This window comes from Embiotoca jacksoni, unplaced genomic scaffold (assembly GCF_022577435.1).
Source record: "Embiotoca jacksoni isolate LCO1_2020_lvr unplaced genomic scaffold, fEmbJac1.0.p SCAF_6, whole genome shotgun sequence".
NCBI classification, from domain to species: Eukaryota; Metazoa; Chordata; class Actinopteri; family Embiotocidae; genus Embiotoca; species Embiotoca jacksoni.
The window spans coordinates 113,074-257,252 of NW_027185414.1; the positions used below are offsets into that span (position 1 = coordinate 113,074).

Here is a 144,179-nt window from a genome sequence, read left to right on the forward strand (position 1 = left end):
ATGCTGTTTTTGAGCTTCTCTCGCTGAGATAAGGCTGTTTTTGAAACATTGTGTTTCCTGTGAAATTGTCCACACAAAGTGACTTGAAACCACTTTGTCCATGTTGTTTATCCCATTTGCCATAGTAGTGATGAAGAAATTTGTTGGTAAACACTTAGTTTAAGCCTTGGCACTGTAAAGCAGTTTTATGCTGTTTTTGAGCTTCTCTCGCTGAGATAAGGCTGTTTTTGAAACATTGTGTTTCCTGTGAAATTGTCCACACAAAGTGACTTGAAACCACTTTGTCCATGTTGTTTATCCCATTTGCCATAGTAGTGATGAAGAAATTTTTTGGTAAACACTTAGTTTAAGCCGTAAAGCAGTTTTATGCTGTTTTTGAGCTTCTCTCGCTGAGATAAGGCTGTTTTTGAAACATTGTTATTCCTGTGAAATTGTCCACACAAAGTGACTTGAAACCACTTTGCCCATGTAGTGTATCCCATTTGCCAAAGTTCTGAGTATGAAACTTGTTTGTAAACACTTAGTTTAAGCCGCGGCGCTGTGATGCAGTTTTACATTAGGATGAGAAAGTGAGTCTTGAAATGCTGTTTTCTGTGTAATTGCAGACACAAAGTGAAGCCACATTGGCCATGTAGTGTATCCCATTTGCTGATGAAGAAATTTGTTGGTAAACACTTAGTTTAAGCCGTGGCACTGTAAAGCAGTTTTATGCTGTTTTTGAGCTTCTCTCGCTGAGATAAGGCTGTTTTTGAAACATTGTGTTTCCTGTGAAATTGTCCACACAAAGTGACTTGAAACCACTTTGTCCATGTTGTTTATCCCATTTGCCATAGTAGTGATGAAGAAATTTGTTCGTAAACACTTAGTTTAAGCCGTAAAGCAGTTTTATGCTGTTTTTGAGCTTCTCTCGCTGAGATAAGGCTGTTTTTGAAACATTGTGTTTCCTGTGAAATTGTCCACACAAAGTGACTTGAAACCACTTTGTCCATGTTGTTTATCCCATTTGCCATAGTAGTGATGAAGAAATTTGTTGGTAAACACTTAGTTTAAGCCTTGGCACTGTAAAGCAGTTTTATGCTGTTTTTGAGCTTCTCTCGCTGAGATAAGGCTGTTTTTGAAACATTGTGTTTCCTGTGAAATTGTCCACACAAAGTGACTTGAAACCACTTTGTCCATGTTGTTTATCCCATTTGCCATAGTAATGATGATGAAATTTTTTGGTAAACACTTAGTTTAAGCCGTAAAGCAGTTTTATGCTGTTTTTGAGCTTCTCTCGCTGAGATAAGGCTGTTTTTGAAACATTGTTATTCCTGTGAAATTGTCCACACAAAGTGACTTGAAACCACTTTGCCCATGTAGTGTATCCCATTTGCCAAAGTTCTGAGTATGAAACTTGTTTGTAAACACTTAGTTTAAGCCGCGGCGCTATGATGCAGTTTTACATTAGGATGAGAAAGTGAGTCTTGAAATGCTGTTTTCTGTGTAATTGCAGACACAAAGTGAAGCAACATTGGCCATGTAGTGTATCCCATTTGCTGATGAAGAAATTTGTTCGTAAACACTTAGTTTAAGCCGTGGCACTGTAAAGCACTTTTATGCTGTTTTTGAGCTTCTCTCGCTGAGATAAGGCTGTTTTTGAAACATTGTGTTTCCTGTGAAATTGTCCAAACAAAGTGACTTGAAACCACTTTGCCCATGTAGTGTATCCCATTTGCCAAAGTTCTGAGTAGGAAACTTGTTTGTAAACACTTAGTTTAAGCCGTAAAGCAGTTTTATGCTGTTTTTGAGCTTCTCTCGCTGAGATAAGGCTGTTTTTGAAACATTGTGTTTCCTGTGAAATTGTCCACACAAAGTGACTTGAAACCACTTTGTCCATGTTGTTTATCCCATTTGCCATAGTAGTGATGAATAAATTTGTTGGTAAACACTTAGTTTAAGCCGTAAAGCAGTTTTATGCTGTTTTTGAGCTTCTCTCGCTGAGATAAGGCTGTTTTTGAAACATTGTGTTTCCTGTGAAATTGTACACACAAAGTGACTTGAAACCACTTTGTCCATGTTGTTTATCCCATTTGCCATAGTAGTGATGAAGAAATTTGTTGGTAAACACTTAGTTTAAGCCTTGGCACTGTAAAGCAGTTTTATGCTGTTTTTGAGCTTCTCTCGCTGAGATAAGGCTGTTTTTGAAACATTGTGTTTCCTGTGAAATTGTCCATACAAAGTGACTTGAAACCACTTTGTCCATGTAGTGTATCCCATTTGCCAAAGTTCTGAGTATGAAACTTGTTTGTAAACACTTAGTATAAGCCGCGGCGCTGTGATGCAGTTTTACATTAGGATGAGAAAGTGAGTCTTGAAATGCTGTTTTCTGTGTAATTGCAGACACAAAGTGAAGCCACATTGGCCATGTAGTGTATCCCATTTGCTGATGAAGAAATTTGTTCGTAAACACTTAGTTTAAGCCGTGGCACTGTAAAGCAGTTTTATGCTGTTTTTGAGCTTCTCTCGCTGAGATAAGGCTGTTTTTGAAACATTGTGTTTCCTGTGAAATTGTCCACACAAAGTGACTTGAAACCACTTTGCCCATGTAGTGTATCCCATTTGCCAAAGTTCTGAGTATGAAACTTGTTTGTAAACACTTAGTTTAAGCCGCGGCGCTGTGATGCAGTTTTACATTAGGATGAGAAAGTGAGTCTTGAAATGCTGTTTTCTGTGTAATTGCAGACACAAAGTGAAGCCACATTGGCCATGTAGTGTATCCCATTTGCTGATGAAGAAATTTGTTCGTAAACACTTAGTTTAAGCCGTGGCACTGTAAAGCAGTTTTATGCTGTGTTTGAGCTTCTCTCGCTGAGATAAGGCTGTTTTTGAAACATTGTGTTTCCTGTGAAATTGTCCACACAAAATGACTTGAAACCAATTTGTCCATGTTGTTTATCCCATTTGCCATAGTAGTGATGAAGAAATTTGTTGGTAAACACTTAGTTTAAGCCTTGGCACTGTAAAGCAGTTTTATGCTGTTTTTGAGCTTCTCTCGCTGAGATAAGGCTGTTTTTGAAACATTGTGTTTCCTGTGAAATTGTCCATACAAAGTGACTTGAAACCACTTTGTCCATGTAGTGTATCCCATTTGCCAAAGTTCTGAGTATGAAACTTGTTTGTAAACACTTAGTATAAGCCGCGGCGCTGTGATGCAGTTTTACATTAGGATGAGAAAGTGAGTCTTGAAATGCTGTTTTCTGTGTAATTGCAGACACAAAGTGAAGCCACATTGGCCATGTAGTGTATCCCATTTGCTGATGAAGAAATTTGTTCGTAAACACTTAGTTTAAGCCGTGGCACTGTAAAGCAGTTTTATGCTGTTTTTGAGATTCTCTCGCTGAGATAAGGCTGTTTTTGAAACATTGTGTTTCCTGTGAAATTGTCCACACAAAGTGACTTGAAACCACTTTGCCCATGTAGTGTATCCCATTTGCCAAAGTTCTGAGTATGAAACTTGTTTGTAAACACTTAGTTTAAGCCGCGGCGCTGTGATGCAGTTTTACATTAGGATGAGAAAGTGAGTCTTGAAATGCTGTTTTCTGTGTAATTGCAGACACAAAGTGAAGCCACATTGGCCATGTAGTGTATCCCATTTGCTGATGAAGAAATTTGTTGGTAAACACTTAGTTTAAGCCGTGGCACTGTAAAGCAGTTTTATGCTGTTTTTGAGCTTCTCTCGCTGAGATAAGGCTGTTTTTGAAACATTGTGTTTCCTGTGAAATTGTCCACACAAAGTGACTTGAAACCACTTTGTCCATGTTGTTTATCCCATTTGCCATAGTAGTGATGAAGAAATTTGTTCGTAAACACTTAGTTTAAGCCGTAAAGCAGTTTTATGCTGTTTTTGAGCTTCTCTCGCTGAGATAAGGCTGTTTTTGAAACATTGTGTTTCCTGTGAAATTGTCCACACAAAGTGACTTGAAACCACTTTGTCCATGTTGTTTATCCCATTTGCCATAGTAGTGATGAAGAAATTTGTTGGTAAACACTTAGTTTAAGCCTTGGCACTGTAAAGCAGTTTTATGCTGTTTTTGAGCTTCTCTCGCTGAGATAAGGCTGTTTTTGAAACATTGTGTTTCCTGTGAAATTGTCCACACAAAGTGACTTGAAACCACTTTGTCCATGTTGTTTTTCCCATTTGCAATAGTAGTGATGAAGAAATTTGTTGGTAAACACTTAGTTTAAGCCGTGGCACTGTAAAGCAGTTTTATGCTGTTTTTGAGCTTCTCTCACTGAGATAAGGCTGTTTTTGAAACATTGTGTTTCCTGTGAAATTGTCCAGACAAAGTGACTTGAAACCACTTTGTCCATGTAGTGTATCCCATTTGCCAAAGTTCTGAGTATGAAACTTGTTTGTAAACACTTAGTATAAGCCGCGGCGCTGTGATGCAGTTTTACATTAGGATGAGAAAGTGAGTCTTGAAATGCTGTTTTCTGTGTAATTGCAGACACAAAGTGAAGCCACATTGGCCATGTAGTGTATCCCATTTGCTGATGAAGAAATTTGTTCGTAAACACTTAGTTTAAGCCGTGGCACTGTAAAGCAGTTTTATGCTGTTTTTGAGCTTCTCTCGCTGAGATAAGGCTGTTTTTGAAACATTGTGTTTCCTGTGAAATTGTCCACACAAAGTGACTTGAAACCACTTTGCCCATGTAGTGTATCCCATTTGCCAAAGTTCTGAGTATGAAACTTGTTTGTAAACACTTAGTTTAAGCCGCGGCGCTGTGATGCAGTTTTACATTAGGATGAGAAAGTGAGTCTTGAAATGCTGTTTTCTGTGTAATTGCAGACACAAAGTGAAGCCACATTGGCCATGTAGTGTATCCCATTTGCTGATGAAGAAATTTGTTCGTAAACACTTAGTTTAAGCCGTGGCACTGTAAAGCAGTTTTATGCTGTGTTTGAGCTTCTCTCGCTGAGATAAGGCTGTTTTTGAAACATTGTGTTTCCTGTGAAATTGTCCACACAAAATGACTTGAAACCAATTTGTCCATGTTGTTTATCCCATTTGCCATAGTAGTGATGAAGAAATTTGTTGGTAAACACTTAGTTTAAGCCTTGGCACTGTAAAGCAGTTTTATGCTGTTTTTGAGCTTCTCTCGCTGAGATAAGGCTGTTTTTGAAACATTGTGTTTCCTGTGAAATTGTCCATACAAAGTGACTTGAAACCACTTTGTCCATGTAGTGTATCCCATTTGCCAAAGTTCTGAGTATGAAACTTGTTTGTAAACACTTAGTATAAGCCGCGGCGCTGTGATGCAGTTTTACATTAGGATGAGAAAGTGAGTCTTGAAATGCTGTTTTCTGTGTAATTGCAGACACAAAGTGAAGCCACATTGGCCATGTAGTGTATCCCATTTGCTGATGAAGAAATTTGTTCGTAAACACTTAGTTTAAGCCGTGGCACTGTAAAGCAGTTTTATGCTGTTTTTGAGCTTCTCTCGCTGAGATAAGGCTGTTTTTGAAACATTGTGTTTCCTGTGAAATTGTCCACACAAAGTGACTTGAAACCACTTTGCCCATGTAGTGTATCCCATTTGCCAAAGTTCTGAGTATGAAACTTGTTTGTAAACACTTAGTTTAAGCCGCGGCGCTGTGATGCAGTTTTACATTAGGATGAGAAAGTGAGTCTTGAAATGCTGTTTTCTGTGTAATTGCAGACACAAAGTGAAGCCACATTGGCCATGTAGTGTATCCCATTTGCTGATGAAGAAATTTGTTGGTAAACACTTAGTTTAAGCCGTGGCACTGTAAAGCAGTTTTATGCTGTTTTTGAGCTTCTCTCGCTGAGATAAGGCTGTTTTTGAAACATTGTGTTTCCTGTGAAATTGTCCACACAAAGTGACTTGAAACCACTTTGTCCATGTTGTTTATCCCATTTGCCATAGTAGTGATGAAGAAATTTGTTCGTAAACACTTAGTTTAAGCCGTAAAGCAGTTTTATGCTGTTTTTGAGCTTCTCTTGCTGAGATAAGGCTGTTTTTGAAACATTGTGTTTCCTGTGAAATTGTCCACACAAAGTGACTTGAAACCACTTTGTCCATGTTGTTTATCCCATTTGCCATAGTAGTGATGAAGAAATTTGTTGGTAAACACTTAGTTTAAGCCTTGGCACTGTAAAGCAGTTTTATGCTGTTTTTGAGCTTCTCTCGCTGAGATAAGGCTGTTTTTGAAACATTGTGTTTCCTGTGAAATTGTCCACACAAAGTGACTTGAAACCACTTTGTCCATGTTGTTTATCCCATTTGCCATAGTAGTGATGAAGAAATTTTTTGGTAAACACTTAGTTTAAGCCGTAAAGCAGTTTTATGCTGTTTTTGAGCTTCTCTCGCTGAGATAAGGCTGTTTTTGAAACATTGTTATTCCTGTGAAATTGTCCACACAAAGTGACTTGAAACCACTTTGCCCATGTAGTGTATCCCATTTGCCAAAGTTCTGAGTATGAAACTTGTTTGTAAACACTTAGTTTAAGCCGCGGCGCTATGATGCAGTTTTACATTAGGATGAGAAAGTGAGTCTTGAAATGCTGTTTTCTGTGTAATTGCAGACACAAAGTGAAGCAACATTGGCCATGTAGTGTATCCCATTTGCTGATGAAGAAATTTGTTCGTAAACACTTAGTTTAAGCCGTGGCACTGTAAAGCACTTTTATGCTGTTTTTGAGCTTCTCTCGCTGAGATAAGGCTGTTTTTGAAACATTGTGTTTCCTGTGAAATTGTCCAAACAAAGTGACTTGAAACCACTTTGCCCATGTAGTGTATCCCATTTGCCAAAGTTCTGAGTAGGAAACTTGTTTGTAAACACTTAGTTTAAGCCGTAAAGCAGTTTTATGCTGTTTTTGAGCTTCTCTCGCTGAGATAAGGCTGTTTTTGAAACATTGTGTTTCCTGTGAAATTGTCCACACAAAGTGACTTGAAACCACTTTGTCCATGTTGTTTATCCCATTTGCCATAGTAGTGATAAAGAAATTTGTTGGTAAACACTTAGTTTAAGCCGTAAAGCAGTTTTATGCTGTTTTTGAGCTTCTCTCGCTGAGATAAGGCTGTTTTTGAAACATTGTGTTTCCTGTGAAATTGTACACACAAAGTGACTTGAAACCACTTTGTCCATGTTGTTTATCCCATTTGCCATAGTAGTGATGAAGAAATTTGTTGGTAAACACTTAGTTTAAGCCTTGGCACTGTAAAGCAGTTTTATGCTGTTTTTGAGCTTCTCTCGCTGAAATAAGGCTGTTTTTGAAACATTGTGTTTCCTGTGAAATTGTCCATACAAAGTGACTTGAAACCACTTTGTCCATGTAGTGTATCCCATTTGCCAAAGTTCTGAGTATGAAACTTGTTTGTAAACACTTAGTATAAGCCGCGGCGCTGTGATGCAGTTTTACATTAGGATGAGAAAGTGAGTCTTGAAATGCTGTTTTCTGTGTAATTGCAGACACAAAGTGAAGCCACATTGGCCATGTAGTGTATCCCATTTGCTGATGAAGAAATTTGTTCGTAAACACTTAGTTTAAGCCGTGGCACTGTAAAGCAGTTTTATGCTGTTTTTGAGCTTCTCTCGCTGAGATAAGGCTGTTTTTGAAACATTGTGTTTCCTGTGAAATTGTCCACACAAAGTGACTTGAAACCACTTTGTCCATGTAGTGTATCCCATTTGCCAAAGTTCTGAGTATGAAACTTGTTTGTAAACACTTAGTTTAAGCCGCGGCGCTGTGATGCAGTTTTACATTAGGATGAGAAAGTGAGTCTTGAAATGCTGTTTTCTGTGTAATTGCAGACACAAAGTGAAGCCACATTGGCCATGTAGTGTATCCCATTTGCTGATGAAGAAATTTGTTCGTAAACACTTAGTTTAAGCCGTGGCACTGTAAAGCAGTTTTATGCTGTGTTTGAGCTTCTCTCGCTGAGATAAGGCTGTTTTTGAAACATTGTGTTTCCTGTGAAATTGTCCACACAAAATGACTTGAAACCAATTTGTCCATGTTGTTTATCCCATTTGCCATAGTAGTGATGAAGAAATTTGTTGGTAAACACTTAGTTTAAGCCGTGGCACTGTAAAGCAGTTTTATGCTGTTTTTGAGCTTCTCTCGCAGAGATAAGGCTGTTTTTGAAACATTGTGTTTCCTGTGAAATTGTCCACACAAAGTGACTTGAAACCACTTTGTCCATGTTGTTTATCCCATTTGCCATAGTAGTGATGAAGAAATTTGTTCGTAAACACTTAGTTTAAGCCGTAAAGCAGTTTTATGCTGTTTTTGAGCTTCTCTCGCTGAGATAAGGCTGTTTTTGAAACATTGTGTTTCCTGTGAAATTGTCCACACAAAGTGACTTGAAACCACTTTCTCCATGTTGTTTATCCCATTTGCCATAGTAGTGATGAAGAAATTTGTTGGTAAACACTTAGTTTAAGCCTTGGCACTGTAAAGCAGTTTTATGCTGTTTTTGAGCTTCTCTCGCTGAGATAAGGCTGTTTTTGAAACATTGTGTTTCCTGTGAAATTGTCCACACAAAGTGACTTGAAACCACTTTGTCCATGTTGTTTATCCCATTTGCCATAGTAGTGATGAAGAAATTTTTTGGTAAACACTTAGTTTAAGCCGTAAAGCAGTTTTATGCTGTTTTTGAGCTTCTCTCGCTGAGATAAGGCTGTTTTTGAAACATTGTTATTCCTGTGAAATTGTCCACACAAAGTGACTTGAAACCACTTTGCCCATGTAGTGTATCCCATTTGCCAAAGTTCTGAGTATGAAACTTGTTTGTAAACACTTAGTATAAGCCGCGGCGCTGTGATGCAGTTTTACATTAGGATGAGAAAGTGAGTCTTGAAATGCTGTTTTCTGTGTAATTGCAGACACAAAGTGAACCCACATTGGCCATGTAGTGTATCCCATTTGCTGATGAAGAAATTTGTTCGTAAACACTTAGTTTAAGCCGTGGCACTGTAAAGCAGTTTTATGCTGTTTTTGAGCTTCTCTCGCTGAGATAAGGCTGTTTTTGAAACATTGTGTTTCCTGTGAAATTGTCCACACAAAGTGACTTGAAACCACTTTGTCCATGTTGTTTATCCCATTTGCCATAGTAGTGATGAAGAAATTTGTTGGTAAACACTTAGTTTAAGCCTTGGCACTGTAAAGCAGTTTTATGCTGTTTTTGAGCTTCTCTCGCTGAGATAAGGCTGTTTTTGAAACATTGTGTTTCCTGTGAAATTGTCCACACAAAGTGACTTGAAACCACTTTGTCCATGTTGTTTATCCCATTTGCCATAGTAGTGATGAAGAAATTTTTTGGTAAACACTTAGTTTAAGCCGTAAAGCAGTTTTATGCTGTTTTTGAGCTTCTCTCGCTGAGATAAGGCTGTTTTTGAAACATTGTTATTCCTGTGAAATTGTCCACACAAAGTGACTTGAAACCACTTTGCCCATGTAGTGTATCCCATTTGCCAAAGTTCTGAGTATGAAACTTGTTTGTAAACACTTAGTTTAAGCCGCGGCGCTATGATGCAGTTTTACATTAGGATGAGAAAGTGAGTCTTGAAATGCTGTTTTCTGTGTAATTGCAGACACAAAGTGAAGCAACATTGGCCATGTAGTGTATCCCATTTGCTGATGAAGAAATTTGTTCGTAAACACTTAGTTTAAGCCGTGGCACTGTAAAGCACTTTTATGCTGTTTTTGAGCTTCTCTCGCTGAGATAAGGCTGTTTTTGAAACATTGTGTTTCCTGTGAAATTGTCCAAACAAAGTGACTTGAAACCACTTTGCCCATGTAGTGTATCCCATTTGCCAAAGTTCTGAGTAGGAAACTTGTTTGTAAACACTTAGTTTAAGCCGTAAAGCAGTTTTATGCTGTTTTTGAGCTTCTCTCGCTGAGATAAGGCTGTTTTTGAAACATTGTGTTTCCTGTGAAATTGTCCACACAAAGTGACTTGAAACCACTTTGTCCATGTTGTTTATCCCATTTGCCATAGTAGTGATAAAGAAATTTGTTGGTAAACACTTAGTTTAAGCCGTAAAGCAGTTTTATGCTGTTTTTGAGCTTCTCTCGCTGAGATAAGGCTGTTTTTGAAACATTGTGTTTCCTGTGAAATTGTACACACAAAGTGACTTGAAACCACTTTGTCCATGTTGTTTATCCCATTTGCCATAGTAGTGATGAAGAAATTTGTTGGTAAACACTTAGTTTAAGCCTTGGCACTGTAAAGCAGTTTTATGCTGTTTTTGAGCTTCTCTCGCTGAGATAAGGCTGTTTTTGAAACATTGTGTTTCCTGTGAAATTGTCCATACAAAGTGACTTGAAACCACTTTGTCCATGTAGTGTATCCCATTTGCCAAAGTTCTGAGTATGAAACTTGTTTGTAAACACTTAGTATAAGCCGCGGCGCTGTGATGCAGTTTTACATTAGGATGAGAAAGTGAGTCTTGAAATGCTGTTTTCTGTGTAATTGCAGACACAAAGTGAAGCCACATTGGCCATGTAGTGTATCCCATTTGCTGATGAAGAAATTTGTTCGTAAACACTTAGTTTAAGCCGTGGCACTGTAAAGCAGTTTTATGCTGTTTTTGAGCTTCTCTCGCTGAGATAAGGCTGTTTTTGAAACATTGTGTTTCCTGTGAAATTGTCCACACAAAGTGACTTGAAACCACTTTGCCCATGTAGTGTATCCCATTTGCCAAAGTTCTGAGTATGAAACTTGTTTGTAAACACTTAGTTTAAGCCGCGGCGCTGTGATGCAGTTTTACATTAGGATGAGAAAGTGAGTCTTGAAATGCTGTTTTCTGTGTAATTGCAGACACAAAGTGAAGCCACATTGGCCATGTAGTGTATCCCATTTGCTGATGAAGAAATTTGTTCGTAAACACTTAGTTTAAGCCGTGGCACTGTAAAGCAGTTTTATGCTGTGTTTGAGCTTCTCTCGCTGAGATAAGGCTGTTTTTGAAACATTGTGTTTCCTGTGAAATTGTCCACACAAAATGACTTGAAACCAATTTGTCCATGTTGTTTATCCCATTTGCCATAGTAGTGATGAAGAAATTTGTTGGTAAACACTTAGTTTAAGCCGTGGCACTGTAAAGCAGTTTTATGCTGTTTTTGAGCTTCTCTCGCTGAGATAAGGCTGTTTTTGAAACATTGTGTTTCCTGTGAAATTGTCCACACAAAGTGACTTGAAACCACTTTGTCCATGTTGTTTATCCCATTTGCCATAGTAGTGATGAAGAAATTTGTTCGTAAACACTTAGTTTAAGCCGTAAAGCAGTTTTATGCTGTTTTTGAGCTTCTCTCGCTGAGATAAGGCTGTTTTTGAAACATTGTGTTTCCTGTGAAATTGTCCACACAAAGTGACTTGAAACCACTTTCTCCATGTTGTTTATCCCATTTGCCATAGTAGTGATGAAGAAATTTGTTGGTAAACACTTAGTTTAAGCCTTGGCACTGTAAAGCAGTTTTATGCTGTTTTTGAGCTTCTCTCGCTGAGATAAGGCTGTTTTTGAAACATTGTGTTTCCTGTGAAATTGTCCACACAAAGTGACTTGAAACCACTTTGTCCATGTTGTTTATCCCATTTGCCATAGTAGTGATGAAGAAATTTTTTGGTAAACACTTAGTTTAAGCCGTAAAGCAGTTTTATGCTGTTTTTGAGCTTCTCTCGCTGAGATAAGGCTGTTTTTGAAACATTGTTATTCCTGTGAAATTGTCCACACAAAGTGACTTGAAACCACTTTGCCCATGTAGTGTATCCCATTTGCCAAAGTTCTGAGTATGAAACTTGTTTGTAAACACTTAGTTTAAGCCGCGGCGCTATGATGCAATTTTACATTAGGATGAGAAAGTGAGTCTTGAAATGCTGTTTTCTGTGTAATTGCAGACACAAAGTGAAGCAACATTGGCCATGTAGTGTATCCCATTTGCTGATGAAGAAATTTGTTCGTAAACACTTAGTTTAAGCCGTGGCACTGTAAAGCAGTTTTATGCTGTTTTTGAGCTTCTCTCGCTGAGATAAGGCTGTTTTTGAAACATTGTGTTTCCTGTGAAATTGTCCAAACAAAGTGACTTGAAACCACTTTGCCCATGTAGTGTATCCCATTTGCCAAAGTTCTGAGTAGGAAACTTGTTTGTAAACACTTAGTTTAAGCCGTAAAGCAGTTTTATGCTGTTTTTGAGCTTCTCTCGCTGAGATAAGGCTGTTTTTGAAACATTGTGTTTCCTGTGAAATTGTCCACACAAAGTGACTTGAAACCACTTTGTCCATGTTGTTTATCCCATTTGCCATAGTAGTGATAAAGAAATTTGTTGGTAAACACTTAGTTTAAGCCGTAAAGCAGTTTTATGCTGTTTTTGAGCTTCTCTCGCTGAGATAAGGCTGTTTTTGAAACATTGTGTTTCCTGTGAAATTGTCCACACAAAGTGACTTGAAACCACTTTGTCCATGTTGTTTATCCCATTTGCCATAGTAGTGATGAAGAAATTTGTTGGTAAACACTTAGTTTAAGCCTTGGCACTGTAAAGCAGTTTTATGCTGTTTTTGAGCTTCTCTCGCTGAGATAAGGCTGTTTTTGAAACATTGTGTTTCCTGTGAAATTGTCCACACAAAGTGACTTGAAACCACTTTGTCCATGTTGTTTATCCCATTTGCCATAGTAGTGATGAAGAAATTTTTTGGTAAACACTTAGTTTAAGCCGTAAAGCAGTTTTATGCTGTTTTTGAGCTTCTCTCGCTGAGATAAGGCTGTTTTTGAAACATTGTTATTCCTGTGAAATTGTCCACACAAAGTGACTTGAAACCACTTTGCCCATGTAGTGTATCCCATTTGCCAAAGTTCTGAGTATGAAACTTGTTTGTAAACACTTAGTTTAAGCCGCGGCGCTATGATGCAGTTTTACATTAGCATGAGAAAGTGAGTCTTGAAATGCTGTTTTCTGTGTAATTGCAGACACAAAGTGAAGCAACATTGGCCATGTAGTGTATCCCATTTGCTGATGAAGAAATTTGTTCGTAAACACTTAGTTTAAGCCGTGGCACTGTAAAGCAGTTTTATGCTGTTTTTGAGCTTCTCTCGCTGAGATAAGGCTGTTTTTGAAACATTGTGTTTCCTGTGAAATTGTCCAAACAAAGTGACTTGAAACCACTTTGCCCATGTAGTGTATCCCATTTGCCAAAGTTCTGAGTAGGAAACTTGTTTGTAAACACTTAGTTTAAGCCGTAAAGCAGTTTTATGCTGTTTTTGAGCTTCTCTCGCTGAGATAAGGCTGTTTTTGAAACATTGTGTTTCCTGTGAAATTGTCCACACAAAGTGACTTGAAACCACTTTGTCCATGTTGTTTATCCCATTTGCCATAGTAGTGATAAAGAAATTTGTTGGTAAACACTTAGTTTAAGCCGTAAAGCAGTTTTATGCTGTTTTTGAGCTTCTCTCGCTGAGATAAGGCTGTTTTTGAAACATTGTGTTTCCTGTGAAATTGTACACACAAAGTGACTTGAAACCACTTTGTCCATGTTGTTTATCCCATTTGCCATAGTAGTGATGAAGAAATTTGTTGGTAAACACTTAGTTTAAGCCTTGGCACTGTAAAGCAGTTTTATGCTGTTTTTGAGCTTCTCTCGCTGAGATAAGGCTGTTTTTGAAACATTGTGTTTCCTGTGAAATTGTCCATACAAAGTGACTTGAAACCACTTTGTCCATGTTGTTTATCCCATTTGCCAAAGTTCTGAGTATGAAACTTGTTTGTAAACACTTAGTATAAGCCGCGGCGCTGTGATGCAGTTTTACATTAGGATGAGAAAGTGAGTCTTGAAATGCTGTTTTCTGTGTAATTGCAGACACAAAGTGAAGCCACATTGGCCATGTAGTGTATCCCATTTGCTGATGAAGAAATTTGTTCGTAAACACTTAGTTTAAGCCGTGGCACTGTAAAGCAGTTTTATGCTGTTTTTGAGCTTCTCTCGCTGAGATAAGGCTGTTTTTGAAACATTGTGTTTCCTGTGAAATTGTCCACACAAAGTGACTTGAAACCACTTTGCCCATGTAGTGTATCCCATTTGCCAAAGTTCTGAGTATGAAACTTGTTTGTAAACACTTAGTTTAAGCCGCGGCGCTGTGATGCAGTTTTACATTAGGATGAGAAAGTGAGTCTTGAAATGCTGTTTTCTGTGTAATTGCAGACACAAAGTGAAGCCACATTGGCCATGTAGTGTATCCCATTTGCTGATGAAGAAATTTGTTCGTAAACACTTAGTTTAAGCCGTGGCACTGTAAAGCAGTTTTATGCTGTGTTTGAGCTTCTCTCGCTGAGATAAGGCTGTTTTTGAAACATTGTGTTTCCTGTGAAATTGTCCACACAAAATGACTTGAAACCAATTTGTCCATGTTGTTTATCCCATTTGCCATAGTAGTGATGAAGAAATTTGTTGGTAAACACTTAGTTTAAGCCGTGGCACTGTAAAGCAGTTTTATGCTGTTTTTGAGCTTCTCTCGCTGAGATAAGGCTGTTTTTGAAACATTGTGTTTCCTGTGAAATTGTCCACACAAAGTGACTTGAAACCACTTTGTCCATGTTGTTTATCCCATTTGCCATAGTAGTGATGAAGAAATTTGTTCGTAAACACTTAGTTTAAGCCGTAAAGCAGTTTTATGCTGTTTTTGAGCTTCTCTCGCTGAGATAAGGCTGTTTTTGAAACATTGTGTTTCCTGTGAAATTGTCCACACAAAGTGACTTGAAACCACTTTCTCCATGTTGTTTATCCCATTTGCCATAGTAGTGATGAAGAAATTTGTTGGTAAACACTTAGTTTAAGCCTTGGCACTGTAAAGCAGTTTTATGCTGTTTTTGAGCTTCTCTCGCTGAGATAAGGCTGTTTTTGAAACATTGTGTTTCCTGTGAAATTGTCCACACAAAGTGACTTGAAACCACTTTGTCCATGTTGTTTATCCCATTTGCCATAGTAGTGATGAAGAAATTTTTTGGTAAACACTTAGTTTAAGCCGTAAAGCAGTTTTATGCTGTTTTTGAGCTTCTCTCGCTGAGATAAGGCTGTTTTTGAAACATTGTTATTCCTGTGAAATTGTCGACACAAAGTGACTTGAAACCACTTTGCCCATGTAGTGTATCCCATTTGCCAAAGTTCTGAGTATGAAACTTGTTTGTAAACACTTAGTTCAAGCCGCGGCGCTATGATGCAGTTTTACATTAGGATGAGAAAGTGAGTCTTGAAATGCTGTTTTCTGTGTAATTGCAGACACAAAGTGAAGCAACATTGGCCATGTAGTGTATCCCATTTGCTGATGAAGAAATTTGTTCGTAAACACTTAGTTTAAGCCGTGGCACTGTAAAGCAGTTTTATGCTGTTTTTGAGCTTCTCTCGCTGAGATAAGGCTGTTTTTGAAACATTGTGTTTCCTGTGAAATTGTCCAAACAAAGTGATTTGAAACCACTTTGCCCATGTAGTGTATCCCATTTGCCAAAGTTCTGAGTAGGAAACTTGTTTGTAAACACTTAGTTTAAGCCGTAAAGCAGTTTTATGCTGTTTTTGAGCTTCTCTCGCTGAGATAAGGCTGTTTTTGAAACATTGTGTTTCCTGTGAAATTGTCCAAACAAAGTGACTTGAAACCACTTTGCCCATGTAGTGTATCCCATTTGCCAAAGTTCTGAGTAGGAAACTTGTTTGTAAACACTTAGTTTAAGCCGTAAAGCAGTTTTATGCTGTTTTTGAGCTTCTCTCGCTGAGATAAGGCTGTTTTTGAAACATTGTGTTTCCTGTGAAATTGTCCACACAAAGTGACTTGAAACCACTTTGTCCATGTTGTTTATCCCATTTGCCATAGTAGTGATAAAGAAATTTGTTGGTAAACACTTAGTTTAAGCCGTAAAGCAGTTTTATGCTGTTTATGCTGTTTTTGAGCTTCTCTCGCTGAGATAAGGCTGTTTTTGAAACATTGTGTTTCCTGTGAAATTGTCCATACAAAGTGACTTGAAACCACTTTGTCCATGTAGTGTATCCCATTTGCCAAAGTTCTGAGTATGAAACTTGTTTGTAAACACTTAGTATAAGCCGCGGCGCTGTGATGCAGTTTTACATTAGGATGAGAAAGTGAGTCTTGAAATGCTGTTTTCTGTGTAATTGCAGACACAAAGTGAAGCCACATTGGCCATGTAGTGTATCCCATTTGCTGATGAAGAAATTTGTTCGTAAACACTTAGTTTAAGCCGTGGCACTGTAAAGCATTTTTATGCTGTTTTTGAGCTTCTCTCGCTGAGATAAGGCTGTTTTTGAAACATTGTGTTTCCTGTGAAATTGTCCACACAAAATGACTTGAAACCAATTTGTCCATGTTGTTTATCCCATTTGCCATAGTAGTGATGAAGAAATTTGTTGGTAAACACTTAGTTTAAGCCGTGGCACCGTAAAGCAGTTTTATGCTGTTTTTGAGCTTCTCTCGCTGAGATAAGGCTGTTTTTGAAACATTGTGTTTCCTGTGAAATTGTCCACACAAAGTGACTTGAAACCACTTTGTCCATGTTGTTTATCCCATTTGCCATAGTAGTGATGAAGAAATTTGTTCGTAAACACTTAGTTTAAGCCGTAAAGCAGTTTTATGCTGTTTTTGAGCTTCTCTCGCTGAGATAAGGCTGTTTTTGAAACATTGTGTTTCCTGTGAAATTGTCCACACAAAGTGACTTGAAACCACTTTGTCCATGTTGTTTATCCCATTTGCCATAGTAGTGATGAAGAAATTTTTTGGTAAACACTTAGTTTAAGCCGTAAAGCAGTTTTATGCTGTTTTTGAGCTTCTCTCGCTGAGATAAGGCTGTTTTTGAAACATTGTTATTCCTGTGAAATTGTCCACACAAAGTGACTTGAAACCACTTTGCCCATGTAGTGTATCCCATTTGCCAAAGTTCTGAGTATGAAACTTGTTTGTAAACACTTAGTTTAAGCCGCGGCGCTATGATGCAGTTTTACATTAGGATGAGAAAGTGAGTCTTGAAATGCTGTTTTCTGTGTAATTGCAGACACAAAGTGAAGCAACATTGGCCATGTAGTGTATCCCATTTGCTGATGAAGAAATTTGTTCGTAAACACTTAGTTTAAGCCGTGGCACTGTAAAGCAGTTTTATGCTGTTTTTGAGCTTCTCTCGCTGAGATAAGGCTGTTTTTGAAACATTGTGTTTCCTGTGAAATTGTCCAAACAAAGTGATTTGAAACCACTTTGCCCATGTAGTGTATCCCATTTGCCAAAGTTCTGAGTAGGAAACTTGTTTGTAAACACTTAGTTTAAGCCGTAAAGCAGTTTTATGCTGTTTTTGAGCTTCTCTCGCTGAGATAAGGCTGTTTTTGAAACATTGTGTTTCCTGTGAAATTGTCCACACAAAGTGACTTGAAACCACTTTGTCCATGTTGTTTATCCCATTTGCCATAGTAGTGATAAAGAAATTTGTTGGTAAACACTTAGTTTAAGCCGTAAAGCAGTTTTATGCTGTTTTTGAGCTTCTCTCGCTGAGATAAGGCTGTTTTTGAAACATTGTGTTTCCTGTGAAATTGTCCACACAAAGTGACTTGAAACCACTTTGTCCATGTTGTTTATCCCATTTGCCATAGTAGTGATGAAGAAATTTGTTGGTAAACACTTAGTTTAAGCCTTGGCACTGTAAAGCAGTTTTATGCTGTTTTTGAGCTTCTCTCGCTGAGATAAGGCTGTTTTTGAAACATTGTGTTTCCTGTGAAATTGTCCACACAAAGTGACTTGAAACCACTTTGTCCATGTTGTTTATCCCATTTGCCATAGTAGTGATGAAGAAATTTGTTCGTAAACACTTAGTTTAAGCCGTAAAGCAGTTTTATGCTGTTTTTGAGCTTCTCTCGCTGAGATAAGGCTGTTTTTGAAACATTGTGTTTCCTGTGAAATTGTCCATACAAAGTGACTTGAAACCACTTTGTCCATGTACTGTATCCCATTTGCCAAAGTTCTGAGTATGAAACTTGTTTGTAAACACTTAGTAAAAGCCGCGGCGCTGTGATGCAGTTTTACATTAGGATGAGAAAGTGAGTCTTGAAATGCTGTTTTCTGTGTAATTGCAGACACAAAGTGAACCCACATTGGCCATGTAGTGTATCCCATTTGCTGATGAAGAAATTTGTTCGTAAACACTTAGTTTAAGCCGTGGCACTGTAAAGCAGTTTTATGCTGTTTTTGAGCTTCTCTCGCTGAGATAAGGCTGTTTTTGAAACATTGTGTTTCCTGTGAAATTGTCCACACAAAGTGACTTGAAACCACTTTGTCCATGTTGTTTATCCCATTTGCCATAGTAGTGATGAAGAAATTTGTTCGTAAACACTTAGTTTAAGCCGTAAAGCAGTTTTATGCTGTTTTTGAGCTTCTCTCGCTGAGATAAGGCTGTTTTTGAAACATTGTTATTCCTGTGAAATTGTCCACACAAAGTGACTTGAAACCACTTTGTCCATGTAGTGTATCCCATTTGCCATAGTAGTGATGAAGAAATTTGTTCGTAAACACTTAGTTTAAGCCGTAAAGCAGTTTTATGCTGTTTTTGAGCTTCTCTCGCTGAGATAAGGCTGTTTTTGAAACATTGTGTTTCCTGTGAAATTGTCCATACAAAGTGACTTGAAACCACTTTGTCCATGTAGTGTATCCCATTTGCCAAAGTTCTGAGTATGAAACTTGTTTGTAAACACTTAGTTTAAGCCGCGGCACTGTAAAGCAGTTTTATGCTGTTTTTGAGCTTCTCTCGCTGAGATAAGGCTGTTTTTGAAACATTGTGTTTCCTGTCAAATTGTCCACACAAAGTGACTTGAAACCACTTTGTCCATGTTGTTTATCCCATTTGCCATAGTAGTGATGAAGAAATTTGTTCGTAAACACTTAGTTTAAGCCGTAAAGCAGTTTTATGCTGTTTTTGAGCTTCTCTCGCTGAGATAAGGCTGTTTTTGAAACATTGTGTTTCCTGTGAAATTGTCCACACAAAGTGACTTGAAACCACTTTGTCCATGTTGTTTATCCCATTTGCCATAGTAGTGATGAAGAAATTTGTTCGTAAACACTTAGTTTAAGCCGTGGCACTGTAAAGCAGTTTTATGCTGTTTTTGAGCTTCTCTCGCTGAGATAAGGCTGTTTTTGAAACATTGTGTTTCCTGTGAAATTGTCCACACAAAGTGACTTGAAACCACTTTGTCCATGTTGTTTATCCCATTTGCCATAGTAGTGATGAAGAAATTTGTTCGTAAACACTTAGTTTAAGCCGTAAAGCAGTTTTATGCTGTTTTTGAGCTTCTCTCGCTGAGATAAGGCTGTTTTTGAAACATTGTGTTTCCTGTGAAATTGTCCACACAAAGTGACTTGAAACCACTTTGTCCATGTTGTTTATCCCATTTGCCATAGTAGTGATGAAGAAATTTGTTCGTAAACACTTAGTTTAAGCCGTGGCACTGTAAAGCAGTTTTATGCTGTTTTTGAGCTTCTCTCGCTGAGATAAGGCTGTTTTTGAAACATTGTGTTTCCTGTGAAATTGTCCACACAAAGTGACTTGAAACCACTTTGCCCATGTAGTGTATCCCATTTGCCAAAGTTCTGAGTATGAAACTTGTTTGTAAACACTTAGTTTAAGCCGCGGCGCTATGATGCAGTTTTACATTAGGATGAGAAAGTGAGTCTTGAAATGCTGTTTTCTGTGTAATTGCAGACACAAAGTGAAGCAACATTGGCCATGTAGTGTATCCCATTTGCTGATGAAGAAATTTGTTCGTAAACACTTAGTTTAAGCCGTGGCACTGTAAAGCAGTTTTATGCTGTTTTTGAGCTTCTCTCGCTGAGATAAGGCTGTTTTTGAAACATTGTGTTTCCTGTGAAATTGTCCAAACAAAGTGACTTGAAACCACTTTGCCCATGTAGTGTATCCCATTTGCCAAAGTTCTGAGTAGGAAACTTGTTTGTAAACACTTCGTTTAAGCCGTAAAGCAGTTTTATGCTGTTTTTGAGCTTCTCTCGCTGAGATAAGGCTGTTTTTGAAACATTGTGTTTCCTGTGAAATTGTCCACACAAAGTGACTTGAAACCACTTTGTCCATGTTGTTTATCCCATTTGCCATAGTAGTGATAAAGAAATTTGTTGGTAAACACTTAGTTTAAGCCGTAAAGCAGTTTTATGCTGTTTTTGAGCTTCTCTCGCTGAGATAAGGCTGTTTTTGAAACATTGTGTTTCCTGTGAAATTGTCCACACAAAGTGACTTGAAACCACTTTGTCCATGTTGTTTATCCCATTTGCCATAGTAGTGATGAAGAAATTTGTTGGTAAACACTTAGTTTAAGCCGTGGCACTGTAAAGCAGTTTTATGCTGTTTTTGAGCTTCTCTCACTGAGATAAGGCTGTTTTTGAAACATTGTGTTTCCTGTGAAATTGTCCACACAAAGTGACTTGAAACCACTTTGTCCATGTTGTTTATCCCATTTGCCATAGTAGTGATGAAGAAATTTGTTCGTAAACACTTAGTTTAAGCCGTAAAGCAGTTTTATGCTGTTTTTGAGCTTCTCTCGCTGAGATAAGGCTGTTTTTGAAACATTGTGTTTCCTGTGAAATTGTCCATACAAAGTGACTTGAAACCACTTTGTCCATGTAGTGTATCCCATTTGCCAAAGTTCTGAGTATGAAACTTGTTTGTAAACACTTAGTTTAAGCCGCGGCACTGTAAAGCAGTTTTATGCTGTTTTTGAGCTTCTCTCGCTGAGATAAGGCTGTTTTTGAAACATTGTGTTTCCTGTCAAATTGTCCACACAAAGTGACTTGAAACCACTTTGTCCATGTTGTTTATCCCATTTGCCATAGTAGTGATGAAGAAATTTGTTCGTAAACACTTAGTTTAAGCCGTAAAGCAGTTTTATGCTGTTTTTGAGCTTCTCTCGCTGAGATAAGGCTGTTTTTGAAACATTGTGTTTCCTGTGAAATTGTCCACACAAAGTGACTTGAAACCACTTTGTCCATGTTGTTTATCCCATTTGCCATAGTAGTGATGAAGAAATTTGTTCGTAAACACTTAGTTTAAGCCGTAAAGCAGTTTTATGCTGTTTTTGAGCTTCTCTCGCTGAGATAAAGGCTGTTTTTGAAACATTGTGTTTCCTGTGAAATTGTCCACACAAAGTGACTTGAAACCACTTTGTCCATGTTGTTTATCCCATTTGCCATAGTAGTGATGAAGAAATTTGTTCGTAAACACTTAGTTTAAGCCGTGGCACTGTAAAGCAGTTTTATGCTGTTTTTGAACTTCTCTCGCTGAGATAAGGCTGTTTTTGAAACATTGTGTTTCCTGTGAAATTGTCCATACAAAGTGACTTGAAACCACTTTGCCCATGTAGTGTATCCCATTTGCTAAAGTTCTGAGTAGGAAACTTGTTTGTAAACACTTAGTTTAAGCCGCGGCGCTGTGATGCAGTTTTACATTAGGATGAGAAAGTGAGTCTTGAAATGCTGTTTTCTGTGTAATTGCAGACACAAAGTGAAGTCACATTGGCCATGTAGTGCATCCCATTTGCTGATGAAGAAATTTGTTCGTAAACACTTAGTTTAAGCCGTGGCACTGTAAAGCAGTTTTATGCTGTTTTTGAGCTTCTCTCGCTGAGATAAGGCTGATTTTGAAACATTGTGTTTTCTGTGAAATTGTCCACACAAAGTGACTTGAAACCACTTTGCCCATGTAGTGTATCCCATTTGCCAAAGTTCTGAGTATGAAACTTGTTTGTAAACACTTAGTTTAAGCCGCGGCGCTGTGATGCAGTTTTACATTAGGATGAGAAAGTGAGTCTTGAAATGCTGTTTTCTGTGTAATTGCAGTCACAAAGTGAAGCCACATTGGCCATGTAGTGTATCCCATTTGCTGATGAAGAAATGTGTTCGTAAACACTTAGTTTAAGCCGTGGCACTGTAAAGCAGTTTTATGCTGTTTTTGAGCTTCTCTCGCTGAGATAAGGCTGTTTTTGAAACATTGTGTTTCCTGTGAAATTGTCCACACAAAGTGACTTGAAACCACTTTGTCCATGTTGTTAATCCCATTTGCCATAGTAGTGATGAAGAAATTTGTTCGTAAACACTTAGTTTAAGCCGTAAAGCAGTTTTATGCTGTTTTTGAGCTTCTCTCGCTGAGATAAGGCTGTTTTTGAAACATTGTGTTTCCTGTGAAATTGTCCACACAAAGTGACTTGAAACCACTTTGTCCATGTTGTTTATCCCATTTGCCATAGTAGTGATGAAGAAATTTGTTCGTAAACACTTAGTTTAAGCCGTAAAGCAGTTTTATGCTGTTTTTGAGCTTCTCTCGCTGAGATAAGGCTGTTTTTGAAACATTGTGTTTCCTGTGAAATTGTCCATACAAAGTGACTTGAAACCACTTTGTCCATGTAGTGTATCCCATTTGCCAAAGTTCTGAGTATGAAACTTGTTTGTAAACACTTAGTATAAGCCGCGGCGCTGTGATGCAGTTTTACATTAGGATGAGAAAGTGAGTCTTGAAATGCTGTTTTCTGTGTAATTGCAGACACAAAGTGAAGCCACATTGGCCATGTAGTGTATCCCATTTGCTGATGAAGAAATTTGTTCGTAAACACTTAGTTTAAGCCGTGGCACTGTAAAGCAGTTTTATGCTGTTTTTGAGCTTCTCTCGCTGAGATAAGGCTGTTTTTGAAACATTGTGTTTCCTGTGAAATTGTCCACACAAAGTGACTTGAAACCACTTTGTCCATGTTGTTTATCCCATTTGCCATAGTAGTGATGAAAAAATTTGTTGGTAAACACTTAGTTTAATCCGTGGCACTGTAAAGCAGTTTTATGCTGTTTTTGAGCTTCTCTCGCTGAGATAAGGCTGTTTTTGAAACATTGTGTTTCCTGTGAAATTGTCCACACAAAGTGACTTGAAACCACTTTGTCCATGTTGTTTATCCCATTTGCCATAGTAGTGATGAAGAAATTTGTTGGTAAACACTTAGTTTAAGCCTTGGCACTGTAAAGCAGTTTTATGCTGTTTTTGAGCTTCTCTTGCTGAGATAAGGCTGTTTTTGAAACATTGTGTTTCCTGTGAAATTGTCCACACAAACTGACTTGAAACCACTTTGTCCATGTTGTTTATCCCATTTGCCATAGTAGTGATGAAGAAATTTTTTGGTAAACACTTAGTTTAAGCCGTAAAGCAGTTTTATGCTGTTTTTGAGCTTCTCTCGCTGAGATAAGGCTGTTTTTGAAACATTGTGTTTCCTGTGAAATTGTCCACACAAAGTGACTTGAAACCACTTTGTCCATGTTGTTTATCCCATTTGCCATAGTAGTGATGAAGAAATTTGTTCGTAGACACTTAGTTTAAGCCGTAAAGCAGTTTTATGCTGTTTTTGAGCTTCTCTCGCTGAGATAAGGCTGTTTTTGAAACATTGTGTTTCCTGTGAAATTGTCCACACAAAGTGACTTGAAACCACTTTGTCCATGTTGTTTATCCCATTTGCCATAGTAGTGATGAAGAAATTTGTTCGTAAACACTTAGTTTAAGCCGTGGCACTGTAAAGCAGTTTTATGCTGTTTTTGAGCTTCTCTCGCTGAGATAAGGCTGTTTTTGAAACATTGTGTTTCCTGTGAAATTGTCCACACAAAGTGACTTGAAACCACTTTGTCCATGTTGTTTATCCCATTTGCCATAGTAGTGATGAAGAAATTTGTTCGTAGACACTTAGTTTAAGCTGTAAAGCAGTTTTATGCTGTTTTTGAGCTTCTCTCGCTGAGATAAGGCTGTTTTTGAAACATTGTGTTTCCGGTGAAATTGTCCACACAAAGTGACTTGAAACCACTTTGTCCATGTTGTTTATCCCATTTGCCATAGTAGTGATGAAGAAACTTGTTTGTAAACACTTAGTTTAAGCCGCGGCGCTGTGATGCAGTTTTACATTAGGATGAGAAAGTGAGTCTTGAAATGCTGTTTTCTGTGTAATTGCAGACACAAAGTGAAGCCACATTGGCCATGTAGTGTATCCCATTTGCTGATGAAGAAATTTGTTCGTAAACACTTAGTTTAAGCCGTGGCACTGTAAAGCAGTTTTATGCTGTTTTTGAGCTTCTCTCGCTGAGATAAGGCTGTTTTTGAAACATTGTGTTTCCTATGAAATTGTCCACACAAAGTGACTTGAAACCACTTTGTCCATGTTGTTTATCCCATTTGCCATAGTAGTGATGAAGAAATTTGTTCGTAAACACTTAGTTTAAGCCGTGGCACTGTAAAGCAGTTTTATGCTGTTTTTGAGCTTCTCTCGCTGAGATAAGGCTGTTTTTGAAACATTGTGTTTCCTGTGAAATTGTCCACACAAAGTGACTTGAAACCACTTTGCCCATGTAGTGTATCCCATTTGCCAAAGTTATGAGTAGGAAACTTGTTTGTAAACACTTAGTTTAAGCCGCGGCGCTGTGATGCAGTTTTACATTAGGATGAGAAAGTGAGTCTTGAAATGCTGTTTTCTGTGTAATTGCAGACACAAAGTGAAGCCACATTGGCCATGTAGTGTATCCCATTTGCTGATGAAGAAATTTGTTCGTAAACACTTAGTTTAAGCCGTGGCACTGTAAAGCAGTTTTATGCTGTTTTTGAGCTTCTCTCACTGAGATAAGACTGTTTTTGAAACATTGTGTTTCCTGTGAAATTGTCCACACAAAGTGACTTGAAACCACTTTGTCCATGTTGTTTATCCCATTTGCCATAGTAGTGATGAAGAAACTTGTTTGTAAACACTTAGTTTAAGCCGCGGCGCTGTGATGCAGTTTTACATTAGGATGAGAAAGTGAGTCTTGAAATGCTGTTTTCTGTGTAATTGCAGACACAAAGTGAAGCCACATTGGCCATGTAGTGTATCCCATTTGCTGATGAAGAAATTTGTTCGTAAACACTTAGTTTAAGCCGTGGCACTGTAAAGCAGTTTTATGCTGTTTTTGAGCTTCTCTCGCTGAGATAAGGCTGTTTTTGAAACATTGTGTTTCCTGTGAAATTGTCCACACAAAGTGACTTGAAACCACTTTGCCCATGTAGTGTATCCCATTTGCCAAAGTTCTGAGTAGGAAACTTGTTTGTAAACACTTAGTTTAAGCCGCGGCGCTGTGATGCAGTTTTACATTAGGATGAGAAAGTGAGTCTTGAAATGCTGTTTTCTGTGTAATTGCAGACACAAAGTGAAGCCACATTGGCCATGTAGTGTATCCCATTTGCTGATGAAGAAATTTGTTCGTAAACACTTAGTTTAAGCCGTGGCACTGTAAAGCAGTTTTATGCTGTTTTTGAGCTTCTCTCACTGAGATAAGACTGTTTTTGAAACATTGTGTTTCCTGTGAAATTGTCCACACAAAGTGACTTGAAACCACTTTGTCCATGTTGTTTATCCCATTTGCCATAGTAGTGATGAAGAAACTTGTTTGTAAACACTTAGTTTAAGCCGCGGCGCTGTGATGCAGTTTTACATTAGGATGAGAAAGTGAGTCTTGAAATGCTGTTTTCTGTGTAATTGCAGACACAAAGTGAAGCCACATTGGCCATGTAGTGTATCCCATTTGCTGATGAAGAAATTTGTTCGTAAACACTTAGTTTAAGCCGTGGCACTGTAAAGCAGTTTTATGCTGTTTTTGAGCTTCTCTCGCTGAGATAAGGCTGTTTTTGAAACATTGTGTTTCCTGTGAAATTGTCCACACAAAGTGACTTGAAACCACTTTGCCCATGTAGTGTATCCCATTTGCCAAAGTTCTGAGTAGGAAACTTGTTTGTAAACACTTAGTTTAAGCCGCGGCGCTGTGATGCAGTTTTACATTAGGATGAGAAAGTGAGTCTTGAAATGCTGTTTACTGTGTAATTGCAGACACAAAGTGAAGCCACATTGGCTATGTAGTGTATCCCATTTGCTGATGAAGAAATTTGTTCGTAAACACTTAGTTTAAGCCGTGGCACTGTAAAGTAGTTTTATGCTGTTTTTGAGCTTCTTTCGCTGAGATAAGGCTGTTTTTGAAACATTGTGTTTCCTGTGAAATTGTCCACACAAAGTGACTTGAAACCACTTTGTCCATGTTGTTTATCCCATTTGCCATAGTAGTGATGAAGAAATTTGTTCGTAAACACTTAGTTTAAGCCGTGGCACTGTAAAGCAGTTTTATGCTGTTTTTGAGCTTCTCTCGCTGAGATAAGGCTGTTTTTGAAACATTGTGTTTCCTGTGAAATTGTCCACACAAAGTGACTTGAAACCACTTTGTCCATGTTGTTTATCCCATTTGCCATAGTAGTGATGAAGAAATTTGTTCGTAAACACTTAGTTTAAGCCGTGGCACTGTAAAGCAGTTTTATGCTGTTTTTGAGCTTCTCTCGCTGAGATAAGGCTGTTTTTGAAACATTGTGTTTCCTGTGAAATTGTCCACACAAAGTGACTTGAAACCACTTTGTCCATGTTGTTTATCCCATTTGCCATAGTAGTGATGAAGAAACTTGTTTGTAAACACTTAGTTTAAGCCGCGGCGCTGTGATGCAGTTTTACATTAGGATGAGAAAGTGAGTCTTGAAATGCTGTTTTCTGTGTAATTGCAGACACAAAGTGAAGCCACATTGGCCATGTAGTGTATCCCATTTGCTGATGAAGAAATTTGTTCGTAAACACTTAGTTTAAGCCGTGGCACTGTAAAGCAGTTTTATGCTGTTTTTGAGCTTCTCTCGCTGAGATAAGGCTGTTTTTGAAACATTGTGTTTCCTATGAAATTGTCCACACAAAGTGACTTGAAACCACTTTGTCCATGTTGTTTATCCCATTTGCCATAGTAGTGATGAAGAAATTTGTTCGTAAACACTTAGTTTAAGCCGTGGCACTGTAAAGCAGTTTTATGCTGTTTTTGAGCTTCTCTCGCTGAGATAAGGCTGTTTTTGAAACATTGTGTTTCCTGTGAAATTGTCCACACAAAGTGACTTGAAACCACTTTGCCCATGTAGTGTATCCCATTTGCCAAAGTTCTGAGTAGGAAACTTGTTTGTAAACACTTAGTTTAAGCCGCGGCGCTGTGATGCAGTTTTACATTAGGATGAGAAAGTGAGTCTTGAAATGCTGTTTTCTGTGTAATTGCAGACACAAAGTGAAGCCACATTGGCCATGTAGTGTATCCCATTTGCTGATGAAGAAATTTGTTCGTAAACACTTAGTTTAAGCCGTGGCACTGTAAAGCAGTTTTATGCTGTTTTTGAGCTTCTCTCACTGAGATAAGACTGTTTTTGAAACATTGTGTTTCCTGTGAAATTGTCCACACAAAGTGACTTGAAACCACTTTGTCCATGTTGTTTATCCCATTTGCCATAGTAGTGATGAAGAAACTTGTTTGTAAACACTTAGTTTAAGCCGCGGCGCTGTGATGCAGTTTTACATTAGGATGAGAAAGTGAGTCTTGAAATGCTGTTTTCTGTGTAATTGCAGACACAAAGTGAAGCCACATTGGCCATGTAGTGTATCCCATTTGCTGATGAAGAAATTTGTTCGTAAACACTTAGTTTAAGCCGTGGCACTGTAAAGCAGTTTTATGCTGTTTTTGAGCTTCTCTCGCTGAGATAAGGCTGTTTTTGAAACATTGTGTTTCCTGTGAAATTGTCCACACAAAGTGACTTGAAACCACTTTGCCCATGTAGTGTATCCCATTTGCCAAAGTTCTGAGTAGGAAACTTGTTTGTAAACACTTAGTTTAAGCCGCGGCGCTGTGATGCAGTTTTACATTAGGATGAGAAAGTGAGTCTTGAAATGCTGTTTTCTGTGTAATTGCAGACACAAAGTGAAGCCACATTGGCCATGTAGTGTATCCCATTTGCTGATGAAGAAATTTGTTCGTAAACACTTAGTTTAAGCCGTGGCACTGTAAAGCAGTTTTATGCTGTTTTTGAGCTTCTCTCACTGAGATAAGACTGTTTTTGAAACATTGTGTTTCCTGTGAAATTGTCCACACAAAGTGACTTGAAACCACTTTGTCCATGTTGTTTATCCCATTTGCCATAGTAGTGATGAAGAAACTTGTTTGTAAACACTTAGTTTAAGCCGCGGCGCTGTGATGCAGTTTTACATTAGGATGAGAAAGTGAGTCTTGAAATGCTGTTTTCTGTGTAATTGCAGACACAAAGTGAAGCCACATTGGCCATGTAGTGTATCCCATTTGCTGATGAAGAAATTTGTTCGTAAACACTTAGTTTAAGCCGTGGCACTGTAAAGCAGTTTTATGCTGTTTTTGAGCTTCTCTCGCTGAGATAAGGCTGTTTTTGAAACATTGTGTTTCCTGTGAAATTGTCCACACAAAGTGACTTGAAACCACTTTGCCCATGTAGTGTATCCCATTTGCCAAAGTTCTGAGTAGGAAACTTGTTTGTAAACACTTAGTTTAAGCCGCGGCGCTGTGATGCAGTTTTACATTAGGATGAGAAAGTGAGTCTTGAAATGCTGTTTACTGTGTAATTGCAGACACAAAGTGAAGCCACATTGGCTATGTAGTGTATCCCATTTGCTGATGAAGAAATTTGTTCGTAAACACTTAGTTTAAGCCGTGGCACTGTAAAGCAGTTTTATGCTGTTTTTGAGCTTCTCTCGCTGAGATAAGGCTGTTTTTGAAACATTGTGTTTCCTGTGAAATTGTCCACACAAAGTGACTTGAAACCACTTTGTCCATGTTGTTTATCCCATTTGCCATAGTAGTGATGAAGAAATTTGTTCGTAAACACTTAGTTTAAGCCGTGGCACTGTAAAGCAGTTTTATGCTGTTTTTGAGCTTCTCTCGCTGAGATAAGGCTGTTTTTGAAACATTGTGTTTCCTGTGAAATTGTCCACACAAAGTGACTTGAAACCACTTTGTCCATGTTGTTTATCCCATTTGCCATAGTAGTGATGAAGAAATTTGTTCGTAAACACTTAGTTTAAGCCGTGGCACTGTAAAGCAGTTTTATGCTGTTTTTGAGCTTCTCTCGCTGAGATAAGGCTGTTTTTGAAACATTGTGTTTCCTGTGAAATTGTCCACACAAAGTGACTTGAAACCACTTTGCCCATGTAGTGTATCCTGTTTGCCAAAGTTCTGAGTAGGAAACTTGTTTGTAAACACTTAGTTTAAGCCGCGGCGCTGTGATGCAGTTTTACATTAGGATGAGAAAGTGAGTCTTGAAATGCTGTTTTCTGTGTAATTGCAGACACAAAGTGAAGCCACATTGGCCATGTAGTGTATCCCATTTGCTGATGAAGAAATTTGTTCGTAAACACTTAGTTTAAGCCGTGGCACTGTAAAGCAGTTTTATGCTGTTTTTGAGCTTCTCTCACTGAGATAAGACTGTTTTTGAAACATTGTGTTTCCTGTGAAATTGTCCACACAAAGTGACTTGAAACCACTTTGCCCATGTAGTGTATCCCATTTGCCAAAGTTCTGAGTATGAAACTTGTTTGTAAACACTTAGTTTAAGCCGCGGCGCTGTGATGCAGTTTTACATTAGGATGAGAAAGTGAGTCTTGAAATGCTGTTTTCTGTGTAATTGCAGACACAAAGTGAAGCCACATTGGCCATGTAGTGTATCCCATTTGCTGATGAAGAAATTTGTTCGTAAACACTTAGTTTAAGCCGTGGCACTGTAAAGCAGTTTTATGCTGTTTTTGAGCTTCTCTCGCTGAGATAAGGCTGTTTTTGAAACATTGTGTTTCCTGTGAAATTGTCCAGACAAAGTGACTTGAAACCACTTTGTCCATGTTGTTTATCCCATTTGCCATAGTAGTGATGAAGAAATTTGTTCGTAAACACTTAGTTTAAGCCGTAAAGCAGTTTCATGCTGTTTTTGAGCTTCTCTCGCTGAGATAAGGCTGTTTTTGAAACATTGTGTTTCCTGTGAAATTGTCCACACAAAGTGACTTGAAACCACTTTGCCCATACAGTGTATCCCATTTGCCAAAGTTCTGAGTAGGAAACTTGTTTGTAAACACTTAGTTTAAGCCGCGGCGCTGTGATGCAGTTTTACATTAGGATGAGAAAGTGAGTCTTGAAATGCTGTTTACTGTGTAATTGCAGACACAAAGTGAAGCCACATTGGCTATGTAGTGTATCCCATTTGCTGATGAAGAAATTTGTTCGTAAACACTTAGTTTAAGCCGTGGCACTGTAAAGCAGTTATATGCTGTTTTTGAGCTTCTCTCGCTGAGATAAGGCTGTTTTTGAAACATTGTGTTTCCTGTGAAATTGTCCACACAAAGTGACTTGAAACCACTTTGTCCATGTTGTTTATCCCATTTGCCATAGTAGTGATGAAGAAATTTGTTCGTAAACACTTAGTTTAAGCCGTGGCACTGTAAAGCAGTTTTATGCTGTTTTTGAGCTTCTCTCGCTGAGATAAGGCTGTTTTTGAAACATTGTGTTTCCTGTGAAATTGTCCACACAAAGTGACTTGAAACCACTTTGCCCATGTAGTGTATCCCATTTGCCAAAGTTCTGAGTAGGAAACTTGTTTGTAAACACTTAGTTTAAGCCGCGGCGCTGTGATGCAGTTTTACATTAGGATGAGAAAGTGAGTCTTGAAATGCTGTTTTCTGTGTAATTGCAGACACAAAGTGAAGCCACATTGGCCATGTAGTGTATCCCATTTGCTGATGAAGAAATTTGTTCGTAAACACTTAGTTTAAGCCGTGGCACTGTAAAGCAGTTTTATGCTGTTTTTGAGCTTCTCTCGCTGAGATAAGGCTGTTTTTGAAACATTGTGTTTCCTGTGAAATTGTCCACACAAAGTGACTTGAAACCACTTTGTCCATGTTGTTTATCCCATTTGCCATAGTAGTGATGAAGAAATTTGTTCGTAAACACTTAGTTTAAGCCGTGGCACTGTAAAGCAGTTATATGCTGTTTTTGAGCTTCTCTCGCTGAGATAAGGCTGTTTTTGAAACATTGTGTTTCCTGTGAAATTGTCCACACAAAGTGACTTGAAACCACTTTGTCCATGTTGTTTATCCCATTTGCCATAGTAGTGATGAAGAAATTTGTTCGTAAACACTTAGTTTAAGCCGTGGCACTGTAAAGCAGTTTTATGCTGTTTTTGAGCTTCTCTCGCTGAGATAAGGCTGTTTTTGAAACATTGTGTTTCCTGTGAAATTGTCCACACAAAGTGACTTGAAACCACTTTGCCCATGTAGTGTATCCCATTTGCCAAAGTTCTGAGTAGGAAACTTGTTTGTAAACACTTAGTTTAAGCCGCGGCGCTGTGATGCAGTTTTACATTAGGATGAGAAAGTGAGTCTTGAAATGCTGTTTTCTGTGTAATTGCAGACACAAAGTGAAGCCACATTGGCCATGTAGTGTATCCCATTTGCTGATGAAGAAATTTGTTCGTAAACACTTAGTTTAAGCCGTGGCACTGTAAAGCAGTTTTATGCTGTTTTTGAGCTTCTCTCACTGAGATAAGACTGTTTTTGAAACATTGTGTTTCCTGTGAAATTGTCCAGACAAAGTGACTTGAAACCACTTTGTCCATGTTGTTTATCCCATTTGCCATAGTAGTGATGAAGAAATTTGTTCGTAAACACTTAGTTTAAGCTGTAAAGCAGTTTTATGCTGTTTTTGAGCTTCTCTCGCTGAGATAAGACTGTTTTTGAAACATTGTGTTTCCTGTGAAATTGTCCACACAAAGTGACTTGAAACCACTTTGTCCATGTTGTTTATCCCATTTGCCATAGTAGTGATGAAGAAATTTGTTCGTAAACACTTAGTTTAAGCCGTGGCACTGTAAAGCAGTTTTATGCTGTTTTTGAGCTTCTCTCACTGAGATAAGGCTGTTTTGGAAACATTGAGTTTCCTGTGAAATTGTCCACACAAAGTGACTTGAAACCACTTTGTCCATGTTGTTTATCCCATTTGCCATAGTAGTGATGAAGAAATTTGTTCGTAAACACTTAGTTTAAGCCGTGGCACTGTAAAGCAGTTTTATGCTGTTTTTGAGCTTCTCTCGCTGAGATAAGGCTGTTTTTGAAACATTGTGTTTCCTGTGAAATTGTCCACACAAAGTGACTTGAAACCACTTTGTCCATGTTGTTTATCCCATTTGCCATAGTAGTGATGAAGAAATTTGTTCGTAAACACTTAGTTTAAGCCGTAAAGCAGTTTTATGCTGTTTTTGAGCTTCTCTCGCTGAGATAAGGCTGTTTTTGAAACATTGTGTTTCCTGTGAAATTGTCCACACAAAGTGACTTGAAACCACTTTGTCCATGTTGTTTATCCCATTTGCCATAGTAGTGATGAAGAAATTTGTTCGTAGACACTTAGTTTAAGCCGTAAAGCAGTTTTATGCTGTTTTTGAGCTTCTCTCGCTGAGATAAGGCTGTTTTTGAAACATTGTGTTTCCTGTGAAATTGTCCACACAAAGTGACTTGAAACCACTTTGTCCATGTTGTTTATCCCATTTGCCATAGTAGTGATGAAGAAATTTGTTCGTAAACACTTAGTTTAAGCCGTGGCACTGTAAAGCAGTTTTATGCTGTTTTTGAGCTTCTCTCGCTGAGATAAGGCTGTTTTTGAAACATTGTGTTTCCTGTGAAATTGTCCACACAAAGTGACTTGAAACCACTTTGCCCATGTAGTGTATCCCATTTGCCAAAGTTCTGAGTATGAAACTTGTTTGTAAACACTTAGTTTAAGCCGCGGCGCTGTGATGCAGTTTTACATTAGGATGAGAAAGTGAGTCTTGAAATGCTGTTTTCTGTGTAATTGCAGACACAAAGTGAAGCCACATTGGCCATGTAGTGTATCCCATTTGCTGATGAAGAAATTTGTTCGTAAACACTTAGTTTAAGCCGTGGCACTGTAAAGCAGTTTTATGCTGTTTTTGAGCTTCTCTCGCTGAGATAAGGCTGTTTTTGAAACATTGTGTTTCCTGTGAAATTGTCCACACAAAGTGACTTGAAACCACTTTGTCCATGTTGTTTATCCCATTTGCCATAGTAGTGATGAAGAAATTTGTTCGTAAACACTTAGTTTAAGCCGTGGCACTGTAAAGCAGTTTTATGCTGTTTTTGAGCTTCTCTCACTGAGATAAGGCTGTTTTTGAAACATTGTGTTTCCTGTGAAATTGTCCACACAAAGTGACTTGAAACCACTTTGCCCATGTAGTGTATTCCATTTGCCAAAGTTCTGAGTAGGAAACTTGTTTGTAAACACTTAGTTTAAGCCGCGGCGCTGTGATGCAGTTTTACATTAGGATCAGAAAGTGAGTCTTGAAATGCTGTTTTCTGTGTAATTGCAGACACAAAGTGAAGCCACATTGGCCATGTAGTGTATCCCATTTGCTGATGAAGAAATTTGTTCGTAAACACTTAGTTTAAGCCGTGGCACTGTAAAGCAGTTTTATGCTTTTTTTGAGCTTCTCTCGCTGAGATAAGGCTGTTTTTGAAACATTGTGTTTCCTGTGAAATTGTCCACACAAAGTGACTTGAAACCACTTTGTCCATGTTGTTTATCCCATTTGCCATAGTAGTGATGAAGAAATTTGTTCGTAAACACTTAGTTTAAGCCGTGGCACTGTAAAGCAGTTTTATGCTGTTTTTGAGCTTCTCTCGCTGAGATAAGGCTGTTTTTGAAACATTGTGTTTCCTGTGAAATTGTCCACACAAAGTGACTTGAAACCACTTTGTCCATGTTGTTTATCCCATTTGCCATAGTAGTGATGAAGAAATTTGTTCGTAAACACTTAGTTTAAGCCGTAAAGCAGTTTTATGCTGTTTTTGAGCTTCTCTCGCTGAGATAAGGCTGTTTTTGAAACATTGTGTTTCCTGTGAAATTGTCCACACAAAGTGACTTGAAACCACTTTGCCCATGTAGTGTATCCCATTTGCCAAAGTTCTGAGTAGGAAACTTGTTTGTAAACACTTAGTTTAAGCCGCGGCGCTGTGATGCAGTTTTACATTAGGATGAGAAAGTGAGTCTTGAAATGCTGTTTTCTGTGTAATTGCAGACACAAAGTGAAGCCACATTGGCCATGTAGTGTATCCCATTTGCTGATGAAGAAATTTGTTCGTAAACACTTAGTTTAAGCCGTGGCACTGTAAAGCAGTTTTATGCTGTTTTTGAGCTTGTCTCACTGAGATAAGGCTGTTTTTGAAACATTGTGTTTCCTGTGAAATTGTCCACACATAGTGACTTGAAACCACTTTGCCCATGTAGTGTATCCCATTTGCCAAAGTTCTGAGTATGAAACTTGTTTGTAAACACTTAGTTTAAGCCGCGGCGCTGTGATGCAGTTTTACATTAGGATGAGAAAGTGAGTCTTGAAATGCTGTTTTCTGTGTAATTGCAGACACAAAGTGAAGCCACTTTGGCCATTTAGTGTATCCCATTTGCTGATGAAGAAATTTGTTCGTAAACACTTAGTTTAAGCCGTGGCACTGTAAAGCAGTTTTATGCTGTTTTTGAGCTTCTCTCGCTGAGATAAGGCTGTTTTTGAAACATTGTGTTTCCTGTGAAATTGTCCACACAAAGTGACTTGAAACCACTTTGTCCATGTTGTTTAACCCATTTGCCATAGTAGTGATGAAGAAATTTGTTCGTAGACACTTAGTTTAAGCCGTAAAGCAGTTTTATGCTGTTTTTGAGCTTCTCTCGCTGAGATAAGGCTGTTTTTGAAACATTGTGTTTCCTGTGAAATTGTCCACACAAAGTGACTTGAAACCACTTTGTCCATGTTGTTTATCCCATTTGCCATAGTAGTGATGAAGAAATTTGTTCGTAAACACTTAGTTTAAGCCGTGGCACTGTAAAGCAGTTTTATGCTGTTTTTGAGCTTCTCTCACTGAGATAAGGCTGTTTTTGAAACATTGTGTTTCCTGTGAAATTGTCCACACAAAGTGACTTGAAACCACTTTGCCCATGTAGTGTATCCCATTTGCCAAAGTTCTGAGTAGGAAACTTGTTTGTAAACACTTAGTTTAAGCCGCGGCGCTGTGATGCAGTTTTACATTAGGATGAGAAAGTGAGTCTTGAAATGCTGTTTTCTGTGTAATTGCAGACACAAAGTGAAGCCACATTGGCCATGTAGTGTATCCCATTTGCTGATGAAGAAATTTGTTCGTAAACACTTAGTTTAAGCCGTGGCACTGTAAAGCAGTTTTATGCTGTTTTTGAGCTTCTCTCGCTGAGATAAGGCTGTTTTTGAAACATTGTGTTTCCTGTGAAATTGTCCACACAAAGTGACTTGAAACCACTTTGTCCATGTTGTTTATCCCATTTGCCATAGTAGTGATGAAGAAATTTGTTCGTAGACACTTAGTTTAAGCCGTAAAGCAGTTTTATGCTGTTTTTGAGCTTCTCTCGCTGAGATAAGGCTGTTTTTGAAACATTGTGTTTCCTGTGAAATTGTCCACACAAAGTGACTTGAAACCACTTTGTCCATGTTGTTTATCCCATTTGCCATAGTAGTGATGAAGAAATTTGTTCGTAAACACTTAGTTTAAGCCGTGGCACTGTAAAGCAGTTTTATGCTGTTTTTGAGCTTCTCTCGCTGAGATAAGGCTGTTTTTGAAACATTGTGTTTCCTGTGAAATTGTCCACACAAAGTGACTTGAAACCACTTTGCCCATGTTGTTTATCCCATTTGCCATAGTAGTGATGAAGAAATTTGTTCGTAAACACTTAGTTTAAGCCGTAAAGCAGTTTTATGCTGTTTTTGAGCTTCTCTCGCTGAGATAAGGCTGTTTTTGAAACATTGTGTTTCCTGTGAAATTGTCCACACAAAGTGACTTGAAACCACTTTGTCCATGTTGTTTATCCCATTTGCCATAGTAGTGATGAAGAAATTTGTTCGTAAACACTTAGTTTAAGCCGTGGCACTGTAAAGCAGTTTTATGCTGTTTTTGAGCTTCTCTCGCTGAGATAAGGCTGTTTTTGAAACATTGTGTTTCCTGTGAAATTGTCCACACAAAGTGACTTGAAACCACTTTGCCCATGTAGTGTATCCCATTTGCCAAAGTTCTGAGTAGGAAACTTGTTTGTAAACACTTAGTTTAAGCCGCGGCGCTGTGATGCAGTTTTACATTAGGATGAGAAAGTGAGTCTTGAAATGCTGTTTTCTGTGTAATTGCATACACAAAGTGAAGCCACATTGGCCATGTAGTGTATCCCATTTGCTGATGAAGAAATTTGTTCGTAAACACTTAGTTTAAGCCGTGGCACTGTAAAGCAGTTTTATGCTGTTTTTGAGCTTCTCTCGCTGAGATAAGGCTGTTTTTGAAACATTGTGTTTCCTGTGAAATTGTCCACACAAAGTGACTTGAAACCACTTTGCCCATGTAGTGTATCCCATTTGCCAAAGTTCTGAGTAGGAAACTTGTTTGTAAACACTTAGTTTAAGCCGCGGCGCTGTGATGCAGTTTTACATTAGGATGAGAAAGTGAGTCTTGAAATGCTGTTTTCTGTGTAATTGCAGACACAAAGTGAAGCCACATTGGCCATGTTGTTTATCCCATTTGCTGATGAAGAAATTTGTTGGTAAACACTTAGTTTAAGCCGTGGCACTGTAAAGCAGTTTTATGCTGTTTTTGAGCTTCTCTCGCTGAGATAAGGCTGTTTTTGAAACATTGTGTTTCCTGTGAAATTGTCCACACAAAGTGACTTGAAACCACTTTGTCCATGTTGTTTATCCCATTTGCCATAGTAGTGATGAAGAAATTTGTTCGTAAACACTTAGTTTAAGCCGTGGCACTGTAAAGCAGTTTTATGCTGTTTTTGAGCTTCTCTCGCTGAGATAAGGCTGTTTTTGAAACATTGTGTTTCCTGTGAAATTGTCCACACAAAGTGACTTGAAACCACTTTGTCCATGTTGTTTATCCCATTTGCCATAGTAGTGATGAAGAAATTTGTTCGTAAACACTTAGTTTAAGCCGTAAAGCAGTTTTATGCTGTTTTTGAGCTTCTCTCGCTGAGATAAGGCTGTTTTTGAAACATTGTGTTTCCTGTGAAATTGTCCACACAAAGTGACTTGAAACCACTTTGCCCATGTAGTTTATCCCAATTGCCATAGTTCTGAGTAAGAAACTTGTTTAAAACACTTAGTTTAAGCCGTGGCGCTGTGATGCAGTTTTATGCTGTATTTGAGCTTCTCTCGATGAGATAAGGCTGTTTTTGAAACATTGTGTTTCCTGTGAAATTGTCCACACAAAGTCACTTGAACTCACTTTGGCCATGCAGTGTATCCCATTTGCCATAGTTCTGAGTACGAAACTTGTTTTAAACACTTAGTTTAAGCCGTGCCGCTGTGATGCAGTTTTATGCTGTATTTGAGCTTCTCTCGCTGAGATAAGGCTGTTTTTGAAACATTGTGTTTCCTGTGAAATTGTCCACACAAAGTGACTTAAAACCACTTTGACCATGTAGTTTATCCCAATTGCCATAGTTCTGAGTACGAAACTTGTTTTAAACACTTAGTTTAAGCCGTGGCACTGTAATGCAGTTTTAAGCTGTATTTGAGCTTCTCTCGCTGAGATAAGGCTGTTTTTGAAACATTGTGTTTCCTTTGAAATAGTCCACACAAAGTGACTTAAAAACACTTTGGCCATGTAGTTTATCCCAATTGCCATAGTTCTGAGTAGGAAACTTGTTTTAAACACTTAGTTTAAGACGTGGCGCTGTGATGCAGTTTTATGCTGTATTTGAGCTTCTCTCGCTGAGATAAGGCTGTTTTTGAAACATTGTGTTTCCTTTGAAATAGTCCACACAAAGTCACTTGAAATCACTTTGGCCATGCAGTGTATCCCATTTGCCATAGTTCTGAGTACGAAACTTGTTTTAAACACTTAGTTTAAGCCGTGGCGCTGTGATGCAATTTTACATTAGGATGAGAAAGTGAGACTTAAAATGGTGTTTTCTGTGAAATTGCAGACACAAAGTGACTTGAAAACACTTTGGCCATGTAGTTTATCCCATTTGCCTTAGTACTGATGAAGAAATTTCTTCGTAACCACTTAGTTTACGCCGTGGCGCTGTGATGCAGTTTTATGCTGTATTTGAGCTTCTCTCGCTGAGATAAGGCTGTTTTTGAAACATTGTGTTTCCTTTGAAATAGTCCACACAAAGTCACTTGAAATCACTTTGGCCATGCAGTGTATCCCATTTGCCATAGTTCTGAGTACGAAACTTGTTTTAAACACTTAGTTTAAGCCGTGGCACTGTGATGCAGTTTTATGCTGGATTTGAGCTTCTCTCGCTGAGATAAGGCTGTTTTTGAAACATTGTGTTTCCTTTGAAATAGTCCACACAAAGTCACTTGAAATCACTTTGGCCATGCAGTGTATCCCATTTGCCATAGTTCTGAGTACGAAACTTGTTTGTAAACACTTAGTTTAAGCCGTGGCGCTGTGATGCAGTTTTATGCTGTATTTGAGCTTCTCTCGCTGAGATAAGGCTGTTTTTGAAACATTGTGATTCCTTTGAAATTGTCCACACAAAGTCACTTGAAATCACTTTGGCCATGCAGTGTATCCCATTTACCATAGTTCTGAGTATGAAACTTGTTTTAAACACTTGGTTTAAGCCGTGGCGCTGTGATGCAGTTTTACGCAGTATTTGAGCTTCTCTCGCTGAGATAAGGCTGTTTTTGAAACATTGTGTTTCCTTTGAAATAGTCCACACAAAGTCACTTGAAATCACTTTGGCCATGCAGTGTATCCCATTTGCCATAGTTCTGAGTACGAAACTTGTTTTAAACACTTAGTTTAAGCCGTGGCGCTGTGATGCAGTTTTACATTAGGCTGAGAAAGTGAGACTTGAAATGGTGTTTTCTGTGAAATTGCAGACACAAAGTGACTTGAAACCACTTTGGCCATGTAGTTTATCCCAATTGCCATAGTTCTGAGTAGGAAACTTGTTTGTAAAGACTTAGTTGAAGCCATTGCGCTGTGATGCAGTTTTACATTAGGCTGAGAAAGTGAGACTTGAAATGCTGTTTTCTGTGAAATTGCAGACACAAAGTGACTTGAAACCACTTTGGCCATGTAGTTTATCCCATTTGCCTTAGTTCTGAGTAGGAAACTTGTTTGTAAACACTTAGTTTAAGCCGTGGCGCTGTGATGCAGTTTTATGCTGTATTTGAGATTCTCTCGCTGAGATAAGGATGTTTTTGAAACATTGTTTTTCCTGTGAAATTGTCCATACAAAGTGACTTTAAACAACTTTGGCCATGTAGTGTATCCCATTTGCCATAGTTCTGAGTAGGAAACTTGTTTGTAAACAGTTAGTTTACATTAGGCTGAGGAAGCGAGATTTGAAATGCTGTTTTCTGTGAAATTGCAGACACAAAGTGACTTGAAAACTCTTTGGCCATGTAGTTTATCCCATTTGCCATAGTACTGATGAAGAAATTTGTTCGCAAACACTTAGTTTAAGCCGTGGCGCTGTGACGCAGTTTTACGTTAGGCTGAGAAAGTGAGACTTGAAATGCTGTTTTCTGTGAAATTGCAGACACAAAGTGACTTGAAAACTCTTTGGCCATGTAGTTTATCCCATTTGCCATAGTACTGATGAAGAAATTTGTTCGCAAACACTTAGTTTAAGCCGTAGCGCTGTGACGCAGTTTTACGTTAGGCTGAGAAAGTGAGACTTGAAATGCTGTTTTCTGTGAAATTGCAGACACAAAGTGACTTGAAACCACTTTGGCCATGTAGTTTATCCCAATTGCCATAGTTCTGAGTAGGAAACTTGTTAGTAAAGACTTAGTTGAAGCCGTGGCGCTGTGATGCAGTTTTACATTAGGCTGAGGAAGCGAGATTTGAAATACTGTTTTCTGAGAATTTGTGAACACAAAGTGATTTGAAAACTCCTTGGCCATGTAGTTTATCCCATTTGCCATGGCACTGATGAAGAAATTAGTTCGTAACCACTTAGTTTAAGCCGTGGAGCTGCAATGCAGTTTTATGCTGTATTTGAGCTGCTCTCGCTGAGATAAGGCTGTTTTTGAAACATTGTGTTTCCTGTGAAATTGTTCACACAAAGTGACTTGAAGCCACTTTGGCCATGTATTTTATCCCATTCGCCATTGTACTGATGAAGAAATTTGTTTGTAAACACTTAGTTTAAGCCGTGGCACTGTAATGCAGTTTTAAGCTGTGTTTGAGCTTCTTTCGATTAGATAAGGCTGTTTTTGAAACACTGTGTTTCCTGTGAAATTGTCCACACAAAGTGATTTGAAATCACGTTGGCCATGTAGTGTATCCCATTTGCCATAGTTCTGAGTATGAAACTTGTTTTAAACACTTAGTTTAAGCCGTTGCGCTGTGATGCAGTTTTACATTAGGCTGAGAAAGTGAGACTTGAAATGCTGTTTTCTGTGAAATTGCAGACACAAAGTGACTTGAAACCACTTTGGCCATGCATTGTATCCCATTTGCCATAGTTCTGAGTAGGAAACTTGTTTGTAAACACTTAGTTTAAGCCGTGGCACTGAAATACAATTTTACATTAGGCTATGGATAAAATTCTGAAAAAAATCATGCATATTCTGTTACTCTAATTTAACTATGAAATTAACTGCTAATCCCAGCGGTATCTGCCTTTCACAGATACGTAATATTGGTTAATTTTCCCCTAATAAAATTACAGTTTTACCTTTCCTTAAATAGTTTTAATTGAAATCTCTTCACATGCATTCATAACTTGTGTGCAAATTTGATTACCTTTTAGGCCATATTAATGCAGAAATATAAAAAATTCTAAAGGGTTTACAAACTTTGAATCATCCCTGTGTTTTGGGATTCCTTAAAGAAAAAACAAGACAACCATATCAGTTATTTGTAAAATACATTTAATCCCTTTATATTTGGGCAAGACAAAGTCTACAACAGTAGAGAGGGATCGAATTTAAGGGACGGTGGGTTCTGAGTGCAGTTACCCAATTAAAAAGGCAGCAACATTGACAATACTGTCAGAAAAACACAACTTGTGCCCTCATCACTGGACTTAAGGTTTGACTTCCCCTCAGTTGGCACCGCCACAAAAACTTCCACCCTTTCTGTCCAGACACCTTCTCTGACGTACCAGACAACGATATCACAATACAATGAGAAGAAAAAGGCATACATTGTTTTTTACACCCTTCATTATTTTCATTAGTACAATACATTAGAGATGTACAGCACACTTTTACTGTTTTTCAGTTTAAGTGTATTTTGTCAACAAGGCAAGGTTTTAATTGGTTGATTGGTTATTATGGAAGGTTACAAAAAATGTTACGTTTCATTTGAATCTCTTTACAATGATTTAATGTTTCAGCGCTGCAGTGCAGTGCTATTATGCATGTCAGAGGTTGCAAGATGTTGTACAACAGCATATTTAAAAGCACAAATGGTGGAATAAAAAACCGTTCTGCATCTGTTCTGAATGCGCAAAAAAACAGTTGTTGAAACTGTTTTTTATAGGGGCTAAAATAACAGCTAAGCAACATAGGGAAAGGTCGTGAAAGGTTAATGTGAACCACTAGAGGTTCTGAATAGATGAGCTGCATTTGCCCTTTAGTGATGGCAGTTATTATATGAAGAATGAAGAATGCTGGAAAGCCAAAGGGATAATAGAATGACAACAGCATAACCATGTCAAATGAGACAGGGCTAGACAAGCAAACAAAATTACTTAAGATTCAAAACGTCAAACCAAGGTTCTCTCTGCTGGCATTTTGCCCGTAACAACAGCATAAGTCAAGAAATTCCATCCAGGGACAATTGGTTGATGTGTGCACACTCAACAAGATTGTTGGAATGAGCACTTGACCAATCAGCTTACATTTAAAACAATAGCTTACATTTAAAACAATTATATTTCAGTTAAAATCCTGATTTTGGAAAGATGACTTTAGTGCCAAGAAAGTTGTCTCCACAAATAAAAGCACAGATGCATAAAGGTTTTGAACACGTGATGAACAACAAAGAAAAGAAATAACCACATAAAGCCAGAGATATGAGGCCTGCACAACAATGTAGAATTTGGGGTTAGCGAGATAACTTCAAGTTTAACCATGGGGCTTCTGAGTTGCAAGAGTGATTCACTTCTTTCTGAGATATATCACCATGGTAACTTACGCTACAGAACTAAGAGTCAAATAATAGTTGAATAGTTCAGAGTTAATATTGAATTGTTTTTTGCTTGAAATGCCCACTCAGATCTATTTGTGCCCTAATAATGGGGCAGTGATAATAAAAGCACCTAAATTTTCAAAAAATTGGGCATTTTTTTGCCAGCTGTTTTTCCTGCATTCGGCAGCTGCAAATAGGTTGCTTTTAGCTTCGTTTGTAAAATATTCCACTCTGCTGACAGTAAACTTGTCCATGTATGTGATTGCTTGTATGCTGCAAACACCTCCCGTTTCATGTGAACATGCTCCTAGCTAGATGGGGAAACCCTAAGTTGACAGAGTTGATAACCACTGTTGTGTGACCACTTAGTGTGATTAAGTTTGTTGGGCTTGGTTAAGCCAGATACTGTCACAAAAAAAGCTTCCAAGAGTAACTGGTTTGTTCCTGTAGGCATCACATGGCGATGTGGATGTGAACAAAAACAATCACGTGTAGAACAGGAAAGTGTGTTTGTATATGTGTCCCTAAACAGCTTGTGAGGCCAACTCCAGTGCTTCACTCGTGCTGGTCATGTACCATGGTCAGTTCAATCTAAAGCAACACAAACAAGCAGAGAATACAGAAAAAAGACTGGAGGGTCACAATAGCCATGCTCAGCCAGACATTAAGCACAGTTGACATATATTTATATACAGTTTATACATAAAATAGTGAAATAAAATCCATAAAACCAAGAATATAAGAGCACGTTCATTGGCAAGAAAGTAGTAAATAATCAATCACTTAAAGGTTACAGCACCTTGAATGGTGAATGTAATTAAAGTGTGACAGTGTGATATAGTATCTATATCAGGTAAGAATAGCACTAATCTTAATATGCATAACAGCATTTGTAACTAACAAAAATCCATAGACAGTGTAATTAAATGCTCATTGAAGGATGGTTTACATTGTCTTCAGAGCTGACTGAACAAGCAAGCAATATATGACATGTCCTGGTTATAAAAGGAAAAAAGGAGACAGAAACCACATGGTCATCCTTTGTTTATTGACGAGTATCCTGGAAGCCTGTCACTTTAGTACACCGGGCTGTTGCGGATCCCACAGCACAACACCATGCTGAAAATCATCTCAAAGATCTGGGAGGATGAACACAAACAGGTGATGATTAGATATCTTGACACTTGGGCAGAGTTGTTAAGTCTAAATTACAATGAGGCATGAAAAGATTATAGCAATATTTTATGAATTCCCTTTCTTTGCAATATCGTGATAAGAAGAATGCTACATCTATATTTTATGTAATAAGTATGGAGGTATATTAAGAGGGTTATTTGACTTAACTTACAGATTGCTGTTACTTCATGTTAAAAAAAAAAACTTTAGCCAGGCAGGACTAAAATATACTGTGAAATATCATGTCATATTTTTTTCCCCTGTAAAATGCAATGTTGGTAACAGTTTTTTGTTACCAATATTGCATTTTAACTATACTATAAGTATATGTCTTTTGGGAAACTGGTGCAGCTGAACCAGCATAAATGAAAACTTCTACATCTGACTTATAGGTTGCATTTATAATCATTTATTGATTATTGCATAGATGCAGTAAATGAGCACCCCCCAAAAGTCTACAGACACCCACTGCCAGGTTTACATTACCATGTGGTGGAGTGTAGATAAAACATAGTAACATAACAGATGTCAGGCTCTGTACAAATGTATATTATAGGGTTCCCAGCTGAAAAAGTAGAATTTCCATGATCCATAATGAACAGGAACACAGTCCACCTCTGTGCTAATAAGACAAAATCTACCCATAATATTTTATTCCCAGCAATTTTCCAGCTGTATTTACTGGTTCACATGTTTTCAAAACAAACTGTAACGTGTGTTTGTTTTTTTTTCGCTGCTTAAAAAAATAAACTAAATAAAATATATCTTATTAAATGGAAACAAAATTAATTTGCTTACTAATGAATGAAAATCTCTGGTCTTCCCCAGCCTAAAGATTCTCCTCCACTGGGCTGCAGCAGAGCAGTAATGGGAGTAGCATGCTTTTTGTTGGCATGGCTGCAAAGGGCACCCTCTAATTTTTTTTTTAAAGATCAATAGTAGTTTTACAAATTTTATATCTGGCTTTTTTGTTGACAACTCAACGCATCACTGAAGTTATTGTTTTGTGGCCAAAGGTGTTTATTTGACTGAAGTAATAAAAGCACTCGGAAAACAAGTTAAATAACACGATAGAAAATACCTCATGGAAAATATTACATTTTGATAAATAGCAACTGAAATTTTAAAATGCGACAAACAAGATTCTATGAAATTCCATGACTGCCGTTATGTTCTCACCATAATAACTGCAACCACCAGGGCAGCAATACCAATCAGATAAATCTTATCTGAGAACAATTCCTGGATCCTGTGGTGGCAACTCTGTAAAGGAAAATATCAAAATAGTAATTAAATTTCCAGTATGGTGGTATCGCCTCAGACTAAAATTAGAGTTTATAATGTATAATGGCCACATTCTTTTCCTAAACTTAACCAAGCTGTTTTTGTTGACTTTACCATCACCAAATTGTAATAATTGTTAAACATGCTGATATTTTTAACCAGAAACAAATGCTGCACAGCTAAAAGAATGTGAGAAATGTGTGTGAAATGGTGGTAACCTATATATCTTCCGTTTTTTGGGGGTTTGTCAGCTAAATTTACTTGACAGAAATAATGAGATAAGAGCTGCTGATCAGAATGTTCTGGTAAAAGGGGGTTTCAGTTGCCAAAAGTTCACAGATCAGTTATAGAAATAGGTGGTAGAAAATAGGACACTAAATCAACACAATAATGACTCACAATGCATAAAAAAAACACTTGAAACCAGCAATGAGCCATGATAAATAACATACACTTTACACTGTAATCAACTTAGATTCTTTTACATATATATATATATATATATATATATATCTACAACTGTAACGGTTAAATATCAGCTTTTTGCAAATTTTGTTGCTATTCGTGGAGCTGTTCAGCAAGTGCATCTTATTTTTCTCAAACTACTATCGGCTGTAGATTTCCTCCTCCTCTACATATCGCACGAGGCAATTGTTGAAAAAAAATCATTAGCATTACAGTGCATCTTTCCTTTGCTCTTAATGGGTCATCAGTGTATTGAAAAAACACAATCAATTTAATTATGTTAAATGACTACGGGTAAAGTATTGAAATGGAACAGGCGTTCACAAAACAGGCAAGATTCTACCCAGTGGTGTTAATTCTTTTTTTAAAAACTGTATTTTAACCATCCCCTAGATTAACTGAAGAAAATAAAAACCCCATGCCCTGCTACACTAATACAATATATTTATTGCAATAATAAAGCCAAAAAAATAAAGTACATTCAATTTTTTTCCCCTTATCACTGCCACAAAATGAGTGTGTAGAGACATTGTCTGCAATATTTTTGCCCCACTACAATTTCCAAACATATTTGACATATAGCAGATGTATGAAACACAGCCATTATTTCTTATTAGTTACAAATTTGACAAGACTAGATGTCTTCTGAAACTTTCCATCTTCCTTTAGAGCTGTCAACTTGTGTACTTCATGGACCATGTGTATATGTGTGATATATACATTTAGGGCCTGATTTATGAAAGGTTTTTTTTCACCTTTTAGTTTTTCCCGCAGTATTTACTTTCTTGCCAATGGGATCAGATGTCTTTTTCCTTTTGCGGTCGATCTGTTTTCCATTGCTGGAATCACTTTAACACACGCAAACCACTCATTTAAATACAGTGATTTGCACCTGATTTCAACGACGCAATTACTCTTAGTAAAGCACCCGCAAAACGGGTAATTTGAGATCTTAGTAAATCCGGTGTATTTTTATGATCATGGTGTTGGTTTCAAATGTATATGCATGTAATTATATATAAATTAGGCAATACTGTATTTAAAATCAATTTACTTTCTATTTCAAAATGTCCGACGTTTAATTATTTTCCCCTCTGTATATCAACTGAAAGGCTACTAATGGTAAGATCGAAATAAAGTGCATAATGTGGTGTAATATTCATTCTGAAATTTGACCTCCTCAAAGTGATTGAGCTGCTTTTTATCCAGCTACAATGTGAACACAGCTTCTCCATCTTTTAATGCATAAAAGTGGTAATTAAAACTTTGCAATAAATGATCACACTTACAATCGTGTATGCTTGGCTGGGGCAAAGGTCAGTCAGGCCGAGCTTGTCTGTCAAGTGTGTCAAAAAAGTGGATCCCTGGCCTTTACCACAGCAGTTCAGCTGAAACACAAAAACAACACAGAATTAACCTCATGAATATGATTTTATAGTTTCCACTGCAGCCTAGTAGCGGTGGATGCCATGCTGCCGTGTCCTTAATAGCAGGGTAAACCCTTGCCAGTCTCCTCCTCTGTCCTTAGTGCCTAAATTGTGTTGAAGCCTAAAGATGTTTTGTCTTTGTAAAGTCTGTCTGTGTTCAGCTCTTACAATTAGTTTCTACCTGAATCTCTATGGTTTGGAGTTTAGTTTCTCCAACTATTCCTAGTCTACAAGTCAAGACTACACAATGTCATGTTTTCTGTTATTAATTTTAATTATACATCATCAGATGTGTTAGAACTTTATATAAAGTGCCATTATTTTCTGTTCCTGGGTGTGAAAGCATTTCAAAATTCTAATTTCAAGGTATCAGGTTTCAGTTGCTTGTAAGGACACAATCAAAGTTTTTCAACAAATCTTCCAGATAATGTACTACGATACTGTATGATACGTATGTTTTTGTTATGGCATAAACTCATAAGAAGTCATGCTTCAATTGATGAACATGGCATGAATGATTGCTCAGAATACTTTGGGGGCCTCTGTCTGACTGTGCTGTTTCTGTGAAAACACAAGAAGTTAGATGCGCAAATCCGAGGTCTAACAAATTAAAAATACCGTCATTGTTGCAATTAAAAACAATTTAATTTTTTTTTTTTTTTTTACCATCGTTAGCCAGTTACCCAAATTAATCCAAAAAGGACCCGGATTCCTAAAATCAACTGATTTAAAATTTGAATTTAAGCTGTCTGATGAAGTGTTTCTTTTTGCATACCACCTTGTCATGTATTGTTAATTTCTAGCTTTACATTTCTATGTACACAGGCTTATAGTGGAAGTGATCCAACTTGAGTTGAGTAAGTCACATAATTCTATGGAGAGAATGAAAGCGATCTGGCAGGAATGCCAGAAATAGCTTTTTCCACTTTTCGCATGATGCCATAGACATTTAGAATCCATTGTTCTGATTGTATTGTAACACTACAGATTTAGTCTGTGTAATTAGGAGAATTGCAATGCTTGACATTAATGAAAATTTTAATTCCAAACGTGTGGCCATGGTATTATACTGTCTTTGCATTATGATTGTTTTGTGTTGTGAATTTTGGTTTAAGCAGCTAATTAAAAAATGCAGTACAAGCAGTTCAGTTTAAGCAGTTAAAGTAAATGTTAATAACGTGTATAAGTCGAAAACAACATTTTTGCATTATTACATGCACACTGATTAAAGGAAATACTGCCTTTGTCCCTGGCTTTCATGATGATATGGATGTAAGATGTTTGCAGCACAAGTGCTTTTTTTTTTTCCTGAATAAAACTGCAGTGTATTGGAAACATTTTGTCTTCATAGCATTCATTACAACCTCAACAAGTATTATTATATACGGCCACTGATTTGTATTTACACGAGTGGACAGTATGGTATTTACACGGACATACTATTTTTGTCTTGGTGTAGGTTAGTGGTTTTCATAATTTCATTTCAACTCCTGAAGATGTTTAGGCGATATATCTATGTGACCCGTGTTGACTGTGATGTATTGTCAGCTCTACTCACAAGAACAAAGCTTCAGTTTGATTCAGTCTTGTCTTCAAACTTACAGCAATGGCAAGCACAACTAAAACACTATTGTGACGGCCTCAGTCATCAGTCCTTTCTTCTTGTTTAGCTCTCTGTTTCCTGTTGTGTGTGCAGTGCCTGCCCCTTTGCTGTGCTAATTTGGGGCCATTTCCAATCCAGCCCCTACACACTAACACTGTGTGTTCGCAGACAGTGTCTGCTACATTGAGTGTCATTCCAAACCAATTACCCTTAAGTGGGAGGGGGATATAAGGCCCTCCAACACCGGGTCTGCATCAATGCAGGCTTACAAACCACCAAGTGAAGCACTGCTTTATAGTCCTGAATGAAATACCCTATACCTACAAATGTAAGTTCCTTGCAGTTATTATCAGTTGAGTTACATCACCTCAAACCAACATTTGAAAGAGTTTCAATTGACACATGACAGAATGAGAGGTCTGTATTTTGGAACAAACATACCGTTGAGTAGCTGAGACAACAGTACATGTTTTGATTGTTTGACTTGATGCCTGTGTTATACAATTTCAGGGAATGTGAAAAAAAAATCCAAGGGCCTAATTAAATTAAGAATCGTAAACGTTAGGATATCTTTCTGATATTTCTTCCTGACAGGTTTATCATCTTCTGGTCCATCTTGCTCTCTCTCTCTCCGGATAGCCATGGGTGTGGTATTTAGGCCCTCCCTCTTTATTAAGAGACACTCCACAGCCATGAGTGTGACTACATAAATGTGTAGGGGCCAGATTGGAATTTGGCCCTGGTCTCCTAGTTCATGTTCTTAAAGAGCTTAAAGCCAGGCTTTCCCACTGTTCTTGCTCTCTCTCTCCGGACAGCCAAACTCCTGGCAACCGGCACTCACTGGTATTCTCATTGAATTAAAATGTTAATTTATGTAGCGTGATATGGTCTCAGGCAAATATCAAACATCCGGTGATCTTAAAGTCACACAAAACTTACAAAACAGGACACCACTTGTTTACACTTAAAAACTTTCAAAAGCTTTCACACCATAAAAACCTACTGGTCCAGAATTACACAGGATCAACTAAATATTTTCCCACCTCAAGCTGAGGTCTGGTTGTCAAACAGGAAACCTGGATATCTCTAAGTAATGGACTTCAAAGGAGACCAAAATCCACAAATGGGGGATTCTTCCTCCTCTACTGACTGTTAACATAACAATGTGACCCCAAGACTCTTTTCAGACAATCCCCTGGAGAATAAATCAGGCCATGTACTCTGCAGACTGCAGAACACATTCCTACCAAAAGTCTCACGTGATCGCATTGATCCCATCTCACTATGTGCGTGAGTACTGCCCCTGCAATCTCTGTCATGGTGAAAATGAGACAAGAGAAAGTTATTGTCCTCTCATGGTTTTCATGTTTTCATTCTGTGATTGTCTCTGTGATTCTGTGAATGTTTCTTATGTAAATAATTAATCTTTGTGTTAATTGGGCATATAAATAATGTTTACAAGCCATGCTTATGTATTAATCTGTCTATAGTTTCTCATTCATTAAAAATATCAATTCCCATCAAGTGTTTAGTTAAACAAATAAGTGTTTATATTTTTAGTCATGTTGGGCCAATAATGGACTCTTTTATTCTTTGCCGTAACAAATATAATCCAATCACCCAGATTCTTAAAAGAAGGCATTTCCCCCCTTTTCAGGATGCAGCAGAAGTAGATGTTTAATTTGATACTTCACACACTTCCAGCCATTTCACCGATAAAGACTGTGCTCTCAGACACTCACTTTCTTCTCATTTTTACTTCTTGTCTTTCTTTTGTTTTCAGACTTTTATTTTCTTATTTTAAAGCGAAGTAACTTTCCAGCCAAGTTAAGATCCAACGTGACCTAAACTACTATTCGTCATTAATTATTCATTTTTTCTACTTTTTTAACTCAGTTAGTCACTTTGAAAACTTTGAGAAGCTTGACCAGCAAACCTCCCTTTTGAAAGTAATCCAGTGAAGATAAGTTTAGTCATTAGCCATTAGAAGCCTATCCGAGATATTTGTACATTGCCTACTTTGCCAGTAGATGTCCCACTGGCTCTTCTCTATGCTGATTGGCTGAGAAATCTCAACAAACAGAGCTGTTGCATAACAAGCCAGTATGCCGTGGACTCCAGCATCAAACTTCGGAAAAAGCCCCACAGTTTGTTGCCACCAAGCCTCGGATGACTTGGAAAACAACAGACCATCCTGACCCACCAGAGACTCTCTTGCCGTCGCAACTAAATTATCACAAGTATGCCAAGTGAGTTTGTGCTGATACATTGAGTTGATATCTGATAGATTATGAATTTCTGAATTGTATTAATTTCTTATCAATTATATCAGAAAGTAGCTCCATTTTTTTATAGCCTAACAATTATTTGCTCCAACCATCACTCTGTTAGCTCAGAAATTCTTTTCATTTCATCAAGAATCCATATGCCAAAATAACTATTCAGATGATCATCATTCACCCAGTAAAACGTGGCAGGCTTGCAGACTTTATGGTACAATCGCCACCGTACATTTACTGTATAATATAACTTCATGCATATTCCTGACATACTGTAGCTGGTTGGCCATTTCTGTGACTTGCATATACAAGTAAAAATAAAGTGTGCAAAAGTGAAAAATTATGTGGATACACTGTTGCAAATGACTGACTTCTAAAACTCTTATTAGTAAACCTCAATGTAAAAATAATACCAAAAATAATCAATATATTATAAAATAATTACCTTTAGTATTTTGAGCATATATCTTGTTACAAATGAGGCCACTTGCTGCTCTGCAGTAAGCTCCCTGGTATCACGTGATTCTTCCACCAGCTTTGATATTTATTTTTATGTTTACAATACTGCAATGAAAAGGTGATGCTTCTGGGGAAAAATGTTTTATTTTTTCTTTCAAAGGGGGCTCCAGTTTAAAGAATAGATACATCAAATTTACAACATCTTGTGTAAATAAATGTTATAATATTAATATTTTATAATATATGTTAGGGATGAGAGATGTACTTGGCTGCAACGAGTATCCGGTACGGATAATGTCCTTTTGACGAGTACGAGTATCATTTGAGGTTGAATGCATGTTTCCATGTGGACTGTCTGCATAAATCACCCGGCTTCCCACTTATAAGTTTATTGGATGAGACAATAAAACCAGGCTAATGACCTACACATAGCAATCTCAGAAGTAACTGAACAACTTCCCACACACTCTTGATCTAAGTCCCGCCCACTTCCGGAGTAAGCCCCGACCCATCAGAGTATGGATACGGATACAAATAATTTGGTTGGTTTAACAGATACAGATACAGATAATGGAGTACTCGCTTGTCCCTAGTTTATGTTCATACCGTTTCATGGAAGACCTTGAGTACAGAGCCAACAGCCCTCTTTTTGTCCTGGTCAGTGAAGCTTTGCGTCACAGCCTTGTCATACACGGAATCATAGAAGTTTATCATCTCCCTTGAAACCTGAAAAAGAAACAAGTTTGGGGTGAGGGGGGTGGGGGTGGAGAGAAAAAAGAACAGCATAGAGATACAAGAAACAAGAAACATTGGGTAAAAAGCACAAAACTATGGGCGATAGAAGGCATAAAGATCACGAGATGCAATGGTGGCATATAAATGCATGAACTGTGAAACAAAGAGGAGAGTAGCTCGGTGCATCATGGAAGGTCCCTCAGAGGCCTATAATTCATGACTCAGAAAATGCTCAAGGTCACCATAGCCAGTCATAAGTATAAGGTCTCTGAAAAAGGAACATTTTAAGCTAAATCTCAAAAGTAGAGAGGGTGTCTGTCTCCTAAACACAAACTGGGAGCGGGTTCCACAGGGGAAGGGCCTGGAAGCTAAAGACTCTGCTTCCCACTTCACTTTTGGAAACAGTAAGCAAGGTTTCACTCTGGAAGCAAAGTATTCTGTAAGGATAATAGATCTTTCATAAATAATGGAGATTGATTATTAAGCGCATTGTGTGACCTGGAGAAGGCCTTTGACTGTGACCCTCGGGGGTTTTGGTCGAGGGTACTGGGGGAGTACGGGTTTCTGGGGCCACTGCAATGGGGCCATTTGGTCTCAACTTCAGTTAGAGCTGTGTTGGCATTCTTGGCAATAAGTCAGCCACGTTTCCATTGGATGTTGGCCTCTGCCAAGGCTATCTTTTGTCACTGAATCTGTTTTTTGAGCTTCATAGACAGGATATCTAGGCGCAGCCAGGGGCAGGAGAACCTCAGGTTTGGGGGTTCAAGGATCGCTTGTCCAACACACACTGGGGCGGTTTGCAACCGAGTGTGAAGCGGCAGGGATGAGAGTCAGCACCTCCAAATCTGAGGCCATGGTGCTCTGCAGAAAACCAGTGGATCGCTGGTTCACGTTGAAAGACAAATCTTTCAGTTTATCAATTTACGTTCTGATCCTCGCCCTATGGTCAGGAGCTCTGAGTTGTGACTGAAAAAATTAAATCGCAGTTATAAGCAGTTGAGATTAGTTTCTTCTGCAGGTCCAGGACCAAGCACAAAACCTCATGGAACTTGATAACTAATAACTGATGACTAACTTTTGTGCACATGGAACACTTGAGCAAATTTAAAATCAATTAGATAGATATGATTACAACCAACCCAGTGACTGAAAATCTTCAAACCATTCTTGTTTAGATGGTCACATAATTGATTTGCAATGTCTTTTTCAAGAGCTTTAGAAAAAAAGGGGAGATTCGTTGTTGGTTTATAGTTTGCTAATACGCCTGAATCAAGAATGGACTTTTTAAGTATTGGTTGAATTACAGCACCCTAAAAATCCTGTGGCACATAATCTCTTAATAATGACAGATTAATTTGATCTAATATTGAAGTCTTAATTAAGGGTAAAACATCGTTGAGCGGTCTTGTTGAGATTGGGTCTAAAAGACAATGATTATTTAGATAAAGCAATTGTTGCAGTTATGCAGACAGCTATAGGAAGGATATGCCCAAATTTGTCTGCAATTTTATTAGTATGGTTCATGAAGAGCTAAAGGAATACAAGGCTCAACCGAGCTGTGACTCTTTGTCAACCCGGCTGTGGCACTTAAGAGTAGCCTGGGGTTGTTCTTGTTTTCCTCTTTAAATGATGAATCATATGCAGTTCTTGCATTGCAGAGGGCTTTCTAATATGTTGATAGATTTTCCTTCCAAGCTACATAAAATTATTCTAAATTGTCTGCTTTAAAGAGAGCCTTGTGTTCTGTAACAAGAAGCCTTCTCTGATTCATTACTTTACTTTAATTTAGTTCAACCCAGAAGGTAATTTAACAATACCAACTGTATCTCTGTTCTGATTTCCAAAATCCATAGGCTCTTGACCACCTGTATGAAATTTATTTTTATATATGTTAAAGATTGCAAATTTGTTGCTTGTTTTTTAATCTGTATTATTTCCTGTCCAGTTGGATGGAAATTATAATTAATACAAGACAAAATATCATTTGGAATGAAACTAATATACATTACTATCCAATCATAAATGATAAATTCACAAATTGAGCGACGACATGTAACATTTCTGGTTACTATCTTTTGTTTGTGACAGGAATTACACTATTTTGAAAGATAAATTCCTCTATTGTGTAGTACACATAATATTTTTTCATACAGATGGCTAGAAATGTCTGAAAATACCTTCAAAGTGTTGTTAAATAACTCCTGAACTTTTACTATCATAGGTATAGATGCTTAGCTCCATAATGGTAGAAAATGAATGGGGCCAATTTCCCAAATAAATATATTTATATATCTATATCTATATATATATATATATATATATGTATATAACCCTCTCGGGAAAAATGCATTGGGAACAATAAAACAATTGCAATTCTGGTACCATTGTAATCATAATAATCATAATAATAATAATAATAATAATAATAATAATAATAATAATAATAATAATAATAATAATATCTGAACACACCTTTCACAAATGTGGGTCTTGACTTGACATAATTGTCCTTAAACTTACTTTTAAGAAACTGCAATGCAATGGCATTTACTGTATTAAATGTTGCATGGCTTTTCCAACCTCTAGTGTGTGTTTGCAGTCTTACAGTATCTTTGTGCATGTAGCCCCAGATTCCAGCTGCAACTTCGCAGGCAAACAGGATGACCAGGCAGGCAAAGAACTGCAGGACAAAAAAGAAAAATGTGATAATTGCTCCATTTAAGGATTTACCTTACTTATGTTTTCCTCAAAGAACAAAAGTTATTCTATTCTGTATTGCTCACAAAGCACATTGAGTTTATCGTTAAGATCTGGCAAAACATATCAAGTGCATTTTATTTATGATAAAGCATTTGCAAAAATTATAAGAAAGAAAGAATTTTAATTTTTTTATTTTTAGCATCATTTATATCCATTATGTGGTTAGCAGTCTTCTTTTTCCCTGTATCTGCTGACATATCTTGGTGGGTTATCTTGTGTACTGATCAGTGGAATAGCTATTGGTAGGACTGTGTACTGTGCTGCTCATTCCAAAACAAAAAGTGGGATCAACTCAAAAAACAGCTCCAGAGCACTTCCAGATATACAGTATAAAACTCCACAACCTGTGTGACTGACTTACAGTTCCCAAAAGACACTGGGACTCTTGAATGGCACCATAGCATCCAAGGAAACCGACAACCATCATCACTGCACCAACAGCAATCAGAATGTGGACACCTACACAGACACAGTAAAGATCGACTGTTATATCCATTGCAACACACAATCATTAACAGAGGGGTGGCAGAAGTGCTGCAGAGACCTATAAAGACATTCAAGTCAAGTTAAAATAAACAGCTATTAAATTCATACAAATTGCTGGACAGTAAAAAAAAAAGTGAGTCGTGTTCCAGTTAAGTAAAAGTAAAGCTACCGGTCAATTATTCAATATAATTGCAGGTTCTGCAGTTTTCTCTCTCCTCACTACATCTGCAGAAACCTCTGTCTGTGTTCTGCTGGCAGATGCGCATTTGACTTGACAGAAGATGAATGGGATGTAGCATGAAAGAAGGATGTGTGATTGTACTCAAGTTTCTCTCTGGAAACAGTCCTCTCTCTTCTTTCAATATTGCTCTTCAGATGTGTAGGACAAAAATGTGAGCCACATACATACTATGCAGACCTTCATAGACCTTTCCCTATTTAATACAAACATTGGGCCTCATTAAAAAATCTTTCTTTAGAAGAAATTTCTTCTTAAAACCCACTTATGCAGTTTTTACAAAGATTCTAGCATTCACCAATGTTTTCTTATTCTGGATTTGTTCTTAGATAACAACAAAATGTATGCATACTCAAGAGCACATTGGGCACATCACTAGAAAACCAAAGACATTGTAGTGCATTTTTACTTTTTTATTGATTTCCTGAAGTGTTTCTGGGATTGTAATCAGTGTTTGGGCCATTTCCTCCCAGATGTCCAGAACCATCTGAGATATGACATGGGGCAGGTGAACATGATCTGGGTGTAGCTCTGGAGGTGCTGCTGCAGTCTGTGAGCTACAGGTTATTTTTAATTAGGGCCTGAGCACCGATGGTGCAAAAGCCCTAGAAAGCCCTATTGTTTTTCAAGGAATTATTCTTATTGTGTATTATTAGGGCCCAAGCACCGATGGCGCGAAAGCCCTAGAAAGCCCTATTGTTTTTCAAGGAATTATTTGTCTTTTTCTCATTCCTTATTATTCTTAAGTAAAGTGATTTGCCTTTTTGGAGGCTTTATCATATTCAAAAACTCATGAAAGTGGATACACATATGCCTCCCGGTGGAGTCGCGAATGGGTGTGGCCAAATGGCTCGAGAGCGCCCCCTAAAGAGATGCCCCGGCAGCCACATTTACCTAAATTCACAAAATCCGGTGGACATGTGTATCACATAACTTGACAGGAAGTCCACCATTTTGAATTTAGTCGCCATTTTGGGCGATTCTTATACGTTGTACTTTGTCGAACTCCTCCTCGGGATTTTGTCGCACCGACTTGAATTTAGTTTCTATGGATAGTTAACATGTTTGGGATTAAATCTTATCAAACAAATTCGTTTTCGTCAACGCGTGTGCCCTCGACCTACCGGCCATTTTGAGTGTCTAAGTGTCTTGCCATGAAACTACAAGTTTCTTTAAATCTTATGTACATGGACCGACCTTCTCCAAACATCACAGGTATGATAACAGCCCCGCCCTGAAGACCCCTGTGGGGTAATATTCGCTCATAGTCATAGCGCCCCCTGGTGGAAACTGGAAATGACACTTTTCATACGTTCTACGTCGAGCTGGTTGATCACATGAACCTAAAGTCGGGTCACAATAACCTGAACATGTAGTTGATGATATATTGAGACATTCGTTCGACTTTGTCAATGGGCGGTTTCACCTACACGCACCAAATTTGTTGGACTTGTGTATCATACTGAGATGTACTGAAAAGTGTCTCGGCATCGTGAATTTGTTTTCGTGGATCGTTGTAGACCGTGTCGTGGCGGCCATTTTGAGCATCTCGCCATGAACCTGCAACTGTCTGTAACTTTTATGTACATATTCCGCTCTTCCTCAAACATTACATCTTTGATAGCAGTCCCACCCTGAAGACACCTGATAGTAATATTCCGTCATAGTCGTAGCGCCCCCTGCTGGAGACAGGAAACGAGACAAAAATAGCAACTTTAATCGGGGATATGCGATCCCTCGCACGCTGCACGTCGGGGAGACAGCTTCGGGGAGTTATCACTGCTTGCAGTTTTCATTTTTAATTGGTTTCGCACCGTTCTCCTGATTCGTTTTTGCGTTTCAATTTCCGAGGACCGTAGGATTCATCAACATAAGAACAACAGTGTGAACAAATCCAGTGTTTAAGAAACACGTCATGAATCTGACATAAATCTTATCTTAGGACATATCTTAAGAACAAATTTAAGAAAAATCATAGGAATATATTGGGAATGAGGCCCATTATTATTGCGATTGGTAAGAAGGATGCGTGTTTGTCTCTTTGGAAACAGCCCTCTCTCTTTTTGAAATAGTGCTATTAGGAGGTGTATGACGGAAATTTGGAGCCACATATGTACTATCCAGACCTCCATCGGGACCCTTCCTCTACATACATTATCACTGTGGCTAAAAACTTAAATCATCAAGAATGCATGTGCATCTGTTAATAAGACTGAAATCAAAATTAAACTTTTTTTTATATAACAAAAAAAAAATCTGCGCAATGCAAAACATGGAGATGCAAGGAAATTAAAGAATATGTTGAGAACGTGGTTTTACACCCGTGGAAACATTTTAGAGATGACAAAGGGAAAGATTATTCAGACATATTGTTTGTCCAGCAATGACATTTCTGAGTTATTGAATGGACTGAATGATGATTGACAGCCATCAACAAGGAGGAGCCACGCAATGTCAAAACTTCTTTCGACTCAGCATTGTCCTGCCTCTGGTTCGTTCCAGCGTTTTGCTGCTTGGATATCCCACCCAGTCCCGTTATTCAGGTGTGCTGTCACAGGTCCTTGAATGTGTCCCGCAGAATTGACAGGTAGCTTCATGAGGTTCATGAGCACTCGCGAGGCACTGAATGAAAAGTCACCTGCTCATCACAGAAAGATCTGGACCTGCTGATCGGTGTTTGTTAGACGACCTCATCAACCATCCCTCCTTTTATTTGCCGACGTTTTATTATTAAGCCTTTTTTTTCACCTTTAAGTTTTTCCCGCAGTATTTATTTTCTTGCCAATGGGATCAGATGTCCTTTTCCTTTTGCGGTCGATCTGTTTTCCATTGCTGGAATCACTTTAACACATGCAAACCCCTCATTTAAATACAGCGATTTGCACCTGATTTCAATGACGCAATTACTCTTAGTAAATCACCCGCAAAACGGGTGCAAAAGAATTTTCAAACTTTTGGAAGGAACATGCAATTTAGTACCCTTTATTTGAGATCTTAGTAAATCAGGCCCTAAGTGTTTAGCTATCTCTCAAATTGTGCTTTGTAGACACGCAGGCTAGGCCGCAATACTAGCTTATGAAGATGAAAGTAATATTTCCCCTTTCCTTGTTTAGTTGGAAGTTTATGATCTAACAGAGATGAGGCTACACCACATTTTAAATAATAAGTAACCATATAATTGTCAGATTAGGGAAGATGAAAGAATTTAAATCAATAAAAATATAAGGTAAAATCAAGTTTTAAAAAAAGGCTTGAAATAAGGTAGGTACTTTGAATAGATAAAAGAAATTGGGTAAAATACAGTTATGTAACACAATTACAAGTTAAGGTTTGGACATGTAAAATTAAGCAAAGGAAATCTGTAAATGGAATAAGTGTGTTGATTTTAAGGTGGTGTTGTATTTTGTTCCAGGAGTCAGGTGCCAGTTGAGTGTGTCTGATGAAGTGTGTCTGCGTGTAGAGGTAACGGGGCAGTTTTCCCAGTAAGAGTTTTTAGATGAAAAGATGCCAGTGAGTATGACGTCTCTGTGGAAGAGAGGACCATCCGACCCTATCGCATAGGAGGCAGTGATGGGTATTGTAGTCATTACTGTTAATAGAGCTCAAGGTGGAATGGTAGACAAAGTCCAGAGGTTTATGGCCTGGCACCCACTGGCTGTGTGGCCTGTGCGTCTCAGGCGCATGGCTCAGCTGCAGCTTGCTTGCGTGTGTGTATGTCAGCTGCGGTGCTGCGGCTGTAGGTCTTACAATTGAATCAGAGTTTCTCTTTGATAATGGCCATTAATATAGAAGTTTTGAGGTCTGACAAGTGACAAGTTGTAACCAAAAAGCAGGCAGGTGGTTTATATTTACCCTCGCTCCAAGGTGAGACACACACAAGTACTCACAGCGACACAGAGGAGAGATACAGAAAGAGAAGGAGAAAGCGAGCAGCGAAGGAAACCCTGCCCCTCACCTGGTGGAGTACTATCATGATATAATTACAGCCTACCCTGTGTTTCTGCTATGATTATACCGTACAAATGTGATCACAGGCATTGTGTCTATTTTATAAATGACGCAACACACACGCAAGGCGGGAAATGAACGTCTCGGCGGACAGTGTGGCTGCTCTCAATAATTAACACGGATGCCGAAATGAAATGACGCCACGCAGCAACAGATAACGGATGGATGTCTATAAATCACATCGCCGTAGTCTAAGACTGACATAAAAACTGCCTCAACTACCCTTTTCCTACAAAACATGGAAAACATGGTTTTATTTCTGTAGAGGCACCTTTTGTCTGAGTCGGCGCACTACATTATCAACGTGAAAGTTGTAAGTCTGTTGAAGGAAGAAATATTGATATTAGTGTGGTCTATAAATCTGCTTCTGGAGAATAATATAAACTTTGTTTTGCCTGCATTTATTGGAGATCTTAGGTCTTACAAGCTTGGTGGAAAGCGATGGAAGAGCACTGTAGGTTTTCAAATGGTAGTTGTACAGAATCAGCATCGTGGTACAGCACTGTCGTTTGCATACAGATGTAAATGACAATTAACCAGAGGTAAAACAATATTTTTGCTGTAAATAGTGAAAAGAACAGGACCTAAAATTGAACCCTGTGAAACAACTTTTGTTTATGGTAAAAACCTCGCACTGGTAACTTCCCAATTTAACTGATTGATGTCTCTCTAAAGAGTAGTTCCTGAACCAAATACATGTATTTGAGTCAAATCCAATATTATGCAGCCTGTGTAAGAGGTAAGGACGAGGGGTCAAACGTATCAAATGCTTTTGACAGATGAACAAAAAGAAACAGTGCTTTTTTTTTTCATTTAATGCTGATACAATGTCTTTTAAAACTATAGTAACAGCAGTTACAGGACTGTGGCCTGCTCTAAAACCAGAGTGAAACTGCTTCAAGATGGAAGCTCTGGGTAGAGATACCTTCAATTGATCATTTATAAAAAATTTCAGGACTTTTGAGTGCAAGGCAGGTTGGATGTGGGTGTGGGATCCGAGCACCAACGGTGGTGAAACCCTATTGTTTTTGCTCAGATTTTTTTTATTATTTTCAGGGGTCCAAGCACCAACGATGATGAAACCCTATTTTTTTCCGTTAAGATTTCTAGTATTATTTTTCCGCCAGTACAATGCTGGGTGCAGTGCTGGGACCTAAATTGTAGGTGGTCCAAAGGTGACATTTCCTGACATTCCTGAAAGATAGTGAGCCCTGAAAAGATTTGACACGTCAACCATTAGGGGGCGCTATAATTTTTAAATAACTCCTAGACCGTCCATATTATATGCTGGGAATATTGACAAAAAAACACAGACATTTTTTTTTTGTAATATGAAAAATTAACATCAAGTTATAATAAACTGTAGTTTTTCTTCAAGAAACATTTTGTTTAATTGCATAAGCAGCATGAACTAAATTGGAATGAACTCTCCAAAATTCTTTAATTAAGTCTGACAAAGTGTATGTGATGAATGCTTTGTGTTTTCAGACATAATCCTGTGATGTCCGTTTTCTTATAAGAAATGTAAGCATTTCTAACCAAGAGCTAGATACCATTCTTATACCATTTGCTAACTGTGCCACAAAAAAATATATAATGCAACCTCTACTAACTTTAATTCCTTTGCTCATGAGAAAACTGATGTAACTAGAGCACAGTATGACTAAATACAAAGTGGTAAATACAGTTCGAGAAACCTCAATTGTAGTTCATTATTTATCACATTTACATTAGTTTTATAATAATGCACGTGCCCATTTTTAACAAATTATTCAGTTAATGTCTGGTGTTTTTTTAGTTTACTGTAAACAGACTTTAATGTAGTAGTGTTGTGTGAGTAGTAAAAAGTGTATACATGCACAAGGTGGGTAATTGGGCAATTGTATCTGTGAGTGTGTAAGGGTAAGATAAAGGAAGGGAGCAGATGTAAGGAAAAAAGGGTGGGAGGGACTAGCGGAGAAATAAGAAGACACAAGGCAACTTGAACACTAACCAAAACCAGATGGCGAGGTAAGAGGGAGCAACAGTGGAAATAAACCATGCGGAGTGAAGGAAAAGAAACTCACACATGAGGGAGAAAAAGGGTTGGGGCTGGTGAAGAGGTGGAGGCCGAGAAGGGCGGGCCGGTGAGGAATTTTTTCCTAAGTCGAATAGGTTCTTTTTCTCCCCGTCTTGGGAGTTAGAAAGAGACTTTATGTAAGGGCTAGGATGAAATCATTGAGGCTATTTGCAATAAAGTCCCTGAGTAGTTCCTTTCTGATAGGTGAGGCTTGCTCGAGATGATGACAAAAGACTCATCTAAAAACTCACGACCTTTTTTTTTGTATTTCAGATGTACATCGGAGATTCTTTCTCACATTTAGTTTTCAACTGTACCAATTCTGTGCTTTCCTATCATTTTACATCTTCACAAGGCAGATGACTTAGGTTGTTCACATGAACAGGAGGAAATGACGTGTAATATCACGGCAGCTGTCGGAGTGCAAGCTGTGAACAGAGCCATATGATGACCTAAGTGTCCTCAGTTAGTCCTGGTCACAAGTAACCAGTGGTCTGGATTAGGCTGGGCCCCATCCACTCATTATAACATACATTATATATTAATGAATTTCAGTCTGGCCGCACCAGGCTAGTTCAGACATTAATTCTGTTACAGCTTAAATAGCTGAAAGAAAGCTGAAAATGCAAATATCTGTATCCTCAGCTATTGGTTGTTGCCAGTTGTTGTAAATTGCCATTAGCCCTTCTTAATCTGAATATTTTCTTTATCAGCTAATTAAGACGTGGGCATTGTTTGGTCTGCTTTACATACATTTTGTCAATTGCCTTTGCCCATCCCAGTTTATGTCAACTCTTTGTTGACAACAGTGAGCATCTTAACTTTTAAAGACTGCCTGGCTGTAGATGTACCAGAAAATTCAACTGTAAGCTTGTTTCTGGTTATGATATATTAACTGTAATATACGCAAGTCACTCATTGTTTGCTTTTTTTTGACTGTTTGTAACATTTCAGCATAACACAAACAAAGGAACACTCATTCGTGCAGTCCAGGATGATTTTCTATCTCACTATCCCTCTTTCTTGATCTATCCATATTAGGGCTACACAATTAATCGTAATAAAATTGCAATCTTGATTTAAGCCTCTGTGCGATCTCATTTTTCAATGACAAATAGTAGACTCCCCCTACCATGTTGTGCCAGGTGTTCTGGCCCATTTTGTGAGGTTGCTTGTGGAAACTCTTGTCAATCAGGTTGGCAATAATATCTTTAGACTGCCATAATTTAAGAGGGTTAAGGCAGCCAATTATCTGGGAGTGTACCCAGACTTATATATTAATGAATTTCAGTCTGGCCACACTGGGCTAGTTCAGACATTAATTCTGTTGCAGTTAGCTTTCAAACACACTGTTTAGCTTTCAAAATAATTTTTGATAGACAACATTTTTTATGACAACATTCTGAAAGTCTTGTAAAGTGTTTGGGCAATACTGTGTCTGAATATAGTCAAGCCGATAAATAGAGGTCTACGGGCCTGTTTCACAAAACCTAGATAAGGGATTACGCCGGAATTTTCCAGGTATCCTGTCTTAATTAAGCGTTGTTTTGGTTTCACAAAAGCAGTGGCACATAGGTTATTATGAAGATTTATTCTATGAAACTATCCTGGTCCAGACCTGGCTAACATCCAGGCTTACTTAATCCTGGTGCCTTTCAGTCAGTGTTTACTCTTATCATAAAACTATTTCTTAGTTATTCCCTGTAAAAGGGAAGTTTTGCTATAAAATAATGAATATAAGAAGTTTCTGTTCATGAAGACTACTGTTTATATTATTACTTGAGGTTTTATTAATATTTTACTGCACTGTTTGAGATTCTTAAAAACGGACAATAAAGTTGCAATCGTGTTTTAAATTAAGTCATGAAGACAGTAAAGTATAAAAACATGGGTGTTTCTCCCTTTACAATCGCGGGCCCTTGAAGACGTTATCAATGATAAAACGCAACGTTTTCTGATGAAAAAAGGTGTTTTGGGAATCCCAAGATTCAGCACCGCAGAGGACGGCGCCCTGACCGTCCTAAAGATGATCTGTACTGGGCTAAAAAAAAAAAATCATATTTCTCTTTATACGGCAAGAGATGCTGAAATTCTGAGTAAAACCACTATTTGTCATTCCTTTAGAAGGGTATATTTGGCATTGAAACAATATTCTCGCATTGTCATCATCTTCCCACAGAAGTATGTGCTAGCCTATATTAAGGAGGAATTTTCCCAAATCGCAGGTAAAATGAATTAGGCCTACAGATTATGTGGCCGTGTATTTGTGTGTGTGTGCGCTCACACATGCAGAGAGAGAGCAAGGTTTGTAATCTTCATGGTGAATAATATGAGTAACATTAACTTCTTCTGCTCACATTTAAGGCATTGAGGTGTACAACTGATAATTTGAGCCATTAATTCCTTGAAGTAGCCTAGACTATGTAATTATGACATCTTTAGTTACGATCTGTGATGGGTAAATGTTTATATTTAGGAAACTACGCATTCAGTCAGTACTGTCTGCCACACTTTTTGACGCTCCTTACAGATTACAGATTGTAATTTTACTCTTCGTATGGTTCCATTAAAAGCCGTTTCTCACTGGGATTTTCAATTTCTCCATCAATGAATCTGTGATCTACCGCATGGTCTTTTGAAGTGCAGTGAATGTGCATTTATCCGGATTAATTACACTTGGTTTGAACTAGCAGCACCTGATCAACCAGGCTTGGCAATTGTGAAACAGATTAAGGCAGGATGCACTGACTGGCCTAGGTCAAGCCTGGGTTTTCTATGTTATCCTGGATATCTTAATTCTGCTTTTGTGAAACAGAAAATAGTCAATAAACTGAAGGAATAATTAGTAATATGAATAACCTAAGAGAGAATTACAAAATTTGATTAAGCAACGATGGTACCTTTCGAGTGGACAAAAAGGCCAATTACAACATATGCCACAAACATCGAAACATTTATATTATGTGTGATTCAGTTGTGCTCTAGGTTAAGTATGGTAACAAAGCTACAAAGCCCGCTATTGCTGAACTGCATACAGTATGTTTGAGCAAGACAGTTTCCATAAGACAAAGACAATGTAAAGACTGACACAGAGACAGATAAAAGAAAAACAGCTGAAATACGTACTGATGTAGAAGGTGTTGGGGGCGTGGGCTCCATCTAATTCAAGCTCCAGCAGGTTGCTGATCTTGGGGTCATGTCTCAACCACAGGGCCACACCGAGTATTACTCCTCCTGTAAGCTTCAACATATAACATGTAGTTTTAGATAAATATATATATATAGTCTGTATACAGCATCAGTTTACCAAGTCACAACACATACACAGTAACTTACACAAAACCAGCACCGATATAGGTGAAAATGAAACATTCAAAATGTATACAGTGGGTACGGAAAGTAATCAGACCCTTTTAAATTTTTCACTCTTTGTTTCATTGCAGCCATTTGCTAAAATCAAAAAAGTTCATTTTATTTCTCATTAATGTACACTCAGCACCCCATCTTGACAGAAAAAAACAGAAATGTAGAAATTTGTGCAAATTTATTAAAAAAGAAAAACTGAAATATCACATGGTCATAAGTATTCAGACCCTTTGCTCAGTATTGAGTAGAAGCACCCTTTTGAGCTCGTACAGCCATGAGTCTTCTTGGGAATGATGCAACAAGCTTTTCACACCTGGATTTGGGGATCCTCTGCCATTCTTCCTTGCAGATCCTCTCCAGTTCCGTCAGGTTGGATGGTGAACGTTGGTGGACAGCCATTTTCAGGTCCCTCCAGAGATGCTCAATTGGGTTTAGGTCAGGGCTCTGGCTGGGCCAGTCAAGAATGGTCACAGGGTTGTTCCGAAGCCACTCCTTTGTTATTTTAGCTGTGTGCTTAGGGTCATTGTCTTGTTGGAAGGTGAACCTTCGGCCCAGTCTGAAGTCCAGAGCACTCTGGAAGAGGTTTTCTTCCAGGATATCTCTGTACTTGGCCGCATTCATCTTTCCTTCAATTGCAACCAGTCGTCCTGTCCCTGCAGCTGAAAAACACCCCCATAGCATGATGCTGCCACCACCATGTTTCACTGTTGGGATTGTATTGGGCAGGTGATGAGCAGTGCCTGGTTTTCTCCACACATACCACTTAGAATTAACGCCAAAAAGTTCAATCTTGGTCTCATCAGACCAGAGAATCGTATTTCTCATAGTCTGGGAGTCCTTCATGTGTTTTTTGGCAAACTCTATGCGGGCTTTCATATGTCTTGCACTGAGGAGAGGCTTCCGTCGGGCCACTCTGCCATAAAGCCCCGACTGGTGGAGGGCTGCAGTGATAGTTGGCTTTGTGGAACTTTCTCCCATCTCCCTACTGCATCTCTGGAGCTCAGCCACAGTGATCTTTGGGTTCTTCTTTACCTCTCTCACCAAGGCTCTTCTCCCACGATTGTTCAGTTTGGCTGGACGGCCAGGTCTAGGAAGAGTTCTGGTCGTCCCAAACTTCTTCCATTTAAGGATTATGGAGGCCACTGTGCTCTCAGGAACCTTGAGTGCTGCAGACATTATTTTGTAACCTTGGCCAGATCTGTGCCTTGCCACAATTCTGTCTCTGAGCTCCTTGGACAGTTCCTTCGACCTCATGATTCTCATTTGCTCTGACATGCACTGTGAGCTGTAAGGTCTTATATAGACAGGTGTGTGCCTTTCCTAATCAAGTCCAATCAGTTTAGTTAAACACAGCTGGACTCCAATGAAGGAGTAGAACCATCTCAAGGAGGATCAGAAGAAATGGACTGCATGTGAGTTAAATATGAGTGTCACAGCAAAGGGTCTGAATACTTATGACCATGTGATATTTCAGTTTTTCTTTTTTAATAAATTTGCACAAATTTCTACATTTCTGTTTTTTTCTGTCAAGATGGGGTGCTGAGTGTACATTAATGAGAAATAAAATGAACTTTTTTGATTTTAGCAAATGGCTGCAATGAAACAAAGAGTGAAAAATTTAAAGGGGTCTGAATACTGTATATACTGTATACAAAGTTGCTCTGCAAATACATAAATTAAAAAAAAGAGGTAGGACTTACAATTAATTCTAGGTCTGCAAATTTGATCGCATGATTTAGTGTGCAGTGCCACAGAAGAACGACTTGTTGGTGTAATCACGTCATAATGATAAGCATATGTTTGCATCTTATGCAGCAACAAACATGGCTAGCAGCTGCTGTTCTACCGGTTTTCAGTAAGTTTAATTGACTGTCAATAATTTTCCTCCTCTTATCGATGGTGTTGGTGGTGGGTGCAAGAGAAGGGGTGCTCAGGGGAAGTTTGTGAAACACTGCTTCAATCAAAAGCACACTTTCTGATGCTATCTAAGTTAAAAAACAAGCTATAATGTGTTAATCATTTAACAATATGCTATCTTTACATTGTGGATAATATGAACACACAATGATAACCAAATAAGTAGAAATTGATTTAATAAATATTCAATATTGGAATTAATTATCTTAATATAAAAATATGTCAATGCAGTCTAAAAAATATATTACAAAACCATCACCATTATTATTGTAATTATAAACAGTCAGGAGAGACGATTATTAACAGTCAGGAAAGATAATCAATCAGGCTATTTGTTAGAGGTAATCAAGTTCATATTGATTTAATATTTACACACAATTAGGAACAAAATAAAAACATTTAAAATGACCTATGCTATCAAAAAGTCAAGTTAAATTCAATTACACTCAATATAACAAACAACAATACTGTAACCATAACCCTTAACAAAAGTATAACGAATCTGTGTCTGTATGTTCATGCTTATGTGAGATTGAAGCTGATCATTCATGGTCAAGTCCATCACACAAGCCATGGAAGTCCTTCGACAAAACCTTCTTCAGTTCTTGAAGATGTTTGAATTTCAGTGCTTTAATTTTTAGACTGGCTTTATAGAGTGGGAAAACTGTGGTGATCCCTCTCTTCCTCCTGAGAGATGGGGACAGATGCAGTTCCCAGTCATCTGAGTGGAGAATCTTGCACTCAATAGTGCCATCCACGTTGTATCGAGTTATGGGAGAAATTGAATGGGGAAAAATGGCAAAGTGGACGGAGATGGAGGAGGTCGAAAGTCCCGTTTTAATTGACTACATAGAATGTCTTAACATAGATGATGTGCAGAATTTCTTCTGTTATTTATGCAAAGTTGAGTCTGTCACTCTTGTTGTTACATTGGAGATAAACATATTTTTTTGTTGTATGTTCAGCAATGAAATGTTTCTGTCCTCAGTGGCTGATTAAGCCATCATACTGGTTGAAAAATGTAGTCAGGTAGATGGGGTGCAGGGCAGCTAAATTGATGTGACTAATGTCTATGTATGCAGTCCTGACAACACACATGACAACTGTTTTGTAATCAACAAGTGGCTATTTGCCTCCGACTTCAGCAGACGCTAAACCCAAACAAAGTTGGCCTGAGAGAGGAGATTGTGCAGTTAAACTCAGCAATTTATCTATCTACTACTGCCTAAATGTGCAGGAGGCAAGGCATTAGTCAGGTGTGTTGCGGGATAATCAGCCCTACATGTACATGACCAGCCCCGATATTCTTACCCTAACCATCTCACTCACACCTAAACCTCACACACCCAACTAACACTGCAGGTCACCGAATCGGATGGATTCAAAGACGGATGGAGGGGCGGACGAACGAACGGATGGATGGATACTTTATTAATCCCCTTGGGGAAATTCAGGTATCCAGTAGCTCACACATTTAAATCTAGTTTTAAAAAATAGGACAATAAAATAAACAACCAATAACAGTCTAAGTCAGTGACAATATTGGGTCAAAAACAGGGATAAGAACAGAAGGATTGTTAAATCAACCTGTCAATAAATTAATAAAAAAAAATTAAATGAGACAAAAGTGATGCTCATTATTATTGCACACAGTTCCTTAGTTCTGGAAGTCCTGACACAGCTAATGAACAGCTGAGAGACAGGAGAGCAGGGGGACAAGCAACAGTCCAGATCATGAGCCACTGACCCCGGCTGAGGTGTTGTAAAGCCTGACAGTTGTGGGTAAAAAATTATTTCTACCTTCTAGTCCTGCAGCACAAATAATGGGTAACCAGTTACAGCATTGTTTCTCCTATATGCATTTAGGAACAGCGCACTGCTGCTGTTAAAATTTAATCACTGGTGCAACCATTTTTTTAATTTATTTGGAGGACAGGAGAAGAGGCGATGGCTCCATCTCACCCAAGGGGCAACAGACAGTGACATCTCCAATTGGTTTGTGAACGGCCCTTATCAAGCCTTCAGGTTGGTTACTGGCCGGCGCCATCCTGATACGGTAGTTTGGATCTGTTTGGAGCCAGAAGTAACCATATTTGGACCAGCTGGAGAGGAGCAAGTGGTGGATCTGACTAGATCTGTTTTGGAAACCCGACAACACTTCATCCCGCTCACCAATACCCATAACCTGACGGCTCCACAGGCCTGTCAATCAAACAGAAACATCCCCAAAAACACTTATGAGGCTTATTTTCTAATTCATGATGAAATTATTTTTGGATGGACCACCACAAAAGAAGGAGTGACTTTAGCTACCAAAACTGAAATCACTGGAAAAAATGTGATGACTTTGAATTTCATAAGGGTTGAATGGGAGGCTATGGCCCTTTCCCAATGTCAGCCCTAAACCCTAAACCCTAAACTCTCACTGACTTAGCTGACGTCACAGCTGTAGTGTTTGAGAGTTTGAGTTCATGAGGGGTGAAATGGTATAAAAAGCAAAATGGGACACTCCATCGTGACATCACAGCTGGTAGTCATACCATCCGAGTACTCGTCTCATCCCTAAAGCTAAGACGAGTTTCTGTTTATAAATTTAAACCACTACAGGCTGACCCAACACCACTCCCTCCCTATCCTCCTTCCGCTGTTATTGAAGTTCATTCCAGAGCAAAAGCAAGCTGCTGCCTAGCACCCAGATCAACACAATAACTGGCAAGAGTGCAGAAATTCAATTTTAAACTTCCTGAATCAATAACTCGTTAATTAAAGGTTGTTAAAACATAAATGTCTCATTCCTCCCACGGAAAGTAAGACAACAAGCTATAATCATAAGCAACAACCACATTTTTTATCAAAACTGAACATATAACACAGGCCTGTATGTAGAGCCAGCTGTGCAAAAGTGCACCTAAAAAGTCTAAAACACAGAAGAAATAGAGATACAGCAAAAATAGTTAATAACTTCTGTGCAATTTAATGTACAGTTACCAAAATCATTTTACACATCAATGGTCTCCTGTTGGTTCTAATACAAGACTTAATTTGGAAAAGTAAGGCTTATTTGTAAGCTATTCAATAACTTCAGTCTATTTTAGTAGTGTTACCTAAATCACTTCACATAGCAATGATCTCCTGTTGTTTTTTTCCTATTGAAAATTACTTTCCCTTTTTTCAAATTAAGAGTTATAGAGTAACCAACATGAGACAATCGATTTGTGAAGTGATTTTTGTGACACTAACCTGTGTAAGAAATGAAGTTATTGAAAATATGCCATAATTTACTCCAAGGACTATCAAGGTGTCTGAGAGCATCTCAACCACGTGTGGAGAATGAAGCTGGTTTGAAGAACTGTGACTCTTCAATCATGAACATCATGTGTTAAGAAATGACCAAACTGTTTGACAAATGACAGATAACCAACATTCTAAATGTGAAAAAAAAACATTACGGTCATTACGGACACACGGTGTCCCTAGTCAGACTCCATAATGACATAAATGTGTGTGAGTTAGTTACAGACAGGAATAGTTACTGTGAAAAAAAAAATGACAAGATGAAAAAGAATTATATCCACGAGTGCATTTCCTTTCATTTAAGACTGTCATTTGGTTTTTTTGTTTTCGATGAATGCACAGATCCAGAGGCTCATAAATGTTATTCTTGAGGAAAAGTTCATGACTGTATTAAATATGCACTCAAGTCAGCTCATCGGAGTCATCCGTGCTAAATCATGGACACTTTGGACCAGGTATATCTTGAACATCAAGATTTCAGAACATTTGTACCGCAACTTTTGATGCCCCCCAAAAATTAAGTGTTACTTCACCTGCTTACTCCACTAGCTTACCTTTTATAAGTTCGCCTATACACTGCAGATAAATAGTGCTGCCAAAAACCATCAAGCCCGTCCAAATGGCAAAGTCTTTGCTCTGGAGAAAACGTTCTCCCCTAAACTCAGTCACTTTACATTGTCTTAAGTCCCACAGACGTTCAACTGCTCGGCTGCTACCATTCAAACACATCTGAGTCCCAACCAGCTCCCTATCTGTGTCTTTTAAACGGCGAAGCTCTCCACAGGGGTGATTTTCACATGAACTTGTGACATCAAAACGCCCCAAAAACTCTGAACTGCATCATGATTCACTTTAGTCAAATAATACTGCATTCAGGGGAGGTCAAAAATTGGATGATAATGTGTTCAAAAGCACATGTCTGCACACCCAGTTGAGGTGTACGCTCTGCTATCGGAGTTGACAGCTGTGTGGGGGCACTTTGTCTCGCCCATGTGTATTTCAGTGAATCACAATTGCATTTTAACGACATGATCCTTAACATGCTCACACCTTAGACCCTGATTGGTCAGTGACTGGCCAACCAACTTGACCAACCCTACATTAACTTTTACGGGCCCCTGGCCATTGGTTATGTCAAACCCTGCAGTAAAGTTTTCTAAAATAAATGTTGTCATGTCAGTCCAGATTTACATGAAAATGTATGTAAATTTAGAACCTCTTCCTGCTTACACACACACACACACACACACACACACACACACACACACACACACACACACACACCAAAGCTGTCCAGGAACAGTACATCAATAAAGCAGGCAATGTTGAAACTATCAATCTATTAAAAAAAGTATTGATTAAAATAGCTTAATCAGAGGTGGGTGCCATTGAGGTGACCCATTTAACAAAGAGCAAGAACAGACCAAACAAAAGACAATAAAAACATCAACACCAAAAACATAAATAAGAAAAATACACAAAAAATATAATAATGAATATATGGGCATGGGTTTACCAAGAGGAAAGATAGACTACATGCATCATTCTTAGTAACTCATAACATTTTTGACAGATGCCCAAAAGACTTTATTTAATCATCCGTTTATCAATTAGTCACTACATTTGACGTCACATATTCCACACCAAGAAAACCGACCAAGGAAACTCACAGGCCAACATAATCAGGTTTACTACTGGTAGCCCTCAACAAAGAGTGTATACCTCCGAGTACAGGCAGATCAGGTTCAAAGCTGGAGACAAGCTAAGACTTATTTTAAGCAAGACAAGGAAAACAGTTATAAAAGCTGAGTCCCAACACGTAATGACTCAAGAGAGAAGTGACATAAGAAATTAGGGTGAAACTTAAAAATTGCTTTAAATATGTTTTAGTGTCAGATTGCACAGCTCAAGTTTCCTTGCCAGCTCTCCCACCAGTGTCTATTTCTGCCTACTGCAGAAGGGAGAATATTTAGGCATGCTGGATATGGGGGCTGGAGTCTTGTCGACATATCTTTCCTCCTACTCTTTAACTGACTCATACCTCACCATCTTTTTCTCTCCCATATCTTTTTCTTATTATCTGTTGTCTCCTTTCAGTTCCCTCGCTCGCGTAGTTTCTGTTCTTTCCTTTGCAGATGTCCCGTCATGGAGCTGCATGTCTCCGCCCTACACTTGTCGTCTCCACCAACAGTTCTTCTCTTGTATCTCTATGCTGTCCTTTTCTCTCTCTGCTCTCCTCTCACCCTAACCGGTCGAGGCAGATTGCCGCCCACCTCTGAGCCTGGTTCTGTCAGAGGTTTCTTCCAGTTAAGAGGGAGCTTTTCCTTCCCTCTGTTGGAGGTTTTTCTCCCTTAAAGAGGAGTTTTTTTCCCTCCTAGCTTATGTGGGAATTGTTGAATTGTTGGGTTTCTCTGTATAATATTGTAAAGTCTTGCTGCAAGGACTTTAATGTGTTAAGTGCCATGAAATAACCTATGTTGTGATTTGGCGCTATATAAATAAAGTTGAATTGAATATCCAATAAGACACAAAATACACTCCAAGTGTCATCACACCTTAGTCATGTAACTTTTCAGGAAGAAAACAAACTACATCAGCCTTGACAAATGGTGGTTAATTCAAAATACAATTGTTATAGGGTGACTTTTTTTGCAATAAAATTGCGAGAATTAAAAAAAGAATTACAAGATGAGGAAAAATATTTGCCATTTCTTTTTAACAGCTACCTGATAACGAGTTATCATTCTTTTTGTAATTACTTCCTATAATAAAGATACCGCACATCAGAAAATATTTTAGTTATAATCTTTGTTTATTTATTTTTTTTAACTTGAAAGACAATGGGGATCAAAGTTACTAAAAATTCATAAAAGAAACAGAGCTTTACAAACCAGACAGTCTGTGACTATAATATAGGAAAGAAAGGCTACATGTGCTGTTAAAATAAGAGCTTTGGATGCTGTTATAATATAATAATTCAACACATAGGCCTACTGTATGCACAAAAACTAAGCGCAGTCACTTACAACTTAAAGTGTGTATAAAACGAATTAACATACAGTATTCCTCATCCCAAAAATAAGACCACATTTTCCACAAACCCTGTCATTTCCTGTTTTTTGCTTGTTCCATTTTTTTTTTCCAGTTAGCTAGCAAGCAGTTTGTTTTGGTGATGAGTGGAGAGGCAGCGGACCTTTCTCTTTTGTTGCTGTAGCAGAATATATGAGTTATGTAACCAATCAGAAACTAAGAGAGATGTTGATCTTGTATAGACTCAGTGATTACAGTATTGCCATAGTAACCGGATGGTATGGAGAGACCTGGCTGCCTCAAGAACAAAGACTGTCAACTCTGCCCACAGAGGTGGAAACAGCAACATGTGCTGCAACACCTCAGCACATATGAAGACATTAGAACAAATTTTTAATACAAAAATTTAAACACAAACTCAAAATTATTGATCCACTCTGAGACTAAAGTAAAATGCAACATCTACTTGGACAAAATATATCGCGTTGTAGAGGCAGTGACATTTGTCATTACCTGTCACAGCTGAACTTACAACCAGCAGTTCTAGTCAGTCTCCTCACAGCATCCAACTCTGTCCTATTATTTACTCCTTATTTACTACAAGGAGGATATTTAAAATTTTGTATTAACTTTGCATAACTTATGTTCATATATTGTTGTTGTCAATTGTTTTGATTTAATTTTCCTTGGTATATATGTAATTTTTATGGCTTTTCTTTTCAGCATTTCTCTGACACTATTATGTTGTCTTTGAATCTTTGTTAATATTGTCCACTTGACATTCATGTTCATAAAGCATATTGCATTTTTTTTTTTTAATTGAGTGACAGAGACAGACGGACTGACAGTGAGGCTGCCAAGAGGACACAAGAGCCAGTGTTTCCCTTATATGCATTTAGACGTTGTTAAAATTGGACCGCAGCTGCTGCAGTTTTGAAACATTGACTTTTTTTTAGAGACAATCGTGATCTCAATTTGAAGCAAAAAAAAATTTTGATTCTTATTGAATCCAAAATTGTGCAGCCCTACTCTGAACCAGTATTTTTATAAATCTTGTGCTTTTGTCCGTGTCTCTCATTCTGGGTTTACTTTGCTGCCAGTATCTGCTGCTTTGTGGTGTAATACAGCATGGTCATTTGTTGAGGGAAAATCTAAGAGTCAATTAAGAGGTTTTGATGTAGATGATGTCCGGAATGAAAAGACGGCAGAATTGTTGTCATTTAAAAATCAGATGGCATTTAGGCATGAATCGAGTTTAAAAAAAAATAAATAAATGTATTTCACTTTATTAATCCCAGAGGGGAAGTTTCTTCGCTACAGCAGGGGGGCTCTGCTGCAACAGGCTGCCACGAGCGCGGCGCCAGGTAACCTGACCTGAGGTGCATGTTTTTGGATGATGGGAGGAAGCCGGAGAACCCGGAGAGAACCCACGCAAGCACAGGGAGAACATGCAAACTCCGCACAGAAAGGCCCAGGACCGGATTCGAACCCCGAACCTTTTTGCTGTGAGGCGACAATGCTAACCACTGCACCACCGTGCCGCAATCTTTTTAAGATTAATTGTGCAGCCCTAAATTAGGTGTAACTGAGTTACAAACTGAAATTACAAAATAAGAGTTAACTGTTATCAGTTACAGTTACTGAGAACAAAATGTAGCTAAATGAGTTACTATTCAAAATGTTGGTGATTGTTTTTTGATCAGTTCTCTTGTTTAAATTTGCTCTACCTCTCAACTGCCAATCAGATCATTATGCATTGCTCTGAGCAACCAGGCCAAAGTACCTACCCAGTTCTATCGGATAAGAAAAAGAGATCATTAAAAAGAGTCATTTTGGAAAAAGTGTAAAAAGAATTGTGAATAGTGACCAGCCCTGTTGAAAGTTCTATCATCACTTCGTATGGAGTTGACCTGAATGTAGACTTGTGCTGTGTTCCAAATGACATACTTACTGTAGTACACTAATAAATAGTGCTCTTACACAAAAGGACTTACTTGTGTAGTGCAGGAATTTTGACAGAGTAGCGCTGTTTCAATCTGCACATTGCTGTTCTGCACTTGCAGGAAATAACCTCAGCATGCAAAACACATCACCCGCCAAAATATCTGCAGCTTTACTTATTTTACCCAGAGATTAACATGTTTTTGTGCCCTGTGTTTAACACTCAATAAACACACTGATTTGTCTGTCCAGCAGCAGAAGTGCCGCTTCCTCTGACACCTTCATTTGAAAATTCTTTACGTTGGTGGACCCACCCCTTCTTCTACATAGCCAAGATAGCAACCGCTTACTTCTTTTTTTGGACCGTTTTGATGCAATATCCTGATGCAACATTGCATGTTTCTGTACTCGCACAAGTACGTCATTTGGAACACAGTATTGGTTAAAGGTTATGGGCACATTTTTTCTTTACAGCAGTCAGGGTTTGTTGGTTTTCTAATCTACATACAGTTCCCCTATCTCCAGCAGTGAAATGCGATCATCGCTGCTTAATTTTTTTTTCCCTTTTTTGTGGAGGAGAGGAGGAAAGGGCTGCGTTTAATGTTACATTATTTTGCGCTACGGACAATTCATTTACATGTCAATTCACACACATGTGAGTAAAGCAAATACAAAAAAATGTTGCGCTAAGCAACAATTGTAAACAACACCGCCAGCAATGAATCAAGCAAATATTTTTAGGATCATCATTCGCCAAAGGGAAAACAGTCCTGCAACAAGAGTTTTGCACAGTAATGTTACAGCAAACACACTGATTTGATAGAAATACACAAGAACTTAAGTGACATTGGACAGATATTGGCAGATTCAAACTTTCTGTATCAATAACTCATTAACTAAACATTGATGAAACGGAAAGAACATCTAACAATCTAAAACGCACAACATCGCAGACTCACCAAACTTTTACTGGCCTCAGGCCATGAGACCACCAGTTTTGTCAGATCCAATAACATAAAAATTTTATTATATTCTATGTACTCTTGACAGTAAAATACTCAACTATAAACTTTGAAAAAAAAAATTAAAAGTGGAAACAACCAGAGTCCTAAAAGTATTGTAACATAAATTTGTGGTCATGTGGCCGAGGAATAATTATGCATTAATCCAAATAATTGTGATAAGGTAGGAAAGTTGTGTTTTCAGGTCTTCATGGTTATAAAACCCTTTGCAAACAATGACATACCAGGTAATTTAATTAGCGTTAGTTTGTTACAGGTTAGTTGCTGTTACAAGCGAATATGCAGCGTGATGAGACGCAGCACATCAGCTCAAGACAGCAATAAGCTATAACTCTCCTGCTATTAGGCTATAGTTAACATTACAAAAAACACATATCTTAACGTGACATTATCCAGCAAGGCACAGATATCAAGACACATGGAAAACAACATTCTGACAGATTACTTTGAAATAATGTGTCAGTGTTTGATAAACTGCTGTGCTGCGTTTGTTTATCTGTAATCCTTTATTTGCATTAATCTGTCACTGTATTAACGCTAAATTCTTCCACATTCGGATTTATCTGCTACATTTTAGAACAAAGAAAAGAACGATGAGAACCAAAATAAATGGAGATTTTAAAAAAAAAAAGAGATTTTGAAGGTGTTATAAAGCAGCAGCGCAAGGAGAGCGAGAACTATCCCCAAATGTTTCCATGATTCATTACCTAACACGGGGCTTTGACTCACCAGATGGAAACCACCATGTCATCGCCCCCTCCACGTAGACTCGCACAAACACAATTTGGGTGGAGAATGTAATCCAAACAAAGCCACTCTCCAAATCAAGTAGTACTAAACCACATTCCTACAAACTACAAAACGACCAAGTTATCGTTAGCCCATCATGTTTTTCAACTTCCTCCATTGACCTAAAACTGCTTTATCCGTGTTTTAGGGTCGCACCGAACAAAAACGATGGCGTGGACTTGTAATTACGGGGCAACAGACGTTATTTTCTGCTGTCCATTTAATTCTGTCTGAATACGTGAGGTAACTCTACTCCACCATATGCTGTGTTTTGCTGTATATGCACTATAATTTCCCCGACCTTATAGATGTGACGTGTAGTTACGTAAATTAACCACACGCGCTTTTTTAACTATTAATTTGGTTACCCTGATTGCACCAGTATACCCGTTATGGTGAACACATCTGTACAAAGACTTTTAAGGAGACGTTAAATGCAAAAAATCTGTGCGATGTAACGTGGATGTTGTTGATTTTTTTCAAGCAACGTTTTGTTCAAGACGGGTTGGCAGACTTAAACCTAAAACGCTAAACGACGGAGAGGAGGCGGCGCTGCGCATCTAAGTGAGCGCCCACAATGCTGGGGAAAAAAACACGGCCACTTACCCAGAAGATGAAGTTGAAGAAGAAAAGCATGTATTTGATGCATTTGGTGCAACCTTCGACTCCCATGATGATCCGTTAAACAATATGGTGCAGAATTCCCAGGACGGCTGCAGTCGAAGACGAGTAACGGGGCTGATTCTCAACAGGAAATCCCGACTCCAGTTTGTAGACAGAGGCAACACCCAACTCCTCCCTCCCTCCCTCATGGCCTGAGCACCCCGCCATAATCCAGTCACCGTTGCCTGTTTTGACTGACAAAGAGTGGACCAATCAGAGTGCAAAACGGCCGATTGTCTTAAAAGAGCCAATGTTTTCGTTTTCATTTATGAGGAGTATATTTTCCATGACGTATGTACCATGTACGCATGTACCAATTTAAACACATTATTTGTATACGATGTATTTTGTATCGTATCAAATTATATTTTTAAAGTCTTCCTTTATAAGAACTGTCAGGAGTCCGGTTTTCCTCTGTTTTGCCCCCCCCCCCCTCTCCTCCTGTGTCCCCTCAGTCCCCTGTCTGCTTGTTCTGTGTCCTCCTCTTCTCACTTCCCGTGGCCACGCCACTCACCCCTGATCACCACCTGCAGGTGTGCTGCATCTCCCTGATCACCTCCCCGGACTATATGTACCCTGCCCCTGCACTCCTCTGGTTGTCGGTTCATTTGTTAGTCACCCATCCGTCCTCTGTCCTGTTCCCGTTCCTCTGGCTTCTGTTCCTCCTGCGGAGCTCCCTGTCGAAGTCACCAGTCGGTGGAGTTGCCCTCCCGACTCGGAGGATTATTGACTCCGTTTCTTCCAGCGGTCCTGTCCGCTGGTCTGCCGGCTGTCCTGCCAGCCGTGTCTCCCCGGATCTGTCGGTTGAGTTGCCCTCCCGACTGGAAGCAAGTGGACACGATAGGTGCCACCTTTTGGTTTGTTTGTTTTTGTGTTGATTGGAATAAAGACTGTATTTTGGAACCGATACCTGAGTCTGAGCCTGCATTTGGGTCCTGGTAAACACCACCTCATGACAGAATGAACCGACCAAGGGAGGACCCAGCGGCCCCAGACTCGGGGCGAGGTACATGACTTTATTTCAATATTTTGCCAGTCAGGCCCGCCGGAATGATCCCGTTTCCGCTGAACCCAGGACTGGGTTTGAGGGAACCCGCCTGGCTTTCTGGGACCCCCCCCAGAGGGAGGCGACACCGGGGTCACCAGCCATCCGGTCCTGCTACGCCCCTTGGTCTCTGGACGTGTAGCCGTCAGTCGCCACGAGCGAGCCCACAGCCCCGTCGGTTGCCATGACGGACTCTCTATCCCCGCAGCGCCGGTGAGCGATCCAGACGCCATTCGGGACGAGGAGTTGGTCCACAGGATCATGCAGGCCCTGCCTCCAGCTGCGGCCAATGATCCAGACGCCATCTGGGCCAGGGCGTTGGCCCGCAAGGGCCTGCAGCGTGGCCTACGCGGCAGTAGCGCTGCTCCTCCATTTCCTGTCGCTGGACGGGTCATCGACGTCCCGTCTCCAGCTCTTCCGTCCTCCGGCGTGGTCGACGCCCCTCGTCCAGCTCCTGCTGCCTCTGCGTGGGTCGATGCTCCAGTCTCCGACGCGGTCGACGCTCCGTCCTCGGGGGCGGTCGACGCCCCGCCTCCGGCTCCGTCCTTGGGGGCAGTCGACGCCCCGCCTCCTGCTCTGTCCTCTGGCGCGGCCGACGTCCTGCCTCCGGCTCCTGCTGCCTTCGGGTGGGTCGAAGCCCTGCCTCGTCATCATTCCCCGGAGCGGTCCCCCCAGTCCGTCCTGCCCTGTGGGCGTCCTCCGGAGCGGTCCCCCCAGTCCGTCCTGCCCCATGGCCATCCTCCCCCGTGGCCGTCCTCCGGAGCGGTCACCCCAGGCCTTCCTGCCCCGTGGTCGTTCTCCGTGGCAGTCACCCCAGGCCATCCTGCCCAGTGCCCGTCCTCCGTCCACCTAGGTTTCCCTTCTCATGTCTTGTGTTGTTGTGGTCCTCCGTCCCTCCTCCGGTCCCCCTCTTCCCGCCCGGTCCAGTTTTGGTCGCCGAGAGGCTCCCTTTGAGGGGGGGGGGGGTACTGTCAGGAGTCCGGTTTTCCTCTGTTTTGCTCCCGATCCTCTCTCCTCCTGTGTCCCCTGTCTGCTTGTTCTGTGTCCTCCTCTTCTCACCTCCCGTGGCCACGCCCCTCACCAGTCCCAGCAGATGCAGCCACTCACCCCTGATCACCACCTGCAGGTGTACTGCTTCTCCCTGATCACCTTCCCGGACTATATCTACCCTGCCCCTGCACTCCTCTGGATGTCGGTTCATTTGTTAGTCACCCGTCCGTCCTCCGTCTGTTCTCCGTCCATCCTGTTCCCGTTCCCATTCCTCCGGCTTCTGTTCCTCCTGCGGAGCTCCCTGTCGAAGTCACCAGTCGGTGGAGTTGCCCTCCTGACTCGGAGGATTATTGACTCCGTTTCTTCCAGCAGTCCTGTTGCGGTTCTTGCCAGCCGTGTCTCCCCGGATCTGTTGGTTGAGTTGCCCTCCCGACTGGAAGCAAGTGGACACGATAGGTGCCACCTTTTGGTTTGTTTGTTTTTGTGTTGATTGGAATAAAGACTGTATTTTGGAACCGATACCTGAGTCTGAGCCTGCATTTGGGTCCTGGTAAACACCACCTCATGACAAGAACAATGTTTGTTTAAAAGAAATGGGAAGAAACTCTAATGTTGCCACAGATTCAGTGAGCTAAACTGAAGGCTCACTTTTCCAGTATAAATCCGAAATTTAGATTCACTAATAATCTATTACTAGTTCCAGTTTACTATGTACCATTGTGTGTGTATAGATAATTATTAATACAGTTCTTATTGAGATTTTTAAAACCTGATAATTCTCGTGCATGAGCCACAGGACCATACCAGTTGCTGCCACTTCCCATTTAAAGGGTTATCACAGCATGGCATTATGAATGTTTACATATTATACCTGTAATTATGTTGGAATTACATTTTTGCATATATCTGACCCTTTTTACAATATGTTGTATAGCGTCAGGGACTGTCAGATCTGGTAGGAAATGAGAGACTTGTTTCTCTACAGCAGTCGAACAAACATCAATGGCTTTATAGTAGCTGTAAAAATATTTTCTTCTTCGCGTAGTCATCAGCTGCTTTGTTATGCTGACTGGCCAGAATTGGTTGGTATTTTTAGGTTAAGTATCTGTAACTCCATCTATCAAAGTCAATGCATGTTTCAGGATTTTTTTTGTAAAGATTTTTTTTCCAATATATTGAAAATCTAAAATTAAAGAATTTCATCTACAAAAATATTGCCCTTCAGTAAGTATTTTGTAGAAGGCCTTTGACTGGAATTACCTAAGGCCTGGAACACACTACTGTGCTGTGTGGCTTCATTTAATTTTGGTGTCCATGTTAACGGATTAGAGAAGCCACATGGCCTGCGTGAGATGCACGTCTCACTTGCATCTCACACACACCTTGCTTGTATGGTGCGTCTTTTATAAAATAGAATGAATGTTTATTTTTCACTCGAGGTGCATATGATTCAAAGCTAAAATATACAGGGAATGTATATTTTAGCTTTGAATCATCTATGTAAAGTCCCTACAAGCTTTGCACACCGTAAATTGGACAGTTTATCACATATCAGATCATGTTAAGCTTTACTAGACTAGATGGGAAGAGTCTGCGACAGCCCCGTTCAGCTTTCTCCATTAAGGTTCTACGTGATGTAAATCTAGGCTTTAACTGGGCAAGTCAAAAACTGTCAAGGACAGTTGCTTGTTTTGAAGCAAACTCCATTATTGTTTTGGCTGTATGCTTTGATGTTGAAATGCTGAAAGGTGACCCATTGCCCCAGTCTCAGGTCAGATGCACTCTGGAGCAGCTTTTCTTCAAGCACCTTATTGTATTTTGCTGCATTAATCCTTCCCAAACTCACTGGTCTTCCTCCTGCTGAGATCCATCCATCCATCCATCCGACTGTCCATCCGTCCGTCAGTCCGTCCATCTAAATCTGCTTTTTCCTGAACAGGGTCACAGGAGGGCTGGAGCCTATCCCAGCTCACTTAGAGCAAAGGCAGGGTACACCTGGACAAGTCGCCAGTCCATCACGGGGCCAACACAGAGACAGACAGAAACAAAGCCCATTTGCGCTCTCATTCACACCTAAGGGCAATTTGTAGAATCACCAATGAACCTGACCTGCATGTATTTGCAGGCACAGGAAGAACATGAAAACTCCACACAGAAAGGCCCTGGCCAAGGTTCGAACCCAAAATCCTTTCGCTGTCAGGCCGACTGCAAGAGAGGTCATATACCATATTTCTCCTTTATAATCTTCTTTTCATTGGCATCCCATTAAATTAAGAGTAGAATTCTAAATTCTTCCGCTGATTCCGGGTCAAAAAACACAGGGGCAGCAGGGCGTGCGTCAAAACAGCTGCTCATATTTTTGTTCTATGTACAACTCCATACCAGCATTTTCATATTTTAAAAATATACCGGATTTCCTACCTAAGCAAACTACTTTCATATAAACTTAGTTATCAGCAGGCGCTATTGAGATACAGTCTGACAGCTGTCATTGTTTAGGTTATGATATACTAAAAGATACCTTTCTATACCATATACCTTAGTTATGTGTATATTGTGTGTGCCATAAACCAATGTCAAGCTGATTTTCAATTCAATTCTTTTTTTATTCATATAGCAGCAAATCACAACACAGGTTATTTCATGGCACTTAACATTAAAGTCCTTACAACATAACTTTTGAGCATTATAGAGAAACCTAACAATTCAACAATTCTCACATAAGCTAGGAGGGGAAAAACTCCTCTTTAAGGGAGAAAAACCTCCAGCAGAGGGAAGGAAATACTCCCTCTTAACATGAAGAACCAGGCTCAGAGGTGGACGGCCGTCTGAACTGTTGGTGGGGCCGACAATCACAGAGCAGAGACATGCAGCTCCATGACCAGGGACATCTGCAGAAGAAAGCACAGAAACTACGTGAGCGAGAGAACTGAAGTTAATGAAACTTGTAGTTTCACGGCGAGACACTTAAAATGGCCGCCATGCCACGGGCACACCCATCGACAAAAACAAATTCTTTTGATAACTTTCAATCCCAAACATGTTAAGAGTGAATTGACTCAATTTCAAGTCGGGCAGACAAAATGTGCGAACCGCCAAAAATTGCGACTAAATTAAAAATGGTGGACTTCCTGTTGAGTTGACGTAATGGTGCAATGTAACTTTTTTGTATGTCTAGGTGTGATACACATGTCCACTGAATTTCGTGCATGTAGGTAAATGTAGCCACCGGGGCATCTCTTTTGGGGGTGCTCGCGAGCCATTTGGCCACGCCCACTCGCAACTCCACTAGAATACAAAATACCAGCTTTTGAATATGATAAAGCCTCCAAAAAGGCAGTTCATTTGTATGAAGAATAAGGAACGAGAAAAATAATTCCTTAGATAACAATAGGGCTTTCGCACCATTGGTGCTTGGGCCCTAATAACAATATGGATTTCACACCTTCGGTGCTCGGGCCCTAATAACAATACGGATTTCGCACCTTCGGTGCTCCGGCCCTAATAACAATAGGGCTTTCACACCTTTGGTGCTTGGGCCCTAATTACTGAAGTATCAAAATGACAAATAATCCAACTTGAATTAGAAAGGACAGTAAATGGGGGTAGAGTCTATCTCTACTGGCAGGGAGTGAATGTCTCTTTTGTCCAGTGCTGCAAGAGCACCTCTGGAGCAGACAGCAGCTGCCAGCAGCCCTCTCATGGCGTGTTCAGACTAAACGCGAAGTAAATTAATCCTGTGAAGCAATTACATACAAAGTCAAAGCGAAAATAGCAAAAGTCCGCAAATTCATACTGGGCAACGCGAAAGGACGCGAGTTGAAAATATTTAACTTGAGCAGCTGTACTGGCGCAAATAATGTAAGTGTGACCAAGTGATAATACACAGGAGCCAGAATAAACTGGAACTTGAGACCAATGTCGACAAAGATGTGAGCTTTATTACATTATAAAAAATAAAACGTATCTCTAGTTGACTGGATAATCCAACTAAACACAGGGAATAATGAAGGGGTTGAAATAACTACGTTTAATACAAAAATCAAATCAACCATAAATTTATAACCAAAGAATGTGGGTCCAAACTGCACTGTCAGGGAGGCTGGTGGAACGTAAGGTGTAGAACAATTAAACACCACTGCAAACAAACTAATTGGAGCTAAACCAAACTATTTAACAGCACTACAATATGTTGGAACTTAAAGAAATTCAAACAAAACATGCATAAAGACTGCCACCATTTTGTTCTCCCTGAAAGCCCAACTACAGCCACACTGGAAGGAAATGAAACAGAAAAACAGCCCAAACAACTCTGTATTAAAACAAACTAAAACCTAACAAATGGTGGAAAAAGAACAGTGGCTGGCTTCTATAAGTATCTGGTAATAAAATTAAGGAAACAAAAAAAATATTATTATACAAAAGAAACTTTACAACAACATTTTACAAACTATATGCAGAGTGGAAACAAAAGCAAATACCTTCCAGGCCTGAAACAAACCCCTTCCCCTCAGTTGGAAACACACAGGTGCCTAGAGACTATTTATTTTTAAAAAAAGGCCAAGTTAATATGTTAAAAAGAACAATTGATTAACGCATCTTTTATTTTGTCTTAAAAGCTAAAAGACACCGTTCATCTTTATATTTCTTCACGACTAAAACCATGTTTTTCAACAAATCTTTTAAAACAAAAGGAGCCTACCAAAATCACCACCAAACGAAGGCAGGCCTCAGATTGAGCTCAGGTGTACAGGAAAGAGGCCAAGGTGAACTTTATAGCCTCTCTCCTCCCTTCCTGTCTGGGTCCTAGTGCTAGACTGGTATCTGCCCGCCCACATAAGGCAACAATTTACTTAATGTTTTGTCTAAACACAGTCACTCTCTCTCCCCATTGGGATGATGCTGTTGCTGTTAGGGGGCTCATAATTGTTGTCCTCCGTATCAGACTCCTATGAGGGATCCAGTACACTGAGGTCGATGCAATGTTTTGCAGAATTGCACAACAAGCCACAACCTCTGCGGCAGAGGTGGGTTCGACCTTCAGGGCTTTAAAAAACATATTGCCCTCCGCCTTGGCTTACGAAATTTCCCCACTGTGGGATTAATAAAGTCTAAATCTATCTCTCATTAAAAAAGCCTGTTCAATTATATAGTGGGCTTTGGCATGGGGATAGTTAAATCGTCTCTCCACTGCTCTCACAACAGGTTCCTGGTATGGTGTGACGATGTTGGGAGTGCAGGGGTAACGACTGTCTCCAAGAAGGTTGTATCCCTGCGGTGGGTAAAATTGTTGGACACAGATGGGACTGTTCCTTAACACCCGGGCATCATGCACAGTCCAGGAACCACCCCTTGTGTTCACACGCAGCCTGTAGCTGAATAGAAAAAAGATAGCTTCGTATTTAAGTAGCAGGCTGCATCCTGCAAGTGTGGTTTGATACGGACTTGGCAGCCACCAATACTTCTCACAACTTTGGAGAACGCAGGTGAGCCTGCCAGCTGAGAAAATCCATTCCCAATTGTTTCCAACTCTGTGGTTTGAGGGAGTGAAATTACTTTTAATTTTATATTTCACTTACCTACGTGTTATTTATATTTTGTGTTTAAGAGATTATTGTTTACTTGTTTGGGTGCTACAGTGTAAATGTTTATGACTATAGTCTTTTCGCAAAAAAGTATGTGAACACCTATTGCAGGGCTCTGTGCAAACCAGGCCAATCTAATGTTTTTTGTGCTGTCTACAAATACATGATGCTCAAAAGAAAGACTAGAAAAAAATTAAGCCAAAACAACACCTGAAGACACACAGGAGAAGTAATACTACATCCAAATGGTAATAGGGTCTGCTATGGAAATGCCAGCAAAAATAGATCTTTTCAATCAAGATTTGATCGCTGCTAGTGATGTGGACGACCTTATCTAGAGTAGGCATCTGTGTACCAAAGTATTAACAATGACAACTGCACAGATAAGACTGTTGTCAGTCTGCTTTTTTAACAAGTTAATTTCTAATTACAGAGGTTGTTGTCACACTTTTGAGTGTTCGTAGTGTTGCTTTGTTTGCCGGTAATACAACTTCAAATTTAATAGGTTGTATTGAAGATTACTATATTACAGCCTGGTTACAGGTGCAGTGCATCGCGTTCCTGCGGAGATGGATAGAGTACTACCGGCACCTATGTAAAACAAAACACTGCTACAACATACAATGACAACAAAAAAAGGAGTGGAGGAGACCTACTGTTAGCAATCTGTGAGTGAGTCACCTTTACTGGAAGAAGGGAGTCCAAGATGATGTCTACAAAATTGAAGGAATATAATGTAAACACAGTATAGCAGTGATTTACAGGGACACAAATCATGCAGACACTGCTCCATACCTGCGACGGTTGTGGTAGTTGGGTAAACCGAAATCGGGACATGTGTTTGATGTCAGGGAAGAGCTCAGAGGACCACTAGCGGCCTTTAAACGGTGCGCACATACAGTGATTGGGTAGTAATGACATAGCACTAGTACAACCTGCCATGATTCCTATCTCCAATCTCTGGCATGCTGCGGTCACATCAGTTGTGGAGAAACACATTCTGACATACCAAAAGTACACCTTTAGTAAGTCTTACTCCTGACACCCTAAAGAAGTCAGACACACTACAGATAAGGTGTTCTCTCGATCTAAAAAAACCCGACATGCACATCCCTTTTCTCATGTTAAGCTACTTGAATCTGATCCTACATTACACTAACATGCTCTATGCAACCTGCAAAACCTGGAATTCCAGCTTTTTTCATAGAAGTGTCAATTAGCTTATTGCTCTCCAGGTTTTTGTGGTGTAGGTATTCCACCTGCCCTGCACCATGCTTTTGGTATCACTTATTGTTTTCCATACTATCCTGAAGAGCCTCCACAAGAATCTAAGTACATCAGGAGAACTTTTATACACTGCTCAAAAAAATAAAGGGACCACTTAAACAACACATCCTAGATCTCAATGAATGAAATATTCCAGTTGAAAATCTTTATTCATTACATAGTGGAATGTGTTGAGAACAAAATAACATAAGAATGATCAATGGAAATCAAAATCATTATCCCATGGAGGTCTGGATTCAGAATCATACTCAAAATAAAAGTGAAAAAATTAGATAACAGGCTGATCCAACTTCTGTGGAAATTCCTCAAGACAAGTCAAAATGAGGCTCCGTAGTGTGTGTGGCCTCCACGTGCTTGTATGCACTCTTTACAACGCCTGGGCATGCTCCTGATGAGACCACGGATGTTCTCCTGAGGGATCTCCTCCCAGACCTGGATCAAAGCATCAGTCAACTCCTGGACAGTCTGTGGTGCGACATGGCGTTGGTGGATGGAACGAGACATGATGTCCCAGATGTGCTGCCAGATTCAGGTCTGGGGAACAGGCAGGCCAGTCCATAGCATCAATGCCTTCATCATGCAGGAACTGCTGACACACTCCAGCCACATGAGGCCGAGCATTGTCATGCGTTAGAAGGAACCCAGGGCCCACTGCACCAGCATATGGTCTTACAATGGGTCTGAGGATCTCATCCCGGGACCTAATGGCAGTCAGGGTACCTCTGGCTAGCACATGGAGGGCTGTGAGGCCCTCCAAAGAAATGCCTCCCCAGACCATTGCTGACCCACCGCCAAACCGGTCACGCTGGAGGATGTTGCAGGCAGCAGAACGTTCTCCACGGCGTCTCCAGACTCTGTCACGTCTGTCACATGTGCTCAGTGTGAACCTGCTCTCATCTGTGAAGAGCACAGGGCGCCGATGGAGAAGCTGCCAATCTTGGTGTTCTCTGGCAAATGCCGATCGCCCTGCACGGTGTTGGGCTGTAACCACAGGCCCCACTTGTGGACGTTGGGCCCTCATACCACCCTCATGGAGTCTGTTTCTGACAGTTTGAGCATAAACATGCACATTAGTGGCCTGCTGGAGGTCATTTTGTAGGGCTCTGGCAGTGATCCTCCTGTTCCTCCTTGCACAAAGGAGCAGATAGCGGTCCCGCTGCTGGGTTGTTGTCCTCCTGTGGACCCCTCCACGTCTCCTGGTGGACCAGCCTGTCTCCCGGTATCTCCTCCGTGCTCTTGACACTGTGCTGACAGACACAGCAAACCTTCTTGCCACAGCATGCATTGATGTGCCATCCTGGATGAGTTGCACTACCTGATCAACTTCTGTGGGTTGTAGACACCGCCTCATGCTACCTCTAGTGGTGAGGGCACTGGCAAAATGCAAAAGGGACCAAAAATCCGCCAGAAAGGATGAGGACAGAGAAATGGTCTGTGGTCACCACCTGCAGAACCATTCCTTTATAGGGTTGTCTTGATAATTGCCTCATTTCCACCTGTTGTCTGTTCCATTTGCACAACAGTAGGTAAAATTGATTCACAATCAGTGTTGCTTCCTAACTGGACAGGTTGATTTCCCAGAAGTGTGATTGACTTGGAGTTACATTGTGTTGTTTAAGTGTTCCCTTTATTTTTTTGAGCAGTGTATATATGTAGTATATATCCTATTTGGCCAATGGGGACAATGAAAGCTTTTATGTTCTATATCGGTCCACTTCTATTCTGATTAAACAACCTCTTAACAAAGCAAAATGGATCCCTAAAAAGGAAGCCCTAACTCTTTTTCTCGTCTAATGTTCTGCCTTCCTCAGTACTGTTAGTCAATTTCTAAGTTTTTGCTGCAACACCTCAATTCCATGTCTTTCCTCTTCAGTTGCAGGTAGTTAGCTGCTGTCTTTCCTTTACCAACCTCAATTCAATTCAATTCAATTTTATTTATATAGCGCCAAATCACAACAGAAGTTATTTCATGGCACTAGACACATCAAAATCCTTACAGCAGAACTTTACAATATTATACAGAGAAGCCCAACAATTCAACAATTCCCACGTAAACTAGGAGGGAAAAACTCCTCTTTAAGGGACAAAACCCTCCAGCACAGGGAAGGAAAAACTCCCTCTTAACAGGAAGAAAACTCCGACAAACCTCTCTATTTCTTTCTGTCTTCTGGATTTAACTACTTCTTGAACCTGTGCTTTCTTTTAATTAGTACCGTAAATCCATCAGCACAATAATGGTAAATAACATCTCCAAATTTCACTTAGCCTCTGCTGTCCCTTTCGAACTCTCTGACACCTCCACCACATCTATATTTAGCCTACTGACTGCCACACTTTGCTCTCATCTGCTCTTGGCCGAGTGACAAGCTTTACCCTCACTGCTACTCTAACTATTAGGCCGGGCCTCATTCACATGCCCCCTCTTCAGTGCTTGCACCACTGTCCTCTGTGTATTGGGTACTTTTGATATCCAGCAAACTGTGACTTTCTACCTGCTGCTGGACTGCAGTCGAATATCTTGATTTACTTAGGATGTTGAACTTAGGAAGTAGTAACCATTGCAAGCTCTTTTTCCTCTCTTGTTGTATTTTAGGGCCCTGAGCTGTTGTCACCTGCTAACCGAAACAACAAACCTGCAGTTCCCATCTTTTCCCCACTGAGCCATTGTCTTCCCTTGATGTGCTAATCCTTACCCATGGGTCGATCCTTCTCTTGGTCATTTCCGTTCCATGGCCTGTAGCTGAGTGATCTGTCTGAGTCCTCCACCCCTACTTTTCCAGACTCCAGGGGTGTATCTAGGGATGTCGTTCTATTCTCTGTAGATGTGGCTTGTTTGGGGGCAGTGGAACTGCTTGCACTGGTGGGGTTTATTCCCTCCCATCAGCTGTTGCTCCATGCTGCCATCACTAATTTCCTTAGTTGACAGCTGCTCTATTCACAGCAATCACCGACTGTCATTTTGGGGCTATTTTTGACCAGAATATGTCATTTAACTCACATAAATTAAGTCTCTAGGAATTCTTCTTTTCACCTGTGCAATATTGTTAAAATTAGGAAAAGCTGGAAAAGCTAGTCCATGCCATTGTCACTTCCAGACTAGACTATTGTTAAATATTATTAGCAGAATGTCCCAATAACTCTCTGAATAAAACCCCTGCCTTGTGCTGTCCCCATCTTTATCACCCCCCTTTTTTTTTTTTTTTTCCATCAAACCATCATCTCAAGATTTTCCTTGTGCTTTTCGACCAGTTCAATGGACCACAAGGGGAAAGATGAAGCGTCTTTTGAGGTCGGCTGTCGGCTACCTGTTGTAGCTGTAAAAATGTATTGACTTTGTGTTTCATGACAGAGGTTGTAATGGGAATCTCTGAGCCAGAAGGTTTTCTGAAAAATCCCCGAGTGGCCCTCAATAGCCCAGAAGCACTTTTGCATTGGGCTTTATTTTTCAGACCTGTAAGCTATGCCATTTTTACAAAGGCAGATCAAAAAGTTGCCAGACTGCTTGTGTTTTGCATGAACGGTAAACAGTCCAAACATGTGAGCAGAGCAGGGGGGGACTATACCCTCTATACCAGGGGTGTCAAACTCATTTTAGTTAAGGGGCTACATACTGCCCACTTTCATCTCAAGTGGGCCAGACCAGTAAATTCATAGCATAATAACGCATACATAACGACAATATTTCTCTATGTTTAAATCATTGGTGAAGGTTTTTGGATGTTAAACCCTATTTTAAGGTCTTTCTACAATAAACCAGAAATATAAAGACCAAAAACTCAGACATCAGCCCACTGTTTATCTGCCTGGGCTCTCCTCTGCAGATTCCCTAGCAGCGAGCGCTGCTGCCTGTGGCAATGAGTGCTTCTGCCTCCGGAGCAGACATTGCATTTACGCTGTTTTACGCAATTGATTAAAAAATTACAAAATGTTTGTACTCATAAACCTCCATATTCTCATAGAAATGCAATCTATGTCTTTCTGCAATTTTCACACTTAGCAAAGTCCGGCCCGCGGGCCGTATGTTTGACACTCCTGCTCTATACCCTTCCAAGTTTAGTAGCTTGGTCAACTTCACTACCTGAGTTACACACATTTTTAAAACCACTGGCAGTGAGGAACGACATATCCTGGTGTGTTGCTGCCTGGGGGACCCCTCTGCCATGCAAGCTCGAACTGCTGGCTGCCCATAGGGCAAGGACCCAAGATTAGTGGAATAAACTGAACCGCAGCGCCCTCTGTGGACAGAACCTGGCTAATAGAGACGAGCAAGTACACCATTATCTGTCTCTGTATCTGTTGAAACAACTAAATGATCTGTATCCATATCTGTACTCGGTGGGTGGGGCTTAATCCTGAAGTGTGTGGTGCTCAGACCGGAAGTGCGTGACGTAATCGGAAGTTGGTCAACTAAGCCTGAGATTGATATGGATTGATAAAAAAATTGGTAAATTTATAATTTATTTGAAAACTATTTACAGAACAGCCCCAGAATTGAGCTTCAGAGCAATGTTTTTGATCACAAGGGAAAGAGAACTATTTACAGAACAAGTTTTTTCTTTTGTTTATAAAAGTTTTATTCTTAAATATTTATTGTTGAGCTATTGAGAATAATGTTAGGCTAGTCATATGAAAGAAAATAAAAAAAATAATATACTTTACTTTGTATTGTTCAGAAAATAATGTTGGTGTGTGTCTATCTGACTTTATGTATGTGTGTGGACTGTGTGTGTGTGTGTGTGTGTGTGTGTGTGGGGTGGGGGGATATCTTAATGAGGTAGGAGAGAGCTGATTGAGGAAAACCAGTAGAGTGATGAGCTGTAACTTGCGATGTGTCCGGTGAGAGCAAAGTTTCCTGAGTAACTCGGGTGAAGATATTTTATACAAACTTGATTGAAACGAGCCGATGCCCGAAATTAACAAGAGTCACGCATTGTTAATTCCTGTGAACGTTGGATACTGACAAGGGCGTGTGTGTCTGTGTCTCAAACTGCAGCAGTCTGTGTTAGTGAGGAGGCTCGGCTCGGTGTGTAGCTGTGTGGACACAAAGGTTGCTGATCTAAACTATCAGCTGATAACAAGCTGACTTGTTTGACGTGTAGATTGATATGAGTAGATAGGGCCTACAGGAAGTTGGAGCAGTGTGAAAGTTATTCTCACAGCGCTGTTTTTATTATAATGTGTGATACTGTTCAAAACATGAAAAATGCAAACCTGTAGAATACTTTGTTCCAAATTAAATCCAAGTGGATGTGTATTCATAAAATGTACAACAAACTCTAATAAAACTTGTTTTCCAAAGAAGATGTCTGCATTTCTTTATTGTGGAAATACAAACATGTTTAAAGCATTGAGGTGATGACAGAAAACCTTTCATTTTCGAAGGTCACGTATTTTTCCTATGAATCTCTTGACTTGGTCCGGGTCTACTGCACTGGCCCAGTTGCCACCATACTTAAAATGAGAACCGATGATCATGCCATTTGCATCAAGGTAGTTTTCAATGTTGTCATAGGTCATTCCAGAACCTACCAACACCGGGATTTTCACAGATCGGGAAACCTCTGCAAAAACAAGGAAACAGCAGAACAGTGGCATCCAAAATGAAAATCTATATTATAATTCAAGTAATCTCTGTATATACGTATGTATGCATGTTTATGTGTTTGCGCCTCACATATCTTGTGTGCCATCTGCTTCAAACTTGGTGGGTGTGTTGCTGGGGACTCAAGGGTGTGCATTGACAATTTTCGTGCCTTTTGGACATGAGACATGTTTGATATTAAAACCCTGTTTCCCAAAAAGTTGGGATGCTGTGTAAAATGTAAATAAAACAGAATGCACTGATTTGCAAATCCCATAAACCCAGATTTAACTGAAAATACACCAAAAACAACATGTGAAAAGGAGAAATTTCATTGTTTTATGAAAAACAAATGCTTATTTTGAATTTGTTTCCAGCAACATGTCTCAAAAAAGTTGGGACATGGGCAACAAAAGACTGTAGTAGTAGTTTCCAGCTTCAAATTCAAAATAAGCATATATATTACATAAAACAATTACACGTCTTCAACATTTGGTACGTTGTCTTTAAACCAGTTTTAATTAAATGTGTTTATACAATTAGTAAATCATCGCCTTCTGTTTAAATTTACATTCTACACAGAGTTCAACTTTTTTGGGAAACGGGGTTGTAATTAACTTTGATAAAAAAGGGGAACTGGCAACGATAGCTCTGTGAAGTAGGGTGGATGGAACCTCGCCGTAAAGCAGCAGTTCAACAGCAGCAGACCCTTCTCTGCTGACATAATCTGCTTCTCTTCCAACTGTACTGGCTCAGCTTGGCTCAGCTCAAATCTAATCGCATTTTTTGTTTTCCATTGTCCGTGGATGGTATGTGGCACCTGCTACTATTTTAGTATCACTGCTGTTGGGTTTCCAAGTGAGCTAAACCAATATTAAAAGTTGACATCAAAACACTGCAGGCAAGGAGCTACAACAGTGTGATGGCCATGGTCTCTTTTCAGAGGTGCAGACTCCTGAAAGTATGTGTTCTGTCCTTTACTGGAGTAGTTTATTGAATAGGTAGATATTTGCAACATGTTCGACATTCGTAAATGTAAATAAAAGGGCGCAGTTGCAGTTCCACTGCGCATTAGGACGGACATGGTCAAACGTCTGTTGATGTTTTACTTACTTTTGCTGCGAGTTTTCTAAACTTCACTTATTATTGTAGAGTTTATAGTGACTTTTCTGTATACCAAAAAGTCTCTATAGTAATGGCTGCATGCAGCAGCGGCCACAAGTAATGGCAGCTGCTCCACGTGTGCCCCAGGTACAGATGTGCTTGTGCAGAGCAGTCAGCTGTCACTGTCATCCCTGAAGGAAAGCCAAGTGATGCCAGCTTATAAACCTGCCCCTTTCCCTTGACTCACGCTTTGGCAAAAACATTAAGCCTATGATCAACAGAGTGGAGATGGTGCGGAAGGCCTCCGAGCAGCTGGGTTCCCATCTTCATCCTCAGCAGCCTCATCCTCAGCAGCAACAACAAAAGTTTTGACGTAAGGACTGTTCTCATTGTAGAGCACCCACTGGCAACCCAAGAGTGTGATCCTTTGCTGAATCGAGAGACCGGGCAGGGCGGTTCCATTGGCCCTCCCGAAGCCTCTGTCTCAGGCAGGAGAAATGTCAGATGCGTGATTTTCATTAAAGGGCATCGTGTCAAAGTATACATCCTCTTTAGAGAGCTTCATCCCTGCACTAACGCTAACACACAGGTGAGCAGTAATGTTAGCTAGATATGAGGGCGAAGAAGCGCTACTTTGAGAGGAGCATGACGCCTTCTTCTGACAGCCTCCGACAGCTTCTTGAGAACAATCAGTGCGCAAGACCCATCCTTCCTCAGCGGCTTCTCAAACACCTCACACTCTGCTCTGAGTGCTTATACACAGATTAGCCGTGCTATTAAGACCACACATCTGTCATCGTTAATGAAGTTAAGGCTACAGCTAGGCAATCAGCTAACAATGTGTTTGTGCTACATCGGAAAAGCAAACCGCGCCAATTCCTCTTTCTGTCAGTTCTCCAAAGAAAAGTGGGAGAGAGGAGCCACAGTTCTCACATTGTAATGACTATGAGCAACTGTGGTAGCTACAGGTCTACACCAGCTGCTACCTCAAACATCAATAACATCACACGTGACGTTCGTATGGAAACCAACACGCCCACTGAACTTTTGCCGTCACAGAGGCCTTCTGACCTCCCTCAAACCGCTTTCCATGGTGGGAAGAAGATGTCGGGTTGTCTGTTCTCTCTGCCAGGCAGCGGTCTCTCTGCTCGCCTGCACACGGATCGTTATCCAGAGTGGGTGTATCTGTGTTGACCTTTCCCATCCTGGCTGGACAAAACACTGTGGAGGGAAGTATGCATTATAGTTTTGCCAACAACCTCCACCTTTCAACGGCATCTTGTGGAGAGGAGAAAGTCTTGACCCTGAGGAAGGCAGCAATAATAGTGGTCCCTCAGTCGGCGGAAGAGAAGGAATTTTCTTCCATTATTTCCAATTTCCTAAAACATTGGAAGCCGCATATTAATGAGTTACATCACACATCCTTTCTGCATGCTGACAGTCAAACAGGCGACTGGATCACATCCATAGATGTGACGGACGCATTTTTCCACGTTCTTATTTTGCCGCCACAGGAAATATCTACATTTTGCTGTGGGAGAGGGAGTGTAACAGTACACCCGTCCCCCATTTGGATATTCATTGGCTGCGAGCACCTTCTCCAAATGTGTGGAGAAAGTGCTGTGTCTTCTGAGATAGAGAAATATGAGGATTTTGACATACTAGGATTAATGGCTGATCCTTGCTCTGTCTCAGGCCAAATACGGGGCCCACACTGAGCTAGTGATTCAGCATATCAAGGAGCTGGGTTTCACTTTCAAGCTAGAGAACAGTGCACTGCAACCAAGTCAGCAGATGCAATATTTGGGGCTATGTCTGGACTCTCAGGATGCTTGCCCGTCTGCCAGAGGAATGCATGATAGTGCTGCTGCAGCTAGCTCAGCATGTTAAGACAGCTGTCACGGTGACAGCTGGGAGGTTGATGTCTTCGCTAGGAATGATGTCAGCAGTTCATCTGCTGCGGTCATTCTCCAGGCTTGGGCTGGACCAAAGTCGAGATCCGGCAGGCTCCTGTTGCCCCTCCTAGCATGTCCGGATGTCTAGTATTGGAGCTCATCTCGTCTTCTAGATCATCTAGTGTGGTCCAGAGGGTGTTGCATCATTTTGCACAGCAGCTGCAACACAAGTGAGGTCAGACAACACCACAGTCATAGATTATCTCAACAGGCAGGGGGGGGATGTGTCAGAACCCCCAGCCTGCACAGGTTCATTAGAGACATCCTGACTTAGACAGAGGCTTTTTGGATCTCTGAGGGCCCATCATGTTTTGAGGAACCTCAATGTGGGGGCTGACAAAATGTCCCGGGAGGACCAGCTCTTGAACGAGTGAGGCTTCTCTCGAGAAGTAGCTGTGCTGATATGACAGTGCTTCAGTGGACCTATGGCCGACCTGTTTACGAGCAAGAAAAATGCTCTGTGCCCCCTCTGTGCTCCGTGCCCCATGCCCCGTGGCCAGTTCCAGACTGGCCCACTACCTTGGTTCAGGTGAGGGGACCATTCGTGCAGGTGCAGTTCTGTGACGGCGCCTCATGGTTTGGCAGTTAAAAGGAAGAAACGTACCAAACTTGGCCTGTCATCGGCAGCGGTCTCCACCATTAAATCATAGAACACAATGGCGAATGTTGTGCGGGGACAGAGGCATGGACCGTGCTCTTGTCCTCCGCAGGATGTCTTGGAGTTTGTGTAAGTGTAAGGGCCATTTGGCGTTGGCCCTGTGGGCAATAACAGCTGGCCCAACAGCCAGGGGCCACCCTTTGGTGAAACTCCTGGGGGTTCGCAGCCAGACCTCTGGCAAGGCATCTTGTCCCTCAGTGGGACTTGCAGTTCATGTTGGATGGTTTGACGGTCCTGCCGTTTGAACCCTTGGAGCAGGTGGACCTGGTGGCGGTGTTGGTTAAGACAGCCCTCTCATTAGCGCTTGCTTCAGCCTTGTCAGTGCCTCCCTTATGCATGATTTTCACAGACGACAGAGGGGTGGGGGGTGGTTGAAGCTGCCGTTAAACCATTCTTTTTGCCAGAGGTCATTACCTCCTCCTTCATTTCCAGGGTGATCCGCTTGAGGGTTCTTGACCCCCCGCCTCATGGCAGTGGGGAAGGCAAGTGCCTTTACATATGTCCCGTGCAAGTAATCCGTTGTTATGTGGACTGTGCAGCAAGCTTAATGGTAGCCCAGATGAAACGGTTCACAACTTCTCTTTAGGGGCTACAAACTGACTAACTGTTGCTTCGTTAATTCTGATTTCATGATGTGCACTATGCTGCAGAGTTTGGTTCAGTGGGCCAACATTTATTTTGCAAAGAATACATCATGATCATGCTTAATAAATCATAATTCATTATGATGCACTAACCTGGGAGTTATTGGCTTTTCTTTGTATTTTTTTTAATGGTTTAATTAATGCTCAATTTAGCTATCCAAAGTAATTACAACGGTTAAAGCCATGCAGTCAAAGTTAGTATTCAGTGCTACCCCATATGTCTCTTGGCTGCAGGAAGTATGGCGTTTTTGTGCGAGTACCTCTGAGCTCCCACGGGTCAGCCTGCAAACCAGTGGCTGCTCCTGTGATGATGAGTCCATCTGAAAGGAAGAACTCAGCGGCACGCGCTATCTCTTCAATGGTCAAGTCTGATGTCAGAACATGGGAGCTGAGAACACATTGATATAAAACACAGTATAATCTAAAATGAATTTAAAACAGGAACGAGGAGCAGAAGCATGTCAGAAATTAGAAAATACAAAGTTAAAGTACTATGCAAATGTAAGTTCTTTGGGAACCTTCACTGATGAGACAGAATATTAGACAAAGGTTACTAAATCATCAGTACTGAGGAAATGCTTTTCTGAAATCTGTATTAATTCAAAAATGCTTTCAAGACATTTATTTAGCACCTCTGAGTAACATTTATAAGGCACTCTCAGTAATCACATGAAAAAGTATACGTATTTTAGACAAGTTATTACATCCTTATCGGCTACATTATTTTTTATGTGCAAAGAATGTGGAACGAGAATGGAAACAGGATGGGGGAAAGTAACAGTCTTGGTCATGAACCACTGCCCCTGGCTGAGGTGTTGTAAAGCCTGAGGGCTGTGGGGAAAAAAAGATCTGAAACCTTCAGTGAGCTGCCAGCTGCAACTGCTCCTCTGATCTGCTCCTCTGGCCTGCCAGGATGTTGTGTAGGCCCTCTGGCTGGTATCGTCCATTATAGCCAGTACCTTGCTCCTTATTCGCCTCTACACCCCAGTGAGTCCACAGTTACCAAGTACTGAGCCAGCTTTTTTTTAAACCAACCTGTCCAGTCGCCGAGTGTTTTTGTCAGTCATACTGCCACCCCAGCATAGTGGACCATAAAAAATAGCACATGCCACCACTGATTTGTAGAACATAGAGGATTTCATTGCAGACATCAAAGGACCAAAGCCTCCTTAGGGAAAATAGCTGTCTCTGCCACTTTCTGTGAATTGCATTTGTGTTCAGGGACCAGTCCAGTTTGTTATCCAGATGCACACCTAAGTATTTGTAGGTCTGCACCTGTCATGAGATGGTGTTTACCAGGACCCAAATGCAGGCTCACAGACTTGGGTATCGGTTCCAAAATACAGTCTTTATTCCAATCAACACAAAAACAAACAAACCAAAAGGTGGCACCTATTGTGTCCACTTGCTTCCAGTCCGGAGGGCAACTCAACCGACAGATCCGGGGAGACATGGCTGGCAGGGCAGCCGGCAGACCAGCGGACAGGACCGCTGGAAGAAACGGAGTCAATAATCCTGAGTCGGGAAGGCAACGCCACTGACTGGTGACTTCGACAGGGAGCTCCCCAGGAGGAACAGAAGCCGGAGGAACGGGAACAGGACGGATGGAGAACAGACGGAGGACGGACGGGTGACTAACAAATGAACCGACAACCAGAGGAGTGCAGGGGCAGGGTACATATAGTCCGGGGAGATGATCAGGGAGATGCAGCACACCTGCAGGTGGTGATCAGGGGTGAGTGGCTGCATCTGCTGGGACTGGTGAGGGGCGTGGCCACGGGTGGTGAGGAGAGGAGGACACAGAACAAGCAGACAGGGGACTGAGGGGACACAGGAGGAGAGGGGATCGGGGACAAAACCGAGGAAAACCGGACTCCTGACAGTACCCCCCCCTCAAAGGGAGCCTCTCGGCGACCAAAACTGGACCGGACTGGACGGGAGGAGGGGGGGACGGGAGGAGGGGGCACCGGAGGAGGGACAGAGGACCACAACAACACAAGACACGAGAAGGGAAACCTAGGTGGACGGAGGACGGGCACGGGGCAGGATGGCGTGGGGTGACCGCTCCGGAGGATGGCCACGGGGCAGGATGGCCTGGGGTGACCGCTCCGGAGGATGGCCACGGGGCAGGATGGCCTGGGGTGACCTGTGCGGAAGACGCCCACGGGGCAGGATGGCCTGGGGTGACCTCTCCGGAGGATGCCCACGGGGCAGGACGGGCTCGGGGGACCACTCCGGGGGATGATGACGAGGCAGGGCTTCGACCCACACAAAGGCAGCAGGAGGCGGAGGCGGAACGTTGGCCACGCCGGAGGACAGAGCTAGAGGCGGGGCGACGACCCCGTTGGAGGCCAGAGCTGGAGGTGGGACGTCGGCCGCGCCGGAGACCGGAGCTGGAGGCAGGGCATCGACCCATCCAGAGGCAACAGGAGCTGGAGGAGGGGCGTCGACCGCGCCGGAGGACGGAGGAGCTGGAGACAGGACGTCGGCCGTGCCGGAGGCTGGAGCTGGAGACAGGATGTCGACGACCCGTCCAGCGACAGGAAACGGAGGAGCAGCGCTACTGCTGCATAGGCCACACTGCAGGACCTTGCGGGCCAATGCCCTGGCCCGGATGGCGTCTGGATCATTGGCCGCAGCTGCGGGGGTATTGAGTCCGTAGTGGCGACTGACGGGGCTGTAAGCTCGCTCGTGGCGACCGACGGGGCTGTGGGCTCGCTCGTGGTGACTGACGGCTACACGTCCAGAGACCAAGGGGCGTAGCAGGACCGGATGGCTGGTGACCCCGGTGTCGCCTCCCTCTGGGGGGGTCCCAGAAAGCCAGGCGGGTTCCCTCAAACCCAGTCCTGGGTTCAGCTGAAACGGGATCATTCCGGTGGGCCTGACTGGCAAAATATTGAAATAAAGTCATGTACCTCGGCCCCGAGTCTGGGGCCGCTGGGTCCTTCCTTGGTCGGTTCATTCTGTCATGAGGTGGTGTTTACCAGGACCCAAATGCAGGCTCACAGACTCAGGTATCGGTTCCAAAATACAGTCTTTATTCCAATCAACACAAAAACAAACAAACCAAAAGGTGGCACCTATCGTGTCCACTTGCTTCCAGTCGGGAGGGCAACTCAACCGACAGATCCGGGGAGACACGGCTGGCAGGACAGCCGGCAGACCAGCGGACAGGACCGCTGGAAGAAACGGAGTCAATAATCCTCCGAGTCGGGAGGGCAACTCCACTGACTGGTGACTTCGACAGGGAGCTCCGCAGGAGGAACAGAAGCCAGAGGAACGGGAACAGGACAGAGGACGGACGGGTGACTAACAAATGAACCGACAACCAGAGGAGTGCAGGGGCAGGGTACATATAGTCTGGGGAGGTGATCAGGGAGATGCAGCACACCTGCAGGTGGTGATCAGGGGTGAGTGGCTGCATCTGCTGTGAGTGGTGAGGGGCGTGGCCACAGGAGGTGAGGAGAGGAGGACACAGAACAAATAGACAGGGGACTGAGGGGACACAGGAGGAGAGGTGATCAGGGGCAAAACCAAGGAAAACCGGACTCCTGACAGCAGCACCTCAATGTCCTCCACTCGGATGGGGAACGCCTTGCTTAGGCCTTTGAAAATCCACAATCTACTTTGTCTTTGTGGTGTTCAGAAGGTGACCGTTTTTGTCACTCCAGTCAGTAAAGGCACTAGTCAGGTCCCTGTAATCTCCTTCTAGCACATTCCAGGTACACGTCTAAATATCCGTGTTATCAGAATATTTCTGGATGTGACATGACTCAGGGTTGTCTGCTGTGTACGGTGTGAACAGGAATGGTTATGGAATGGAAGAGGTTAAATACCTGATAACTGAATTTGACTGTCCTACTATTGGTACATTACATACAGTACCATTAGAGAAAATGTAGTTCTATGTAAATGACTACCTGTATCCAGAGACAGAAAGTGTTAATATGCTTTTATATCTTTGTGCATATCAGTGGCTTATTGGGTTCTACTTACTAATCAAATTGTAGGAGAGTGATCTCACCTATGCTTCTTTTTGATGTCAGTGAAGACCTGCACATGGTCAGCTCCAATCTGCTTTCGATATCTCAGTAAGTTTCCAGCGCAAGCATTCAGGAGGCCCTCATCCGCCACGTGGGAAAAGACAAAACCTTCAGCCCTGATGAAATCAAGACCTGTAACCAAACAGTTACATTATATTCGTTCCTATTGGTAATCAAATTCAATCAATATTAAACAGAGGTATGCTTTGGCTGACACACAGGTAGCTTAGAAAATATGCAGTTACTCACTTAAGACCAAACACATCACCTTACTTTACCGATAAACACAACTTAATATAAAAAGGATGGTCAGACAGGGAAATCTGCTGCTGTAGTGTTGAGTATGGGAAAATATGTTTATAATTTTGCCATGACAACACATGATTGAAGACCTCTGTCTTGATCTGTTCTAAAAGCTTTGGTAGCACATATAGCCTTAAATATAGAAAAATAAATTAATGATTTACTGAACCTGAAGCCAGAGCTACAGCCAGTGCCTGCTGGTTAGCAGAGGAAAGTATTTGCACTCCGAGCGGCATGGCTGGACAGACACCTCTCACAGCAGTGCAGACTGCAGTCATACAGGCACACACCTCGGGTCCCACACAGAACGAGTAGGGGACATCGTGCATGTTTTCAATGATCATGCCATCCTAAAGAGGGGTTTACAAATGATAGTTACTGGCTTGCCTGCAGACTTCAGATGTGTAAGGACATCAAACAATGTGAAAAAACGTACAACCCCTGCATCCCGGTAGATTGCTGCCTCCGTGCATGCTTCTTCAATGATTTGTGACATTTTAAAACATCCTAGTGGGGTACCTGAGATAGACAAGAAACTTGATGGATAAAGTATGATAACACAAGCTATAACTGCAATATTTTGCACTGATGCAATGTAACCATCTACAGTAAGCATTTGAAGTACCTACATTATTTGATTATTTGTATTTCATTCCACATTACGCTTCTACTCCACTCCAGAGAAAAATATTGTATGTTTTACTCAACAATGTTAATTTGACAGTTATAACTGTTAAACTATCACAAATCTGTTACTTCATGAATAATATTTTTTTCAACAATAATGAACTCAAATTTTGTTTCACCTTAACCAACTACAACATAAAATAATACTTAAACATTAGTTCATATAAATTAATATTTAATCGTACAACACTGACAGGGGACATTCTAAATTGAGAACTACTTTTTTATATTTTAAGTGTATCTTGTACAACTCTTTAAAGTAACAACAATTTAACATTGGAACATTAAAGGGGATAGGTCAGTGCAATGTTACTTCACCTGGTAAGGACTTAGCATGAATCATTCCAATAACGACGGATTTTAGGCGCCCGAAAAGTTCCAAAAACTTCATTCTCCTGTTTTTGTGAAGCGACCAGGGAGCAGAGAGCATATCTTGGTTTTTGTCCTTTAAAGCATGGGGGATCAGGTGAGGGGCCGAAGGTCAATTCTGTTAATCAAACAAAATCTTTAAAAACAAACTGTCGTCAAAATCGGACTAAGAAAACAATTGTTTACATTACATTACACTGCATTAAAAATGCTTAAGCAGTGCAGAAAGGTTATTTTTATGGAGCCAAACGGACAACAGTCTCCATGCCGTTGGTTGCAAGGGGTAGAAATAGGCATTGAAACAGTAGCACCGAGATCAATAATTGCCAGTTGGGAATAGCTAAGTACCGATTTCCACGAAATGACACACCAACTAGCAATTTGTTATCTCGCAGTCTCTCGATGGGAACCTGTAGCACAGGCTGGAGCTTCCGCATGGTATATTGTGTCATCCTCCCCTAAACAACAGATGCGCCAAGGATGACAGTGACATATGAGGCATTCATTGAACGCAAATGCTCGTGTGCCTCACAATATTTTGGCCGCGGTGCATTCTACTTCAGGTTAACTCGAAAGGACTACGGCTTTGTTTACATCTGGCAGACGAGCCACGCGGTGCCTGGGCACTTCCTGTTTGGAAGCACCGCCCCTGCAGCTGTCACCACAGCAGGTCCCACCTCCTGTTTGCCAGCAAAATAATACAAATATATGTTTTCCTTTTCTTTAGCACAATTGCAACTTACTTCAGCAAATACATTTGTTGTGTATATTGTAAGACTGTGGTGTACGCAGTCAAAATGACAGTATAAAGAGGCGGGGATTTTGGAGGTTTAGCGCCACATTATATCGACTCCCCCCCTGACGTCGCTGCTTAAACTCATCTCTGCTTTTACCAGACGCCAGTGTAGAGAAGCTAACCCGGCCTCGACTCACAAATAGGAGCAACAGGCTGAACAACAGGCACTGAAGTTTGAACGCAACATCCATATTTATTCTTAGACGCTGATAAGAGTGAACTTCAAGGGTAGAATCTTGAGGTAAGTGATCAAAATGAAGCTTTGTTGCACGAGTTAGTTACGTTAAGCTTCTTTCAGGTCGACATTTGTAACGTCGTTGAGCTAACATTAATGGCAACTAAACTGCAACAAGTTAGAAAACGGCTAATGGGGTACAAGTTTGTATTGCTGCTGATCTGTAGTTTGTGTTAAATGCGTCCACGGTGCTGTTGCTACTGTCGTAAACTCAGAATTCAAGCGTCACTGCTGCGCCCTGGTCCTTCGGCCATTATATGGAAAGCCAGCTGTCCAATGTTAGTGGGGGGAAAAACGAGGTCCCCTGATAAATAACCAACAGGACCACGTAACACAGATTGTATACGGGACACATTTCATGAATATCCTTGAATGATGTGGTACTTTTTGACGACTTTCGTACTGCATCCTGTACCAATTTCCCCGCGCAAGTCTGAGTTGGGCTTTGTCAGAAGGAGGGAGTTAAGAGTGGGGGTTGGGAGTGAATGAATGTGTTTGTTTTAAGTCCCCATATGTACAACTTAAAAGCATTTATCATTCTTAGGTTTGCTCAGAACAGCATCGAACCACCAAAGTATAATGCGAGGAAAACGGTGAGTTTCGCATTGATTTCCTTCACGACTCTATCTGCCGCTTCAATCAAAGTGTGTGACGACAGAAATAAACTTATGTTGATGGAGCTTTAGCCATCCGGCTAGTTAGCCTGTTGTAGTAGGACATTATTTTGACTATAATGGCACGTCTATTAAAGCTTTTTACGTTTTACGCTAACACTAGATATTGAAAGCACGTTTTGTTTTGTGTCGTAATAGGGAAGAGACAGAACCGAAGTGTGTCGCTCCCGAGGCGCCCAAGGAAAACACAGTAAGACCGCGAAAGAGGAAGGCAGATGTTGCCATAGTAAGTTGTCTGAAAGGTTTACAGACTAGTCCATAACTGGTCTAAACTATATTTTAAGCTGTTGTGTGTGTGTGTGTGTGTGTGTGTGTGTGTGTGTGTGTGTGTGTGTGTGTGTGTGTGTGTGTGTGTGTGCGTTAACTGCTGATAGATGTAGCTGGCATTGTTTTGCTTATCACCTTGGTTGAATTTATTATTGTTTTTCTATTTATTTTAGTATTATTACAAATAAAAGCCCTCTCCGGATTCAGTGTACCTTTCACAAGTTCACAATATGCTGTGGGGGGAGTGGAAATTGATCTGATCAGACCCCGTTCTTTCCATTTTTGATTGTCAGTATTTACAAGATCTGGATGAGGAGGTAGCAGAGATGACAAAGAAGAAGAAGCAGCGTGAGTGTGAGGTGAGTGTGGTTATCTTTCTGAATTTAGTGTAGAAACATGTGCCTCATTCTGCCTGTCAGTTTTATTAATATATGCGCTCCCCACTAGAACTGCAATGATTAGATAATTAGTGCCAAGTATTTTGGTTATCAGTTGTTTTTGTCATGTTTTTAAACGGCTGATCCATTCACCAATAATGAAAATAGTTATTTGCAGCCTTATTGCTCACACAAAATCTCACACAAATTTGGCTGTTATATCAATGGAACTCTGCCGGTAAATAGGCTTGGTTGCTCATTGCTCAAGTGCATATTGGCTGATCTGTTTCAGAATTTGTTTATAATCGTCTACAGTCAAATCGGCAACATGTTTCTTTCCAATGATCTTAACCTCACATTTTCCAAAATTTTTCCTGTTAAGCCGGGGTGGAGTCCTGAGGCTGGTTACACAAGTCCGCACAGGTGGATCCTCACACCTGATCAGGAAGAGTACCAACCAGTTTCCCTGATAAATGTGGGCTTCTCCTACTACAACTTTGACAACATATTTGTGACCCCTGTGCATTGTGCCCCGCTTCCTGCACTGTGGTGAGTACTGTTATCGTGTGGCTGAGGAATCTCAGTTTTGACTCCATATCCTGTTACTATACGTGATCACTCTTGTATTAAAGCACATATAGATGGGTAACAATTCAAAAGCTAAGCCTAAATAAACCAGTTCAACACCGATGAGGAATTTTGGAGTGATGTGTTGGACAGCGCTGTCCTCCATGATCATCAAAACCAAAAGGAGGGCATATCTTTTGGGAATAATGCTGTTCATCCCCCTAGCAATGTCCAAATCAACGACTAGGAGCACTGATGAAGGCTGATGGTGGAATCTAAGTAACATAGCCGGCCCAGTGAAATTGTTTTTCCTTTAAGGTGTTTCCCATCTGTAATGATTAAGGCAGCTGCTTAGCTTGTATGTCTTCCTTCATATTGGAATTTTTTTCTTTGTTTACAGCTAATTTCTCCTCCTCAACTTTAATCACTACCTCTACCACCCACTTTCAAAAAAAAGTGTGATGCAATGTAAAATATATAGCCCCAATTCAAAAAAAAGTTTGGATGCTGTGTAAAATGTAAATAAAAGGAGAATGCAATAATTTGAAAATCACATAAACCAATGTCTTATTGCAGATGGACTAAAGACAACATATCAAATGTTGAAACTGAGAAATGTTATTGTTTTATAAAAAATATATGCTTATTTTGAATTTGATGCCAGCAACACGTCTCGAAAAGGTTTGGACAGGGGCATATTTACTCGTGTTGCCTCATTTCTTCTTTTTAAATGTTTGGGAACTGAGGAGACCAATTTCTGGAGTTTTGGAAGTGAAAAGTTGTCCTATTATTGCTAAAGATATCATTTTAGCTGCTCAACAGTTCAGGGTCTCTTTATCATATTTTTCATTTTAATAATGCCCCAATTTTTCACAAAGTTGGTGAACCACTCACCATCTTTACTGCTGAGACTCTGCCTCTCTGAAATGCTGTTTTTATACTGTCATGTTACTGATCTGTTGCCAATTAACCTAATTAGTTGAAATGTTTTTTTTTTTTTATCTTTACACAGCTTTGTCTTTTGTTGACCCTGGCCTAACTTTTTTAAGACGTGTTGCTGGCATTAAATTGAAAATAATCACATTTTTCATAAAACAATACAAATTCCTCAGTTTCAACATTTGATATGGTGTCTTTGGTCTATTTGCAATTAAGTATGGGATTTGCAAATCATTACATTCCGTTTTAATTTACATTTTACACAGCGTTCCAACGTTTTTGGAAACGGGGTTGTAATGCATAATTCAGTGATTTGCAATCAAACCTAAACATAATTAAAAATAGACCAAAGACAACATATAAAATGATGAAACTAAGACATTTTATTGCTTTATGAAAAATATATGATCATTTTGAATTTGATGGTAGTAACAAGTTCCAGAAAAGTTGGGACAATTTTTTAATGTTCGTCAATGCAAAATGCAAAGCCCTTCATGAAACAGACACTTAGCAGAACAGAGAAACAGACAAATTAGCACAACTTTCAGTGACAGAAAAATGCATAAGTGACACTCGTATGGAGTTGAAATGAAACGGGTACACAAGACCTAGGTAAGTAAATAGTAATTACTGGACATAACTGCGGTTCTGTGAGTATGTTTGTATTTCTGCCCTCCCAAGACAGTAGCAGGGTAAACACTGAATTGAAAATAAGTGGTGCATCATGAAATGAAAAATAAGGCAAAGGAGACCCTGAACTGAAATCCTATAAAAGGCAAGAATAGAGAAATATTTCACTTTCAAAACTTAAGCAACTGCTCTCATTTCCTAAACGTTTACAGAGTATTGTAAAAAGAAGAGGTGATATAACACAGTGGTAAACATATCCATGTCCCACCTTTTTTTTTTTTTAACAGTATTGCTGTCATAAAATTCCAGATGAGCACACATTTTCATAAAAAAATACCATTTCTCAGTTTTGAATGTCTGATATGTTATCTTTGCTACATTTTCAATTAAATATGAGTTTACATGATTTTCAAGTATTTGCATTGTGTTTTTGTTTAATTTTTACAGTGTCCCAACTTTTTTGGAAATAGGGTGGTATTTCCAGGGCTAAAATGCATCCATTTAAAGCCATGTAAGAACTAAGTTGAGAAGTTTTTGCACAGTAGTTGTCTTTATCCAAGGAAAATCATACCTGTGATACTGTATTGCACATATTTCACAATAAGTACGACAGTTGAATGTAATTATTTGTACCAATGTGTCCATCTGTCTCAGCTGGGCTAGTAAGGATACAGTATGGAACAACATGTTGGAGAAGGACAAGACCTACACGAGGGATGTCCACATGATGAAGAAGCATCCTCATCTGCAGCCGAAGATGAGGGCGGTTCTCCTGGACTGGCTAATGGAGGTCTGTAGTATGTCCTAGGTTACATCCATGTTTTAACATGAGAATGATCACTGTCCAGACATGCACTTGAGCAGTTTTTGAGAACTATGCTGTCCGTCAGCAGGGTTTTCAGCGAAAGAGCGAGAGAGAGAGATTTTTTTGCCTGCTGAGTTCATCTCAGTTTGTAATGTATAGTAGAACTAGTCAAATTCCTAAAGAGATGTTGATGTTACGAGTATTTATTGTATGGACGTTTAAAAAACAACAACCCCTATTTACAGGGAGATATCATTGATATAATGGCTTTTTCGTTCTAAACATTACAGTTACTCTTCTGAAAAGAATAATTTGTCATGTCAAATATAAATGCTTTATTTAATAATTTTTTGAAATTATCAAAAAAAAAAAAGGTTTAGTAATACAAAAGAGCCAATAAGAGCATTGATAAAGGACTGGACTGATAAGAGCATGGATTAGGGCTGCACGATTCTGGTTAAGATGAGAATCACGTTTTGTTTTTTGCTTAGAATTGAGATCACTATTCCATCAAGGTTTGTGAGCAGTCCTGCAAGGTGCATTGAACTATCAGCAGGCATGATACCTGTTATGATACGTGCATATCAACTCTGGACAACACACAGGGAAGGTGAATGAATAACTGAACATTTACAAAAGACCATCAGCTTTAGTGTGTTGTCGTCTCTTAAACCTTTGAACCAGTATTTTTCTGAGCGTTGTCTTTTCACTGGTGTCGCTCACTTGCTCTCTCTCTAGTTCTGCACAGCTGCGGTTTCTGCTGCTCTGCATCACATGGTGTAACGCTGCGTTGTTATTGGTTGAGGACAGAGTGGGCGCAATTGTTTTGATGTAGCTGATGTCCTGGATGAAAATACATCACAATTGCTGTCATTTAAAAGTTCTCTCCTTCTTTTAGAGACTTCCTCGCTGATCCCTCAGCTGTTTACAAGCTGTTCAGATCTGCTAGTAGTGATAGATAGATAGATAGATAGATAGAGATATCGATAAAGGAAAAAAAAACAATATATATATCTATATATATAGATATATCTATATGGTTATATATCTATATAGATATATATATGCTCTTTTTTTTCTTCTATAAACCTACGCACTGAACATGAATATTGTCGTTTTCATGTTGCCATTGGTTATGCAAAGCGCAAGCAATTAACAATGCAAGTTTGCATTAAGAAAGTTCAATCATTTTAAATGATGGGTTTAGGGCTGCTTCTAAAAATATTTCTATCATCAATTCAGCTGCAGATTTGTTTATCGATTAATTGTTTGGTCTATGAAACATCAGAAGTCTTTACTGATACCTGCAGAAAAAAAATGACATGCCTTGGAGAGTGAAAGAGAGAGTAGAGGGAAGGACCTCAGTGCATCATTGTGCTATAGGCTTAGGCTAACTAAGGGATGGTTTAGCTTCACCCAAGACCTTTCCTAAAAGCTTTCTCCAAAAGGAAAATTTTAAGCCTAATCTTAAAAGTAGTGTTGGTTCCATACAAGAGGAGCCTGAATGCTAAAAGCTGTCTCCCATTTGACTTTTGGAAACTGTAGTACCAAAAGTAAGCCTGCACTATGAGATCTTTAAGATATGATGGAGCCTGATCATTAAAGATGCTGTAAAGTAGAAATGAAAATGAGTTTTAAGTTCATCACACCACAGAAGTATGGGTTGTTAACTACCCATCCAAATTTGGATGAAAAAAACCCCACAGACAAGTATGTTAAATTAAATTAGGCAAAATCAGCAGTCTTCTCTGCTCTGAGACTGGGGGGGAGGGAAAGGGGGGTGTCGCCTGAAGGCGCTGAAGCTCCGCCCCCTCGCTGGAAGGTGTTCAGTGTCCTGTATGACAGTCCTGTGGCTGCAGTTCTTTTCCCCACTAAGCGGTCCATCTGACATCCAACCTCTCGGTGACTTTATGCGTGATGTCCCACTGGTACTCTGTCTCTCTGGTGGACGGAGCAGCCTGCTTTATGAAAACAATAGAATCAGAATTCATTTGTCCAATGAGTGAAACATACAGATACATATAAATGAAGCTTGTCCCCCTGAGCTGTAACATAGGAGTAAAACTGGACACCAGAGACAGAAGACAGTGAGTCTCCAACTACTTCTAACACACCTGCATTACAATAGTGAAGATAATAAGAGAGGAGGAGTTGAATTAGTTCTGTAACGACTGCAACATGAACAACGCTGCATTACATCACATGTTAATTCATTACATCACATCAATTCATTATATCACATGTCAATTCATTACATCACATGTTAATTCATTACATCACATCAATTCATTATATCACATGTCAATTCATTACATCACATGTTAATTCATTACATCACATCAATTCATTATATCACATGTCAATTCATTACATCACATGTTAATTCATTACATCACATCAATTCATTACATCACATGTTAATTCATTACATCACATCAATTCATTATATCACATGTCAATTCAAACTTTGAACCTGCAGGTTCCAGGTCGAGCCGACAGTCTTTCTCTTTCACTGATGTCCCTCCACCTCCTCCACATGTAGTCGGGCTCGTTTATCCGGACCGGTACCGGTACATGTAACCGAGAGGGTCGCTGATTGTAACGTTACACCGGAGTACAAAAACAACAACCCTCATTAATGAGGAGGACTAGATCTCCTCTGGTCCATGTTCACCATCACCCCGACATGTAAAATACAGAGTTACATATATTACAGTTCTTATCGGAGCTTTATTGAGACGCATAAAACAATCCGCGGTTATCGGAGCATTTTCCTCTGAACTCTGCTACGAGCTCAATAGAAGCTAATTAGCACGTTAGCTCACCTTTCATGAAAATAAAGTTATTCTACACCGAATAAAATCACATTAGCGGTTTGCACCGCGGACTAAATGTAGCAGAGTTACTGTGGAAAAGTTATCTCGTAAGCACAGAACTTACGCTGAGTGGTGAACTGCTGGGGGCAGCGGGGGACCCTGCCGGCGGCGGCGTCCACCGCTACTGCGGCAGCGGACGGTGCCGGCGCGACCGAGAGATGAACGGCCGTGAGGGTGAAGCTCGGTTCGGCTCCGCGCTACAGGAGGAGCGGTGTGTCCGTGAACTCCGTCTGTCTCCGGTGGAAGTTGGTGAAACAATCCGCCGTGAAATGGTCACTGCACAGGCAGCTGTTGTTGATGCGAAGCTCTCCATCAGCGAGGCTCTTGACAAAATCAATCCACCTCTTTTTCCTTTCTTCATCAGTCGGACATTTAAACAGCGATGCAGCGCTGCTTTGGAGGTTCTTGCTTCCAGGAAAGATGCACTTGCAGGTGGAGGGAGACATCCTGCAGCAGCTAGCTGATGTACAATAACAAACAATCGGACTACGGCAGGAGTAGAACTGAAGTCCAGTGGGACGACCTCTTATGCAAATGAGCTCCAGGCTTTTATACCGTTTCACCGTGAGAGGAGGAGCCATGCAGAAGGTTATATAAACCGTCTGTGATCTGACGTACTGTAGATAGGTTGTTGTGAGGTAGATAGTTTGGGTTTTAGCCCCGCCTAAACAAAACCTGAGCTGAAGACTGGTGAGAAACTGTTCACCGGTCTAACTCCACATTTCAGTGCGACAAAGTTTCAGCAACTCATTTCACACGTATATAATGTACTGAGAAGCAAATCTTGGAATTTGCTTTACAGCATCTTTAAGGGCTTTGTGTCTAAGGAGAAGGTTTTAGAATTCTATTCATGGTTTTACTGGGGGAAAATGAAGAGAAGCTAATATTGAGAGAAATGTGATCGCTTACTGAATTCTGTCAGTACACTTGCTGTAGCGTTTTGAATCACCAAGTGTGACATCCTGATAGTAAGGATTCACAATAGTCCAGGCTAGAGGTACCCATTGCATGAACTAGTTTTTTGAGCGTTGGTTTGAGACAGTATTTGACAGTATTGCTCAGGTGAAGGAAGGCAGTCTTAGACACTTGCTTAATGTGTGAGTTAAATGACACATCCCCACTATACATGGGAGCAGGTAAAGTCACATGATCGGGAAAACACCCCAAACTGAAGAGCACCAGAGGGACACTATTTGCACAACCGAGAAGCACTACAATGCAGACCATTTTTACCTACCGTGTATGTTTTGATGTCGAGTCCCTGAGGTGTTAAGGACCAAATACCATAACTTCAGTTTTCAGAAGTAAAAAATTACAGGTCATCCTGACCTTTATTTAAAAAAAGGCTTGAAGTTCACTGACTAATTTGTTTGATCTGGCTTCATAAAAATAGCTGCTTTTTATTTTTCCTGCAAAGCAATGGAATTGTTTCCTGATGATATTGCCCAAGGGAAAAATGCATAACAAGAAAAGTATCAGTTGCAATCCAGATACCTGAAACTCGATGACGAACATTTTTGTACATGAAAGAGTCAACATTCACATGAACAATTTAAAATGAATACGATAAACGCGATTTAAAACTACCTAATGTAGTTCCTTTAATCCCATTGACATGTTTCATTCTCTGTATTATCAGTGTTTCCCTTAACATTATCTTGGGAGGGAGGACCACCACCAATTTTCACATGGTTGACTATTAGACAATAGTCTAAACCGCGCACACCAGATTTGGGCTCGTATGAATTAAATGGGAACCCACCACACACCCACAAACAAATGCAGTTATTTGTACTAATACACAGATGCTACATAAATGTAGTAATGTTCTTTTTGCGTGCATGTTTTAGGTGAGTGAGGTGTACAAACTGCACAGGGAGACGTACCACCTCGCGCAGGACTACTTTGATCGCTTCATGGCCACACAGAGAAACGTCTTCAAATCAACACTTCAGCTCATAGGCATTACTTGTCTTTTCATCAGTGCCAAAGTAGAGGTAAGATGGTTTGGACTTTACAGAATTATATCCTGTAGTAGTGGAATAAAAAACAATCTCTGATTGTTAAGTAGTCTTCTTGTTGTTACTTGTCTTTGTGGTGGGTTTATTTTAGGTACATCCTAATTGCTAATTTCCCCTTTCTGCATTTTTTTCCCCCACATGTTAGTGTTGTGATTGGTTGATAAAATAAAATTTCCTTCGTTTATGTTTCTCATAGGAGATGTATCCTCCCAAGGTCCACCAATTTGCCTATGTTACAGATGAAGCCTGCTCAGAAGATGAGATTCTTAGTATGGAAATCATTATTATGAAGGTAAAGAACACACACATCATTCCATGATATATCAGTATGAATTGGTTAAAATTTGTACACATACCCATGCTATGGTATTGCATCTGTTACAGTAAAATGTCAGCAGAAGTAACTCAGATTTGGCTGGTTTTTTTGTGGATAAAGAGGCCTTGGGTTATACACATCACATTGTTCCACTATAAAGGCCCATTAAGTTGATGCTCTTAGAGACGCCAGTCAAATGTTGGTGATACATTTCTGAAAAGAAATCACACCGTTCTGAAGATGTCAAATATTTTTTGGATGAGAAAAGTCTTTTGTATACAGTACAAATTACAGCAAGATATCATGAAACTGAACCTCATTAAAAACGTGATATATGCAAAGCCCATTTCCAAAAATGTTTCAACGCTGTGTAAAATGTAAATAAAAACAAAATTTTTATGTATTTTTATTGGTTATTATTACATTACATTATTCAAGAACAAGCTGATATAAAATATACAGTAAATGCAAAATGACAATATAAAAAGGAACATGTGTAAAGAGCATTTATTTGTAGCTTAAAGGTCATCCACACTTGCCCATAGGTGGGAATCAAATCATTTTTCTTATTTTCGTATACATTTTTTGTTTTACACATCACAGATGTTTCATATTTCCACAAACCCGAGGCACCATATTAACCATGATATGATTTCACTAAACATTTTCAACCGTGTATGTGTAAAGTAGTATGGTTATGAAGTGATGACGGAGGGCTTTTGTAACACTTGGCAGCAAAAAAAAAAAGACAACTGTGAGTTAGATTTAATGAGACTGGAGTATTTAAATTAAAAAAATTGTAATGCTATGAATCCTTAGTTACCTGAATTTCTAATCGTACACAGTGGGTTTCTTCTGTTTCTGTTATTACTGGAAAAGTTTGTGTCATGTTGTCACAAAAATCCTTCCTTTAGATTTAAATTTTAAGTCATTGTATTGCTGATGTTCAAGGTTTGTGGTCGTTGTTCTCTAACACTGCACATGTGCACTCTTGTCTTTCTCTTCTAACACAGGAGCTGAAGTGGAGTCTCAGTCCACAGACTCCCATCTCCTGGCTCAATGTTTACATGCAGGTGGCCTACCTGACAGAGACAGATGAGCTGCTCATCCGCAGATACCCCCAGGCTACCTTCATACAGATCGCAGAGGTATTTTGTATGTGTGTTTGTTTTTTCCATACTATGTGATGTATCTGTTGGGTAATGTACTAAATTAACAATGACAGGAATAGAAGTAGAAGGATTTAAGTACAGTCATATGAAAGAGCACCTCCCATGGAAAATCTTGGCTTTGTTGACAAATTTGTACAAGGAAACATTTGATCCTGTTTACAATGGTGCCTAATAGTAAAGGTGATGTACTCGATGTGTGAAATCTTTTAGGGATTTCCATAACTTAAGTAAAGATATGATTAGAACCTCCACAATATCAGGCAGATGGTTTTATTTTGTGGCTGATTGCTGTTATGTGATGAGCTATGTTAGTTGTCAGGTTTGACCCCTATTTTACAAAATTTACACTATTTCCAACTGCGTTCTGTTGCTTTCTTGAGTTCCAAACCAGTATTTAAAATGAAATATACTTTTTATTCACCAGCGACTTATGTCCTTTATTCATATCTAGCGCTCTGTGACTGATTTCAGACAAAGCTATATTATATTTAATTATGGAAATTGTGTTTATTAGATTATTCTGTTACAGTTTACGTATTTGGAGAGTTTGACTTTAACTCATGGTTTGTCTTTTATAATCATTTTCAGTTCCATACTCCTTTTGCGATGTGCTCTAATGATTTCTTTGCTCTTTTCTAGTTGTTGGACCTGTGTATGCTAGATATGCGTTGCCTTGAGTTTTCCAATGGCATCCTTGCTGCTTCAGCGCTATTTCACTTTTCCTCTTTGGAGCTGGTGGAAAATGTCTCGGGTAAAAAAAGAAACGGAACAAAAGAACCCATATACACAATTTTTTAATCTCTGATGCTGGTTTGACCCTTGTATCTCACAAACGTATTGCATTGTACCTCTTCCTTCTGTCCATGCAGCTCTAAAGAGGGTGGAGGTAGAGGAGTGTGTGAGGTGGATGGCGCCATTTGCCATGGCTCTCAGAGAGGTTGGGGGGTCGCCTATGAAAACATTCACAGGAATCCCTGCAGATGACATGCACAACATTCAGACCCATGCCGCCTATCTTACATGGCTGGTAAGGGAAAGTGTTTTAATAATAATAATGGGAAAATAAAATGGAATAAGTAAACAAAAATAATCTGCTGTCCATGAAAATAATTATTTACCAAGAAAGTGAGTTGTATTGAAATACAATTTAACACAACTGCATATAATATAATTGTTAACAGTACAATGGACATTCCCACATACTAAGATGTGTAAAAATAACTTTATATATAGGATATAAAATATATATTCATAGTAATGTATGGAAATATATTCATGTTCACATTTTATAATTTCAGGATTGTCATCAATGCATAGTGGAGGTTTCAAATTTCAGTGTGACAGTATGCTGGTATAATTTTCACAATGGACTTAAGTTGCTTCCAGTTGTGAAAAATAAGCACATAATTGTGCTTACAGGTGACATCACTGTTGATGTGTATTTTTGTTGTGTACAGGACAAGGCCTGCTCTTACCGAGATGTGGAGTTGAAATGCCACGACAAATGTCCTGTGCCTTCATGCGTCCTGACACCGCCACTGAGCAGTGAGAAAACTGAAGAGTTTGTTCAAGTGCATCCTACAGTACTGAAAATAAGGCAGAGGATGGGCACCCCATCACCACAAAGACACCTCCCAAAGTAGCAAAGCACTGAAACTGACAAGGCAAGCCAAATCATTTTAGAGTTTTATAGATTTTATTTCTAAATGGACAAAGGGAAACTGATGTGTGGACTCTAACGGGGACGTCTCTGCAGTGCATATGGATACAATGGATTTTCAGTGGGGAAACGATGGAAAAAGTATCTCCTCCTCAAAGTCATGCTTATTACTTGGATCAGGATGCTTTTCAATGTCTCTGAAGTGGGTGCACACACTAAGTTTAGCTAAATTGGGGATCACTGAGACAGAGAGGAGATGGTTTTGCCCTTATCCCCATAGGAACTTATTTAACCCTTCAGTTTTGATTAAAACAAGCAAAGGGCTGTTGGGGATAGGACGGCACACTTGGAGATTTAAAAAAAAAAATTGCATTGCACCCAAATGCATGCAATAACTACAGACCACCCTTGAGCTTAGTGGTGGCCATTTTTATGTTCTATGCAGAGGCCAAATTGAGTGGACATTTTATGAAGTCACTACTTGGATCGTGTGTGTGTGTGTGTGTGTGTGTGTGTGTGTGTGTGTGTGTGTGTGTGTGTTTTTAATATTAATCTTTTTTGTTTTGTTTTGTTTTAATCTTTTGGCCTCTTTCGCCCAAAAACGATTTCTGGGGTCATATTTGGCTCTATGTGCTGCTATAAATTGGGCTTTGCATGATGAGAAGTGTGTGTGTGTTTGTGTGTGTGCGCCAAGAAATACTGTGTTGCTCTTGTTTTTGCTTTTACTTTTGCCATTTTATTGGACAAAACATGGTGGTGGTTAGTTGGGGAAGCAGTAGCTTGACTACCATACTAGACAAGTGAACCAGCCAGGCTTCATAAGCTAAAATATTGTTTGTATTTAATTTTTATTTTCATCCCAACCAGCAGTTTGATTGCCCACCACCAAAATGTAAGATTTCTGTTGGACTTTTTAAAATAAAATGCTGCTACATATTTTTCATTAGTTTAGGAAGACTCTTTTAATTCATTGTGTGACATGCCTCTTTTAAAGTAGCAGTGCACAAAACCATTCTGTCAAATATTTTAATTAAATCTTGATGTTAATATGCAACATGAACAACTCACTCTTTTCCTTTACTCCTTAAATAGGCAATCTGTAAGATATTTATTTTAAAAGGTTAAAAGATTTACTTCACCTCATCGACAGTATGTAGAAATAGCAGTGTTGATGTTGTCAGAGATGTCCAAGTATAGTTAGAGATATCTACTGAAATTAGCATGCTAACCAGCTAGCACTATTCCCCCCCCCCCCAAAAAAAAGCACTCTAATAATTTACAAAACATTTAAAATTAATTTCTCAAAAATCTTTATCCTACTGTACTATTACTCTAAATTGGAACACAGCAGCCACATCACCTTGCATCATTATGTGCATGAATCACTTATCTATTAATCAATTTTTGACTATTATTTAGTTTTTTTTCAGAAATTTGTGCAACAATTAGCTCTTCTGTGGGATCAAACTTCACAGGGCATCCTTCATTGGTGGTTCCATCCCTGGTTCCTCCTGCCCACATTCCAAAGTGTCCTTGGGAAAGTCGCCAAAACCAAAGTTACTCCCAATGACAGGCAAGCTCCTTGCATGGGAACTGCCACCATTTGTGTGTGAATGGGGGAATGGGAGGCAAACTGAGTGTGCACATTGAGACCACTAAAGTGCTAAAGCACTGTATAACTGCAGGCCATTCACCATTGTACAGTATGTGGACTGTCCCATTAGAAAAAAAATAACACGGTATGCAAATGTGAAGTAGTCCTATAGTGTTCAGCTCTACCACTACTTAGGTTAGATCACAGTCAGTATCCTCAGTCTCCTCAGCTATCAGCACGCCACCTGTGTACTGAGGCGGTGTGCAACCACCCGCACATTCTGGAAGTAGACACCGAAACTGACAGAATGGGTGACTGCACTAATTTCTGTCGGGACATCATTGTACTAGTAAGGAGTGTACGCTGCTTTCAAAATATAAAACCCTGGCTCACCAGTAACCTGAAGCTACTCCTCAACCAGAAAATGCAAGCTTTTAAGGATGAAGACAAGGAGGAGCTCAAGTTTTGTGCAACATGAGCTGAAGAGGAGATTAAAGCGGGCAAAGGAGGACCACGGGATTAAGCTCGAGAAAAAGCTGCAGGACAACAACAGCAGAGAGGTGTGGAGGGGAATGAGGACCCCCCTTGGCTAAAAAGAGAACAGCCAGGGAACAGTAGGCGATGTAAGACGAGGCCATTGAGTTCAACTGGGTCATTAAAAAGTTTGACACGGCGGTCAGTGTCCACCCTACTCCAACTGGTACAGCCCCAAAAGTTCTCTCTCTCTCCACTTCAGCTGCAGCTTCCCCTTTACCACCTACCCCAAACTGGTATTCCCCCCAAACTGCTGCTGTAACCCTCCTCACACCAGGGACCCCCACCCTGTTGTTCTTGGCAGATGAGATGAGGGCGGAGCTTAAGAAGCTGCTGGAAAAGCAGCCAGCCCAAATGTTGTGTGTCGGAGACTGCTTCAGGTCTGAGTAGCCCAACTGGCTGAGCCTCTCCAAAAGATCTTAATCCTGAGTCTAGTTCTTTGGAAAACAATGCTTTGTGCCGGTTTCCAAAAGTACAGGCTGCAACAACAGAGCAATGGCTCTCACGTCACACATCATGAAGACCCAGACCACATGTAGAACACGCCCTTGGCCCCCTACAGTTTGCATACTGGGAACCTATAGAAGTGGATGATACCATCCTTAACATGATCATGTTCTTTACTTTCTCAGGGAAAGAGCATGACCCCTCCACCCCCACCCCCACCTCCACCCCTTACTTACTCCACTTACTTGTGTAAATTAAATTGGACCAGGATTGGCCAAATTATTTGTATCCAAACTATTTCTGATCTCACAAATCATGCTTACAGGCATGCCTCACACGATCAGATTCTCAGTGAGCACAGAGAAACTTTCTCCTTTCATCGAGAAGCTCAACCTTTCAACTTTCAAGGAAAGAATACAAAAATACATCTTTAAGTTAAGGGGAACTTTAAATGTCATTTAAATAAAATTAAGGACATGCATCCTGATATCTATTTATTGCAAATCCAAAGGGGGCTATAGCAAATCTGGATTTACCCAATTTGCACAACCAAACTTACCTGACTGGGGTCCTATTTAGTATGAACAGAATACTGCTACACACTGAGGTGATAAATGTGGATTTCTGTGGGTTTCTTCTACGGTTTTGCAATAATATACCATTCTTTATATGATATATAAAGCTGTGGGACAGTATTATATTATACTTTGTGGCTGTAAACATCACAGTTTTATATTTACATGTCACTTTTCTTCTCTGTAAATTGATGTGATCAGTGCTTTTTGTCTCCGAGATAATGTCCATCAAGTCTGTTTTGTGACATGATCTGAGTTGGCTTTTTGAACCAAAGTAATCATGGTTCAGTTTCTTAGGCTAATTCAAGACAAACTTTTCATAATAATTCTGATAATTTATAATTTCATAGAAATTTGTGAGCCACCTTAATGAAACACCCAACTGGTCATTGTCAGCTGCCACAGTGGAACCAGCTTTGCCGTCTATTTTTCTGTGACCATTCAAAATCTGCTCATTGATTGCAGAAACACTGGTGTTTTTGTCAATTACTGCATAGATCCAGACATTTTTGTCTCCTGTGGTTAGTTTATTCTCTGTATGTTGACACTGACACTGTGTTGTTGTATCTAGCTGAGCAGAGTTAGAACCAGGCCAGACCTCCCTTTGGGCCATGACAGCATCCCCTGTAAACAACTTTCTCCAGTGTATATTAGAAGACACTTTGATGTTACAAGCTGACTTAGTTTCTCTTCTTTTGCCCTTAAATATTTGATTTATTTAGGCCTTTTTAAAACAGCAGAGTGAGATGTTGACTCTAGTATGGGGTACGACTGCTGTTTTTCAAAAAAATCAAAGGGATACATTTATGTATAGTAATCACAAACATGGCAGCAGCACATACTGCAGAAAAATCCAGAGTGACTTTGAATTAATCAATTTAAATTTCTGCAACACCAATGAGTGCGGCCTGCAGGGTTTCCCTGTGTTTTAAAGTCTCCGGGACTCTAGATAACATTAAATGCTGGACTTTCTGTCATGCTGTTTTAAATGTGTATCTGCTTCCCTCTTGTGGCGGCTCTAATTAAATACAGGGCCTCTGATTGAACCACATATTTCCCTCAAAGCACTGAAGGCTCATGCTTATTGCTCTGAAAGGACACAGAATGATGAAAACTATTTAATTTGCATAGGATTGGAGGCTGTTCATGTACAAGACAAGCTGTTTGGGAATCACACTCATGTTGGTTGGTCTGGGCAGAACCTTGTTAAGCACAATATTTAAAATTGAGATTACAAATCATGTGATTAATGTCCTCCCATTCTCATTTCAAAGCCGCTGGTGTCACAGAGATTCGTACAAGGTGGCTTTGAGGAGTTAGTTTTTCACCACTCAGTTTGTGGAAGAAAGACAGGTGATGGAGAATAAAGAATGACAAAGTCTACAATGCGGCATAGACGAGGTTGCCTGATGGATAAAACATGGGACTCCTCCCCAGAAAAATAATTTAAGGTTTGAAATGCAGAAACTTTGGCAATGTTTTTATGTCCAAACTACAAGAACGTTTTGTGATAAAAACATATGGTTTACATAGAGTTTCCCCTCTTATTTCCCAGTATTAGTCAAACAGGTCTTTGATTGGCATGTCAAACACACACTCATACCCCATATCGAGTCTTCACGCGGTGTAGTGGGTCTTACTTGATGTAACACTGGTGAAGGGAGGTGCTGACATGAAAACCCCAGCAAGACAGTGCAAAATCTCACCTTGTTGCTGAAGCTTTGTACTAGGTGGTTTCTTACTTTAGTAAATGAGCATAGCATTCATCGTGTTAGTATAGAAGCCTGTGGATGAGTGAGACATTTGGCAGATAGTAATATTGAGTCAGTTGACCCTTGCGGTACTATTCCACATAAATTTGGCACTTTGTGTACTGTAAAACGAATGACCAGCCCGGCCGGTGACTGCTGTGAATAGAGCAGCTGACAACTAAGGGAAGTCCTAGTGACAGCACGGAGAGACAGTGGACAGAAGGGAATAGACCCCACCAGGGCTACTATGAGCTGGCACCACATAGCAGCTGTAGGGTGGCCTGCAAGGAGTCCCACTGTATCCCAACCAAGCTACACCTACAGAGAATAGAACAATACCTTGAGAGTCTGCGACAGCAGGGTTGGAAGGAGACTAACAGGCAGATCTCTTGGCTACAGACCATGAAACTGAAATGATCAAGAAAAGGATTAACCTGTTGATCATTGGCACAGAAATGATCAAGAGAAAGATGAGTACAACAAGGGAGGGCAAGAGCTCAGTGGGGGAAAGAGGTGAAGTGCAGGTTTGTTGTTGTGTTTGGTAGAAGGTGTTTACACCTAAAGGGGCTCAAAACACATCAAGGAAAAAAAGAGCTTGTCAAAGGGTATGCAAGGGGGTTGCATTGATCAGTACTTCTTGAGAAGTAAGTCAAATCAGTCGACTGAAGTCCAGTGACAGGTAGAAAGCCACAGTTCACAGGATATCAATAGTAGTGGTCAAGGACTGAAGAGAGTGGTGTGAATGAGGCCCAGCCTAGTAGTAAGCAGAGTTGTGAGATTAGAGATAGAGTCAGGTGGCCCAAAGTAGACGAGAGTTAAGTGTGGCAGTCAGTGAATATACATTTAATAGATGTGTTAGAGAGATTGGGACTCATTCACCAACCGTTCCTAAGAGGACATTTCTTCTTAAAACCCGCTTCTGAACTTTTTACAAATATTTTGGCATTCACCAATGTTTTTAATTCAATTCCATTCAATTTGATTTATATAGTGCCAAATCACAGCACAGGGTATTTCATGGCACTTAACACATTAAAGTCCTTCCAACAGAACTTTACAGCTTTATACAGAGAGACCCAACAATTCAACAATTCCCACATAAGCTAGGAGGGAAAAACCTCCTCTTTAAGGGAGAAAAACCTCCAACAGAGGGAAGGAAAAGCTCCCTTTTAACAGGAAGAAACCTCCGACAGAACCAGGCTCAGAGGTGGGCAGCCATCTGCCTTGACGGGTTGGGGTGAGAGGAGAGCAGAGAGAGAAAAGGACAACATAGAGATCCAAAACATGAACTGTTGGTGGGGCCGATAATCACAGAGCAGAGATATGCAGCTCCATGGACAGCTTCATTCTACTTTTGGAAACTCACAACCACAAGCCGGTCAGCATGCAAGAATCAAGTGTTCTGTTAGAATGATATGGTTCTATAAGATCTATAAGATTGAGCCTGGTCATGACGAACTTTGTAAATCAGCAGGAGAATTTTTAATTCTATTCTTTTCTTATTTGGGATTTCTTTCTGAGGGAAGAACAAAATCTAAACATACTCAAGCACATCTGACTCCTCTCATATTTGTGCAAAATAATTGGTCATTATGCATTTTCTTCAATTCTACAGTTGTATATTATTATAGTATGTCATCTATAATGATTTTTTTTTTTATTTTTTTATAATTCATAATTTTAATGATTATTTTCATTACTTTACAAAGCATTATGTTTTTGAATAAACACAACACTAACACACCGAGGACCGGGCAACAGCTCTGCTGTCCAAGTTTGACAGCAGTGAAGTAATTTGACTTTTACAGAGTGATTCTTGACATATTACAATTAACCTCAAGAAGGAAACACATCACTAACAAAACAAAGAGGGTTCAGTGTTTCCTTATTTTTTTTTTCCAAATTTTTATTCATTTCTTAAAGTATTTCTGAGATTGTACCCAGTGTCAGTATTTGAGCTGTCCATTCCTGGATGTCCAGTGCCCTCTGAGATTAATTATGGGGCAGTCAAACAGGATGTGGCTGTAGGTACTGTATGTAGGTTCTGCTGCAGGGAGGGTACAGGCTGCAAGCTGCTGGTTATTTTTACATAATTGGTTTTGCGCTGTTCTCCTGATACAGCATTCACTGAACGAACAACCCCATCACATGCATCTATTTTTTTTTTTAATTTTACCTCCAGTACTTACACTATACTATTAAATATGACAGCGCTTTTTTCTGTTCACTTCCTGCAGCAGCACCTCTGCTTCAGAATTACTGGAGTTGTTATCCCTCTTGGAGTCTGCTGCTCCACCGTCTGTCAGTATTATTTACGTTTCTCTCAACTTCTCTTTTCTCCCTCACTTTCTGTGACTCTGTGTACTCACAGCCTTCTCATGCCCTTTTTTGGGCATTGGCAGGGTGTTTATCTATACTAATTAGGACCAACTGGCACAGGCTTTTACCTTAAGAGGACCATGGGATTCATCAATATAAGAACACAGGTGCCAACAAATCTGGGGTTTAAGAACACGTCATGAATCTGACATAATATTTTACTTCGGACAATTCCTGAGAACGAATTTAAGAAAAAGCTTAAGAAGATATTGCTGAATGAGGCCCTTTGAAAGGGACAGCAGAGGATAAGTTAGAGAAATTAGGAGATGTTATCTACCAGTATGGTGTTGAATGATTTGGAGTATTAATGAAAAGGAAAGCACAGGTTAAAGAGGTAGTTAAAGACAGAAAAGAAAGACAGAGTTTAGGAAAGAAAATGCAGCAGTTAAGAAGCCGTGAAGGAAGGTAACTGAAAAGGAAAGACAGGGAATTTGTATCTGTGTTGCTGCAAGAACTTAGATCAATTAGCAGTACTCAGGAAAAAGGAAAGAGTTAGCGCCTCCTTTTTTAGGGACCCATTTAGCTTTGTTAAGAGGTTGTTTAATCAGGAAGGAAGTGAACTGCTAAAAGCATTAAGGGAAGAGCTTGAGGAATACCTAAGAAAATCCTACACAGATGTAGGAGAAGACTGAAACATGAGTCTGGCATCAGATATGCCAACATTAGATAAGATAGAACATAAGATAGACATTAGACCACCAATGTGGAGTGAGCTACAGATAGTTGTAAGGCACACAAAGGCTTCATCGGCCCCTGGGCCAAATGGGGTCCCCTACCGGGTATGTAAGATTGCACCTGATGTACTTAGGTTCTTGTGGAAGCTCTTTAGGTCAGTATGGAACAAAGAAATGACATCGAGGACTTGACGTTAGTGACTGCTTGTGCGAGGCAATTGTTACGGAAACTGAAGTTAATTTTAAATCGGGCAGAGTTAATAATTAACCTCATATTCCACTGAAAACATTGTCAAATGGTTTCTTTTTTGTCGGTTTTGTTATTATTGTCATTTCCTAATTTGTGCTGCAGTCTACAGACAACAGCCTGCTGTGTTTTAGTATTTAAATACATTAATCCTCCTATTTATTGTGTAACTATTTCTCATACCATGTCTGTAGAGGGGGGAGAATGCATTTCTTGTCCAAATTGAAAGGCCGCGGGGGCAGACGGTGATGTAGTGAAGATTTTTATGAATGGGAGTTTGCTCATGGGTGTTTTATTTAAACATTTTTACGGAATTTCATTTTGTTTCTTGACAAACTTCCTGCCGGCCAACCTTCTCTGTTGGACATTGCCGCGGTCTCCGAGCGGCTTCAGTCAGAAAAAGCCTATCTTTAGCAGAGCAGTGCAGCTCGCCGCTTCTAGGAGGCTGGTGAGACAGGCCGTGGCGCAGCCTGTGGGATATGAAGTATGGAAGAGTCTTTTTTCAATTACCGCTTTCTAACCTAACAGAGCAATTTAAATATGCTAAGGTAAGAGTAGAGTTGCAGTTGGCAAGAAGCAAAGATGAGGTAGTGAAGAAGTTGGCACCAGCGCTTAGGACGCAAAGAAAGTGAAATGCAAGGCAGGCAGCTCTTGAGGCACAAGCAGCAGTAAGGCAGACAGAGGAGGTGGGTAGGGTGCAGCAAGGTAGAGGAGGCTTAGGTCTGAGCACAGGGGGCGCAATGTAGAATAAGGCAATGTAGATATGTTCAGGCTATTGCTCAGGGTAAGCAGGGACAGTGGGTTAAATGGGAGAGTGTAGAGAAGAGAAGACTTAGTTGGAAGAACCTGTGGTGCATGGAAGCGAGTCATATAGGCTTTCTGCTGGGTGCAACGTGCGATGTATTCCCATTGCCACAGAACCTCAAGCAGTGGGTAGGTGAGGACACTACCTGTCCATTACGTTCAGCAGTAGTAAGGGTAAAGCACATTCTGTCAGGCTGTAAGATTAGTTTGGCACAGGGTAGGTGCACACGCAGGCATAACCAGGCATGTCATCACCATTCCTGGAATATCCCGTGGAGCTCAGTAAATTGATGGGGAGTGAGTGTTGAGAGACCAACGAAACCCTTTGGCTTTCCCTATTAATGTTTTATATGAGAGATATAGATCCCATTTAATTGGGGTGTTACACCGATATCATCCTACAACAAAGACTAAGGAGATTAATTGAAGCTCTAAAGCCTTATTTGACTTGTATAGTAAGATATGAAGCCTTTACGCTTTGAATTATGTTTTTGTATTATTTCTTATTTCCTCCCAAATCCTATTGGCATTGCCAAGGTTGCAGCTGAAAGAATGAGCCTGAAATGATCTACTTGCCATAACAATACATTGCCACACATTATTTAATGGAATACACAAATATATTTATAGTCAGATCTACTAATAAAGGGCAATTGATATTATAAGCCTTTTTAATTCCACATACACAATTGTCATTTCTGCATTTGGAAGCTGCAGTTGTGTTGCTTGGGTTATATATACATGTTTTTTGGACTTGACTGGGAAACCCTTAGTTGATTTACTGAGTTGATAACCACCCTTGTTGACTTCTTAGCATGAAGTCAAGTTTAGTAAGCCAAATAACAGAAAGATCTCTGGTACATTGAACCTGTTTTGTAATACAGGCCCCGGAGATGAATGAAGCAGTGTAAATAAATGAAATGCTTAAAAAAATGCAAAGGTAATGACTTATGACTGCTTGTTGACGTGTGTTGATATTATATAGCATCCATTTGCATATGATGTCAAGTAAGTTGATGGTTGTGCTGAATGTGTTCTGGTGTGGTGATCAGAGGCTGCAGATTTATGGTATGAAGAATATGTATGTTGATTGAATTGACCAAAAATGATTGATATCAGCTTTGCCTTTTTTGGCAATATGAAATTCAAAGGTTGACCAGCAGCCTATGGGCTGAGCACAATGGATGAGCACAACAAACGAGTTATCACCCACGCATCTCACATCTACACAGATTTATTCAGAAAGATCATCCTGCTCTTGTTCAAGATGATTTTGCATTACAAAAAAAGATAATTGGCTTTTAGAAGGTAAAAACTTTGAGCTGTAACAGGAAAAATAATATAACAACAATGGATATTTTACATGGACTTTAAGTTAATAGGTGAGATTCTCTTCTTTATTCTTATACTGCACTAAACAATATAATGCATCAAAATCACTATTGTTGCTCATCATTGACAAATTCCTGACTGTGATAATTCAAAAATGTGTTTTTTTTCAGAAATAAACTAACAGTTACAAACGTATGTAAACAAAGTGGAATTTAAAGGGTTAAAATCCTAAAAACACAATCTACATTACATTCATACCACCTAAATCACCATGCTGCACAGAGGTTAGCGATGTACTCATATCCATCAAAAATAAACCTACCAGACTTATCGCTAGATTCTCGCTCAATTCTCAGGCAAAATTCAATCCTATTTAGGAGGGATGAGACGAGTACTCGGCTGAAACGAATATCCGATACTTGCGTCAATATCCGTGTTGATGAAGGCTTCTAACAGACACAAGCTGTGTGCGCACAGCCTCACACAGAGTGTAGCTCTGAGACACGCTCTGTCAGCCTGTTCAGTCTCCACAGCGATCAACTAGAAGTTACGACTCTTCAGGTTAATTTCTGTCATCAGCTCGTTTCAATCAGTTTTATAGAAAATATCGTCAGCCGAGTTACTCAGAACTTTAAACCCCCCCCCCCCCCCCGCCATCCCCTCCCCCCCACACACACACACATTATTTGCTCAACAAAATACAAAGTAAAGTATATTATTATTTTCATTTTGATGACTAGCCTGACATTTTTTCTCACTGTGGCTCAACAATAACAATAAATATAGCAATGTTTATAAAATAAAAACTTGTTCTGTAAATAGTTTTCTTATTCTTGTGCTAAAAAAACATTGCTCTCAAGCTCAATTCTGGGGCTGATCTGTAAATAGTTTTCTAATAAATAATACATTTTGCAATGTTTGATCAATCCATATCAATCTTAGACTTAAATGGGTAATTTACAGTTACTTCCCACCCACGTCAGGTCTAAGTACCGCCCATTTGTGGGTTAATCCAAGTACAGCTACAGATACAGATAATGCTGTACTAACTCATCCCAGTTACTTACACCAGAGAAAACAAGACACTACAACACTATGCTAACACTCTTACTACCTAGCTCACCTTTGTACACCCAAACCAAATCCTAGAAGAGATCTGGATTTAAAAGTACAAAGCATGAGAGACAATTCAAGTTCCTTTTCCACTGCTGTGACTGGCTCTGCTTAACTCTACCCCACCATTATTAACTAGCCAAGCTACTACAGTGGCGACAGTTTTTTTAAAAATTTATTTAATGAGCTACTAATACCAACCCACAAACCCACACTATGGCCAATGAGATGTCTGGTTACACACGAAAGGATTCAATGAGTGTGTGTGTTGCATTGAAGATTATGTCACGCCAGTTTAATGAAGTGTTGTTATCGTAACAATGACACATTGAGGGGGTACTATCTGGAGAGGACCAAAAAAAAAATCCAGATAAATCCATGGTGCCAAAAGCGAGTACAGTCAAGTAATGTAGAGCTGCTACTGGCAGTGGAAAAGGCGCTTTTGTTGACTCTGGCATTTCCAAACAAGTCCTCGAAGATTCTTAAAAAGATAAATCAAAGAATTCATGACTACACAGCTCAAACTACTTTAAGCAACAGTCAACGATATCACAATCCACAGTGTATTCCGCCTGGGACTGAAGACACAACAACAACCTACCATGACTGATTAAAGCAAGATTTGAACAGTACAAACAAAAAGATCTGGGAGGGAGACAACTAAAAGATACAGACGACAGACTTAATGATCAGTATCCAAAATAAATAGATAGATGCAAGAAAATATAACCAATACAGAAATAGTTCTTGGCAAAAAGAAAAAAAGTAGTCATTTCACTGACTATACTTTGCGTAGATGGGCTGAGATAAGAACAAAACGCCATAGCTTTTCTAAATGAACCCAACATTTGCAGTTTGACATTCATAAACCATTTTTAATGACTTAGCCAAACTAGCACACATATGCTTATTATAAGAAACTAAGCAATCAGAATTAGACAACAATAAATTCAAATCATCACAATTCAGTAATCTATTTTCAGCCCACTACAACACAAAACAATAATGGGTATGTATCCCAATAAGGAAAATGTTTCATTTGCCCATTACTTCACCATTAATTCAATTTTATTTATATAGCACCAAATTACAACACAGGTTATTTCATGGCACTTAACACATTAAAGTCCTTACAGCAAGACTTTACAATATTTGTTATGTGGTGAGGTGTAACAGGACCCAAACGCAGGCACACAGACTTGGGTAAAAGTTCAAAACACAGTCTTTATTGAACACAAGGGTACGGTACCTAAAGTCAAAATCGTCTTATTCCCCCCCCAAGTCGGGAGGGCAACTCAACCGACTCTCACCGGGGGAGGGGGCAAAGCTGGCAGGACCGCTGGATGGACAGCCGGTAGGACAGCTGACTGGACAGCCGGTAGGACAGCTGGCGGGACAGCCGGTAGGACAGCTGACAGGAGTGTTGTCCGGTAGCGCTGGCTGGTAGTGGAGCAGGACCTGGAACAGGACCGAGGAGGGAGGGAGAGATGGATGGACGGACGGACGGTCAGACTCACTGGCGACAGATGGTGGGAGACTGGCAGTAACATGCAGCATCTGGTCAAAACTGGACAGACTCTGGCAGGAACTCGCAGTATAGACCGACCCTAGATGACTGCAGGGGCAGGGTAAATATAGTCCAGGGAGGTGATCAGGGAAATGAGCAACCTGCAGGTGGTGATTGGGGAGAGTGGTGGCAGCTGCTGAGACCGGTGAGGGGTGTGGCCATGGGAGGTGACAAGGCGGGGAGAGGAGGACACAGAACACATGGGGAAACAATAACAAACAGACAGGGGACTGACAGCACACATGAGGAGAAGTGACTGGGGACCAAACAGAGGGAGACACACCAGGGTCAGACAGGGATCCTGACAATATTATACAGAGAAACTGATCCAGGAGGAAATTTTTTCATTATAAATATATCAATCAACAATAGCCTCATCACGATTGGTAATGTTACAGCCCAAACACAGATGACCATGTTTTTTCATACATTTTTCTCCTTAATTTTAAACACTGAAGTCTATCACCATCTCCCTGGCTACCTGCAGCTTTTTCCTCAGCAGCAGTGGTGTATGCTGTTGAATGCGCAAGAGAAATCAGACCCATATGATTATCACAGTGGCATTAGCGCCATCCACGGGACGGTGCTTGTTGCAGCAGGTAGATGATGGTGTCGTTCACTACCACGAGGCGGGTATGCAAATTACCGAGTGGTGATTTCACCTCCAAAATCTGTGCAGGCCTTTCTCACCTCAATACAATTCAGTCTTTATGACTGTACTATTTAAAACAAACTGGGAAAAAAAATGACCTTTGAGAGAATGTTCTATGGAGTGAAAAGTTGAAAGTTGAACTGTTTGGAACATAGAAGTCCTATTACATCTGGAATATACCAAACATAGATTTCCACAACAGCAACATTATACACAGAAGGAGGTGGCAGAGGTGGAAATGCACTGTTTTAAGAGACAGTTTAGAGAAAAATGAATGCTGCTCTCTGACCTAAAATTCTGAAGAGGACATCCGATCATCATTCTGTACATTGAAGCTCAAGTTCAACTGGGTTGCAAGAAAATGATCTCAAGCAAAGAAGTAAATCCATCTGTAAATGGATTAAAAGGAATACAATTTGTCATCAAAGTCCAAAATCCTGTTGCATGTCCTGAAATAAACAGTTTATGTACGCAAACTCTCCAATGAGGTGGCTCTAAAACAGGTCTGCATAGAAGAGTAGGCCAACTGTCCACCACAACTTTGTCAAAGACTGACCTACAAATATCAGAAGTATTTAGTTGCAGTTGTTGTCACTAAAGGTGGAACAGCTATTCATTTAATGGGGGGCAATAACTCCTCGATATTGGGTAACCTTTTTCCTTCAATAAACTATTGTTTTTCTCAGCACTCTACACCAATGTGGAATATCCCACATTTTCAAATTTGCAAGAGACCACCTTACTTTGGCACTTCGACTAAGAAAGGCATCACATTGCTGAAATTTTTCTTGAAAATAAAATCTTGGTTTCATTCTCCTACCTCATCTAAAAGTACAGCTTTAAGGGACACTCTCCTCAATATAGTCATTGATTTGAGCACAGAGTCCACATCAAATTTCACTGCTGCGTTGTGTGTTCGTGGCAGTCGTGGTTCTCATTTCAGCATCCATGTTAAAGGGTTAGAGCCGCCACCCAGCGTGAGACATGTGTGACGCCTTGCTCTATAAGCGTGTCATAGAGTTTTGGCATCTTGCCTATTTTTGTGGTATTCCCATCAAAAAGAAACAGAAAAAAGATCTGTAGATAGGGATATTGACATGGACTTAGCAGCAACATTACAATAAACTGACACCTTTCATTTTATTTTCAATCTCAGTTCTATATCTGAAAACAGATATTATATCTTTTACCATTCTACCACTGCATGTGGAGACAATGGTGTGTCTTATACAGTATAACCGGAACTCAGTATAGAACAACCCAGTGTTATAATTATTCAAAGTGTATGTCAATAATTTAATTTGACAGTTTTCTCTCTCTCTCTCTGTCTCTCTCTCTCTCTCAATTTCAATCAAATTCAATTTGCTTTATTGGCATGAATTTTAGGTTAAAATATTGCAAAAGCATTAGAGATTGCAGTAGATGGTATGGAGGTTAATATGGTCCATCAATTTTATATAGTGTTGATACACTATTATACAAAAATATACATGTACCATCAACACCATAATAATGATTATGGTGATGATGTTACCTAAAAGTACTAAATATATGTTACCAAAAATGACTAAATATGCCACAGCCCCACCAACAATAGTTTTTACCAGCCACCACGGCTTTTCCTCCTAACAACTCCTTTAACAGCTCATTAATTTTATTGTCCTTGCTTAAACAAACAAATCCCTTATTAGTATGCATTAAGGCATTTTTTTATTTTGCCCAGAACACTATTGTTTTTGTTTCAATAGGTGTCACGCTTCCAGCCATTGCTTAAGTATCTATATCTTCCATTATAATGTACACCGAGAGGGACATGTTTGTAAATCTGGAAGCTTTTTAGTACAATAGAGTATATGTGGATTAGGCCTATCTATCACAAAGACATTCTGTTATTTTAAGTCTTTATGGGATTTCATAATGTGTGTACATATGTGTGTGTATGTGTGAGAGAGAGACACCGTTTCCTGTTGATACTACTCCACACATCCCCAGTTCCATTTCCATTGTAATTCCTTTAATTAAAGTAATTTTATTCACAGGCACACAACCGGCACAGGCTACTTTCCATTAGCCTTCTGAGTGGACGCTTCGTTCAGTGTGAGAACGTGCACTGGAGCTGCTTCCTATGAAGCGCACAATACTATTTTCATCTCCCAGCTGAGTTTGTTGTGTGTTTTGAATTTATTAATCATTGATTTTAATGTGCTGCCTCTTGACAGTGGCAGCTACCCACGCATTAATTAATTTCTGTTTCCTAGCCTTACAAAATGGCATTTAAAAAACAATGAGAGGTCGGCTGGTGTTTCCTCTGACCTATAAATGGAAGGCGTCAAAAACCAAAATGTCAAAATTTGCTTTTATTTGTTCTCTTGGCAGATTTTATTGCCTCCTTTTATTTGATAGAGCAAGATAGGAATGAGGTTATTTTAGGTCTGTTGAAATGATGTGTAAATACAGTTGTGTCACCTTTAATATTCTGCTCATCGCTTTGGGAGGTTGTGAAATGCAATAATGTCTCTTTTGTTAGGCATGTTTCCCAGAGTGCACCTGCTTTGCATACAGCATCTGCCAAGAGCACTTTCAAAGGAACTGTGGGTCTTAAGTTGAGGATAAAGGTGCATTGCCATCAACAATAGGTAGTCAGTGTTTATCCTTTGAGGTCTTAAACAACTATGTGTACAAAGATTTGCCTTCTGTGAATTTGAGGAAATAGAAAAGGGGAGATTAGATCTTAAATTAAGCATATTGTACTGGAATTTGAATGAAGTTGGGATTTGAATGTATTTATGGAAGTATATTATTTTTTTTTATTTATTGAGCAGACCTGAATTGTTCATCCATTTAAATGAGTGACTGGTCTGTGTGTTGGAAGAGATAAAAGCTCGCTCTCATAATCCTTATTGACACTCAGGGATGCGTAAAGACAGCTATTGGTAAATCCCTGCAGTTCCCTGCCCCACAAAAAAGGCCTCTTCCCTATTTTCACTGGATTGTTTAAAGCTAAAGATTTCCTGAGAGATTGCCATCAATAGATTGATTTGCAGATGTTGTGAGAGCAACAACTTCCCAAACTGGGTTTTAATATATTTTGCATTTCTGCATGTGTGTTTGTGGGGGCACTGTGGTAATGCTGTGTGTGCATTCAACCTCCGAGTGATGGGGAGTTGTTCAATGCTTATCGCATGCTTCAAAAGGCATTCCTGCTATAATTAAAAAAAAAAGTAAACAACCACCATTGTAACCTTCTAAGCATTAAGTGGGAGCTCTGTGAAGCTTTGGCACAAAACCACGAACAGTGCAGACAGCTGCAGAAGATAATACACTCACTCCTCTTGGTTCACCTCTATGATACTCAAAGCAGCTGTAATGTTGGGAGAAAAGAGGTAAATACATACTGTGTGCTATTGATAGCATTAGCTGTGTGCAATTGGTAGACCAGCATTTGCCACCAGTTACTGCAGCACACACAACAAATTGTTGTGGCCAAAAATGTGTTAGTCGATTATTTGAAATCGAGAGTGATCTTATCTGAGTGTGTGGACTGCCCATGTAAAACCTATGTGTGGGAAATGCTGTCTCACTGCAGCTGATGAGATTTACTCCTGCATAAATGTAGTATGGTTAAGCCTTTCAAACATTTTAAACGTATCAGTGTGGATGCAGCCTGGTTAGCAAAATGGGTTAGCAAAAGACAAGACCTCTTTCAAAACTAGATTGTATTGTAGCAATTTGGTCTGTGTCATAAAAGTATTGAAGTTGGGCACACAGTCCTAGCAGGAACCATTTTTAAAAACAGCAGTAAAATAATCAGCCATATTGGTGTGACACGCAGGAACGATCGCATATCCACATCTAATCCTCTACGCCCTGTGTGAATGCTGAGCTGCATCCTCTTTAATACAGTTGCGAGACTTCTGGCTAAGCTTAATAACAAAGTCAAAATAATAACTGCACTGTTTGACATGCTCAATTAAAGCCTTGTGTAGAAATAAGTCAGTGTTTTGAAGAGAGATAGTTCCCACTATTAGTGTAGCCAGGAACCCCCTAAAGCTGCTTGTACCCCCCCCCCCCCCTCCCACCACCCACCCCACTGTCTCACTGTCCTCCCCGTTATAGCCTCCTTTTCCTCTTCCTGGCCTCTGAAGGAAAAGAATGATCCATTAATCAATAGCAATCGTTGAGACCCCCCCCCCCCCACACACACCCTTGTCTCCTGCCTCCTGCCTTGCATTGTTTTTATCTCATCTCGCAACCCTGTTGCCATGGCACTGAAGATGGCACTTCGACCCTTGTGCTTAATGATCTCTTGGATGACAGCCTACTTGTCAGACATTCATGTCCTGTTTTGTTGAAATGTAAGACAGAAAGGAATGAGCTGCTGGTTGTAGGGGGAGGGGTGATTATTTGAACGTTTCATTCTAAGTGTAACTGGTAGTGAACATAGTGTTATGGATTATTTACCAAATTAGCTGTCTGAAACAGCTCTTTTGTTTCCTCTTCTGTGCCAGCTGAACCATATTCTTAGAGATGGACAGTCCGAAAGCCAGACAAGACAAATTACATTTGTTTCGTATTTCCTTCAGTTTTTCAGCATTACTTTAAAAATCATTTCTCTTTTCTGGCACTTCAGTGCAGGGTGAGCGATTACTGCTCATATAAATAACTGTCACTGATTTGACTAAGAGAATACTTTGTGTCATTATGAAAGCAGAAAATTGTAATTGGGAAATTGGAACACCGAAAAGAGCTGAGCGTTCAGCTCATATCCATAATCTGCTGCATTGCATGAAATCAAGGGTGTCACGTTACAATGCTTGATTTTAGTCATTGCTGTGATTGAGACAAAGGTAGTGCCTGGAGCCATCATGTGGTGCTACTAAGTAAGGGAATGTGTCATTTTATTATCTTTCCCCTGGCATCTCTGTTTTTTTCTGTGTGGAAAGCCCGTGTGAGGAGTGCACAGGGGTAGCTATCTTGGAAGACTTGGTTTTTTGACACAGTCGCTACAAATCTCTGGCAAAAAGGTAAATCATTAAAGGAATGTAACTTCAGTCTCTAATTGTAAAGGAATTAGAGACTGCCTAATGATTACAATTCCTGTGAAAGAAGATATTTGCTGGTTTGCCATTGCTGGTACTGAAGGGGTTTTGATTACTTCTGACCTATTATTCATATGTGGCTAACTCGAGTTGATGCTTTTGTCTTGGCGTGATTTTCAACATTCCACATTTTTGGGGATTCACATTTTCAGTCAAAAAACATGGCCGTTAGATGGCCTACCATTTAAATATATGTTGAGGAAAAGGCTTTCATATGAAACTTCATATATCTACAGCGGAAGGGCCAAAAATATAATAATTTTCAATTTATTTTTATTTTTATAGAGCTAAATCACAACAAGTCATGTCTCTGCTCTGTGATTGTCGGCCCCACCAACAGCTCATGTTTGGGCGGCCATCTGCCATTACCTATTGGCATGAGGGTAGAGCGGAGAGACAAAAGAACAGCATAGAGAAATAGCAAACAATTAAAACTGCAAGCAGTTATATGCAGGCCCTCGCATGCTGCACGTCGGGGAGCCAGTGGGCTGGGGCCATGCAACAGATCACTGCTTGTAGTTGAAAAAAAATTATTGTTCTCGTTCCTTATTCTTCATAAAAATATATTGCCTTTTTGGCAGCTTTAACATTATCAAAAATGTGAACAAATTTGGTGCCTGACTTATGTGCAGAGTTTCGTTAGGTTTGGAGCATCCTTTGACCTTAAATATCAACTTCCCGTGTCATGGTGAAACATCAAACTTTGTCGCATCGCCATGGCAATGCACTTTAACGAAAATGCACAAACTTCTCAATATATCATCATCAACATGTTAAGGCCATTCTGATCCAATTTGATATGGATCTGGTCAACAAGCTCAAAAAACTATGTAAAAGTATAAAAAGTGTAATTTCCTGTTGCCAGCAAGGGACGCTATGACAATAAGCAAATATTACTATGCAGATGTCTTCAGGTTCACTATGGCTTCAGGTTCACTGTTATCAAACATGTAAAGTTTGGAGGAGGAGGTCAGTCCATGTACATAAGATTTACAACAACTTTAATGTCTTGGTGAGATGCTCAAAATGGCCGCCACACCACGGGCGCACCGCTCAATGAAAACAAATTCTTTTATACAACTTTTCATCCCAGAAGTCTTAAGATAGAACAGACGAAATGACAGGTTGGTACATCAAAGTCTGTAGGAGGAGTTTGTTAAAATACAACACGTGTGAATTGCCAAAATGACCACTAAATTCAAATTGGCAGACCTCCTGTTGAGTTAAGGTCATGGTCCCAAGAGAGGTGTTATACACATGTGCACCGAATTTCGTTAATATCAGTGAAAGCAGTCTTGAGCTCTCACGTTAGAGGGTGCTAGCGAGCTATTTTGAGACACCTATGGCCAAAACCTATGAAATGCTTACATTTTCACTGGGGCTGAATTTTGTGCAAGGTTTCATGAGTTTTTGACCATTTTAAATCTGCCAAAAAGGTATTTGATTTGCCAGAACAAAAAAAAGAATAATTCCTGGCATTAAATAGGGCTTTCGCGTCATTCGGTGCTCGGGCCCTAATAAGCCCTGGTGGTTGGTGTGGCTGAAAAACTGTTTCTGGTAACTTCTTGGGGGAAGTTTGATGTGTCATCAATTCGAGAGCACGAAGAGAAGTCAAATATAGGTCTAATTTGAGTTAAGTTAAATATAGGTCTAATTTGAGTTAAGTTAAATGTGTTAGCTTGTGTTTTGTCTCCTGAACACAGACAGGCAGCAATATGAAGCGACTTAATCCTTTCCTCTCTTACAGAGCAGAACACAATAAAAAACACACTCTGCTTTTTATCTGATTTTATCTTCTTTTGTGCCGAATAGCTTTAAAGAATCAGCATCCTCATCTTTCCACTCTTCCAATAATGCAATAGGGTGAATGCATCCTGTGTGTCATAATATGGTACTGAAAGGTCCAATTGAATTAAACTAAAAGATCTTGAGAGAAAATGGGAAGTACACTCACTTTTCACCTCTCATTTTGACAGCGGGAATTTCTTAAATTGACACTGAAATGGTCTGTCTAGCCGTGGCCACCCCTCCTTTACTCCCCTTACCCTGCTCCGCCTGCTCACCCTCAGCAACTCTCCACAGCCCGTTAGTGCAGTCAGATAGCATGCATATTAACAGGCTCTGGGCAAAACATGCTGAAATGGGACAGAAATGCAGTAAATAAGATATGCATTGTATAGCGGATAGCATTTCTTCTCATCAGAGTGCCTCACTTGATTTCCTCAAATTAACTGACCTTGGCCTTTCTGTCTACACATATACACACACACACACAGTACCTGAAAAAAAATACAAATGTTGACAAAAACAAGAAGTAGCTAGGAGTTAATAGGGTTTTAATCCAGCTCTGTAATCACAGTTTTGTGGAACAGGGACGAATTACAAAATTCTGGCCCTATACATTCGCAGCCTCTGTTGGCCCGCTTCTTTTCAATCCATGACAGACATCCTCTTTTTTCTTACAAATACTGAGTTGTACAAATAATAAGTAGTGGTTGCTAGGGTAGTCACAACTGAACTTTTCATAGCACATTTAAACAAGTAGTGATATTCTGTCACGATCTTAAGTTTGCACATCCCTCCTTTCTCAACATACTGCAGCCTACAATTGCTTTACTATAGTTACATAAGGTTTGCTCTGAGTATCAGACTAAGACAAAGCTAAAAAAAAAACATCTTAGTTTTCTAACCTCAACATTACTGTTGCATTACTGCGTAATAAAAGCCTTAACAAAAGACTTCACTCATGTTTTAGGGTCTTTACACACTGGGGCCATGACAAATAAACAACACTTAAATGCAAAAATACTTAACAGATAGATGTTTTAACGTGATGCATTGTAGGGCACATCAGTCAGGCATGATGCAGGCAGCTGGACCAACAGGCAGACACACGATCTGAGACAGAAGGAGTTTTGTTTTGACAGGGGCCTCATTAACAAAACACTGCATAGGATCCATGTTAAAAGTGTATGTACCCACAAAAGCTGAAAATGGCGTACGCAAAAAAATATTCAGATTCATAAAACCGTGCACATGCACTCCCTTTATAGATCACAATCCACGTGGAGATGTGCACACATGGAAAAGCCTCTACATGACCATGAGCAACCATAGATGGGGTGGCTGTGGCTCAGATGGTGGAGTGGGTTGCCCACTAATTGGAAGGTTGGTCGTTCGATCTCCAGCTCCTCCTCCTCCCAAGTGTCCTTGGGCAAGACACTGAACCCCAAGTTGCCTCCGATGGTGTACCATCAATGTGTGAATACAAGTGCAGACCAATTATAGATGGTCAATGTAAATCAACTTATGAAAGTTTATACATATACACTTTTCTGAGACAGAAGGCCAACTGGTCGGTTTTCCCTTCCCTCTGTCGGAGGTTTCTCTCCCTTAAAGAGGAGTTTTTCCCTCCTAATTTATGTGGGAATTGTTGTGTTTCTCTGTATAATGTTGTAAAGTTCTGCTTTAAGGACTATAATGTGTTAAGTGCCATGAAATAACTTGTGTTGTGATTTGGCACTATATAGATAAAATTGAATTGAATTGAAATCAAGGTGCTTGTGGATGAGGTGGAGGATATAAAGCACATGTGGCAATGTTTTGCCGCTTCAGTAATAGCAGCAATAGTCTCAATTGCGTTGTGCACCTGACAGCACAGTTGTATACACTACAGTTCTTATACTCGTGAAATTGGTGATTGGTGAAGGGTGATGATTAGGTTGCCATGTTCACACAGCGGAAAAGGCCACAGTATATAAATGTTTCAGTGGCATCGTTATATGTATAATGAGGACTCATATTTCAGGCCCTATTTTTGTCCATTTTCGTTGTTGGTGTTGGTAAGTTGGTGCTTCTCTACCACATTGCGGTGCAGTGGTCAAGCAGGAGGAATAGATAATTAGAAGGTTTGTCACATCCGACTTCAATCATGGCCAATCAAATCAGCTCCTCTCATTCCCTTTGATCCGCTGATGCAGCATATTGTCAGTTTCTAATGGCTGAAGAAGGAGCAGACCTGTACAGCCAGCCAAACATTACGCAAGAGGAAACTCGTGTACTTTTCTGGGAGGTTCAGGCTCGTAATCAACAAATTTATGATACTATGAGTTGGCCTGCATGGGCTGATGATGTTAAATTGCCTTGAGAAGAGGTAATAAATATTATAAAAGTCTCTGCCCCTAATGTTATGAGAACCGCTGCCCAGTGGAGAAAGCGCTTCAATGATGTAAGGCGTTTGAATAGTTACCCTTTATGTGTAATTTAATTGCAGTTAATTTGTAGTTGTAGACAATAGAAAAGAGTCTGCCTAATTTTTTAAATGATAAACTGAATCGGAAGGTTGTATTAAAAAAAAAAAATCATGTTTGAATTATTTAATCTAAGAAGGATTAAAAATGTTGAACATGCACCAAACCTGTCTGTGATTTTGGATAGGTCTGTTCATGTACGCTCTTGCCTAATGAAGCCACAAAAATAGCCCTCCGTCAGCTGCGTTGTACTTAGACCTGGTTTGAGCTGGTAGAAGTGCAAGGCGCAATTTAGACAATAAAATTGCACTGCACCTGCACATCTTTATGGCCCATTTTGGGCCACTCCCTCCATCTCGGCATAGCCGGGTAATGTTGATCCACAAAAATTGAAACTTGCAAGCTGGAAAAAGCCACTTGTGCTGCACGAAAATACCAATGCGACTGGATCGTGCCCAAGCTGCGCTGGGGACAGAAATAGGGCTCTTGATTTCTACAATCTGGCCTCAATTCACCAGCTTACTATCTGTGTCGCCAATTTTCCCTGTATCCAAAATGTGTGTGAACGCATTGGTCAGAGTTTGAGTACAGGTAGACAGATTTTCCAGCCAAACTTGTTTTTATAAATGTCAACTCTTGCGTGGGGAGCGCGTGTCTTTCAGGCCCTGTTTGTGTGTACACAATGGTTATAAACGAGCTCCCTTATGATCAGGTGAGCCGACCAACAAAGACAAAGCTGTGTGCTCTGTCTGCTCACCTGCAAATATCTTGGAATGTGTGCTTCAAGCTTCAAGTGCAGCATTTAAATGAAAATTATCCTCAGCAAGAACTTGGGATCATTATCTGTGTGAAAGTAATATAACAAAAACAACAGTTAAAAAAAATACATTGAAAATAATGCCCCCGGTGTGTAAAGGCTTTTACCATTAGGATGATGAGGTACCAGCTGCTGCTCCACTCTCTGTGGCTTTTTCTGAAACTCAGGACCATGTGTTTCCTAATGTTAAGGCTTGATAGGTAATGTTGATTGATTCCATAATATGTCAAATGATATTGTGGCTATGACGCTGATTGATATATGATAGTAATTCAGTTATTACACTGGGCAAATATGCTCGAAGCTCAATTCCTGATTGACAGCATTCTATCTAAACAACTGCTGATATAAGAATAAACCATTCTTTAACTTTGTCAGTTGATCTCACCTTTCTTTTGAAAGAGATGAGTTAGGTGTAATTTTTTTTCTCAGTTTGCTTTCTTTCTTTTCTTTTTTGGTACCACCCTCATGTCAGGATTTTAAAAGGGCCCCTGCAAAGGGGCCGTGGGTATTCAGTCCCATTCTTTCCCCCAGATTATGATGTCCCTGTGTAGAACATTTTAACACTGTAATGCTTTCCTATGTCCACTTACTTTCATCAGACACACAACTCCAAATGAATACTATTGTTGCTGTGTGTCTGCTGGATGTGTAAATATGCAACTTCAAGAAGGAATGTAGCTTAGTAATGTTCCACTGTCCAAAAAGCATCAATACATAATTAAGCTTGAATAAAAGAAAAAAAATATTGTGCTTTACAGCTTGAAACGTGAACTTGTGAAATAAACCCCGTAAAGTTTACAGCTGGCAAAATATGTTCTTTGGGTCATTTTCATGATAGATTCCTATATGTCCTGGAGTTACATCTATTAAAAAAAATGCTGTTGCATTTGAGTCAGTTTAATAGTCTCTAAATAACAAGAGCATGTGGGACTTTTGTAGCTGAGGAAAAATACAGAAAGTGCAGAGCATTAAAGAATTTCCCATTGATACCTGTGAAATGTAGGTTAGATGTTTCATGGATCTTGCATCAGTGTTTAATGAATGCCATTTCTGCTGTTGCGTGGCATTATGGGAATTCTCTATTCTTGGAGTGACAACTGTCAGGGAATATTTTGGTGTGTCTGAAAAAAGAGAGATGCCTTGAATACACATGCTATTAATAATTAAGTCTATGCTTTATTCCCCTTTGAAAGTTATTATGCAAAATTAATATTTCATGTGGGTACAGGCCCTACATGACAACAGTGCTAAGACAAAGGATAGCAATGGCACAAAGTTTGACAAGTCTTTCTGGGCTTGCTCTAAAATCATTGGCCTTCATCTTATATTTAGCATTTAAAAGATGCCATGAGATCAATCTCTATTTTTGTTCACTTTCGTATTCACAACCTCTTTTTTCCCACCCCTATGTGTAAAGTGTTTTCTTTTGAATGAACATGCATAGTGGCAGGCCTCGTGTGGAAATGGTAACTGTCATTTGCCCATCAGGACATTGACGCTGCTCTTGTGATCAACACGGCTCCTTAACACTTACACCCAGCAGCTACATGGCGATCTCCAGAGAGATGGCACCTTTCCTCTGTGACACTTGAGGGACCTTGTACTATCACCATTATCTGGTAGTGGCTCTAATAGCAATAACTTTTACTTTTTTTGATGTATTTTCTAAACTTTGCATTTGAATATGAGGCACCATAGTGTTTCATAACACCATTTAACTTTAAAATCCTCATTAAAAGCCTCAACACAAATGTTATTTTTTTTAAAATGATTATTATTAGCCTTTAGTTAGGGCACATAATCAGAAAATAGTGGTAATTATTGGCTTTGACCCCTATTTAGAGAAGATTACGAAGCGGGTGAAACAGCAAGCACATCACACAGCTGGATTTCACGATCAATCTGTAGAAAGTGCACTGTAGCCGGGTTAGCAGATGCAATATTTTTCTGGACTCTCATAGGATGAACGCGTGTCTGTCAAAGGAGCCCACGATAAAGGTGCTCCAGTTGGATCTGCGTGTGCAGGCGGCTGTTGCGGTGAGAGTTGGGACACCATTGGGGATGATGTTAGCAGCTCACCCAGACTATGGCTGCTTCCTTAAGCGCATCAGGATGTCAGGTATTAGAGCTCACAGTCTTTTTCACGGCAGGGTAAGACTAGGTTGTGTCCCACATTACACACAAGTGTTCACAGATGAGTCCCTGACTGGATGGGGCAGGATGCTTGGCCACAACATGATGGAGGATCGTGGTCGGAGTATGGATGTCACTTCAACTTCCTGGTTTAGTCAGACAACACTACAGTCACAGCTTATCTCAACGGGCAGGGGGATGTGAGGATGTGGGTGGGGCGCCATCTTGGATCTCTGTGTACCCGGCATGATTCAGGGACCCTCAATGTGAGGGCTGACAGGATGCCAGGGGGGCCCACTCGAGGACAAGTGGGGCATCTCTCCAGAAAAATGCTCTTTGCCTCTGGGGGTGGATGCATTCACTCGTGCAGTGTGGCCCCGCAGGCTACTGTACATGTTCCCACTGCTGAGGATGATGGTGCCACTGCTTCACAGAATCTGGGCAGGATAAGTTGGATTTCTGCAAGTGTGGGCAGATTGAGGACTTGCGGTGTTCTTTTTTATTTACACAGATTGTAGTCCAAAAGGATCTTAACACGCGATAAATGGTATAAGTCGTCCGCACAAAAATGTTGGGCAAAAGGTTCAGGTGTGCAGTGCCATTTAGTCAGTAAACTATATAAAACAAGGAGCTACTAAAAGAATAACTAGCTCCTTTGAAATTCAATGATCAATAAGGATTTGTGTGTATCAAAGCTTTTCTGGTTATGTTGCAGAACGGTCACAGACAGACAACGCAAGAGAAATAGAAGTTGGCAATGGTTGAGGCATAACATCCAAGCTGTTTGCAACACCCAAGTTATCTCTATAATGAAGTTCAGAATTTGTTTTCTTTATTGTCCCACACCAATGCAAAGTAATTCTGCTCCCGATTATGTGTTCAGAGCCTAATTCTGCAACATGTCATTTTGAATTACTTTGAAGAAAGATTTGTTGACTGGGAATACCCTTAATTATTATACCTGCATTTTCATATACATATGTATGAAGACTGCAATATAATTGTCATTGACTTACAGTAGCTGTTGCCATTGCAGTGTACTTTAAGGCATTCTGACCAATATCAAAGTACAGCAAATACATTCCATGGCAAACCTATCCATTGCTAAAGTCCAAGGGATAATATTTACAACACATCTCCCACTGTCTCAATATTTTCTCACCCATTGTCTTTTTTTGGTCCGTCTCTCTTTATTCCCTCCTCCCCTCTTGTCTGACTGTCTTGTCTCATGATAGGCCATAGAGAGATACAATTATCCACTTCATTTGAGCCGTGGTGCTAATGGTGGCCTCTTGGGGAGTTGGGTGATAGGTAGCAGTAATTGTAAATTGTGTAATGAGTGTGGAACGGCCACAATGTAGCACTCCACCATTCCAGGTGACCCGTTCCTGCACCCACCTCCCCCCATCATTACACCAACCACAAATGTGCCCCCCCCCTTTTTTTTTTTTTTAGGGTTCAGCAGAGACAGGAGAAATATTAACCTCACAGACCATTACTCCCTAGTGGTTAGGCTGCTGCTGCTCCTTCCTGCTTCATCTTGCCCACCTCCTGTTTCACTTCACTTCTCACTAGTTATGTATGATACCACAAATTACTGTTCCGATACCAAGAAAATTTGTTGGCTGATTTTGCCGATACCGATAGATACCGAAACTCTGTACAAAAGCTGAGTTCAGAAAAGGGACATACTAGACTATTTACACGGCCTCTCAAAATACAATATAGCTAAGGGAAGAGGAACTGACAGGTTACTTAGACTTGCAGTTATATATAGAATGCTGTGATGCTGTGTTTAAATTAAATGAAATCATTACATCCCATAAAAATATACAAATCAGTCAATACATTTTGAAATAATCTGTCAGCTGTCAGCACAAATGAGACTGGGACAGTGAACATCATTGGCTGGTCATTGGTACATATAGGAGGTAAGGTTTACTGCTTATAAAGTAAATAATTTGAACTGTGCTAAAAATATGACAATGGTGTGAAGTGTTGCTGGGAGCTGCCACCACTGGTGTTTGGGTTTATTACATAGAGAATAATAAGCAGAGCTGTTTTGGCAAATGTGTATATCGGCCTTAAACGTTCAAAAGTGTGTTTACTCTTCCCTTCAGTCGATGCTGACGTACTTTGCAACAAGTGCTGTAATTCTTAAGCATGTAAAAACTAAAATATGAGCAATCTATTGAGACAGTCAGCGAATGTCCGTCACATACAGGTGGTTTCTGACAGCCAACCTCGAAGTTCATCTGTTGTTAAGTATGCAAGCAGCCTGGAGCACACACACAGAGTCAACCTAATTATACAAACATGGGTTAACAATAAAAAAGTAACCATTAACCAGGTAAAAGTTATGTGTGTTTAATATGAATTTAATCTGAGATTGTTAGTGTCAGAGATTAAATTTTGTACGCAAGGAAATCATTTTGGGAATACCATCATTTGGTTCAAGAGCTGAAACTAAAACCTGAGAAAATGAAAACTGTTTTAGTTTTTCCAATTTTTTAAACTGAGACAATTTGTTTTTACCCAATTCTAACCATTCCCTGAAAAAAAGTTTTGCAAATCTTTAGTGTGCGTTTTACCCAGGATCCTCCGAGGGGAACCCGAGAAGAATCTGGAGGGGGAGATGGTCAGAAAGTGAGAGTGTCCCCATAATTCGCTCCACACCGGAGTAGCTTGGATCCGGACGGGGTCACACAGACAGCGGGCAGGCAGGTGCTCTCCGAGGATTGACGCAGGGCAGCGGGCCGGGTCGACTGTGTGGTTTCTCGTGAACCGACACAGGACAGCGGGCAGGGTCGACTTTGTGGTTTCCCGTGGACTGACACAGGATTGCCAAGACTCGTCGACTGGTGATCGCCGTAGATCGACACTGGACGGCAGGTAAGTACCACAGGGTATCAGGCTGGCAGGCACACTGGTAGCACTGGTAGTAACTACAGCACGGAGAAGACAGGCAGGGGTCAAAACTGAGAATGCAGAAAAGAGTAAAGAGTAGAGAGCTTCAAGACGATGGGTTAGAGGCGGAGACGCATCGAAGGATGGCCTCTAATTCCTGATTTAGACGTTCCGTCTGTCCATTTGACTGGGGATGGAAGCCAGAGGAGGGACTGGCTGTGGCCCCGAGGGTGAGACAGAAGGTTTTCCAGACCTGTGAGGTGAACTGAGTTTCACTGTCTGAGACAATGTCCACTGGTATGCCATGGAGGCGGCAAACGTGGAGGACTAGGAGGTCGGCGGTCTCACAGGCAGAGGGTAGCTTAGGCAAGGGAACGAAGTTGGTGGATTTACTTTAGGATCACAGTGTTGTTGTCAGATGGGGAAAACCCAGTGATAAAGTCCAGACCAACATGGGACCACAGACGATGAGGTACCGGTTCGGAGTTGCAGGAGTCAAGCAGGGGGCCTATGAGAAGCACAAACAGACGATTCAGAGGTCCACCTCTAGGATCCGGCTGAGATCTGGAGCAAACTGACGGGAGAGGGTGTCGG

At 40.1% G+C, this 144,179-nt stretch overlaps 3 protein-coding genes and 1 long non-coding RNA gene across 5 annotated transcripts; 1 reads left to right on the forward strand and 3 right to left on the reverse strand.

The window, feature by feature from the left end:
- Positions 1–40,835: 40,835 nt before the first annotated feature.
- LOC138212891 (CD81 protein-like) lies at positions 40,836–77,250 on the reverse strand. Its single transcript, XM_069173554.1, has 8 exons — positions 77,065–77,250; positions 64,226–64,340; positions 54,670–54,767; positions 54,154–54,228; positions 51,420–51,539; positions 46,335–46,433; positions 44,476–44,559; positions 40,836–43,259 (listed from the first exon to the last, which is right to left on the reverse strand). Exons 1-8 carry the CDS (start codon positions 77,128–77,130, stop codon positions 43,197–43,199), a joined length of 720 nt encoding a protein of 239 aa, XP_069029655.1. The 5' UTR covers positions 77,131–77,250; the 3' UTR covers positions 40,836–43,196.
- A 14,081-nt stretch (positions 77,251–91,331) lies between these two features.
- Positions 91,332–101,978, reverse strand: LOC138213129 (uncharacterized protein F13E9.13, mitochondrial). 2 transcript variants are annotated; one of them, XM_069174016.1, is made up of 7 exons: positions 101,905–101,978; positions 101,322–101,490; positions 100,753–100,835; positions 100,486–100,666; positions 99,995–100,145; positions 96,231–96,358; positions 91,332–91,589 (listed from the first exon to the last, which is right to left on the reverse strand). In XM_069174016.1, exons 2-7 carry the CDS (start codon positions 101,431–101,433, stop codon positions 91,399–91,401), a joined length of 846 nt encoding a protein of 281 aa, XP_069030117.1. In that variant the 5' UTR covers positions 101,434–101,490; positions 101,905–101,978; the 3' UTR covers positions 91,332–91,398. The 2 variants fall into 2 exon arrangements, with proteins under 2 accessions (XP_069030117.1, XP_069030118.1); XM_069174017.1 differs by lacking the exons at positions 91,332–91,589; positions 101,905–101,978 and adding an exon at positions 91,597–91,781 and having other exon boundaries at positions 101,322–101,626.
- A 271-nt stretch (positions 101,979–102,249) lies between these two features.
- Positions 102,250–115,650, forward strand: ccne1 (cyclin E1). The gene is made up of 12 exons (XM_069174329.1): positions 102,250–102,409; positions 102,948–102,996; positions 103,216–103,303; positions 103,638–103,703; positions 104,104–104,270; positions 106,512–106,647; positions 111,389–111,535; positions 111,756–111,851; positions 112,889–113,023; positions 113,687–113,798; positions 113,917–114,074; positions 114,505–115,650. Exons 2-12 carry the CDS (start codon positions 102,983–102,985, stop codon positions 114,688–114,690), a joined length of 1,305 nt encoding a protein of 434 aa, XP_069030430.1. The 5' UTR covers positions 102,250–102,409; positions 102,948–102,982; the 3' UTR covers positions 114,691–115,650.
- On the reverse strand, positions 106,983–110,046 carry LOC138213308 (uncharacterized). The gene is made up of 2 exons (XR_011179516.1): positions 109,603–110,046; positions 106,983–108,620 (listed from the first exon to the last, which is right to left on the reverse strand). It is a non-coding gene; the product is annotated as an uncharacterized lncRNA (long non-coding RNA).
- Positions 115,651–144,179: the final 28,529 nt, after the last annotated feature.

What these genes read in the sequence shown, in the direction of transcription:
- LOC138212891 (XM_069173554.1), bottom strand. Translation starts at nt 77,130, where the DNA reads ATGGGAGTCGAAGGTTGCACCAAATGCATCAAATACATGCTTTTCTTC. An exon ending in GCTACATGCACAAAGATACT is followed by an intron (nt 51,540 to 54,153) that starts GTAAGACTGCAA and finishes TTTCTTTTTCAG; the next exon opens with GTTTCAAGGGAGATGATAAA. An exon ending in TGGTGGTTGCAGTTATTATG is followed by an intron (nt 43,260 to 44,475) that starts GTGAGAACATAA and finishes TCATCCTCCCAG; the next exon opens with ATCTTTGAGATGATTTTCAG.
- LOC138213129 (XM_069174016.1), bottom strand. Translation starts at nt 101,433, where the DNA reads ATGCTCTCTGCTCCCTGGTCGCTTCACAAAAACAGGAGAATGAAGTTT. An exon ending in TCATGCTAAGTCCTTACCAG is followed by an intron (nt 100,836 to 101,321) that starts GTGAAGTAACAT and finishes TGTCTATCTCAG; the next exon opens with GTACCCCACTAGGATGTTTT. An exon ending in TGACCCGTGGGAGCTCAGAG is followed by an intron (nt 91,590 to 96,230) that starts GTACTCGCACAA and finishes TTGTTTTTGCAG; the next exon opens with AGGTTTCCCGATCTGTGAAA.
- ccne1 (XM_069174329.1), top strand. An exon ending in CCTTCATACAGATCGCAGAG is followed by an intron (nt 113,024 to 113,686) that starts GTATTTTGTATG and finishes GCTCTTTTCTAG; the next exon opens with TTGTTGGACCTGTGTATGCT. An exon ending in CCGCCTATCTTACATGGCTG is followed by an intron (nt 114,075 to 114,504) that starts GTAAGGGAAAGT and finishes TGTTGTGTACAG; the next exon opens with GACAAGGCCTGCTCTTACCG.